Source organism: Macrobrachium rosenbergii, chromosome 12 (assembly GCF_040412425.1).
Source record: "Macrobrachium rosenbergii isolate ZJJX-2024 chromosome 12, ASM4041242v1, whole genome shotgun sequence".
Taxonomy (NCBI): Eukaryota; Metazoa; Arthropoda; class Malacostraca; order Decapoda; family Palaemonidae; genus Macrobrachium; species Macrobrachium rosenbergii.
Genome location: NC_089752.1, coordinates 5,508,001 through 5,610,500, shown reverse-complemented (window position 1 = coordinate 5,610,500; position 102,500 = coordinate 5,508,001). Strand labels below are relative to the sequence as shown.

Below are 102,500 nucleotides of genomic sequence, written 5' to 3'. Positions count from 1 at the left end.
TTTTTTATATCTTTATTTACTTCGAAGGTCATCAATGTCAGATGTTATCGTCTTGCTATATGGTGTTTTAATCATTACAACATTAATTATTCTTCACCAAGCTTTCTCTCATTTATATATTTATATATATCATGTAATTATTTTGATAACAAAGATTGCTTTCATTAGGTAACAGCATCCATCTGCATCAAATAATATTTTCATACATTCCTTGAATTTATATTCTCCTATTCTTTGGAAATTTCCCAAAGATTGAATCATATTCTGAGTTAAAATGGTTGTCTGTTTCAGGTATATTAATTAATTTGTTCTAGTTATATAGGTGACCTAGTTGTATGGCTTGAAAGTCAGCTAATTCATATCTGCAAAAGCAAAGAAATTACTCATTGGTCCTATTAAACTATTTTTTATAATACTGTGGTAACTACTGTTCACTCAGTTGCTGGTAATAATTTTGGTGCAGGTATTTAGAAATAGAGAGTTAAGTCTAAAGTGATATTCATAATCATTAAACCGAAACTACAAAAAACAGTTACCACGTTCATTGTGAGAAAAAAAACATTTTTTATTATCGTCAAGTAAAGATTATCTGTAAGTGCCTTGTAAATAGCAACTAATTATGAGTAAATGTAAAAGATATGTGACTAAGGCTGAAGGTTTCCCAATTTTTTCCAGTTTATAACCTCAGCGGATATGAACAGTCATGTGCAAGACTACCACAGTGAACTCCCTTACGTATGTAATGTGTGTGGTCAAAGTTTACGAACAAGTGGAGCTTTCCAGAGGCACATGGATATTCACAAGGGGTTACGAGGAAGTGCATGCGAGGTAATTTACCTAGTTGTTTTGTGAGTGAGTTATATGATTTAGTTGTTTTGTGAGTTATATGATTTCAAAAATGCAAACTGTAGTTTTGCTGAAGAATTAGTTTAGTATCCCAATGTCACCTAGTAAGTCTTTTTGTTATTGAAAACACTTAACTGAAAAACTCAACTATTCAGCAGCTGTAGAGAGCTTTTCAGCAATGCTTCTTGGTCTATAGTTAGTGCAGCCACCAGACACAAGAAACTTCCTGTTTTGAAATATACCGGCTTGATTTATCACTTACTTTGTTCTTAAATTGGAGGTGCAGTGGTAGATTGACCAAGGCACTAACCACCCAACTAGAGGAAATAGCACTTATAAGAGTTTGATTTACCTAAGACCCATTATTCAAGGTACAGCATTTTCCCTATGCCCATACATACACAAAATAGTGTGGCTCAATCTCTACATACTTCCCCTTTCTATGCACATGAACAGCACTGAACACTAAACTTTTTAATTTTTTTTTATATAATTACCCTCCATCCTCATCCAGTTTCCCAGCCTGTGTAAAACAGTGAGTCAAGGACTTGTCAGTAGCCAGTTCCAAGGAAGGAGAAAAGTGGGTGGGTTAAGTTCATCAGTAAAGTCGTATGGAACTTGCATTAAGGCAACAGCTCCAAAATCAAATATGAGTTCTCAAAACAAAATGGCTTCCAGTAGCCATCGACTTTTAAGTAGTTTGGTGGTGAGGAGAATCTCCTGGGAAGAGAAAACAAAAGCAGGGTTATTGGTAATGAGTGATATGAACATGGGAACAGATTGGAAAAAGCCGGTAAGGGACTAGATCTGTTGGCAGTGATGAGAAGTATAAATTCTTGGAAAACAGAGGTGAGACAGGACAGTGGAGTAGGCATACTGATTTTATTGATATAATATGGTAAGGAAATTCATGGTCCGTCTTATAAGATGAATGTCAGTTGTGAAACTTTAACATACCAGCTGTGAGCAACTGATTTCATTGTCAATCAGCAGATCCAAATTTCAGATATAAACAAATAAAGAAAGAGACCTAAATGGTTACATAGGAATGGATGGGTGAAGCAGTTTTGGAATTTTGTCAAAGCAAAGGATTGAAGTCCTGAACATAATGTTTTAAGAAGCCAAGAGAGAAAGTGATGACATGCAAGAGTGGAAAAGTTGAAATAGATTGGATTTATTACGGTGAAAAGCAAGGACCATTAAAGAAAGGCAGTGTATGTTTTTACAGCAGAATTGTCTGTTACGTGGTCAGCAGTTCAGACTATGTTAAAAAAGGCCACCACAGATATTTATAATTTCCACTTACTATTTTTTATGAGAAAATAAAAGATTTTTGACAAAAAGCAAAAGAGAGAGCGGAAGGCAAGCAGATGCATGCACAGCAAGTGTGTGATTTACTTTAACATGATGCATGTGCAGGAATGCACATACACAGACTGAAAAATATATATATGTAACCACTGCATTGAGCACAGTAGTATAGTACCTTATCAAATAACTGTCATGTAGATACTGTATCAGAGAAAATTGGGGGGAGGGCATAGTAAGTGCATCACTTTACTCAAATCAGTGCATTACATAACAAAAATACTGGTGTGTATGGGGCTATTTAATTAAAGTTATTAAAAATCTTATTGTATTACACAAACATTTAAATAATTTCTTATATTTAACCTACAATGTTGTTTTTTGTTTTTATTTTGTTTGCAAATTAAAGAGCTCATAAATTTATTGTCACTGTCGGAGTTATCTGTCAGAGGCCGAGATGGTGGGGAGCGTTATAAATTGCTTTCTACTGTACCTAAGCTGCTTTTGTTTTCTCATGGAAATTTCATAAATATTATTTAAAAAGATTTTTTCCTGCTTTGTCAAGTTTTTTCTAATATACTGTAGTTACATATTTAGATAATATTGATTGCTTATATGTAAACACAATTTCTTTTTTTTTAATATTCCCTTCTGAAGTTGGATGGGGTTCTTATATGCCATCAAACACAGTAAATATACCATGGGGAATTAAAAATGTCACAATAGTAGAGAAAGCTAAGACTTATTATGGGTGTGTGAGCCTCTGTTGCTCAGTGCTGCAGAAATGTAGGCACTAACAAGGAAAATGGATGATAGTTTGAAAAAGTGTGACCATAGAATGATGAGATTCATGGCCAGAGTGTGGTGGGAAGATCTAAAAAATTTAGATGGTTTGGTCATGTGATGGAAAAGGTTGAAAAAATTTAGTCAGAAATGCAGTAGACATGGAAGTTGCAGGACCAGGATCTGTAGGAAGGTCCAGAAAACCGTGGAGGATAAAAGACAAACCTAGAAAGATGACATGACAGAGAACTCATTTCATGTCGGACTCCATAAAGGCAAAAGTTAACTTAGAAACATTTATGATGATGATGTTGGCTTAATAAAATTTGAGTAATTGTATAATGGTGTGGGTTTGTATCTTAAGAATCTCTTATTTAGCTTCCAGCTCATGTTACAGTATACAATATCCACGTTTTTTCAAGTGAAGATGCATACTTTGTTTCATAATGCAATATTAGATATTATCCTCTTGTAACATTGCTGGTTTTTCCAGGTATGTGGACAGACATTTTCCCGAACCGAATATTATCGTGATCACATACGAATTCATACAGGAGAGAAACCTTTCAAATGTGAGACATGTGAAAAGACATTCTCAAGATCCAGCAACTTGTATGCACACATGAGGGTAAGAATATGTACACTATTAAAAAAAATAACCCAATAGTAAATTACTGTTCTTAAAATATTTAAATCTGTAACTAGGAGGGTAAGTATCCAAGAATTTTAGCAAGTTACAGACTGTCTTCTGTAATGACTTATATGGAGTTACTCTTTGCCTCGTAATTTTTTGCCAAAAGTTTATTTCCCAGACAATTTTGTGATATCTCTTGTAATTCTTTTTTTCTGTAGAATTTGATTGGAGAGGATGAAATAGATATTCCTTTTTCCCTGTCAAAGACAGAATGCCTATGTTTAAGGATGTCAAGGACCTCTCTCCACAGTATGATCTTGCTCTTTATCTTAGTAAGAGTCCCTCATTAGAGTATATCAGTAAATTTCCCCCGATTTGGATAATTTGAGTAATCTCCATGACATACAACTCAGTCTGATAGCAGGATTGCATTTCCGCAAATGTATTAATTATTTTTAAATGCAGTAGAGTGTCTGTTGCTCAAGTGTTAAAGCACATTCCTGGAAATGCCAGTATACCTTTAGCATTTTCTGTAGAGATGTGGCTCATACATTCATAGTAGGCCCAGTGGTAGGATTTGGGCAAGTGGTCCAGTGGCCCCCATTTTTACCTCTTTGTCATGACTGCTTAGATTTCAGTGAACCAGTCATAAATCACCTCGGACGTCACAGACTAATGACAAGTGGATTTGGTATGTCCATAGGTGAGTGTCAGCAGTGGGATATCATAGCTCAAAAAATCCACATCCAGTACTGTCAGTGGGTATACTAGAAATAACACAAGTAGATAAAGATCTGAATTGTGGTAATGGTATCAAAAACTACATTAAAAGTGGGCTTCACTCAAATGAATGTAGTTGCTCAGGTGTCAGTCACCCCCCCTTCTAGTTAAGAATTTTATATTTGCATGAAACCTCAGATGCTTCCATCATGGAGGAAAAAATAAGACTTTAAGCCAGGTGCTCCTTCAGATCCATTCATTGTGTCTGCCAACTTTAATTAACAGCTTGAATTTACTCCCCAGCATTGAGGAAGAAAGGTTGTCTTATGTCTGAATCATTAAGTACATTTCATTATTCTAGATTTTCAGTTGATAGTGAAGAGCTTGTACTACCTGTAGGGTTTTGTCATTGCTAGTTCAGTGTTAACAGGGGCCTTATGTAAGAACCCTTGTATTGTTGACATTGCATTGCTTTTTGTTCTTTTTAAAAGGGCTTTTGTTCCTATGTGGATACAAAAACTTCACCTTTCATATATGGAGTATCCTTCTGCTCATGCACTGGACTGGACATGTACTGACTAAACAAGGGTAGGCTTTTCTCGCAGAACAGTGAAACAAATGTCAGGTACCCTTTGTCCCTCCTCAGCAGGAATTTACTAAGGAAAGGGGGCTGTCTTCTGCGATTGGCATCATAGAAGGGATCAGTTTCCACTTGGTACCACTCTTCAGCGTGTAGCAGACTTTCTGGTCTATCAGCGTTGTGACAAAGGCCTGTCAGTTTTTACTGTTAAAGGCTACAGGGCAGCCCTCCCCCAGCCTTTCCAGCTGAGGGGTATAGACTTTTTAACATCAGCAGGGATCTCAATGTTATTTAAGAGTTTTGAATAACCCTGTTCCCCTAAAGAGGTTAGACTACATGAGTGGGGAGTAACTAGTGTTGGAGAGCCTCAGTTCTGTTAGAACCATTGTCTCATTCATTAAACAGAAATATCATTGTCAAAACAGTCTTCCTCCTGGCTTTGTCATCTGCCAAAAAGAGTTCGGGAGTTACATGGTCTCTCATATCTCAACGGGCACTCGGAGGGGTGAAAATCCCTCTCGTTCTCTTTTTTCCTGCAGTTTGTGGCAAAAACTCAGAATCCCCTGGTTCTGGAATTAAAATTTAAAAATTTCTCGATTACTTCCCCTTGGGATTTTGTTGGTGAGGAGCCAGATGATATGTGCCTGGTTTGTGCCCTCAGCCAGTACTTGAAAAGGAAGAAAACCCTTAGAACAAAGTGGGGATGCCTGTTCGTGAGTACAGGTCAGCAGAAAAAGGAGGTCCATAAAAATGCCATCTCCTTTTTGGATTCTGGAGGGGATCTCTGAAGTCAACAGAGCTGGTAACTGTGACCAGGGAACTCTTATCAGGCCTAAAGCTAATGACATTAAGGGTTTAGGACCTCTCACATTCCAGAAGAGTCATTCTTTCCTTCAGGTAATGAAAGCAGTAGTCTGAAAGAGACCAGTAACTTTCACTTGGTTCTAACTGAGGGGTGTCGCCCACAAGTCCTTGGATACCCTTTCCCTGAATCCTTTGGTGGTGGCTCAACCATTAGAGTAACTACTGGGAACACCCAGAGTTCCGATGACTCATTCGAGTACTTTGGTGTGGAACAACTCTAGAAGTCTCTTAGGTGCCACCTTGCCCTTCTTGGGTTCAACGAACCTAATCTCTCGTACAAAGTACAATCTGGACCTGAATGAGTACAGATAGGTAACACTGAGAGCCCCTATTCTACCAAGAATGTGATTCCTGGTCTCATTCATCAACAAGGGTTGGGGGCTAGGAAACAGCAGGTTTCAGATTCAGTCCTCGTAGCTACATTTCGGATCTGAACAGCCGCCGCACAACCGAGTGACTTCCCAGTATATGCTTTCAAGGATGTGTGAGAGGATCCTTGATGGCTGCAAGAGATAAAGAATAATTAGGCATCACTTGTTCCTCTATCCCTAGAGGTTTACTGTCCTATCAACGTTTATTTTTTTAGAAGAGAAAGAGAAAGGATTTAGTGTTAATTTCAGACCAGGTTTGCACAAGATACGAAAAACAGTCAAGGCGTTACTTATATTTTTTCATCAGCTTTTTAGTTTTTTCAGGAATTTTTTTCATGTGTATGGACTTTAGGAAGTAGCATTCTGACGTGAAAAACACTTTTCATGTAATCTAGCATATGTTAAGAATGTCCTAGTACTTACAGTGTACTTATGAATTTACTCTTTGTAAGTGTTGAGCTTACCTTTGAGGGTGTTGGTAACAGCGATAGGTTTCTATCTGTGAAATAAACATTTATTTTGTAAAATATTTTGTTTCTAGGTAAAGAATAACTTTACTTTTAATAAGTTGCTATGGTGGGTACCAAATCAGAATAAAAGCTATGTAGAATTAAATGGCTATAAAAGCTATTAGAATGAAGTATTTCTATCCCCTGCAACACCATTTTTCTTTCTTTTTAAGATTCATAATGGGGAAGAGCAACGACATATGTGCAAGTTATGTTTGAAGTCATTTGCAAGGGCAGATAAGCTGAAGGAGCACACCATCCGTCATCTTCAAGTCAAGCGATTTGCATGTCGCCTCTGCTCTAAATCATATAGAGAAAGACGCGATTTGATCAAACACCTTGGAAAAATTCATGCAAGTGATCGCAGTAGTAACACAGACTGAGGGAACATGTATGGACTTATATTTCTGAAAGTACAATGTAAATGTTTTAAGATATTCTAAAATTTTCAGAGTTTTATTAAACTTTTGTTATTTATTACATTGTTTTATTAATGGAATGTGCAGGTATTGCATAGAGTATATTTGCTAATGATGATAATGTTGGCAGGGACTTAAAATGAACATCTTTTTATCACAAAATTGCCTCACAGTTGATTTGCCTAAGCTAAAATTTTCTAGGGAACTGAAGTTTTTAATATATTTTAATTCGTTTTACATTTCTGTTTGAGTCATTTATCGTTACAGTATATATTCATATAAAGTATTTATATAGCATTATTATATACAATAGTACTTGAATCATTCAGAATATTGTAAGAAAACAAAGTAAAACTAAAACAGAAGAATGAGAGAAGATTAGGTAAGCAAGATAAAAATACAGTTATACAATAGTATATATACAATAAAAAAGACTTTTTCTTTAGAGCAATATCTCAGCAAGTAGAAATAGAGCAATATACAGACAGGTAGGACAACAATAACAATAATGTTTTAAATATATATGACCAGGTAGTGGTTTAAGTTCTTCCATGAGCTCATGTTCACCACCTCGTATGCATACACTCGCCTTGTAAGAGAAGAGTAAAAGAAAGTGTTTATGATGGATACAAGTACTGCATGGTCAAAAGGTTGCATTCATTTCTCATTTCATGTAGGTGCCTGATTTTATATAATATTTAGTATGTGGTATTTGCACAAAAGCTTTGTGTGTTACATCCAAGGGGCTGCAAATGTTTCCAGAGTGCAGTTGTAGGAAGTGTCTGGGCTAGCCCATGCCTTGCTACCTCCAGGCTACCCCAAAATCCTACCATTACACTTGCTAGCATGTGAAAAAAGTTAGGATTATTCATGATTTCATATATAATAAGTGTATATTAAACACAAAACAACCAGATAGTATGGCTCAAGCAAAATGTGTCATTCAAGAACTTTGTCACAGTATCATTAAACACAAGACATCCAAAGATACTGTATGTATGTTTATGTCCAATGAATGCTCTGTATGTACAAGTGTAACAAGAAAATCAGACATAGCAACCAGATTACCAGTACATTCAAATGGTAGTTTACATGAAAGTGCAATGCTACTGTTTTTCACATTTGCTAGACTCCCCTGTTAATTACATTTTGTATGGGTACCGTTTGCTGTTTACAGCTAATCTCATAATGTACTGTACATAGTGAACAATTGACCCTAGAATACCAGTCGAAAAAATATGCAATACGACTTCATACAGTAAAACCTCTCTCTCACTCTCATATAGCACACAGCGACAAAAACTGAAAGAACATGCTGCCATGCTGCAAGATCTCTCTCTCTCTCTCTCTCTCTCTCTCTCTCTCTCTCTCTCTCTCTCTCTCTCTCTCTCTCTCTCTCTCTCTCTCTCTCTCTCATATAGCACTCAGCGACAAAAACTGAAAGAACATGCTGCCATGCTACAAGACCAAGGCCAGTTCAGTGTGTAAATTCATCACCACCCAGACCGAGTGCATCTGATTTCTGTTTCTTCCCCATCCCCCTCCTCATCAATAATCCAATGCTCAGCTGGTTTTCCTGGCTAAGCAGAGTTATGGTTTTAGACTTCCATCTATTCATTTCAGTCCTAGTACTATGTATCCATCTGCGCCCATGCACTTTTATTTGCTCTGTTGCCGTTTAATGCAGTGAAGTACGTATACACATTCACACTGAGAAAGGTGCAGTCAAGGGCATTGTGCAGATAGGGGACGTGTGAATGATGAGGGATTACCATAAAAGAAGCTTTAATGATTGTGTGGATACTGATATTTAGTAAGGTTTCTGAAGTTACAGAATTTTTGTTTAAAAGGTATATGATTTTTTTATTGTATCTCTTATAGTTTTTATATTCTCATACTAACAATTCTTTTCAGATGATGTGAAATTACATTTAGATTAATTTCCGCATTCGTGACCAGAAATGCTTGTTACAGTCCATCGTAGTCCTTGCTCTCTACATGCATTGATGATTTTTTTCAAGTACACTATACAGGGTAGTAATACAAAAACTACTCACAGGTAGACAAAGAATTTTGCTCTAAAGCTCTGCTTAGAAGAGCTCTTTGGAGAGTTAATTCATTCATTTTGAATTAGTGCAGTAAGTATGCATAATTTGATTTTGTGTATTTTAAGCAATATTTTCTTTTTTAAACATCTAACTTACCTGGTAGTTATATATATAGCTTAAGTCCCTGACGTCACGGCAGAATTTCAAAAACTCGCGCAATCGCCGATCGGTAGTCAGTGAACCACCTGTGCGCCCTCTACCCAGGTACCTGGAACCATTCCAACTATTCCTCAGATCTTCCCCTGCCGCTGTGTCGGTAACATCGATGGAATTTCGCCGTAGCCTGTGTTTTTTCGCAACTTATTTTGGTGAAGTACACTTTGGCTTGGCTTTCGCTTGTTCGCTTTTAGATTTTCTTATAACATATCTGACTTCATCGAATGTGACAATGTGTGTGTGGGGATGCAAGCGGCTTGCTAAAGTCTCCTTGGATCCCCACTTATTATGTCTGAAGAACGGGAATGGAAGACCGGCTCAGAAGAGCCAAGAGTACTGTTTCTAACTCTTCTTGATATAACCAGGGAATAGTTAATTCTTTTCCCCTTGCTCTTGCTATCCTATTGATCCTTCTCCCGTAGTGGTAGTCTCTGAACCCTCTACTGAAAACAGGTAAGGACCTAATACTTAATGATTTGTTGGCTGCCATTCAGACCCTGGCCCAACAGGTAAAATCCTCTCAGAAGACAGGGATAATATGTGATCGACAATAAGAGATCTAAAGAATACAAGTGTTAATATATTGTTAGTGCAAGTGCAGTGGAGGGTGCGACCGCTCGGTCCTGTTGTGCTCTTAGTCCTAGACCTCTTCCAAGCTCACCAACCCCTGTGAGAAGGAAAGTCGACAGGCGAAGGGAGGCAAGAGGCTTTAGCTACCGAGCAGTCGTCCCCTCGAGCATACCTGTTGACGTTTCCCAGGACGCCACCTCGCCATAGGAAAGGTGAGGTTAAAGTGTGTTTTCGTCCACCGGTTGCTGTCGTCAACCGGAGGAAGCTTTTGACCGATGTCGCACAGGCGCCAGTTCTTAAGTAACCTCTAGGTTTGGGACAGTGAAAGTGAGAAGCTGGGCGCCAGGACGTCGAGCGTTGAGAAGTTGGGCGCCAGGGCGTCAGGCGAGAAGCTGGACGCCAGGACGTCAAGTGTCGGAAGTTAGACGCCAGGACGTCAGGCGTCATGAAGCTGGGCGCCAAGACATTAAGCTTCAAGAAAATGGGCGTAACACGCCACTGGACGCCAGGACGCCAGGTGTCAAGATGATATTTTGAAAGACGCCGCTACTTCCGTCTTGGAAAATCGGAAGAAGAGAATTATAATATCCCGCATTCTTCTGTGAATCCTATTGTAGAGATTTCTGACGAAGACAATATAAAGGCCATCAGCTTTTATCAGACTTGAAAAGGCTTATGAAGCTATTTTCGGAAATTTTTTCCAGAGAAATTTATCCTGACTGCTCCTCGTTTCCCGCCTTCAGAATCTACTCTTGTGAAGGCGTCTAAGAGGGCAGAATTTACTGAAAGAATGGATACTTTCGAAGGAGAAACAATGAAAGACAGCCTTTGTTTTCCTCCAACCAAACTAGCTCAAGGTCTAGCGTTTAGTATCAAACTGGAGAATCGTTCGGCCTTGAAATACCTGCCCCTTCCCAGGAACCTTCTCGAATCTTGTTGACTCTTCTCGTCGAGTGGCCATGGGGAAAATGAAGTTGTTGGTCGATATCAGAATTGGACCACCCCCTCAAAAGAATTTGGAGATTTAGGAAGGAAGATGGAATTATTCAACACGACTGACACCGAAGAACTCTTATATCTGATGACGTGTATGGATAAAGGAATCGGAGATAGTTCAAACGAATCAACTGCACCTTTCTCAGCGGGAATCCTGAAGAAAAGGGCCCAGCTTTGCTCTTTCCTGGCTAATGGGGTCACGTCCAATCAAAATCAGAACTGATTTATTCCCCTTTTTTCCTCTCACCTCTTTTTTCAAGATTTGGTAAAGAGGCCTTTTCATCTTTGGCCCAGAAAACCACGTAAGATTTAATATCTAAAACAGCAGGAAAAAGTCCTACCTACGACTTTCATCGCTAAAAGGGTAAGGCTGAGATTCCTGTGTTTCAGGTATCTCAGCTCTTTTGGTCGGCCCTTCGATAGAGGTTCCTCTAGGGCGGGTAGATGAATGGCAACGAGAAGAGGCTCTACACAGGGAAGAATGAGGACCTGCCTTTCTTCTCCTGCAGACTAGTGTAGGAGCCAGACTGTCCAGCCTGAGTAGGCCCCCTCTAGTAACAAGACAATTCGACCTTTCTGCCAAATGCAACAACAGAACCAAGGCAAAGGCTCTACAGCAACAAGTGTCTATGATGTTGCAAAAGGAGACCAGACAGAGAGTTCAGGATCCGAATTCCCAAGTTCTACATTCGGTTATTCCTGATCCCCAAATGCTTGGGGGTTAGAGACCGGTGCTAGACGGATTGCACTCAACTTTTTTGTGCAATAAACAAAGGTCGCTATGGAAACGACAAAATCGGTTCTAGCAGCGGTCAGACAGCATGACTGGATGGCCTCACTGGACCTCCAGGATGCGTATTTTCACATCACCATGCACCCGAACTCCAAGAATTTTCTGAAGTTCGTCCACGGGAAAGGTTTTCCAGTTTCGGTCTCTCTGTTTTCGACCTAAACAGACAGGGCTGACGTCTGGCTCTGGAGCAAAGACCTCTCAAGAGCAAGTTACCCAATATCGAGGGACGTCATGATAAGACTTCATAGACTACAGATTGTAGCCACTGGAGCAGCCCGAGCTCTTCCCTTCCAGCCCCAAGGGTAGCTCTCCTACTAAGAACAAACGTAGACAGCTCTGTTCAGTCAGGATACCAGGCTGCAAGAGCGTGGCGGACACTGTGCTGCCTTCGCACACCTCCTCTTCCTCCTTCGGATTGGTACTCGTCTGCTGAACCCCTCCACGGTCCATTATTGACGATGAGGAGGAAATAATTGCCGTAGTTGAGGTTCCCCAGCCTGTTCCCAACAGCAGGAAGCCCCGCATATAGCTTTACTACAAAATATGCAGCAGACTTTGTCTTCCTGTGCAAGCGTGACAACCGGGCAGAGAAGAAGGATAATGACGTCCAACTAAAGCTTTAGGCGTCCAGAAGTTTTAAGACGCTGAGCGTGGTGAATGAAAGCTCTAGACGCTGGATGCAGTGGCGTCAAGCATCTAGGGAGTGAAACACCATGACGACAAGCGTCAATGAACCCAAGACGTCAGCGTCAAGGCATTGGGCGTCAGGGCGTCAGGCTTCAAGATATTGGAAGCCAAGACGTGGAGTTAGCTCAGGGCGCAGGATGCACTGGCATCAGCGTCTAACAAAGAATTAGGTCTACTGATAAACAGATAGAAATCTCAGCTGATCCCATCCCAAGAGGTTCTATACCTTAGGATGAAGATTCAGAGTCAGGATTTTGGGTTTTCCGTTTATTGCAAAGACAGGACAAGCCTTAAGAAAATTTCAGAACTTTATAAAGAGACAGTCATGCTTGGCAAAGGAATAGATGAGTCTGCTGGGAACCCTTTTCCTCGCTGGAACGGTTTGTCTCATTTGAGAGGTTAATTCTATGCACGTTACAGTTTCATCTAAATCGGAACTGGGACAAGGAAATAGAACTGGAGACCAAGTGCATCCCCATTTCGGAACCAATAAGACCGTATTTATAGTGGTGGAACGCCCCGTCAAGCTCAGGAGGTCCTTCTCTATATTAGAGGAACCCAGACCTAGTGTTGTTATCCACCATGGCGTCCCGGACTCAGTATAAGGGAGCAACACGAGGAAATAAAAAGTCTCGGCTCCTGTGCCAGAGAGCAGGAGAAGTTAAACATCAATTAGAAGGAACTAACTGCAATCCCTCTGGCTCTCAGGAGTTGAACATAGTGGGGAACAGAGAGGTGCAGGTCAACATCGACAACACGGCAGCGTTGGCCTACATCAGCAAACAGGGGCACTCACTCCAGGTCTCTATATGAGACAACAAGAGAACCTCTTCTTTGGGCAAAGGAGGAGAATGTAAACTAGTAACACACTCTATCCAAGGGGGAAAAAATGTGAGGGCGGACATTCTGAGCAGGAAATAAAGTCCTCTCAACAGAATGAACGCTACATCAGGACTTTGGGGACGTCCTTGCATAGATCTTTTAGCCACAGCGCAAAACGAAGAGGCTGGAAACTTACTGCTCTCAGTACCAGATCCCGGGCTATATACAGAACCGCGTTCCTGGTGGACTGGTCCAACTTGGACGTGTATGGATTTCCCTCTTTCAAGATAATACACAGGGTACTGAAAAAAATTTGTGTCACATGAGAGGACCAGAATGACCCTTGTGGCCCCTTACTGAACGACAAGAGATTGGTTCACAGAGGTACTAGAATGGATGGTGGACATCCCGAGTAGCCTACCTCAGAGAGTAGATCTACTCAAACAACCCCACTTGGAAAGATATTACCAAAACCTACAAGCGCTACTAGTAACTGCCTTCGGACTATCGGAAAACTCACAAGAGCCAGAAGTTTTTCGAAGGAGACAGCTGGCGCTATCGCAAATCAAGGAGGTTATCCACCATTAAGGTATACCAATCCAAGTGGGAGGTATTTAGAGGATGATGCAAGGACAACCATGTGTCCTCTTCCAATATTTCTGTAACCCAAATTTGTATAAAGAACTCACCAGCATGGAACCTAGGACGTGGTCCTGAGGTTCCTCATGGGGAGTAGGTTCGATCCCTTGCAGAGGACATCTTTAAAGGACCTCACCATGAAAACTCTTTTCTTGGTCAGTTTGGCGCAACGTTGTCTTAAAAGAGTTAGTGAGATACATGCTCTCAGCAAGAATATAGATTTTTGCAAGGCAAGGCAATCTACTCACTGCAACTAGGCTTCCTTGCAAAAAAATGAATACTGGCGTCACAACCCTGGCCCAGAACGTTCGAGATTCCGAACTCAACGGACATAACAGGGAGGAGAGAGAGAGAGTCCTATTCAGTAAGGGCTCTAAGGCTCTACCTGGATGGGAAAAAAGGACTTAAGAAGGAATTCAGAAGGGCTTTGGTGCTCAGTCAAAAGCTCTCTGTATAGATGTCGAAAAAGAATGCTCTGTTTTTATTTTATCAGACAGTTGATAAAAAGAAGCACATATGGAATGTAGAGAGATAGACTACAAGATTCTGAAAGTAAAAAGACGCACGAGGTCAGGGCAGTAGCAACCTCTGTAGCTCTTAAACAGAACAGGTCCCTGCAGAGTATCTTGGACATGACCTTCTGGAGAAGCAAGTTAGTATTTGCCTCTCACTATCTAAAACAAGTCCAGACATTATGCGAAGATTGCTATCGCTGTGCCCGTTTATAGCATCTAATTCAGTAATGGGAGAGGGGAATACCCCTACAATCCCATAAACCAATACCCTTTTTTCTTACCTTGGAATTGAGAATTTTTATGGTTGTTTGTGAAGACTGACGCAGTCTTCCATAATCATTGGGATGAAAGTTCCTTGGTAGAGCCCGGAACAAGGGGTATTGAGAGGAGGTCTAGTCACATAGAGGTTATACACGGTTGACAGCCCCTAGAGATTTTCAGCCCCTGGGTGGATCGCTAGATCTCTTAAGGAATGCAGACATAATGAGAGTGGGAGTTCATTGAAGTCAGCTTCTTAATCCAATCCCATAAAACAATACCCTTTGTTCTTGCCTTGGAATGGTTGAAATTTGATGGTTGTTTGTGAAGATTGAACGAGTCTTCCACAATCATTGATTTTTAGTCAGATGATCATTTTGTTCCTTGGTGGCGCCCGGAACAAGGGTATTATAGGTTGTCTGTCACATAGAGGTTGGTACACGGTTGGCAGCTCCTAGAGGTCTTCAGCCCCTGATTGGATCGCTTGGACCTCTTAAGGAATGCAGACATAATGAGGAGAGTTCATTGAACTCAGCTTCCTTAATCAATTCCATAAAACAATACCCTTTGTTCTTACCTTGGAATGGTTGAAATTTTATGGTTGTTGTGAAGATTGAACGCATGATCTTCCACAATCATCAGTTTTAGTCAAATGATCATTTTTGTTCCTTGGTGGCGCCCGGAACAAAGGGTATTATAGGTTGTCTGTCACATAGAGGTTGGTACACGGTTGGCAGCTCTAGAGGTCTTCAGCCCCTGAGTGGATCGCTGGACCTCTTAAGGAAAGCAGACAAAATGAGGGAGTTCATTGAAGTCAGCTTCCTTAATCCAGGTAAGGACCTTAAGTTGGTTTATTAACCCTTAAGCAAATTCCAACAATGTTGGCTGTCTCTGACCCTCCACCAAAGGTGTCAATCAGCTATATATATAACTACCAGGTAAGTTAGATGTTTAAAAATGATATTTTCATAAAATAAATTTTTGAACATACTTACCTGGTAGTTATATATAATTAAATTCCACCCTCCTCCTCTAGAGACTAGGGGCATGGAAGATCTGAGGAATAGTTGGAATGGTTCCAGGTACCTGGGTAGAGGCGCACAGGTGGTTCACCTGACTACCCGATCGGCGATTGCGCGAGTTTTGAAATTCTGCCGTGACGTCAGGGACTTAAGCTATATATATAACTACCAGGTAAGTATGTTCAAAAATTTATTTTATTATGAAAATATCATTTTTCTAGGTTATACAGTATTAGTTTTTCCTCTGCCTGATATTGATAATTTTGGTTGATGGCACCTTTTAAGCATTTAATGATAGTCATTAACCTATTAAATATGCTTTAAGTTTCACTGTGATGTAGCAATTATTTTGAACAAATTTATATCAGAATAGGATTTAGTGTTTACAGTTGCAATACAGTATTGCTTTTATTTATTTATTTATTCAAGTTCACAAGATTAACAAGTTAACATTTTGCACTCTCATTGGACTAGCCATTTGAAGCTATCCTCTATAAGAATGTGGAGAATAGAGTGTATAGTGAACCATTAAGAGCAAGTGTTACAACAATTGTGGTTTGGACAAGCATCAGTTCCTCGCTGGGTGAGCGGGTTCCGTTCTCAGCTACCACTCTGTTGGTCGCGAGTTCGAATCTCCGACCAGCCAGTGAAGAACGAGAGAAATTTGTTTCTGGTGATAGAAATTCATTTCTCGCTATAATGTGGTTCGGATTCCACAATAAGCTGTAGGTCCTGTTGCTAGGTAACCAATTGGTTCTTAGCCACTTAAAAATAAATCTAATCCTTGGGGCCAGCCCTAGGAGAGCTGTTAATCAGCTCAGTAGTCTGGTTAAACTAAGATATAATTAATTATTTTGGACAAGCATCACATCCAGCAATATCCATTGCTTTATTGTTGCCCCATCATATTTTGAAATATCCTAACTCTTTCAGACATCAGACACCTGCTTAGTATGGGAGTTTGGATACTCCAGTATTTAGTTGGGAAAGCAGAAACAGAATGGGGTAGATGATGAGGATGAGAGAAAGGAGGAATAGGAAGAGGATGGGGGAGGAAGCTAGATCTTCCTTTGCCTTTTCATACCCCTAGTTCTTGAAAAGGCTTTAAAAGAAAAAATTGGGAAGGATGGAGTAGGATATTGACATTAGATATGTTTAACAATTGGGGTTTTTTTTGTGCAATTTAAGAAATTTACAGTTTTCAGCATGTAATTAACAATTTTGTGAAATAATTTGTTGTAGAAGTCATCACAAACCTTTTTGCATCAACTTTTTCCTTCATGTGGTTAGTCATAAAATAATTCTCAACAATCAGCTCTTCTACCCAAACTTTACCTGGTCCAGTTCTTTATCCTTCCACTTTTTCCATAATTTCATGGGACTTCCTACAGGTCTTCATCCTGCTACATCCATATCTACTTCATTTCTCACCAACTGTTCCTCATCACATGTTCAAAGTCTTTTTTCCAGCCTCTAGATACCACATTTCTTCACCCATTCTCCAGTCATAATTCAATCTTTCCATAACATCCACTTAACTTCACTGTTATGCCTTGCGTCTGACATACACTATGACAGGACCTAGAACATCGTTCCTTCTAAAGCTTAGGGAATTGGTCTTGCAGGCTTAAAATTTGGTTTTGATGCAGTCTTGCAGGCTTAAAATTTAGTGTTGATACTAATTACTTTACTAAGGTCATTGATTTCAAGATTAGGCTTTATCTTTATTAGTGTTTATAAAGAATATTTGTTCCTTTACAAATACAAACCTTCCTGCTTTACATAGGATTTAGCTTGTGAATGCGAGCTGAAACAGCCATATAACTTTCAGACAAGGTCATTAACTACCGATGGGTAGGGGGAAGCCCACCCACCTGTCTGACTGCACTCCACTTTGCTTCCGGCCACTGTCATGTGAAGATGTCTCTGTGCTTCACTGCCCAACTTGCCATTCACTTTCATTTTTGCCTTTTTCTCGTTTCTTTGATGAAATATATTGTGATTGTTGTTTGTTTTTAATACCATGCAAACCCCTCAATCACTTAAGCCTGCTTCGTGTCAGAGAGGAAACCGCGGGTGTTTAGGCATTGTCCAGGGAAGGACAAGGCATATAACCAGTTCCTCTCCTCTGTAAAGATTGACCTGCACACAATGTGTGCATCGTGCCACAAGCATGATTGTTACCAAAGCAGCCCATGCACAGAGTGCTGGGTTTGGCCTTCTGAACAGTGGGTGAAGTTTGCCAGGAAGAGGAAGAGAGAGAAGTTTTCCCTGGTATCATCGAAGTGCAATACTGTACTTCGCCGGTGACACCAAAGCTTCTCTTTGGTACCTTTTTCTACCCCTTGCCAAACTTCTGCCTGCTGTTACCACTCCCAAGGAAGCGAATTCCCCTTGGCAGATTCAGGCTACTACAAACAGATGTGTGGTCCTGCCAGACCAACCACATTTACATGATTTTACCTTCAGGACATTGCCCACGAGTCCTTGGACATGTTTTCCCTGGGCCCTGTGGTGGTTGCCCAACAAGTTGCGTAGCTCACCCAGCTCCCCTAAGGGGACAGGTAGCATCTCATCTAAGGTGTTCAGTAAGCGAGAGATAGTGTGTGTGTGTGTGTGAGTGACTGGTCTCCTCCCTTTTTTCTTTTAACTTTATCTCTCATAAGGCAGAGAGGCAGGTAGTGAGCCATCACACACACTGGACAAACAAGACTTGCAGGTGAGTACATAACGGGGGTAACCTGTCCTTTATCTGTTTGTAGATTGATTTGATGCATGTCCCCCCCGCCCTCTCTAGGCAAGGGGAGAGAGGGATAGACTATGAAACAAACCTGTTGTTTTTAATAGCAAGTTTTATTGTCTCCAATGCATACTGGTTCCTTCAAGCCTTCATCAAAGGTAATGAAGGCAAACTCATTACTGTATGCCCAGAAGTCTAGCAGTTGCAACATCTCATACGTCTAACTAGCTGGAGGTCTTTCAGACCAGGAAGGTGTTCCCAGTGGGTAGAACCAACCAGTTGGTTCAGAGATTTGCCCAGACTCCTCTCACCAATGGGTAAGTTTCCTTTGTAAAGACTGAAGGTTTGTATTTGTGTAGGTACAAATAGCAAATTTATTTTTCCTAACACAAACCCGAAGTTCTTAACATTTACATCCCACCTCAGCCACCCCTCATACTGATACCTGGGCTGGAAGGCAAAGTGGAGTGCAGTACGTAACTGCAAGGACTGAGAAAAAATTGGTACAAGGGGAGATTGCAGTACTTGTCTTTCTGTTTGCCTGTCAGTCTCAAACTTACCTTGTTTCAAAGGTAAATCATCATGCATAAATGTACATAAAAGGACTGTCTCTCTCCATCAGTCTGTTATGCTTCCATTGCCATCATAACTCTTCATATGCAGCTGATGGATTTCAGTCAAACTTGGTTCAGAGGTAGATCTCATATGTAGCTTTTCATGAAGGAAGATTGTGTTACAGTATTCTGTTGACCTCTGTCAATGTTTGTCACACTGGGGATAATATCTTTTCACAGCTACATGGTTGAAGGGATTTTGGTCAAGTTGGATATAAAGGCAGACCATCAGTCTGCACACCACATTAACTTTGGCCATAACAAGATTGAGACTATTTGTCCGCAATACTTCATAAGGCTCTTTCAGACGACCTAAGGTTAGTGACCTCCTTTAACCATAAGCATACTCAAAGAAGCTCTCATACTTCCATAGTCATTGCAATCCCTCCTACATTAAAAGTTGACAAATGTAGAATACCATGTCAAGATGTGCTTAAAGGTAGATCACCCATCTATCTGTCCTATTTCATTAGCTGAAATGCTCTTCAGAGAAGCTAGTTGACGATCAGTAGGGGCTGTATATTGCCCTACCACCCTAACAATATTATCAGAATAAATATATATTTTCATGTGGACAAGCTGAAGAATTAATACATTGCCTCCAGTTTAAGTATTGATTCTGCTAGATGAAAATAGGTTTGGTCACTTGATCAGAGCATACAAATTGTACAGAAATTTTTACATTCCACAAAAACCTCTATTCCTAGCCCCTGTTTCTCATATTGCAAGGATCACCTCAGCTCTAAACATTCAGTGTCTATGTAGTGAGTTACAGGGTTTCCTATTGAAGCAAATCAGCCTTTAAAAATGTCAATTTTTTATTGGTATATTATTTTCAATGTGCATGAAAGACCTCTTTTCTATGCATGTACAGTAATTATGCACCCCTTAGAGGGTATTGCCATCAGTGCACCTCACGCAGTGCACTGTAGGCATTACTTGAGGTTCTTTGCAGCATCCCTTCAATTCCTAGATGTAACCCATTTTATTCCTTTTATTGTACCTCCATTCATATTCTGTTTCTTCTGTCTTACTTTCCACCCTCTCCTAACAATTGTTTCATAGTGCAACTGCGAGGTTTTTTTCTTGTTTCACCTTTAAAAGCTTCTTTACTGTCAATTTCCCTTTCAGTGCTGAATGGCCTCGTAGGTCCCAGCACATGGCCTTTGGCCAAAATTTTATATTATGCAGTATATCACAGTATTAGTCAAGAAGAAGGAAGGTGGTCTTTAGTACATCAAACTGTACAAACCACAGTGGCTACCCCATGACACTAGGGATTACAGTGAAGTTTGCAACTCTAATTAGTTAATGAGATGCTGCAAAGCTATCTCACTTTCAGTGCAAGCAAATTACTTGTAGTCAAGATTATTATTATTTAATTGCCATTAGTATCAAAGAAACAACAGATATCACTAGTAGGCAGTTTACCTTGAGACTTAAACATTTATCAAACTCATTAGAAAGACTATTAATTCACCACTGTTCCTCTGGAGATATAAACCGTTGCCTTTTCCGTATCTTCAGTACCAATTTCATGAAAAACTTATTACAATAAAAGTTTTTGAAACTTTAATAGAACTTTATCAGACAAAAATAAAATATTAACAAAGGGGACTGCTAATGCAATTTAGTTATTAGAAAAGTAGAGGTAGTCATTAATAATGATAATGTTCATCACATTCATTATAACAGCACATCAATAATGAGGTTAATATGAAGAGCACATAAAGTACACCAAGTGTCATTATCAAAATTACAATCCAAAGACTTCAAATTATTACTAAAGGAAAGGAATATGTTCCACCCTGTTTCAGAAGAAAACTTGAGTAATAAGCTTTACGTTAAGTTTTTCCTGTACAAATCATGAGGAACAACTGATTCTATATAACAGAAGCTTACCTCTGCATGAAAAGTGAGTAACTTTTAACTATTCATTATTACAATCTGCATCAGGAATACACAAACAGCCATGAGATTCATAAAACTTGAAAATTACAGGAGGTCAACTTTATTGTGCATTTTATTAAGTATAATCACTGGCAAGTTATATTTCATAATAGTTCTCTTTTGGGAACATTATACTGGACCTGGAAATTAAAAAAAAAAAAATTATACAAGACAACAAGGGATGAGGGAAGTGGAATTGGTTTGAAGACAAAGCTACTGGGCATTCATTTCTAATAAATATATAAATAAAACATTATCATGATTTATGCCTTCAAAGTTAACAAGAATAAAACTAATATGAAGCATCTCCATAATGCAAGAGGATTACAATAAGTCACCTTACCAGTATACACTTAGTGGAGTCCCAGGAGTTTCATTCTGGGTTCAAAACATGGCATAAAACAATGATACATCAATCTAAACAAAGATTTAATGAAGCATTGTAGGCTTGCATTATATTAACAGGACTATTTTACCTTTTCTCCTTTTGCAAAATATGAAGCATTGTAGGCTTGCATTATATTAACAGGACTATTTTACCTTTTCTCCTTTTGCAAAATATATCTTTTCACAAAAACAGTTGTGTATATACTGTATGAAAGACATAAATATCAAGTTAAGTGAGTGAAGCAAACAAAAAACAATACTTTCATGATAGGAACACATGTAACAGATCAATATGCACACATTATTTGCTACTTTCAGCCACTTTTAAATGAATTACCTCAATGATGAGTGGGGAAGAAAATTATGAATGAATTACATTCATGAATAAATGAAAATCAATTGTCAACATGAGTGAATTACCATTCTAAAGAGCTTGATGAAATTGTAAATAAAATAATGCTCATGAGGATGACAAAATGAAGGATGAGAATGTGGAGATATGTATGTACACTCAAACATTTTTTCAAAATGTTCATGGAATTTACTCATATAAATAAATTACAAGTAAATGTAGGAAGATGGTAAAATTCGACTCAGTTTTGTCGATACTCATTTTTTTTTATAACGGTTAGCCCTGCAAGGATTCTTTACATCTCTAGGTGAAACCATATTATGCACACATACATGCAGTTATATATATATGTATGCATGTAAAAATATGCATATATACATATTAAAATGACCAAACCCTAGCCCACAATCACTGAGCCACTGGATCTCACTGTATACTGAAGTTGGTTATTTTAATATGTTTATATATATACATACTGTTTATATACTGTTGCTATTGTGTGTACGATATGTGTGTATCCTAAATGCATGTTTATGTGTTTACTGGAACTAACTACGTTGGTTTATCTGTGTATGCATGTACGGGGATTTTTCTATTTAACTAACCATTTGTTTACCATGTAACTCAATTCATATGATGGAAGTGTAAATACATATATGTATACATATTTGTTTTAAATTCCCAGTTAATTACTCAATGCATACAGTCAGACACATATACTGTACAACTTTGAAAAGCAATACTAAATAATATAGTAAACATCACATAACTGTTAACACTTGCTACACAGGTTCCCTTCTACAACTTGCAGCAGAGATACCGATGTAAGCTTTGGGTGTAACAGTCAAAGGTGATGTCATATGTTGAGAGGGGGATGTGTTAGCGATTCACTTAAATCCATGTCTTGGTAACTTTTGAGATCACTAGGAGGTACATCTTCAGTTATCATAGCATCACTGCTGCTACCGTCACTGGTGTCACCTTTAACTTGTTCATCACCCTCAAATCTGTCACTGTCTCCTGAGCCATGATGATCTTGTCTCCCAAACTGATCTCTGTGTTGCTGTCTCATGAACTGCTCCCTTGACTCTTGCTCTCTATACCTGTCACTGTGTTCCCTGCTACCAAACTGATCACTGTGATTCTGACTACTGAAACGATTACTGTGCTCCTGGCTTCCAAATCTGTCCCCATGGTTTTGGTTACCAAATGACGACGTTTGATCGGTGGCAAGCGCAGGTGAAACTGGCTTGAACAAGTGTGGTGGAGGGTCTGGGGTTTGGGCAGGAGTCTCACTAAGAGATGCAGGAGAATATGGAGGTGCAGATAATCCTGGGGAACCTGATGAACATATAGACTCGGGTGTGCCAACACTCCCTAATGACCCTGGACCTGCAGGGCTGGGTGTGCTTTCAAGACTGTTGAAGAAAGAAAAAACATGATAAATCTGCTAGACTTCATATTTTTTTATCAATATCTAATTTGTAACATAAAGCTAGAGTTTTTTTTTACAAACTGCACATTCAATACAAATACCACACTCATTCTGAAGAGAAACAATACATCTTTGGTATGGCTTAAATCAGGAATGTACGACAACTTAGATCAGACGTAAATTTCATGACAGTTGTGATAAAATTGTAGGAAAATGGAGAGAACTCTCACCACATCTTCCAAAACAAAAATGTAATGAGTTTTGATGGAAATCACAACTAAAGGGAAAGTGCTTGTACTGATCCAAGAGACTTAGCATCAACAAATGACCTTTACAATTCAGTATCATGCAGGTGTCCATTATTCTGGTTACTTCTCACCTACCTTTCCAGTACCTTATATTAAATTTCATTCTAACTTAAACTCCTCAATTAAGAATACATACTTTGGGTCAGACCTGTGGGTCAAGATGTGACTCTGTGGTCAGGTTAAACCACTCTTTATTTATGTAAATGAGAACCTGAATACCACAAAACATATACTTCAACACATGGCCAAAGTATCACAGTATGTAAATAATATTAAATAATTACTAAACTGTAAACATTGTATGAAAAATTTGCCAATGTCTTCCTATTACCTAGGTAGTAGCCAGCTTCAAAAAATGATTAGATAAGTGTGTTTTACAGTTACCATTAAACCTTAAAACTGAAAAATTGACAAACCTCATTTGCATTTAATAAACCTTTGTTTTACTAATGTGTCAAATCTGCTGGCTAAACTTAAACAAGTAAATAGTCTATACTACACTGCTATCTTTTGATAAGATGACCTCACATCTTGTTATATTTGTTTTTGTTACTGATAGAAGGCTAGTGGGTGGAAATGGGAAAACTATATTATTGTTATATAAAAGTTTGAAATCTCAGGAGGGGGGGATGGAGATTGCTTAAAATTTTAGATGTATTCCATCACAGTACTCCACCTAATCCAGAGATAACACACACATAACCCCTTACTAGAACTCACAAATATAGATGCATTACAATTTAGATGCTTTATGGTGTGAACATCAATATAATGTGAACACCAAAGAATGCCTGAATTACACCACAAGGTAATATGATACACAGGGAAGCATGTTAAAACTTCTGTGCCAACCAGTCAACAATGCCTGAAGGACTATCATGTAAAAATTAAGCCTGTGGTGGAGTCAGGGCAAGTAAGAGTAAGTCAAGGATATAGGAACAGACAAACTTCCTTGTATGGTAAACCATATAGAGGACTGAGTTTCGGCTATAAATTCTGGGGCAAATGAGAGTTCAACTAACAAGGCATGCAGCTCCTGGACACTTAAGAGGTGGGAACAGCAACCAGGAGCACTGTTTAAAAGGAAGAGCTCTGAGGGGACAGCAAAACTTCATCTTCTATATATTAATGGCCAACTCTACCTGGCAACTTAACAGTGAGATTGGCTCCAACCTCAAAACCAAAAGGATGACTTGGAACTGCACAATGCTGCTTACAATACATATAACAAACATGAAGAACCGAAGCAACCACCCCCCCAAAAAAATGCACACACAAAAAAGTACCCTTCTTGAGTTGGGACAGGCAAGAGGCATCCATGCACATATGACCTCCAATGAAGGACTGGAAAAATCTAAGGAGATGAAGGGGAACAAAAATAGAGATGCCAGGAGTAGACAATGATAATGGGGAACTTCCAGGAGTGAACAAAAAGATTCTCAAATGAGGGAGACACCTGTGGATGTGAAGCTTCAGGACAAAGACTGGAGATGGATGATGTCTCATAAGCTGAGTGCACTTAACAAGAGGCTGTGTCACATAACAAAAGGCTTTGTCAGATGTGCCTTGACACTACTGTAGACAGTCATAACTGAGGTGCAATGAGATAAATAACCAGAAAACTCGCTATCTGCAGTGCTTCATGCATAAATTTTTCTACACTTTCCTTTAAGCATTAAGGTATTTTGTCATCCACAGACCAGCCTACACACACTGGACTGGCGTGTTAAAGGAACACCACTGGCTCCTACATGAAGTACACTATAATGCAGGTCTTGCCCAAGGGAAACATAAAAGAATTACAGAACTTTCATTAATTCTGAAGTACGAGTAATGTAAAATATGTCCCTTAACACTAGAATAATTGGGGGGGAAAATACAAATAACTTGATGTGCAGTTATAAACAGCTGAGACAGAAACAAAGATCCAAAGGCAAACATACTGTATGCTGGCATAAACAGAAAGATATTTAGAGTAAAAACAAAAACTCCCAACAAGAAATATTTTGAGTGCAAGACTTTCTGTAAAAACTCCCATGCTAATTCAAACAAAATGCTAACTCAAAGCAAAATTTGAGCAAACCAAGCAAAAATTACATACTGACTGACATGAATTGTAAGATTACAAAGAAACTGAAAAAGTGAGTACAGTACTCATAGTAACACAGCAGAAGTGGGCATGCCACCAACCTATACACAAAAAGATGCAATAATTACACTCAACAATAAACAACAAATGTGTAAATGAAAGGAATGAACAGCACATCACAATAATGAGAAAAACGGTGATAACCCTGATAAGTAGAGCATTACAATCAACTTCAAAGCAATCTCACAGAGATGCCAGCCTTCCCTTCTAGACCAGCTGAGTAAAAAGTAAGCAAGACATGTGCAGAGCATCTTTTCTCCTTATAAGATCTTTTGTGTTGGTGTGACAGGAAGTATCACAGGAAGTAAGGCTATTTTATGATTTCAGTAGTGGGTTTTTAAAAACAAATAAAAGAATTACATGCTTTCCCGAGTCCACGGAAACTATAGAAGCCTCTCTATTTACAGTCAAATAAGTTCTGAAGTCCAACACCACCTAACCCTAACAGTATAATGTCATGTGTAGCCTAATACCTAATTGTGCACACAGAACAGATCATATAGCTAAACTACAGTATAACACCAGCCTAAAGTTTGTACTAGATGTTTATGTAATACAGGATGGTAAGGAAGTGTCCACCTTATGACCAAAGTTCTCACAAAATATACAGCAGGACAGAAGATTACAATTAGTACTCAAACTTCCAACATCACTAACATACATAGCAACTGCGCCAGCTTCAGTATCCTGATCCATGATGCTTATCATCATTTACAACTGTCTACCATAAATCCTTAAAAGACAACTGCCTCATAATCTATTTCTTCTATATATTTTTCCCCTATTAGTTTTGGTGGTTCTTTACCTGGTATTTCCTCTATTTCCTAAAGATAAGGTGTGGAGATTAATAAGTAACCATGATCCAATTTCCTAGCTGCTACTACAGCTCTAGTCAAAAGGGTTCAAAACCTATAGTTAATTTTTATAATAAAATGAGCCAAGTGTGATCAGCGGTGCTTAAGGCCTTCCATGAATCACTACAAAGTGCCATTGATAAACTAGAATGATTGCTCACATGCTTCCCTTCAAAGACACTAATCCCAAATCAAAGAAGACTGATATAGTCCAGACAAAATTCAGCTAATAACCTCTCAATCATAAAGGAACAATGAGACTCAAGATGGTATCATACAAGCGTCTTTGGGAACAAACAGATGTTGACCTAAAACTCAAATAATATGGATACATAGTCCTGAAACTAGCTAAAGAATGACAAAGAAGACTAATCAACACTAAGACTTTCCCTTAAGGATAAAAATAGCTCAACATATAAGGTAGTACTCTAACAGCTTGGTTAATTAGGCATGGTCTTCTCTCTCTCTGCCAGCAACATTAAGCATATTAAAGATTGTTTATTCCAGTATAAACATAAGTGAGTCAAGAGAGCTCATTTCCCACCAAATCCCATAATAGGAAAACATGATGTAAAAGCATCATTGGTGATGATTTTATCGTTAAAATATAACACTGTACCATATAATAATGTTACCAGAAGATAGATATCATTACTTGCAAATTTTCTGGGGCTAACAATTCTCCATTGTGAGTACCAGTTGCTGTATCAACTACTGTATTCTCTGAAAACTTACCTATGAGGCTGGGTTATCAGGAGACCCCCAATGCATCTTTCAGGGTTACAAGTAGATGCTCGTTTACTTGGAGTCAAAAAAGGTTCACAGCGCTCATCCACCTCCCACTTGCGCTTGAGACCTCCTAGAGGTGAAGGACGAAGTGCAATAGGACTGAGACTTCTCCTTGTGGCAAAGGTCTTTTTAGTAGGTGAAGGTGAAGGACAAAAGGATGTATTTCGTACATGCTGTTGAAGCGATGGGGAAAAACACTGTCGCCCAACTCCACGAGTAGGAGAAGCACCACATCCCGTTAAAGGTACTACAGTTGGAACTATGGTTAAGTGCAATGGATCAGCAAAATCTCTTCGCATAGACGACATAGCTCCTGATACTGTTCCAGGAACACTATGGGATACACTGCTGGGAACACTTAGAGATGCAGCCATGCTTGTAGATATGCTTCCACCGCTTATACTATGTGACTTTGGTCTTCCAACATCTTCAGTCTGGAAGAGAATTTACCAATGTTACAAAAATCTTCTAAAAAAAAAAATACCAAATACACCTATGAAATAAATAAAACATAGACTGACATATACAGGCTAACCATAATACCATAGAACAAAAAACCAAATTGCCTGAAAATTTTCACTGTTGTTAATTGGCAATTTGCTGTCACGTGTTATCTAGAACACTAAGGCTATAGATGTAACCTACAGTAAACACCCCCGTATTCGCGGGGGATGCGTACTGCACCCCCCGCCCCCCACGAATAGCTAAATTCCACAAATTATTAAAACCCCTCTAAAAACACTTAGAACTGCCTATTTTGATAGTTTAAACACAAAAAAACCCTCTAAAAATGCTTATCCCTGAGTATTTTAATAGTTTTACCACAAAAAGCAAACTTAGTCATGAAAACGATATGAAAAAACAGTAATTAGTGAATATTTCTCAGTGAAAAATACCACAAATGGGCAAATTTCCCGCGAATGATGGGTACATACGTTCCACAGAGAAATCCACGAATACATGAATCCGTGAATAGTGAGACCGCAAATACGAGGGGGTTTACTGTATATGCATTCAAACTTCCATTACAACTGATAACAGTCTACTAAGAATTATTCATAACGTGAATAATCCTCAAGATAACAAAGCCTTCTAGTTATTATTATTACACGATAAATTAGGTTAATTAGATTACTGAGACCCTCACACAGCTTGCTCTAAGGATGAAGTCTTTGAGAACAGAAAGTTTGAGCAGAGTAAAGTTGAAGTTGGACAGCTATGATGGAAAAGAACAATGGTAATAGGTGAAAAGTAATAATGAGAAACCAATGTAGCTGGGGGTGTAGAGATGGTGCAGAGAACCTTTATAACCACTTCAAACGGTAACATGCATCCCACACTGAAAGTTGCATCCCCTATAAGAACCATTCCAAGAACTGCAATGAATTCCTATATCAATGAAACCTAAATAAAAATGTTAAAAATTTCACATTTGTACTGTTTTCCTAGACACATTATCGCCATAAAATGATTAATAATGAAGCAAACTATACTTAAAATTTTAATTTAAAAACATTCTATACATTGGCACTGGTCTTATTAGCTAAACATCAGAGGATGCAACCCAAAGCAAACTTTTTCTCTTTTAGCTTACTATGAAAAATTAATTGAAACTGCTAAACAAATACCAAATACGGAACCCCGCCAATAACTGGGGACTACCTGTATATATACACTGACACTTTTCGTAATTACTCAGTAATAAATATTGCTAGAGAAAAAGTGAAAACTGCGATGGAAAGCTGGATAAATTTCCTATATATATATATTACCTAAAATCAATGTGTTCCCAGTAAATAATTTAGCAATTGAAGCCCAAAGACATAAGTTTTGTTTTTTTTCACATAAAGTCAATTGTTCGCTAAAGATTTTTAAATAGAAACATTGATATTTTTACATTTTGCCGTTCTGCCTGATAAAGCACAAGGAATGGCTGTTCAAATAATATATAATACATGAATATTGAAGTTATTTACAGATGCACAAACAAGCGTACAAAAAATTATTCACACACTCGTACACCCTAGGCCAAACTATACAGCTCGACTGGGCTCTCGAGTGCTCATATTTACACTTACATTTTTCATAATTACTTGGTAATGAATAATGCTAAGACAAAAATGAAAATTGCATTGGAAAGCTGAATAAATTTTCTATAAATAGCCAAGTAAAAGCAATAAGTGTTCCCAGAAAAAACTGACCAATTGAAGCTAAAAGACGGAAATGTTGTTGAAAGACAGAAATATATGTAAAAAAAGTAAATTCTTCACTATTTATCTTATCAAAAAATATGTGTAAAAATAGTAAATTCTTCACTATTTATCTTATCGAAAAACACTTCAAATATTAATCAAAATACTCAACAATCACTTGCAAACACTTTTATAACAATAACAAAAGTGAAAGCACTTCACAAACATAGATGAATGACAACAAAGCAAAAAACGTGAGACTAAAAAGACATGTTGAACTCGGTCAAAACATGAGGTGAAGTGCTTGAGTTGGGGGAGGACTGCGGCGCATGCAGGATACCTATCGGTTTCCTGTTTACGTTTTCTTATAGGTCCAAGATCTGCCCATGCAATGGCGCAGTCCTCGTTTTTTTCGGATGACTTTTTTTTTGGTGAATTTCCAAAAAAATAACTCATGGATAGCCTTAAAATCGTGTCATCAGACATTTACAGCAAGAAATTTATTGACGCGGTTTCGCATCATCGGATCACCAGGGGGTTAGTGAGGATCAACACAACCAAAATGTTTCTCTATTGCATGAATGGGTCCTCACAGCTAGCAGTTCACTGTTAACATGAGAGGTCGAGACACAGAAGTGGTTACAATGACCAAGATGATGGTGCTCTTGATGTCAGGGAGTCTATGCTGCACATCTGCCTGGTAGTCAACCTCCTGACCAAATCCAACTTGTTCAAGAAGCAGGATGCAGCCACCATGAATCTCTTAGGCTTATTGTCCTCTTTCGACATCCTGAGGATCTCAGACTTGCCTGACATATTCCTATAGGCATTTGTATATGAACTCCCAGAAAAACATGTTAGCAAACAGAACAGTGAAATTGAACATGCCTGCCTCTTCATCCTCCAGGCAGTAAATGTCACTCATGCACCTTGAAGAGACTCAAGGCATCAGAGGACCACCACAACCGCAAGACTGTCTTATCCAAACACCTGTCAGGCAGTCTTTAGGTCTTTTGACCTCAAAAAGAGGTGCAGTAAGTGCCAAAATCTCTTGAAACAGGATGATGATGTCTTCAACACCCCATAGACAATTTTTCAGCCCATTCTTGCATAATGAAAACATGATGCAGTGAAACTCCTGTTATTCCTATGAATCCTGCTTGAAAATGTGTAACCAACTTGCTACATGCAGTGCTCAATGATAGTTCTAGTAATCATCTTTAGAACAATGTCTACAGCCATGAAGATGGCAGATTGAAGGTAAAAGTAAAGGAGACAGCCACACGAAGATACCACCTATTGATACAATCTCTTAACTGAACAATATAGAAAAGGGTGTACACAATGCAGTACAGGTAAGATAATTTGAGATGTTTACCACGATAACAGGAAATTTACCATCTTTAGTTTATGTTTTCGCTTTCATCCCTGAAGGACTGGTATTTAACATGGCACCCAGCAGAGCTTTCACCATGTTTAGTACCAGCACCTCAGGGGTGAACATAAAATCAAAAACAAGACATTTAATTTCTCATTATCTCTGTAAACTTCTCAAATTATCTCACTTGTACTGTATTATGTACACCCTTTTCTATACTGTTTAGTCATAAAAATATATTTATAAATGAAATCTTCCTTTACAATTACCCAGGTTGAATTCTTATCATTCCCAGAAGACAGCAAGTAGGATGGTCTTCCCTACAGAGATGCTTCTGTCTTCAAATGAGATGGCTTGCAACAAACAAAATCTGCAGAAAAATTCTAAAATACCAGTTCTGGAAGATAACTGGTATTTTTACTAGTTTTACAAACCAGTTTTTCATGTAAGCATTCCAGATGAGCTGGAAATGAATTTTGAAGCACAGTGACAGGATGGTAGATCAGCAGCAGGTAGGTAGCTTCTAGACATTAATCACGGCCCTCACATGTTACAGAATGTGGAATATACTGTAGAATTTTGGCCAAAGCCCAAGCGCTGGGACCTATGAGGTCATTCACCACCTGAAAGGAAACTGAGAGCAGAAAGGTTTGAAAGGTGTAACAGGAGGGAAACCTCGCAGTTGCACTGTGAAACACCTGTTAGTAGAGGATGAAAAGTTAGTTGGAAGAAAGAATATGAATGGAGATACAGTAAAAGGCATGAAAGGGGTTGCAGCTAGGGGTCGAAGGGACTCTGCAAAGAACCTTAAGTAATGCCTACAGTGCACCGCATGAAGTGCACTGATGGCACTAGCCCCCCTATGGGGCCTCATATGTCAGTACCACATCATGTAGGTACTAAGCCTTACAACCTCATGTTTCTTCTGCTGAATACAAACCAGTGTTTCACTACGCATGACTACTAGGGCCATTCCCCTCTCCTAAATCCCTCTGGGCTTTGTTCTCTTAGGGTCCAGCCACTGTTCCACACATCGTCATTCTCATTAAATTTCTATTTACACATCTTTTCATTAAAGAGCTGTAATGAGCAAGTGATATTTCATAATGCAAAAACATTTTTCATACGGAACCCAATAATCATAAAGGGCTTTTACTACCCTCTTCCTATCCTCATATTCATTTTGTTCAGGGATAAAGGTAGAGCCAGAAGTATGGGGGGGGTCATTCTATTCAGCAACAAGTTAATTCTATTTTTATGAAACTTAGGCTGTCAAGCCAAGCACCGAAGCACTTTTGGTCACTGAGCACTTAGGATAGTACAAATAGGGAGTTGGGATGGTTGGAAAGCAAAATAAAGAACTCCCAAAAATAAGATGACACACAAGGGTCTAAGCACAGAACTGTAAGAAAACTCACAATTACACTAAGAAAGTAATTGTTTGTGAGATTGGACATCAAGACTGAAGAAAAGAAACAGGAATGGAGGTAAAGTAAAACGTTATAAACTGGGTGCAGTTAGGGGACAATAGGATGTTAGCCACAAACACCTTTAAGTAACACCTACAGTGCACCTGACAGCAATACCCCTCTACAGGGCTAAGAAGGTTCATAAAACTGGAATAATTATATTCTAAAAGAATTAAAGTATCTTAAAATTACTACTGTAATGGGTTTGTATGAAAAACTTTCTTTGTATCATAAAAACATCCTACTTTAATTGGCATCACATACCAGTAACAAAACCATCATTATTACACGTTAGTTTACCCAGAAAATTAGTACTTTAGACTTCCATAGGGGTCCCAAGAAGACTTTGTCCCTGATTAAATGTGAAAGTTCTAGTCCCACGTAGTTAAAAGAATTTGAAAAGCTAGGAGAAGACAGAAGGGAATGGATGAAGAGTAAAAGGCAAAAGCAACACAATTTGGGCTAAGAACTCTCAGTACTATACTCCACGATCCAAAACACAATAAACACCAAAATTAACGCTACCTGTTTACAAAGAGTAATAAACAGTATTTTATAACACAAGCATTTTAATAACAAAATAAGCATGTAAAGATCTGTATACTAACCAGAGTTAAGTCTTCCCAAGACTGAGATAAAGAATCTGTAATCTGTAATGCTGACTGAACTGTTCTCTCATGCGCAGCTTCTCTGTTAACAACATCCATTCCTTCTTCAACACGCAGTTGGCAAACACGAAGAGGGCCACTGCCACGAGTACTTCCTGGTGACTGTACAAGATTAAAAAAAAAAAAAAAAGCAAAGTTAAGCAAAATAAAGCACTGCAAATATCCTTTTCTATTCCTAATCATAATACAAAATTAAAATGTTTGGTGATATAGCCCTTTCATTACACAGAAATCTTGGTTGATGTAAGGGCCTCTGAGCTTTGCACAGTATCTTTCACTTTCTCAATGCAAGAGAATCATACAATGGAGTAAGCTACTATCCATGTTGTCGAGCAAATTCTATTTTTTTTTTAAATAAAAATTTCAAAGAACTTTTAATTTGCATCCATATTTTGGGTAGAACCTTAATTCGCAACCATAAGTTGGGTTTCCACATTGCTTCTAATTTGTAGTGGATGGATCACATTATTCATGTGTAATCTGCCTCCAAAAAACTAGATGCATCATTTGGATATGAAATCTTTTCTTCACATATTAAAACTTTTTTCACTTATTCGTGACTATTTGGAGGACTACTCTTATATGCATGGTGGTGCTTTAGTTTTCCTCCATGAATGAGTCGAAAGCAATTCATTCTTCAGTAACCCACTCCCACCTCATCTCCAAAGTCTCTTTCTCTCTGCCACAAGGTAGCTCGTCTCTCTATTGTAGACCTTATTTAAGTCCCTGTTTGGTCGCTTTCAAGAGCAGACTTCCCCCTCTTTAAAGTAAATCAACCGGCCACCTCTTGTGACATTTCCTTGTAGAAATCAATAACCACTGGATTACATGGTTCAATGACTGCTTCTTTTCTTCTTGTGCTGAAGCTTTGAAATCCCCTACCTGCTTCTGCTGTTCTTGGGTCTTTATATAACTTTTCTTTCTTTGTAAGAGGCAGATCTCCTACTTCCTTGATGTTTAAAAACACCCTTCTTTCCTTTCCTTTTTCCTCTGGGACTAAGTATAAAAAGGGCATGAGGTCACCAATCTTTGGTAAAAAAAAAAAAAGCAAATTGTAAAATACCTTTTTAAACTGACCTACGTAAGCTAGCCTGTAATGGATGCTATCAATGATACAAGTGATGTTGGCTAACAACTGGAAGCTACTCCGCAAATGTTGATGAGTGGAGAGGGTGGCAATGTCATACTCCAATCTTCATGGCAGTGCAATAGATGTTGAAGCTTGTATGTTTGAGAGAGGCTGAAGTGATACTTCAAAAAACAGTTCCTGTTATTCATCCCATTTTAAGTAACAAAACAGCACAAGATTCACAAAATTTATTTAATAGACTCATCAAATACCTAGAGATGGGACTCAAAATAAATCTAAGGATAAACACAAGTAATAAGGACACAGTCTGCAACAAGGGATGAATCAACACTAGATAAAGGATCAAATAGGTTGAATCTTTCAAATATTTGAGAACAAGAATGTTCAATACAGGTCTCTTCACTCGGAATTTAACGAACAGACCAAAATACAAAAATCAAACAGTGGGCAGACTAAATAAGACTTGGAACAGTGGGCAGGCTAAATAAGACTTGGAAGTTAAAACAGACAAGAATCATATGAAAATTAAACTATAACAATGTAGAAGAGATCTATCTCTATGTAGATGAGATGATGATGGACTGAACAAGTCCTATGCACAACCCTTGGGAGAATAATACTGATAATGTCGGTTAAGCATAGTATTCTAAGGAAGCTTCTTTGGCATGTTGATGGCCATATTTGCTAATAAAATGTGTTTACATTATGAATGATAATCCCAAGATAATGTATATTTAGTTACCTATACAATTATTATGCCTACCATGATAACTTTATAAGGTAATGACAGCAGCTACTGCATCAGCACTAAAGAAAAATGATACCAAATATTAAAGCATTTACTTGCTACTGTCATACACAAGAAATGAAAGTACAATATTGTGTATTGTTCTTATAAGAATATTCATCACAAATACCATCCTAGATGTTAAAGGTATTAAATCCTCTTGTAAGTAACTTGATGCTCTTATTAAACTGTTTTTCACAAACGACATAACCACTCCTTTTTTTACTAATGATTTTTTGCTACTTCAGGATCTTAATATAACCTGTTTCAGTTATCTATTTCACCTGATTCTATCCTCACCGTTTGATGAAATAGTTAATGTATTTTATAATAAATGAAAAGTTTCTCTTCAGAGGTTATTATTACCCATAAGCAGTAAAAAAACCAAATAACTACTTATAAAGAGGATTTACAGCTCTTGCATTTATAATAGTATATACTTTTCATGAATATTCCCCATTATATGAACAATACATAGCATACTTGAACCTTGAAATTTAGAGTACCTGTAGTTAGTTAGTATTGCAAATTCAGGATAATTTGCATTGTTCCTATACAAACAACCCTTAGGTCTTTTACATGGAAACTGTATACCTTCAGTAACCACTGGTCCTGCCACTGAAGCCTGATAACAAGGTTAGCTATCAGGAAGTAGATGAGGGGTGGAGGAAGTAACCACTCACCTGTGAAGCTCCATTTTCCTTCAACAAACTGGGACACATACAGAGACAGTTTGAAGCATGACCATGAAAAAGACTTCAGGCTTGTATACCAAGGAAAAATACAAATTTCACCTTAAATTTGCAATTTATTCCTACAACGATATAAACCTTTGTCGTTTACAAAGAGATTCCCTCCTTGAGTGGGAGGCTTTGACTCACAGAATAGGACTGATAATGTTCTGAGTGAATCGGAACAGAGGATATAAACTTCAGTAACATCCAAAACAGTTTGTGTCTGTTGCAAGAGACTGGAGGGATGATACAGCACCATAAAAAAATATCAGCTTCCTGCTTAAATGAATGAATAGGGGAAGGCTGACTCTAGATCCAGCTTAAGAGGCTGACAGGGTTCTGTGCCAGAGTCTGGTCCACTGAGTAAACCCATACTCCAAAAACAACTTCAGGGGAATCCTGTTCCCTATTTAGAAATCAAAGTCAAATGACAGTGGGGGTAAATGATAACATTTTTAAAACCACCCTCCTTGTTAAACAGAGAACTGAGAGAATAGTGTCAGAAACAAGTCTCTACACACATGCTCAATCATATAGCTCGCCTGCATCTACCAGACCTGCATGAAAAAGGTTGGACTGTCTACAATTAAGATGAGCATGAAAGAAGGAAAGAGACCCAGCATCCAACACATCTTTTCCTCAATCTAAGATCAACTGTGAACATTACACAGGCTGCAAACTTGTCAGAAAGGCACTGAGAAAGTTACATAACAGCTTGAGCAAATTAAAGAGTCAACAAACAATAGACCAGGTCTTCAAAACCTATACCAAAGTTCTGCCTGAACTAGGGTAGATGCAACTCCTGACACCACACAACAAAATGAGCAAGATTCTGGTCTTCTTCCTTGCTGAAAAGACCTGACCATATCACTCAAAGAACACATGGTTGGGAGGTGGCAAACTTGGTTTTCAGTGGACCAGTGCCTAAGCAAGGAAGCAGTGGACACCGAAACCTGACAAGAACCAAAGTTCCAATCCTTCCAGGCCAAATTTGCTGGAAAGAAAAGCATGGCAGAAAACTAAAGAAACCATGAAAAATCATCTAACCAACATCAAGCTGCAGTAGCAGCATTGGTAAAAACAAGATACTTCCCCTTCTTCCTGTCAATGTCTGGAAGAGAAAAATCCCAAATGCTACAAAGTCATGTGCATTGGCACAAGCTCCCCAGAAGAATGCTTGACTGCAAAGACAACACTGTCATTAAGGAGTCTTTGCCACGTAGGGCAATTACAAAGATTGTTCCAGGTCCCCTAAAGATGAAAAAGAGGCATATGCTTCCTCAGCATACAAACCAAAACTCTTGCTGTACAAGACAGATTAGTATTCTGAATAAACAATCATGTCAAGTTAAAATGCAATAAACCTGTAGACTTTAAAACTTGTTCAGTACAAAGAAAAACAAGTTGCTGTATGAAAAGAAACAAAAAAGGTTAACTGACTGTTCAAGTATCCCTAACTACTCCCTGACATACTAAACAACTACAACCACAATAATACAAAAGACTGAGAATACTTATACATGATTCAAAACCAAGCCAAGTTTTGTGGCACAGAAGCAGCAGCGACATCTTGACTCAACAACAGCTAATTATGACTAATTTAAAGTTCTCTGGTGCCTAATGGCCAAAGAAAACAGTCAGGTGAGCAGGTGGTTCCCCCATCCCTCAACTACTAAAAGTATGCCTACTATTGTTCCTTGAATTACCGTACAGTATACAGCTACCTTATACCATACTTACAAGAGGTGATACTGGTCCAAATGATGCACTAAACCGTCGGACACGAGGCTGAGCTCCATGAACCTCATTCGATACCATTTCTCTGTGTACATAATATTCAATGATATAACATGCAGTATATTACAAAATTGATAAATCTATTTTCACATTTCATGTACATAAAACCTTACTTTTGTTCATATTTTTTTGTGACCTTAATATCAAAATATCTTTGATATATCAATTCCCTGATAGTCTAAGAATATAAATATACTTAACTATATTATACATAATGACTTTCATTTAAGTGAAGACTTACATATGCAAAAAACAGCTGGCTGTTAACAGTTATGTTTAAAATTTATCTTTAGATGAAAAGTGCTGCAACCATAAAAAAATTGTGAAGTTCTAGTTATGACCAAACTTACCAACCCACGAATTCAATACTTTGTGGAGGTAAGTCACCTCAGATTGTTCTGTTGGGTGGCTTTTTTTACTTCTGCCAACCTTCAACATTCTCTCAGTGCTTTTGTTTCCCCTGGTTCCCTTGATTTGACATATTTTTAACTTTATTTTTAAAACTGAGCCCCTTCCCTTTCCCTCTTCCATCTTTTTTCCCCAAAATAAAAGACACACTTGAAAATAATGACTTTTGAGCTACCTCTTCTATTGAAGTAGAGTGTTTGAGAATATTGTGTCAGCACAAAACAAATATTTCATAATTTCTCCTTATAATAAAACAAGTGACAGTAAAACTGATACTTCAAGCTTTTGTCAAATGGCCTGATTTATCAAAACAAAAGTGAAGCCTACCTAGTTGCAGAAGCTGTTGTCGGTGCTGAAACAGGACCCTGGGGAACAAGTTGGTTGATCATGGGGGCACTACTTGACCTTTTCAACTTGCCTCCTCCACCACTGCTCTGTCCAGAGAGATGACCAGAAGAAGAAGGGGTGCTCCCACAACCCTCACTGTCAGACACACTGGCTCCACTAACATCTACATCCATCGTGATAATCTCGGCATTCACCAATACATTCTGATAAAAAATAAGTATAATCAGTTTTGTTTACATAAAAAATCAAATATCTGTTTGCAGAAAATGCTGATGCTCTAGCACACAAATCCTCTTACCTTCCAAGTTAACCAGTCATAAATCAGAGAGAGAGAGAGAGAGAAACTTACCATATGTCAGGTGGTAGACACTGTTAACCAACAAACTTTAACACAAATTTCTTACTGCCAGTTTCTATTTTGACAGCAAGACTGGATTTTGTACTGATGCCAAAACTTTATACATACTATCATAACTTTTCTTTTCTAGACCATTCACTTTCAATTCTTTTAGTCTTTTCTACTAGTCCATTCCTCAACCATCTCTATGCACTGCACCATTTCAGACATTTGACTGTTTATCATTCCCTGGCATTTCTGCAAGGAACCCAAAGGACTGTAAATCTCTACTTATCAAAGCAATTACAATAAAGAAATACTAATAAAGAGAGAGAGAGAGAGAGAGAGAGAGAGAGAGAGAGAGAGAGAGAGAGAGAGAGAGAGATATATCACTGTCCTCCTTATTTTAAACTGTGTAAAGAGAGAGATACAGAATTAACAACTGTCATTACCAATTAAAATTTTAAACAATGGGACATCACTAATCAAATACAGACTTTAAATTGGTCAACATTTAACAACAGAGCATTACTGGATGGACATACTGGTCCTTTAGATCCACCGAAACCATGAAGTCAGCCTCTCTGGTGGAATCTAACACAGAACATGCTGTAGGACAAACTCGTTTAAAGGACAGAGATCAGTGACTGCACTATAGTCACTGGTTGCTTTCTCCGCCATGGATAGATGACTGTACAACACTGGAAAGTGGTTATCTACCACTTCTAGAACATAAAGTGGCCAAACACCTGCTTACATACTTCATAACTTTCGCTGTTCACTTTTCTTGTTTAAATGGAACAAAAAATGCAGACACTATATAAACAATACAAAAAATGAAAGACATTTCAACTTGGTCAGTCTTAGCAAGACATCTTAACTTGACTACAGCCAAAGAAAAATACTTGATGATGGCAGGTGACTGGAGGGTTCTCCAACTACTGCCAGTTAACTACCCTGTCTCTTCCACAACCAACGGCAGTTCACACTAAGGAATGGCTATGTTTGTATTCCCTTAAGAACAAACCCATTTACACTACCAATAAATGTCACTGTGTACTATTTGGTAGCAAGAAGGATTCTCTTTTAGTGACAATAATGACAATTAATTCCCTTATTGTACATGCACCTAGATCAGTGGTATTCTACTTGACTGAACTGTTTTGGCACAATCTTAGATAGCAAATTTATCATTATGAAGCCTAAAAGACCTTACAAGGCTTGCATATAAAAATAACCTTTACCTCCACATTCATTTGTGAGTATGAATGAGGTTTTATAATTATACTTCAAAGACCTTAACAGATGAGTTATTGCTACCATTATTTGCTAATGACAGCGACATACTGAACATGGCTGAGATTCATGCCAATATAGGCACCATATCCATTTTGTTCACGATGCCGAAAATCGCTCAACAACGCCGATAAACTGCCTACCGACGCTGATAAACTGCTTTCTGGCGCCGAAAATCTGGTTAACGATGTTGTTGGCCAAGCGTCGTAAAACAGAAACACCGTTAACCAATGCTGCCGTAAGTGGTGACTGCCTCCACCTATTGCCTAATTATAGGTTTTGATTGTTTCTGCTAGTCAGGAAAGGGATGTTCCCGTAGATTAGGCTAGGTTAAAACATCCCTATCCCTGCAAGTATCATTAACAAAAAACTTCAGCACAAGTTAGGGGATATGTGGGGCGGAGATGACAGAAAACCCATTCCGGTAGGACACATATGACATATTGCCCTAGCAAGGATAACTTCTAAATGTATCCTTATAAACACCACTGCCATATTTCCAGTAAGTCATGACTTTTGCATTTATCAGTACCATAACCCTGGTCTGTTTCATATAAAAAAACAAAGTGGGTCTATTTCCCAAGTACAATTCTCATTTATAATAATAAAATTCTACTTTAATTTGCTCACATGCCTAATTCTCTCTTCAACACTTAAATAAATGCCCTGATGAAATTTAATAACATTTTACTTTCGATTAGTGCAAAACTCATGCTCAAATCTATCGCAAATTTACAGTTACCAAGATATTTACGATCTTTTGTGTGTGTTTTACCAATCATTCCAATGGGACTGGTACTGAACACGGCACTCATGGGAGTGGTGCTGGTATTTACGTACAACTTTACAGCAAAAGAAAAGAATGTCAGAAATGCTCCAAGCACACATTCAAACAGGAAAATGATATTTTCAGGTCCAAAATGTGATAACAGTTGAAAGAGAAATTTTACTGATGCAACCTATGCTATCCTGGACTACTTAATCAGATAAAACTGAAGACTACTGCCACGGCCTGGTTCCTGCCAGTTGCTGCCCTGGGTATTTAATGCCTTTTATTTATGTTTTTGCTAATGTTTTTATGTCGTTCTTTTTATGTTTATGATATTTAAGATCTTTTATTTATGCCTTTATGTTCCTCCCTTAGCGGCTGACAAGGGAGCCCATTTCGCAGGTAATTGGTAGTTACTGAACCTAGAGGGGGATGGTAATAAGCTAAATGTTGAGTGAAAAGCTGCAAATTGAGTGATCGATGTGTTTCATCAGCAATATTTTACCCTAGTCTTCAGTTTCACCCTCATTCATTTCAAGTCATCAAAACTTTATACAGTTCGCCTATAGCCTCGACTAGGCTAGGCTCGAGTTTTCTGCAAACATCACGAACAAAAGATGGGACCCACAAGCGTCACGTCTCTTACGCCTTACGTTTCTGAACGGCCCGAACCCACTTGGCCCGTACTAAGGGAAGACCCGAGGGCCTGGGCTAAGCTAAGGATATCGTAGCCTAAGCTCTTACTTACGAATGGAATGGAATATGGAATTCAGACCAAAGTCCATGCACTGGGGCTTAAGAGGTCATTCAGCGCTGATAAGGCAACTGAGAGAAAAGGCTTGAAAGGAGTAAAGGGGGGAAAACCTCAAAAGCAGTTGCACTGTGAAACAATTGTTAGAGAGGGTGGAAAGTATGATGGAAGAAAGAGAATATGAACGGTGGTACAGTTAAATGAATGAAAGGGGTTGCAGCTAGGGGCCGAAGAGTCGCTGCAAAGAGCCTTAAGTAACGCCTACAGTGCACCGCGTGAGGAGCACTGACAGCAATGGTCCCCTACGGGGTAAATTTCGACCAGGAAAGGCTGGCATATTTAGCCTAGTCCACGGTGGCCAAAACAGACTACGGTGCGCCACACCTCTGGGGGTTTTAAATGCCTAAATATAACTTGTAAAGTGACTTTAATAAAGGAAATAAGTTAAAAAAGAATGGGGTAAATAGGAGAGGTCTTTGTTGCCATGCAAGTTCAGATGACCTGATGTTTAATTTACCGAGGGTTGGGCTCCTACTTTGTCGTCAACGAAGTCACGTTAATCATGACCCGCCGAGACAAACGACCTGGTACAAACGTCGGGGAATATGGATGAACCCTCAGTCATCGTAACAAAGTTTAATAGTTACGGTAAACTGTAAATAAACTTCTAATAAGAGATTACGAAGCGAATTAATTCGTGTCAGGGACCAGCATCACTTCGATGCTTTATTACGCATAAAAAGCAGCGGCCAGTGTCAAAGGAACCCCACTTTTTACCTTCTGCGATGCACGCGACGAATTATTATACCCTAAAACGTCTCTAAAATGTCACAGTTACCTCAATATTGGAGGAAAAATCATCTTAGGGTGCAATGTTTTCGTCTAGAAGCCACCATTCGGTTTACTGACAGAATATACCTAAAGACGAGTTGTGATTGGTCGACTGTCATGCATTGGACCAATCAAAATCGACTTTGCGCTTAGGCGATTCAGCTATATGAATCTAGCATGATCTCCACGGGATTACTAAACAAGGCTCGAATAAACATTAATTAAAATATATTCCTTTATCCTTTCATCCTAGTTTTGGTATATATCAGATCAATATAGCGAAAGGAAAGATCAAAATGGGAGTAGTTACGTGAAACAGTAAATATCATTGTTGTTTTGCATACAGGTGATATTTGAAATTTCATATTTTATCAGCGTACTCTTAACGACTTCACAGGCCTGATGATGGGAATATATAAAACAAGCAGTTAAAATTGTTGTTACTGTGAAACGAGCAATTGAAAAATATCAAAGTATTCAGTTTAGACAGTATCACTTTAAAAATCTTTTGAATGGTATGGGTGCCATGACTAAGCTGGAAACGAAATCCGTTGCCCACGATGTACTTGGAAATACAGTTGTATCTCTGAATTCCCACCTCTGTCGATAGGACAGAAATGTCGTTCTCTGAATGGATACCTAAAATGTAAAAACCAAAAACTGAGAATTGTTTATTTTATATCTGATTTCTTATTTTTTTACTGAAATATTCCAGATTCCAGGCCGTCCTACAGTTTGTCAGACAGAACCACCCTCACGGCCATCTGGAAGCCCTGAATGCAGACAATAATAATAATCAATTCGCAGTCAACTTGCACATAGTTATGCAGTTCTTCGTGACATTCCACGTGAGAAGGTACCTTTGAGAAAGGAATCTAAATTTTGCATAATCAAGGAAATGATGATCTTGCCAGTGAGATTCTGTTATAAAAGATGACGATCGCGTTAGGAACCCAGAGAAGTAGGCTCGGGAAGCACATAAATAATTGAAAGGTAATGTGATCACACTGTCCATTTCTGGCTGAAATGGACTTTCACAAGTAATCGTTTTACCCCAAATAAATCAGCTGAATTTATTTCTATTGTAAAATGTGCTAAGGTCTAGTTTACCGATTTTAAAAGTTAAAATTAGTTTAAAATAAGGCAGCAGGCTCACAACGATTTTCGACATCTGCTATGCATAAAAATTACCATGTGGGGAAAAATCAGTAAGAAAAATGTTCTTACTGCTTTTAATTACCATTCTGTTAATCTTCATTTGTGTATTTTTTCTTCCTCTCTGCTGCAAAAATTTAATTTTAAAAAATCACAGCTTTCTTAATGTTGTCTGGAACACTTAAAATTGGTGTAGCTTGATTTAGTCCTTTCTTTCAGAAACTATTACTACTGCTATTATTATTATTATTATTATTATTATTATTATTATTATTATTATTATTATTATTATTATTATTATTATTCAGAAGATGAATCCTATTCATGGAACTATAACCCACAAGGTCCACTGACTTGAAATTCAAGCTTCTAAAGAATGCAGTGTTCGTATGAAAGAAGTGTAATATGAAATTCAGGAAGAGGAAATCAGTTATTTAAAAAAGTAAGAAATAAACTCACAAATTAATAAATGAATAGCCAAAACTGTGGGTAAATTATTAAAATACAAGGAGAATTGTCTTATGGTAGTAGTTCATTGCATCAAGCTTGAAGTTTTGAGATCCCTATCACACAACATCCTCAGGGAGACTGTTCCACAATCCAGCGGTGTGATTAATAAAGGACCTCTAGAACTGAGAAGTTCGACAGCGAGGCATATTTACTGCATACTGGAGCTGCTGTTCAGCAAATTTAGTCGCTTTCGGCAGGAAAAGAGGATCAAAGATCAATTGTGAACGTGAAATATCTGTTAAAATGCAGCCAATGAACAACTGACAAACAAGAGACCATCTGTCAATGGTCCAAGTCACAACTCTTGTTATTAGGGAACAGAAACCTACCACCACGAGCCACTCTACCTAAAAGGGATGAACATCTAGAAGAGTATTCTAGTAAAGAAAGGACGAATCAACTAAAAACATGTTGCACTGATTTATCACTGTTATAAATATATGAGGCCTCACATACAATACCAAACTTCAGTGAGGCATTTGCTGACATTCATTAGATGTTTCTACAAGGTTAGATGTGATTCAAAAGTTACACCAAGCATGGTTAAGTTCAAGAACTAATAGAATTCAAAGTCAAAACATCTCTTGGTAACGATGGAATGACCAGGAATTGCAGTAGAATGAGCGAAACTTCTGAACGTTGTAACAGAGTAGAATAGAGAAAATCTCGGAACTAGTAGTCTTAATCAGCATCTGCTCAAGTCATTAAAAGGAAATGAATTTGTAATTTGCATGCTGGTCTGTTATATGCATAGAGCTCTGATAGTTACCACAGCAAATTTACAACATATTCTCTTTGTATTCTTGTTTTAGCAGTTTTCTTAACAGTACTACACACACACACACACACATATATATATGTGTGTGTGTGTGTTATGTATGTATGTACAGTACATATATATGTGTGCGTGTGTGTATATCACTACATTTCTCTTGAATCTATTCTTTTCCTATAGCCTCTCAGTACTATATTAACGAACACGCTAGTATCATACTTGTCTTGTTCCATAAGAATGTGTGCAAATAAAGGTGTAAGTAGCAAGCAATCATTACTTAAATTGGAGTTTCAAGATACTCCAAAATTGTTCAACCTTAATTTAAGAAATATTGCAATCTTTAAAATTCTGATTTATAGAAACTGTGCTATCTTCAAAGTTCATTAGTACACAGTTCCGTGGCTGGTAGTTCCTCTGGGTTAAAAAAAAAAAAGCGTACAGAAGTACTCGTAAGCTTATTATATCACTTTTGTTTTCAATAAAATCGCCAATTCTCATTTCGTGACCTGGTCTTTCTGTTCTATCAGTATAAAAGATGCTATGCACAGCTTACCAACTTATTCTTCTTTTGAAATCACAGTAATACTAGTCATGCTGCTTTTTGTAATTTTTTAAGCGTCACTTTTTCCTGCCAAGTGTCAAGCAGATGAGCTTTTTGGTCAGCAACAATTATTCGGTAATTCTAGTTATTGTCTGAGTGATTTTACTGATAACACTCCACCACCGATGTCACAAGACGTTTAGCAGATATCAAAAACTGTCTTGCAGATGTCCGAAAACATCTTGTAGATTTTCCATTCATTATATCTCATAAATTTGATAAAATCTTCTTGCAGGTTTCAGAAGACGTCTTGAAGATGTCTTGGAAACATTCAGAGGCATCCTGCAACCGTTGGCGAGAAGGCAGTCTACCTCACGGAATCGGTCTAGATCAGCGGTTCTTAACCCGGGGGTCGTGACCCCCTGGGGGTTCGTCTGGGGTTTCTCAGTAGGTCACAAAGGGTTCGGGAGAATATAATTTACTTTCATAAATTTGGATTAGCCAGTTGGGCTTTTACCGGTTTGGTGAGTGCAACTTGTTACCTCCCTACCCCTGAGGTTTTGTTCGTAGCATTTTCAACAAACCATGGTCTTCCTATTACTTTATTTTATCTTACCTTTTCACAACGTTCACCATTTCAAAATTTATTATAGTGGTTACGGTAATATCTGAAGAGTCTCGCGGGGTCATAGGATGAAAAAGGTTAAAGCCACTGGTCTAGATCTTCCAGGTTCACCAATGATGACACATCATATAAGCAGCATACCGCAATCGAATAGGACTATTTCATCCGGCTGGTTCAAAGCGTTAGACGTGGTAATCGTGCCTATACTGATAATATAATCAATAAGGTGACAAGAGGGTATTGGTCATACAGGTAATTATTGTGATAAGAATATCGTAGAGAATGTAGACACGTAGAATTTTTTTTTGTCAATGTTATGATGATGATGATGTCAGTTTAATCATAGAAGTATGGATTCAGTTTATTTAAAGAGGTATGGATTTGAGAAGTTTTTACTGAAGATTTCACACTTTTAATAAAATTACAGTTACAATTTCACCTTTACTATTATCATTGGTTTTAACAGAAAAGAGAATATAACTTTAATATGAGAGCCTCCATAGAATGAAGTACATAATTTGTCCCAGCTGGCGACCTTTATTTTATTGGTCTATTACAATCTATAGATTTCCTAAGTAAATTTTCACTCTGGCCCATGATAGTTGTATTTTAACAGCCTTTTCATTATACTAAAATCAAGCATAACTTAGCCATGTTTCTGTCAGTGATAATATATCAGTCTAAGTGCTTACTTCTTCAACAGTCCTGGTTCCCATAGACTGAATAAAAAAATTGCAGTCCAGTTTGCAATATTTGTTCTTCATGGTCTGCTATATTTTTTATACCTGCTTCTTTATTGCTGTACGTTTCATGCCCTCAACAAAACACACACATCTATTTCCATCTAATTGTAATTGATTGCATGGCATTTTGATATTAGTACTCCAAGCTACCTAATAGGAGCATTGTAAAATTAACTGCGGGCTGACAGATTGTCATTTCATAATCCAATGCTCACCTGTGGTGAGCATTTAATAAAAATTCTGAATAACTATGTTGCCTCCGCGTTCCATGCCGCAACTTTCTTAAATAATTCACATTCCTGCTGAAACCATGTAAGGGAATAGTGCCGGCGTTGCGCCTCACTGCTGACTTAACTAAAGGTTGTTTTACTTTACCTCCGTGCCCAGTTTCTTTCTTCCATCTTGCTGTCCAACTGTCCAACCAGCCCTACTTCCTCTTTTCACCGTCTTAAACGACGAATGGTTGAACGTACCCCACTGCTTCGCTTTATAGCCAAATTTTCATAAATAAAATTATCACTGATGATTTGTTTTTATGATTTATGACAGGTAGGGGCCCAGTGACATAGGATGGGTAGGTAAAGTTAGGATGCATCTATGCATTACAGTATTACAGCATAAAATTAAAAACTGTAAGCAAAATCATCATTAATAACGTATAACACGTGGTGCATTCGGTCTAGGAACATAGTGCATACAGACTCAGACAAGGGACCAGTGCATTTAGGTCACGATGCATTCGGGCAGTACTGTAATCTTTGTAGGTATAAAAAGCAGGTTATGTTGAGAAAGCTTTATACAAGGCGGGTTCGCCAATGAATCAGCTGTTAAACTGGCAATGACCATCGTGTTTTTTCTCTTGGCCAACCCCATTTTTGCTTTTTTCACCAACCTGTCGTCCTCCATTCTTTCTACGTGAGCATACAATCACAGGACACTATGATGCGTCCTTTCATCTACATAAACTTTTTTAATTTCTTCACATATCTCCATTTTCTCACTCAGTTTTCTTATGCTATAAATACTGTACTACAACAACAACCTTCAATGAAGGTGAGTTGCTTCAGCAATCTCTTTTTACATTTCCATCTTGGCTTCATCATTTACTCCAAGTCCCCTCTCTATCTTTTGCACAAGCCTTGATACTTTAATTACTTCACCTGCTCTGTGACCTATCTCTTCCCTCATTCTAGCATCATTCATTATAATTACACAAATACCTCTTCAAATCAACTGCTTTCTTCTACCATCCATACAATTTCCATTGCTCAGTTTTCCTGTTTTATATTTATTCTCATAACTTTACTCTTCTTCACATTACTCTCAACTTTCTCCTCTTACAAGCAACATCAAACTCTTATAAACACACACACACACACACACACACACACACACACACACACACACACACACACATATATATATATATATATATATACATATATACATATATATATATATATATATATATATATATATATATATATATATGTAGATGCAGATGTATAACTTAATCACTAAAATATGGAACATGTTGAATATATACATAAAAGCAATAACACAGATGATTGTTTCACTTTCCTTCATGGTATTACCTATATATACAAATATATATATATATATATATATATATATATATATATATATATATATATATATATATATATATATATATATATAATTGAGTAATATATACGACCACAAGAGGTTTTTAAAAACCACCTCGTTTATCTGATTGTATGCTGTAAAATAGTGTGATTATTAACGTGCTCACGATCTATGGAGAAGGTTTTAATTTCCAATACTGGCTTTTTCGCGATTCCACGCATTATCTTATGGCACACTAAATTATTTTTGAAACACTTTTATTGAAGACGTGGCGAATGATAAATCAACATGAAAGCAAGTATTATTCATGGTATTACAGAAGAATTTTGGGCATTTTCCTTATACGCTAAAAATGTTCGATTCCTTTCTGTTTTGTTTACACCGAAGCGGCTTTTTGTAGACGAGAGGCGAGGCGACTATTGTCGCCATTGATAATTTAGGAAAATGGGGTTGTACTTGGAGGAAATGAAGAGTTATTTTCAAAACCACAACAAGCAGAAGGAATATGTCGGCCATAACTCCAAAGTTCACACAATTGGGTGGAATGCCGACGGCCGACGTCTAGCTTCGGGCTCCTATGACAAGTGTGTCACAATTTTCGTGTTTGACGGACATCGCGAGACGCTGGTGAGTTCTCGTTTGTTGCAATATAATATATTCCGTCGTGATGTTGTTTGAGTAATACTATAATACCTTTATTCCTAGCCAATTTCCTTTTAGTACAGTTATAGTTTTATCCTACAATTTTAGATGTTTTTTTTTTTACCGGTTTCCTTACGTTAAGACCGAGGTTTGTTAAATACGAAAAGTACAAATTTTCGTTAAATGTTTGTCATTTTTTCTATGCATTTTTACGCCTATGCCAACCATTAGGCCTAGCCTATTGTTTTTACAAGTCATTGTTTTTTTTCCTCCGCCCCTTTGTCCTATAGGCCAGGCGGTATTATTTTATAAGTTGCCAATACATGATATGAAATTGTAACCTACATTTTTTAAAAGAGCTCATCATCTAATTAGGACTTATAAGGTAAGACAATATTGCCCCCCATCTCCAAAGCTAAACAGCAAAATTGTAGCCAGTAAACAGGCCTGCCCCTAGCTTACATGGTACTTTATGTTGGCAATTTATAAAATTTTAATGGCCAGGCCAAGGAATGCAGCCGTTATGGGGGACCAACATCAGGAAGCCGGTTTTGTCGGTAGTGAAATCGGCAAAGCTGTAGAACAGCTCCGCATGAGTTATTATCTTGGAAATTGACTTTTTTTTTTTAGTATTTTTGGTGTTTTTATCTTGGAGACTTACCATTATTTTTGGGGTTTCTGCCTTTTTTTAAGCATTGTTTTTTGTGGTTTCTTATCAATATCCCTTCACGTGTTTATTTTTGTTGATACGTTAACAAGTTATTGCACTTGGGATGGGATGAACCTTTCAAAACAGGTTATGTTTTTGTATGCTGAATGAAACCCCTTGTTGGATGGACTTCAGGAGTTAATTCAGGTTAATGGCTCATTTTTAAAGTGTTATAGATTCTTAGGTAAAAGGGAGCAGAAAAGTTAAGTTCACCTTCCCAGCTGAGTATTCCCGGTACTGCTAAGTTAGGTTATTTTTGTTGGTATAATTCCTTTTTATAATTGGTTCCACATATAGCCAATGCTATCATGCATGCAGTGTTATAGAGCTTTTGGTAGAAAGTGGAGTTTCTTTACCTGACTTGCACATGTGGAACCATTTTATAATAACGTGACAATCTGGTCTTTCTCCAAACGATTTCCCCCCACCCAAAACCCCGTTCCCAAAGGGTCCACAACCATTTTGGGTAGAGATGTGGTTAACAATAATTGACCGACAGTAAACAATGCCACCTCCTTCACCAGCAATACTAAAAGTATAGGAAAAATCAATTTCAAGGTAGTAGATCCTTGTCGGAGCTGTTCTATTGTTTTACCCTGTTTTTATGCATATGATAACCTATTTACTGTCTTTTGTTTTTACATTCATACTCAAGGGGCTGGTACTAAACATGGCAGCCATTTTGTGCATAAACTGGTAATTACCAAATCAGAGGGGTGCAGTAGTAGTCTTCAGTCTTACCTAGGCCTACTGTTATCCATAGCCAGTATACATGGAGCATATGTTCTGTATTTCTATGCACTTTTATGCCTAATCAGTAGCCAATTGTTGGTACAAAATATATATAATTTTTTTTCCCCTTCCTCTAGGCCCATAGACCTACATGAATCGTGGGGGACTGTTGGTGGGAGGAAGGTTATGTGTTGGGAAATCAGATTAAATGTATATGCCATTCCAAAAAGAAGGAAATGCATAAGCTATGCTAGGATAGGTGAAATCGAAACACTGACCTAATTTTACGAAAAGCACAGACTAGCTCATGGATAATATTAATGGCAACACTGGTATTATTTTACTCTAAACCGTTATTTGATATTGGAGTTTTTATGCTGTGATCTTAGCCTCCTTGTCTGTGCTCAAATACTACTGAGAGTTCTCCAAATCTATTGTCTGTTACTGAGGTTGACATGCTATCAAAACTCATGCTCAAATCTATTGCGTATTTACTGTTACTGAGATGTTGACATGCTCAAATCTATTGTGTATTTACTGTTACTGAGATATTGACCATCTTCTGCTGATGTTTTACCATCCATTCCAGTTGGGCTATACTAAATATGGCACCTATGGGAAAGTTGCTGATATTAAAGTAAAATTTTCACAGGAAATGGATATAGGCTAGTTTGAACATGTAGCAAGAACAATAATAGGGATGCACACTGACATTGTACCAACAAAAACATACACTTTTTATTAAGTTGTTATTGGTACATTTAAAAATAGTATTCCTTTAATTATCTGGATCGCCATTATCTGGAACTCGACATTATCCGACACACCTCAGGAAAATGTTGGTGACACTGCTTATACTCATGAACAGATTGAGAAAGGGTTTTGGGATTCAGGGAGGCCTGGAGAAGTTTCCAAGGTGGGGGTGGGTCAGATAGCCAGTTACCATGGGAGAGGGGGTAAACTAATATAAAGTATGTTAGATTACCTTTGTATACCAGTTTTACATTTATGTGCAAAAATAAAAATTATAATTCCAGTAATACATTTGTTTCTTTTAGCAGCTAAAAAAATAATTCTCCTAATTCTTTCATTAGTAGGCTCAGTCACCTGATTCTGAGAATGTAAACATTATTTAAATGCATATGGTGGATGATCAGTTTTTTTATGTATATTATGATGATGATTTAATGTGATAGTAATACTGTATAAATGGATCCAGTAAGTAAAATATCAGTTTCTTTACCATTAACTTTTATCTTAAATACAGCTGTAATAGCCTATTTGACCTATGCAAATGGATAATGTGAGTGTAACACCTAGCCTAGGTCAGTAGTTCACATTTATACATTTTGTATCTCAAGTATGGTAATAAAATATGGTAAAAACTGAATAAAGTTGCTGTTTAAAAATACTGTAATGATGATAAAGCCATGGTAAGCTGTGGGTAAACACAAGTAGGCTACCTACCTATCAAATTGTGTCATTTAAGAGAGAGAAAAAGAAGGGATTGTATTTTTTTTCAAAGTGTATTTATGCAGCATATTTTGTTACAAGTATCAGGAAAAAGGTAGATAATTGTCTTTTGCATAAACTTTTCAGAGTAAAGTGTAATGGTTGTTGTTTATAAACATATTGTGTTTACAATTAATGTATGTGGTATGGAAAAGGTTAGGTGAGGGTAAGGTTACCTTAAATATAGATTTTTAGCCCTTTCCGGACACCTAGATTTTTAATTGAAGGATTACTGTATACAAGAAATATTTGTTTTCTGGTCCTTGTCCTATGTTTGACAAACTTGGCTGTAATGTATCTGTGAAAGTTGATGGGAGTGGTGTCTGTCTGTAAATATTAACTGGCCTTGGCTATAATTTCTCACCATATTAAGATCATCAGGAAGTTACAGGTTCCAGACCTAACCTTGAATTACAAATATACACGGGTCTGTATTTGATGATTTGCTGACTCTATATAAATGTACAAACTATACCATAGCATCTATAACCTTTGTAAGTTGACCAGTGCAAGTTCCTGTTTGAACAAGTGTCCTAGTCTTGACTACAGCTTCTTGCAGAGTGCATAAGATCATATCAAAGACTTATTTCAGCAGTGATAGATCTGAACTGATGTATGCTGCTGTTATCGTCCCTTAGATTTTTGGTGCCCTGGGGCGTAGATCTAAAAAACAGTGAATTAAATGCAGAAATTCATTACAGCCTAACATTGCACACTGGTCCCTACTGGGCAGGGTGCCCTGTTTACCCTTTAGCATTGCACACGGAATATATACCCTATCTTGAGGATCGGAGGTACACATCTGGGAGCACTTGTTTCTTGTCCCATTCTCAGTCCTGGTGCAGTATTTGATTCTTTGTTTAGTGGATGAGAGACATTTACACTTCCAGATAGAAAACTTGTTATACTCATCTGTAATATAATAGATATCATTTAATATCTGTATCAAGGCAGCCTTGGTCAAAATTGAAGAAATTGGTCGGTAAATGAAGAAAACATATGGGTACTTAAAACGAGTTAAGTTTCAATTGGTTGGAAACAGTTGGTAATTAACATGTACCAAAAAGGCTGAAAAAGCTCCCGTATGCACTCCAGAATAGTTTCAGCAATTTAATCTATCCCCACAATTTTGCCCAGTGTCCTAGAACTTATGGAACAAACAACCAACCTCAAAATTATGTATATAGATAGTTAACTATTGTTAAGAAGTTAATTTTCATTCTTTTTGATACTGACAATTTTAAGTCACCATAAAGCCAACTTTAGGTCTTCAAATAGTAAATTCTTTTAAGTGAGTAGAGTTTTTGGGAATGTAACCCCCTCCCCATAAATGGCTAAAATCTCGAATACTTAAAACCCCCTAAAAACTTAGACTGCTTATTTTGATAGTTCAAACACAAAAAAACCCTGTAAATGCTTGTACCAGAACATCTTTAGTCATTTAGAAAATATGAAATACAAAAAATTAGTGAATATTTCTCCGTGAAAAAATACTGTAGATGGGCAGATTTTCATAAATAATAATGTATATATGTTTCATAGAAATCCATAAACAGAGTCCACATGGAATTGTGACAGCGTGTCACGGGGGTTTTACTGTCTGTCATTTTTCTAGGACTCCTTCCTCCATGGCTGAGAAATTTCTATCTTTCAGAGAAAAGATTACACATACAAAGGGCATGGAGACAGCGTAGACCAGTTATGTTGGCATCCTACCCATTCGGAACAACTAACATCAGCTAGTGGTGACAAAACTGTAAGAATATGGGACTCTCGTACACACAAGTGCTCTGCAACAATCAATACTAAAGGTAAGCCTGATTATAAGAAAATACTAGTAGACCGCGTGAGTGGGTTCTTGATATTTGGAGGACAGACTTTAATAAAATAAAGGCGAAATGTTTGAGTTTTTGTATTTCAGATACAAACAGGAACTGCAAGAACTTATAAAAGTATATAAAGATGTATTTCAGTATTTTGTTTGAAATTGTTTCATGGTTGGTATTATTTGATGTTTTCCCATATATCACATAATTTCCATACCATTTCTTTTGGTTAGTGGACAGCTGGAAAATGTTATTGTTTAATTTGTAAAGTATTAAATATTTTCTCAATGCATAGTAAATTGTGAGGACCAAACTTTATAAGAGGACTTGAAAATTGACCATATAACCTTTATGTTCAAATGAAAATACGTAACCATAAGGTTTCACTTACTAATACAGACTGTTAAGAATCCCATTGTCAGTTTTGCACTGACACATGCTTGTTCAGATGTAATTTCCACCTCAGATTCCATTACAGTTATACAAATTACTTCATGTTGAAGTACATGAAAGGAGTCCTAATGCACTTGCTATTACATCAGCTGTATGTACGCTTATTATAGAAGTTGTTTGTCCTTTAATGTTTGCTTGTATTATTATCAATAGTTATTTAGTTACACTCTTTATTATCGGTTTTTGATCTTGAAATTTTTTAAAAATCAGTTGTGGTGTTTCCCAACTTAATGTCAAGTGGATTGCCCTTAGGTGGAATTTCATGTGGCAGAAGGATTCACTACCAGTCATCTGAGTGAAGACTTAGCCTTGGGACTGTTCCCCCCTTTTGCCATTAATCATTGCCATGTGACTTTTGGCAGGAATTGATCTCATTACATCCTTTTTGATATATTAAACCATATGAAAATGTGAGTTTGTATTTCAGGAAACAAAAATAAAAAACAATTGGCATGTTTTGGATATTTGCAGAAAAAGTGAGAAGTATCAAGTACTGGCATAGATGTGCATTACAGCACGTTGTGCCCTATAAGTTGTTTTATTCATTGCTTGTTCTTTCTTTTGCTGGGTTTCTGCTTACAGTCTGCTGGTACAGCATTTCATACAACTAATTTAAGTGGTTACTGTTTGTAGTTTAACTTACAAAGCACACTGTAGACAGTACTAGAGGTTCTTCATAGTGAACCTTTGGCCCCCAGCTGAATGGATTTACTGTATCCGTATTACTTTTCATCCATTCCCTTTGGTCTCTTTCGCCTAACTGTCCAGCTTGGATAATCTTGCTCTAAAATTCAGTTGTCGTTTAAAAAAAATCTTTTTGGTACCATATGTAAGTCAAGAAATATGACACTGTGGTCTTGTTAAACTACATTATGATTAATAAAACTGTATAGTACAGTTATTTTGCTCTTCCTTTTCATTCATTTCCTATAGTCTCTTCAAACCTAGCTGTGTGCCTTTATAATTTTGACCAATCATCAATTTTTTATTATTTAAGAACCGATTCTTTTGGCAAACTGTCTCTGTATGTGATTTTTGGGACTTATTAGATTAATAATCATTAAAGAGTGTAGGTTTTGTAATGCCACAGTAAATGTGTGTGAAGATGTGATGGAATTTTTTTTGTAACCACTTCCATGAGTATTGTGTTGGGTAACAGGCAGTATGCTTAATTCTTTTAAGTGGTCCATAAAAAAGCTGAGGGACTGTTTATACTGCAATCACATTTTCATAATGGGCACTGCTTTTATATTTGATTTTTTCATCAGGTTTTTTATGTTTTTCCAGGAGAAAATATTAATATTACATGGTCTCCTGATGGTCACACCATTGCTGTTGGCAACAAAGAAGATTTAGTATCATTTATTGATGTACGAAGTCAGAAGATACGTCAAGAGCATCAGTTTAAGTTTGAAGTAAATGAGTTATCATGGAATAATGCTAACGATCTCTTCTTCCTCACAAATGCTCAGAGTGGGCAGGGGTATATTAATATATACAAGTAAGTTGGGAATATATTTTCATGTTTTTTGTTTTATTCAACAACAGGTTATGGCAATGGTAGTTTTTGTGCAGTTGAAAGTGTTGTGTTAGTGTAATTGAGTTAGTTTTTATTAACCTTGAATACCTTATGATAGAAGTTTTTCTCATTTGCCAAGGACTGGGGGCAAAAGGGATTGATGGCCACTGAGTTATGAATTTGTTTTGTTGCCTTTAATGTATGCATTAATTTTGTAAAGCATACTTTTGGTTGAATTTACACAATTAAATTGTTGATAGAATTACAATGAAAACAAGCATTTTTTAAAGTGTTTATCTTTTTAAAGTTTAGTAAAAATGAATAAATAAAAGACCAGGAATTTCCAGGAAATTCGACAAAAGAAGGATGGATATTGTTCTATGAAAACATTTTCAGAATCTTTGAAAGTAATAATATTGTACATCTTAACTCCCTATTGTTAAAGAATTATTGTCCTGTGAAGTTGAGTACTCGTGCAATATTTTTTAGTTAAGTATGTATCAGTAATGTAAGTATATTGTTTTCCACTGATGAATGTTTTTGTTTCTTCAGTTATCCAGAAATGGAGTTAGTCCATAGCATTCATGCACATCCCGGCAACTGTATATGCATCAAATTTGAGCCGCATGGGAGGTACTTTGCAACTGGGTCTGCAGATGCTTTAGTTTCCATTTGGGATGCTCAGGAACTCTATTGTAAGAGGACATTACCCAGGTATGAGTCTGAATGTACTGCTCACTAAGTTAGTTGGTACTATACTAGAAAATTTCATATGCAGGAAGACAGTTTGGCATGTAAATTTATTACTGATGAGTCTCTGGAAGTATTGCTGATTCTTTGTATTTGCCTTCAGCAGTCAAGTGAAATGCATGGTAAAAGTAATAAATACAAATGTTGCCAGTGCCTTTTGACATTCTTTGCTTCCAAATGCATATGATAGTTTGTAAACTTGCATTGAGTTCAGTAGTATAATTCTGAAATTTTCCAAGCCTTTGCTTAGTGAGTATTGTTAAATTATTTAATCTTTCTTTTTAGATTTTAGAATGGTGTAAATTCCTAAAACATTGTGGTGGATGTTAAAGATAATGGAAGTGGTATATAATTTTTTTGAGCAAAATTACTTCCATACAAACCCATTACTTTACTTCTGATTTAGTTTTTCATGCAGATGTGAAGAGTTCATACACTCCAAAACCAGTAGAAAAAAAACATCCCTCATGTACAGTACATCCAGGTTCCCAAATACCCTAAGAGAACCATTCACTTCATGTCTAGTCTGGAGGCTGTTACAGAGACATGGGTTTGTGAGGAGGACAAGTAAGATTAGTGGTTTTTTAAAGGAAAAATTTAGTTTTACAAAAAAAATATTCTATTTGTTTCATTTTAATGTTATTACTTTTAATTTAGCCAGAGTAGCTGTTAAGTGATATCTCATTAATCCATAAAACTATAGAGAAATTAAATGATGGGACGGACCCAGTTGAGCTTAAAGAAGATGGGAGAATATAGCTCTGTCAACAATTGGGAATCTGACAATGGGACAGGCACTCCTATAGTAAAAAAGAGGATTTGCATGTGTAGTTTAGATATAAAGGAAAAAGTGTACCTACTTGGGGTGTGGAACATAGCTGTGAAATCTATAGCCAACGGGATGCCCAGAAGACGCTTAAGGTAATGAATCTCGAAAAGCTAAGATTCACAAAGGAGGGTGGGAGAGCTTGAGATTCTGCAGCAAATCCAAGAATCTATGAGTAAGGTCTCTTAAGTGAAAAGTCACAAAAGTTGTTTGAAGCCTCAGAGTGCCAGTTTCTAAAACTGAATGAACAGTCATGTTCTCTTTGTAAAAGTAAAGACATCACTAATGCCTCAATCTCATGAACTCTGACTTAAATGTAGGTTGCAGCTTCCTCTGAAAGATCTTCATAAGCTCTTGATCTTGCTCTGTTAACCAAAAAACTTGCCTTTTCACTTGGCCAGTAGATTGAAATAAACTTGAGTTTCTTTGCCTCCATTCTTTGTTCTATGAAGATATAAACAAAGTTCCCAGACCGATAGAGGAGCAAGAGGAGGAATCTTGAATGAAGTGGAGTATCCTTGAGAGTTGTTCATTTGTCTTTTAGCTAGAAAATATAGTACAAACACAGTCCAGTTAAGTTTCAGTAGTTACTAGGACTTTTCTTGACAAAGAATGAATCTTGCATACTTTGTGAACAGTTGCAAAGGTAGTTTTTAGTTTTTGGGGAGCCTCTTTCTCCAAGTGTTGACAGAGTCTTTTTTAAGTTTACAGAGAAACTGTATCAATGGATTGCTAAAAAATCCAGAGCTTGTGTGCAAATGTATGTGTCCTTTGCTTGCTAATATTGACATTTTTCACTGATGCCTAGGAAAGATCAGGAAATCTGCTAACTAGATTAGAGGCTTTGCACTTATCAAGACCCTTTTCTCTTACCCGTCAGAGAGGGGCTTTCATTTACAGGTAAAGTCTGACTGCAGAGGTCTTTGGTCTGGTGATAGCTTCTGATGCAGTTGCCTAAAACCTTTTTGCACAAGATCTTATTGGATAATCTCCATGTATGATGCTAGAGAGTCTCTGGATTAACTTTCCTAACATAGCTTATAGCCTTGTCCATAACTAGGAGGCCTTCTGATTACTAAGGTTGAGACAAATGTCAGCGATTGCTTTAGAAGGGTTGACCTGTCTCCAGAAATGGTAGACAGTAAGCTTCTCAAAAAATCTTCGTTGCCCTAGTCTCTGTTCCTGAACTCTGCTATGCCTTACAAAATTCAAGTGATGGGCCCCCATGGTGTGAATTGATCTGGGGAATGAGAAAGCCTTCATCATCTTTTATTGGCTTCTTGATGCCATGGTCCAAGAGGGGGTTGCATAAATTTTTGTTTAGTTGGAGGTCATGGAGAATGTTGCTCTGTCTCTTCTTCTGGTAATGAGACTTGCTAGAAATGTGAAAATCAAATTTATTCATCTCATTAGAGTTAAGTATTGACAGTGTGATGGGGTGGAGATGCATAATTCATATCTGCTCTTGTAATGGCCAAGCTCAGCATTGTGATCAGTCATGGATGAAGTCAGTTGATAAGAGTAGAGGTCTCCATGTTGTCTGTCATTCTGAGGTCTGTAACTCCAGTGAAGATAGAAGTCCTGAAAACTCTGTAATACGGCATCCCTTTTGGAAGAATGCTGCATGATGATCTTTGGTTGCAGTACCAATGTTCTTCCCAAAGAAAAGACCAACCTTCTAGCCTTTGAAATATCAGACAGATTGATGTTATCTGGAGAAGGGAGCAAGTTGTTCAGAGAATCCACTCCTGCCCATTTGCCATAATTAAAATTTCCTATAAAAATTTTTTAGTTGGTCAGTCTCTGCCATAGCCTAAACAACTTGAAGGTTTGGAAACAGAGGGCATTGATGCTTTAATGAGAGCTTCGGTTCATGCTTAAAAGTTAATTATTATGGATGAATCTTATCTGCTGTTAAAGATATTTAACCTCTCCATGCTAGTCAAGTGCATTCAACAAATAACTGCTATTCGTGATGGACTATCTATTTCATTGGTTCTCCACCAGGTGTTTTAAATATTTAAGTTCTTGACAGAATTCTTGCTGCCATATGGATCAGTGCTTTTAGGCATCCAGGAATTTGGCTGTTGTGCTGTTGTTATGGTGTTGTGATCGCTTTGGTTTCATCAATGGGATGTCATCATTTGGAAGCAGTAAGCTTAAGAATATTAGGTTTTCCCCTATGACCTTTGTGTGAATAGGATGTATTCAGCAGAAATAGACAGGCAGTAGTTGTGTCAGTTGTATTAGTCAGGAGTGTGCCTTAACCTCTGATTTGAGGAATGTAGGGAATGGTGTGATGCAATAATGTAGAAATTCTTTAGGTGTTGGAAGAAAAGGGAAGCAGATAGATTGAGAAGGTAACTGGTTTCAGCAGGGCACAAGCTGGTTACCTTTCTTCTGGCTTTGTCATCTATTCCATCTTACTTTCCCAACCAACTTTCTCCCTTTCTATTCCTATTCCGCTACTTCCTGTTACCCTTACTGTAGCTCCATCTTCTGCCCCCCCTTCAGTTCAGGGAAAGCAATGAAGTAAGTTAGTGGAAGGTTAATCTGATTTTGGAGTCAAGGGGGGTTAACCAAATTTGTGTCAGGTATAGAAGCCAGTGCCCCCTGTGGTGTGTGTTCTTTTTCACACATTTCCGAGAGAAAAAGTGTCAGTGGCCTTTGCCTATCAGTAGCTTGAGCTCAGGACCGCCTTGTGCCAGTAGGAAGTCTATTGCCAGGGAACTGAGTTGTGTCTCCGAGTGAGGTTTTTCTGTACCCTCTGATATCTTTCCCTCCTTTGTTGCAGACAACCAGTCATATTCTGCAGTTGCTTAAGGATTGTCAAGTCCTAATGGTATTGAAGTAGGTGTAAAGTTAGGACATAGTAACGGAGGTAACCATAGAGATGAAGTTGATGTTTCTTCTGTTAGTTTTGATACCCAGGTAAATGGTTTCATTCTCAACCTGTTTGTTCCCTTCTTCCTCAGTTTCCTTTCCTTTGTTTCCTCTTGCATGATTCTCATCTCTGCCGTGTCTGTGTCTGTCAATGTTAGTTGCCCTTCCTCATCCACCACCTTGGAGGTCTTTGGCAGCTTCTGCTGCCTCTTCAAAAGGAGCCTCCTTAGAAGCTAAGGAAATGTTTTGAAACGAGACTTGTCATCCTCAGGCGGTATGGCGCCTGTAAGGCCGCACCTGGCAAGTTGGTCGTGTCAGGCCTCATGACTCATTCCTCCCCCCTCCCTCCAAGCTTTCTTTTGTCCTACTTGTGGCTGTTACATCATTGGCACCTCAGGCATTATGCAACTAGAGCGTGTTGTCTGCACTACCTCCTCTTCTGCCTCACCTGTTGATTTCCTGGAGGAGTCAGTTTTTGCCACCCCAACTCCTTTTTCGGCGCTTGAGAAGGAGCAATTTGAGGTGGATGAGATAATTTCAGTTTTTTGGCAGCTTGTAGACAAGTGTGCATCTCTCTATCCTCATTTGGTTGAGGGTTCTGAGACAGACACTCAGCCTTTGCTGTCTTCCAGCACTTTGGCTCTTGTTAAGATGATGGAAAGGTTAAAGCTTTCTAAATCGGTCAAGACTTGCTTTGAGGGAATTTCTCTCGTTCTGGCGCATAAGGGTTTCCTTTAAAAATGCTTCTTCATGTCTTCCTTTATGGGGTCATGTAGAGCTGCCTCGTATGATACTGGTTCTGTGGCAACTCTGAAACTGTCTTTGGGTCATTACACAGACCTCTTTTCTTGTTTGGACCCAATGAAAAGAAGAGCATTGTAGATGCTGCACATCAACAATCTCAGACTGTTAACAGTTTGGAAGAGTTTAAAGCAGTACAAAAATCTGGTATGAGCCTAAGTAGTAGTGTGTTCTTGAGTAGTATTTGTGTTCAGGAAACAAGGTGGGATATCTTCCTCGGTGTTCCCTCTGGTAGAGGGCTATCTGTGGGCGGAAGCAAGGAATATTGTGATGATTCCTCAGTTTGTACCAGGAAGGAACAGTGTGTTAGTGGATCAGCTCAGCAGAAGATGATCAGACTCTTCTGACAGAAAGGTCTCAGATTTCTCAGGTATACCATTCCCTGTGAAAACTTTAGGGAACTCCAAACATAGACCTCTTGGTTACAGCTCAGAAAAGTAGATTGCCAGTTTACTGCTCACCCTTCCAGGATCACCAGGCTCAGGGTGGTAGACATGTTTCTGCAGGATTGAGGTTGGTTGGATATGGAAACTTACATCTTCCCTCCTTGTGATCATAAGAAAGGCACCCAACAAGTTATGAGAATCCCAGAACTCCAGGATAACCCCAATAGCTCCTTGATGACTGCAGAGGGAGTGGTTTCCAGATATACTTTCTGAGGCCATAGATCAACATTGAATCCTTTCAGAGAGATTTAAGACAACTGCATACCATGAGGTTTCATTGAAACCTGCACTTGCTTGAGTTAACCGTGTGGAGACTATCAAACTTCTTGCAAGGGCAAAGTTTTCCAGAGCACCTTGGGAGTTTATCATCAAATATTGAAGAGACTCAACCACTAACTACTTATATCAAAGACAGTTAATGGTCTATCACTTCTAGTGTCAGTCTATGGGGATTTCTTACACCCATGCCTCAGTTGACAATTAATTTCTTTCTTGTTCTTAGATACTCCAAAAGGCTGTTAGTCCTAGACACAGGGACCTATTAGCATTGCATCCTTCATAAGGTTGCTCCGACCATGCCGTACATGAGAGCCTTACCCCTGTGGTCCATCTTCTGGTGGCAGTAGGGTACAGGATACTTACCTGCTGTTAAAATAGATTCCACCCACCTTCCCCACATATTAGTGGGTGGTCCAGAAGAATTTTGAGGAGAACTAAAACATTTGAAAAACATGGTAGCAAACAGGTGTACTAGATAGTTCACCTGGGTCAGCCAAGCATTCTTTTTTGAATGCCAACCACATCTGACTAGTGTGAAGATGTAAGCAATCTTCAACAGTAGGTAAGTATCTGAATAATAAATTTATTTAGAAAATTTATGTAATTATAAATTGTAATATTAAAGATAATAGTCATCCTCAACTGTCACCAACCAGTTTGCAATATCATACAAAAGTAAATTAGTGAAAGTCAGTAGTACAAAACTGAACTCCAACAAAAAATAACAACTGTTGCGCACTTCACTAGCCACTTTTCGCTGGTTAGAGAAACTCACAATTCATAAAATTAAGCAGGTGACGAAGACAAAACATGAGTTTTGTAAGATTTTCTTCAGATCGTAAACTTCAAAATTATAAACTAATACAAAAATCACCAAATAAATGAAGTGACCATGATGAAATGGAATGGAAGCTGTCTTGAAAACTTTTTAAGATAGGGAGAATGACTCCTGAGGCAGATGCACATGAAATGAATGGTTTTCTTAGGGTTTTTTCAGGGGTCTAGATTCTTGTGTGCTAACCAATGAGACAAAGGTGCAATAATCCTTTTTCTTCTGGTTTTGGAGAGTCTGGACTTTGCACAGATGCATGAGAGACTAAATTGAAAGCAATAGGGTTGTAATAAAAAAGTCTTTTATAGACAACGTGAGCATTATTCTATGATTAAAAGTAATTTATAGACTAGCATTTTGCAATAATGATGTATGAAACAGATGTAGAATACTGCATCATTATCTGCAGTCAGGAGCAAATTGCTATTTCTGCAATGTCAGTTGAGTCTCAGGAGAAAGCTATGCAGTATTGTGGAAGAATTTTGAATAAGTTAGGCTAGAAGGGTTTGAAGACCCAGACTTAATTGGATGAAAACTATGAGAAAGGAGGCTGGATATGAGTGGAGGTTTATGGAAGATAAAGCACAGGAAAGACAAGAGTGGCAGAATTTCACAGAGGCCCTTTGCATCTTGTGGTGTTAATGAAATACTAAGTACATGCACTTGACTTTACAAGTTTCTCAAATAGAAACATACAGTATAAATAAAATAGTCCAGGAACATTAGCCAAATTTAATAGGCAAGATGGAAAAAAAATGTAGAAAGCTGAATTTTTCAGTAATGATACTCCAAGACATGCTGGATTCAAATCTGCAAAGACCCCAAAAATCCTCCTTGTGCTAATTGTGTTAGAGCCCAAAATCCAAGATGGCTGCCATTTCCACTAATATTAGTGTATCTCTCATACGAATCTCACTTATGTGCAATTAATACCTGATTTATGTGTTTCTTGAATGAGAACTGAATAAGATATTTTAGGTATATAATCTTGGCCTTTTACTTAAAAAAAAAAATCAGGAATATATAAAGAGAGAGGTTTTAGATCACAAATCTTTTCAAATATTTCAATTACCAGGACTACATACATTGGAAATTTAACAAACCTTTTACAACTGCATACATTTATGACATAGTAATCATTATTTAAGGTTACTAGCCTTCAGGGGATGTACCAATATAAAAAGACGGTCTTAACTCAAGTCTCAAAGTCGCAAGATCACAGGTTAAATTGCAGAGGTACCTGTCAAAAATTAGGCTGATTCCAAAGCATGAATCTCCTGCTATAGTGACTTAGTGAGATTCAAGATAAGATCATTTTACCACCACATATACATGCATTTGAATCGCATTAAACTTATAACAAAAATTTAAATTCCTAAAAAGAAAAAAAAAAAAATTTGAAACTTCACTTTTTAGACAAATACGTTAATAATGAAATTCATTATTATTGTCATCACTGTCATCCAGAGGATAAGCATTATTGCACGTTATACCAGTGCATGAGGAGCACATTTCGAGCAGTTCAAACCAGTTTTGCGACATTTGCATTTCTTGCCACAGCCTGTCTTACATCCGCAAGATACCATCGTAAAATATGGTCAGGAGCCACAGGTCTATCAGTGCAAATCGGAATGAGCTTGTTCTCGTATTTCCATCCCCAATCAGTAGGTTGTAGATTATTAACATTGCCTAACCACTCCTGCACTGCAAAGTAAGCACGGCATGCATGAAACTTTGCAGCTGCTGAAGTTGGAGGAAGGCTCGAGTTCGAAGGTACAAGCAGATTTTTTTCATTTTCTGCATATATAGGACAAATCGAAGTCTATCAAGGTCTGGTGATGTGTCATCACCTTTATACAGTTTGAGCAAGAAGCTTTCCCCTGCGCTTGCGATCTCGTCATGTGTAGCATCAACATTCTTGAATGAATCAAGTGCCTGCCAGTCATACTGTTCCAGTACCTTTAAGGCCTTCTTTTTCCTACTTTAAACAGAGCTGACACTGTATCGCACCCTGTAATTGCATGTGCGGTCAGCAAATGCTTCCTGGTATTTGGATGCAGAGCTTCCATGATGTCATATATGCTATAAACGGCATCCCGTGCATACTGCATGTAAAGATTTCGTTTAGCGCGGTCGAGTAGCATCATTAACAGGTCTGTGTCCTTTCCAGCTACGTTACTGGGCGATCTGTGCTGACTGCATGCTCAACTGCTGTGTGTACTGATAAGGGAAATCAGCATCTGCCTGACTTCGAAGGCATATTGCACTAAAGTGGTCAATTCATCCTTAGGCGACAATGAATCTGGCTTTGTTTTATCGATTGGCTAAGAATGAATGTTGGCTATTAGTTACAGCCATGCCAAGTTCAAACAGGATATCCTGGGGCCACATTTTGTGGCCGTCGACAGAGTTTGCTCTGCCAACACAGTGATAAGTATGGGTTACTGCCCATCGAAGCAAATAATTGCTCCTGTGCCATAATTGAGAACATAACCTGAATAGTTATCAATAATGTCTTTATATGTACCATCATTTGGCCATATAACACTCTGTAGTAAGTGACGCCATCGACTACATAAAGTGGATTTGTAGATCACCAATGGGGTTGGATTGAGCATATGCTTTCAATGCATTGGCTAATACACTTTTAATTATTTTCATTATACCATTCTCAAATAATGGTGGTGGTTGCTTGCTGGTCATCTTTTTAGATGGTCCTTCATCTCAGAACGATTTTGTATCACTGGGTGACACGCATGAAGGAAGTGACATGGGGTTATTTCCACTTGGTGGCCGCAGTTTTGCGGCTGTTATTTGCTATGGCAATAGATGTTACTTTATCATTTCTCTTGAGCTTCAGCATCAGTATAACTGATTCCAGTTAGTCTGCTTGCAGCTTCCTCCCCAACTTTATGGCTAGATCAGCATTGGCAGTTTCTGGGGCCCACCTAAGCCAGTAGCGATACAGACTAACTTATCCTTGTTTTCCCCACATTATGAGAATGGTGCATGCTGTGATAAGTAAAGCCTTGAACTTGTTGATGTGCACCATCTCTTTTGCAGTTGTAGTTACCGAAAGGTCTTTATGCTGATCACTGGTAAGTGATTGAGTTCAGTGAATGATTCCAGAGATTCGCATATTGGACAGTTTGGGGTAGGATGTGGACCATTTTAGCTTGTGTGCTGTGTTATACCCCGATCCATGAGCAATACCTCCTCTTGCCTTGAGCATTCTCATCAGGATCTGTTCTATAGTCTGATCTGTAAATACCCCCACCAGAACCTATCTGATCTTCTTTTTTGTCAGTACCCTCTGAGGTGAACTTCTTATATTGGGACTCACTCATGATGCTGGGTTTCCTTCATTTTTGGTCAAAGGTAGAGACAGGCTGATTTGGCATATGCAGTGTGACCTCCAGCATGGAAAATTGGAATCATCTTCACAATACAGTACAAGTGTAGCTCCCAGTCTCGGTTCTCTCTGCTCGAATGAAGAACAGTAGGATTCTAATCATTTTCATGTACTCTATCCATAGTTTGCAACAAACAAAAGTAATAGAATATGATTCTTGCCTTTTTTCCTTGAGACCTAAAACATAAATTAAGTTGAAACTGAACAAAGTTAAACTTGTTATTCATTTCACTCTAGAAAGATGAAATTATTGTCTCATTGCATGAATTACAAAAAAATTCACTATTATAACTGACAGGTGGCGGCCATCTTGGATTTTTGGTCCTCATGCATTTAGCACAAGGGGGATTTTGGGGTCTTTACATATTTGAATTCAGTAGGTTTTAGAGTAGTATTCCTGAAAAAATCAGCTTTCTACATTTTTTCCATCCCATTTCACCTATTATAATTGACAGGTGCTGACCATCTTGGATTTTTGGTCCTCATGCATTTAACTTCAAAGGGATTTTTGGGGTCCTTACATATTTGAATTCAGTAGGTTTTGGAGTATTATTCCTGAAAAAATCAGCTTTCTACATTTTTTTTCCATCATTTCACCTAATGTTCCTGGGCTAAAAAGCAGGTATTGTCTAATTTTACTCCACTTACTGTACAGTATTTATAAATAAATTACTAAATACAGTTTATCATTAGGTTTTTGTGTGATCAAAATAATCCTTAATGAATTTTGAGTCATTTTAAGATCACTTTTGGTAAGTGAATGAATTAAGTTATGTTTGACCTGTTGTGATGATATTTCTTTGAAATTATTATATGTCTGGCCATTGTTGCTATTTTTTTTTTTTTTTTACATAGATTTGAAGACTAGAATTTAGAATGTTTATAACAACGAGATACAGCGTTAGCATGAAAAGTTTATTGAGATTTAATGTACTTGTTTGATTAAGCCTTTATAAAGGCACAAATATGTAGAGTTGAATGGTAACTTATATCCTTATGAGTTTTCTTGTCTTATTTACATTTAGTCTTGTGGACTTTGATGAGAAACCAATTTCCTGTTTTCAGATTAGAGTGGCCTGTTCGAACATTAAGCTTCTCTTTTGATGGACAGCTGTTAGCCTCTGGAAGTGAAGACCAGTCAATTGACATTGCTCATGTTGAGACTGGAGAAAGAGTTGCAAACATAAATGTTGCCTACCCAACGTTCACTCTTGCATGGGTAAGTATAAAAGAATGTAGATGTTACATCTCTCTCTCTCTCTCTCTCTCTCTCTCTCTCTCTCTCTCTCTCTCTCTCTCTCTCTCTCTCTCTCTCTCTCTCTCTCACTATTTATGTAGGTGTCTACAGCCAAAGTAGTAGTACATGAGAAGTTACCAATCTAAACTCATTCTCAGAGTAGTTTGTGGTAAAGATATTGGAACTTTAAGGACGATTGGTAAATCGGTAACAGTGTCATTTCTTAGGTTTATTCTTTCCCTTGTACTTGTCTGTTTATACAAGTTGCATGCAAGGTTGAATTTGGGTTATTTTGTGAAGTTAGAAACTGGTCATCTGGGTCACAATTTCCATTTAATGGATATGTGAACCTGAAATATATTAGCTTTGCAGACCAGTTTACTTTTCTTTCAGTGAAAGGAAAAGCTCTTTAACAATGGTAGGATAGTGACCAGGGTAGTAGTACTGTAGTTGTAGTAGACAGTATATTAACTTTTTTTTTTACATGTCTACCTGACATCCTGACATCTTATAGATGTAATGGTAATGATGATTATGATAACTGTTCCAGTATGTGCATGGAACAAGCTGTGGTTGGTCATTTATGATGAGATGGGCCACTTTTATATTTTTCTCAGAGGTTTATTTTATCTTTGTATAATGAGGCCAGCTGTTGGTTAAAAATTACAAAAATGTTTTTTGCTTTAGTTGGACATTTTTCTGTCGATTTCAAATAAATGGGCACGTGACAATATTTGAAGGGTGTGGATAGGTGATGAAACAGTCATACTTTGACTAGAGTATTGATTCACACTTCCAGATTTTCATAGGGCTGCCTTAAATAGTTTGTTCTTACAAAAAAGGTGAAAACTGGAAGATTACTGAAATGTATTTTTAAAGTTAAATCTTTAGAACTCTCTGAAAACTACTTTGTAACCATAATAATGAACAAAGTACTGTACCTGAAAACTACTTTGTAACGACAATAATGAACAAAGCGCTGCACTGTACAGTTCATGGCCAGCCATATATAAGTTTAAAATTTTTGCTCAGTGGTCCAGTGCAGTTATCTACTAATTGTTGTTTCAGTTCTAGAAGTACAGTTATGTATTATAATATGGACTGATATACAGTGGTGGACCTTTCTTATTAAGTAAATCAAATTTTAAGAAATTCCTTAAAAATACTTGTCAGCAAAACGACACTGTACTCCTCTTACATACCTCATATCACTCATATTAAAGATAATTCTTTTATAATAAATAAATTTTCTTCTCATCCTCTTGGGAAGAATTACAGTGGATTTTAACTGATATTTCTCACATTCAGTTTTGTTGATATATTTCTTACATTCAGTCTTGTTTCTTGACCCTGTTTTTATAATCATTATTTTGCCAACAAAGTAATAAAAAGGTTACATTATCTCATGCTTTTTTTTTATATGTGCCTGATAGCAAGTTATCTTAGGAAAAGGTGAATGGAACTTGTTGAGCATAGATGAAAAGCCTTTGTTGAATCGTGCCAAAGATTTAAATTCTTGTGAAACAATTATCATGTGTCAGTTTGAGTTCATTTATTTTCTGTTGAGTGTCCTTGAAGATTGTACGCTCCTTGTCGAGTGCTCTTGTCAATAACACTGTTGTTATTGCTGCTTTTTTTATTTGCAATTTTTTTTTTGAAATAAACTATACGACCATGAACTTAACTAGCAAGCCTCTGCTGAGTAGAATGCCCACATACAATGATAGACTAAAGTAAGGAAAGTATTGATAAAGGTAATGATAAAAGTTCCTTACAGGATAGTTGTTTTATGTTTGTTTCCCGAATTTTGCACTACAAGACTAACAAGAGTAAAAAGAGATTTGAGCGGTGTGATGTACCTGATTTTTATTTGCACTTCAATCCTGATTGTCGTTGGAGGCACCCAACTGCCATACAGTACTCTCGTTGGGACTGTGCTTCTCTTAAGTTGAATAAGGACTCACATTCAGTGTATTCTTTGATGATGAAGTTTTAAATTCGCTGTTCCAGCATCCCCGTCACTTCTTCCTCGCATATGCTTGTGATGACAAGGACGACAGAGACCGAGACCGTGATGCAGGCACTGTGAAGCTCTGGGGCTTAGCAGAGAGATCTTAAGGATTCCATTTATAAGTGGTAGATTTCCTTCCCTCTGGAGATGACAGGATTTTTAAGGAAGCTTAATAAGTGTAAGCTACTGTTTTACGTAAAATCTACTTTGTGACATTGAATTTAGAACCAGGTCTTCAGTGTATGTACGTTTCAAGACTTAAGTCACATTTGATAACAGGAACTATTGTTCAAATCTGTGTACAACTTACTAAAAGTACAATCTTTAGTGTTGATCATGGTAGACTAATTTCAGTAGAAACATCTGTCAGAAAAATGCTGTAGTACTATTCAGGTGAACCTCTTCATTTGTATATTTTATACTGTCTTTTGTAACTCAAGTCCTGAAATCCATAGTTTCTTTTATGTTAGACAAAGTCCCTGAAAATAAAAAGTTAATCTTTTTGATGTATTTCATTTTATTACCTTATTATTTCATTCATCAATGTTTTGCATTTTATATTTATTTATCTATACATATACAAGTTCAGTAATTATATCATATTTGTGTATTTTGTGTGTAAAGCATGTTTGAAAACTTTACTTAATTATTGTAATATAAATTAGAGATATTGTTCTTATTCCCAGTCTTAGAATTTTGTTATTTCAAAATGAAACATTTATATCATAGTTAACACCTACATAATACGTGTTCATAAAATACAGGATTGTTATGTTTTTGTAGGTATTCCTCCTAAGTTTGATGGGCAAAGATTGATTTCAACAGTATATAAAAAATAACAATGTAATTACTGTACACTAACGATTAATGGCTGCATTAGGGGAATTTGACTTATTACAGTTTTACTTTTCTTACAAGGATTTCCATTTCTGTGGGACAAAGTTTGTGAAAGAATAATTTTTCGTTTTATCCACTGAGATGTATGGACACATTTTGGGAGGTTTTCATTTTACCTGTGAGCAAAATATACAGTTAGTAATACAAACCAAAAATATAAAAAAGTTAATCTTGATGTTTTGCCAAATTTCAATGGGAAGGTGCTTAGGATCTGCCAATGATCAAAATGGTTAATCATCAGGTGTGGGTTATTTCATTGGTGAGGAATGGTCCCAATTGGGAAAGTCATTGTTGGGTATGATAGTCACTTGCTCAGGAGGCTTTTAGATTTAAGCAGTATGAAGGTTTATAGATGACATTCAAGGATGGTTTATTTTTCAGTTTATGTAGTGCTTAAGCAGACCCTAATGGTGAATGCTCTGACCATGCTGATTGGGTCTGTGGAGGATATCAGGTCTGCTATTGAAGGCTTCTGTGGGGGTTGGTTTAGCGTTAGATGCGTATGCATGGGAGAGGAGGGGTGGTTTTCATCAAGAATCAGTGCTTTAAATTGGTTTATCTGGTTGGGGTTAGAGAGTGTGACGCGTCCCAGAAACATATATCACAGGGAGCATTCATCCTCTCAGTGACATGGACTTGTGTAGGCAAAACAGGATATCTTGATAGGGAGTGTCCTTTTCCAGGAGCGGGATGGTAGGATGTCCCGTTTAATGAAGATCTCTGTCAATTTTAACTTTTGTGAACATTATTAACAGGCCTTGGGCTACCTGATTTAGGTAATTTTGCACAGAATGCTATAAAAACAATGTGAAACAGCTCTCCAAACATATGAAGTGATTACCTTTGCTTGTTGCTTTTAAGGCATTCACTCTGGGTGTTGAAGCATATGTCCAGATAAGTGGTTTTGGAACTGTATACACTACCATTTGTGTTCATGTGTTTGTTTTGGAGGGGAAAGAACACCAAAGAAGAGAAGTTTCCCTTTGATGCTCACTCTCAAATGTGCAGCAAAGGAGACTTCACTCTTCAATGCATGTATAACTTGATGTGTTTCTTTATTGGTGTGAGTCCTGACAAAGGTCATACCTGCGGTAGGTTGCAGGTGCAGGTACTTCTCTTTTACCATTCATCTTTAACCTGTATCTCCAGTTTTTGTCCCTAATTCAAGGATAAGCCTAGGCTTTGAAGTCTTGTCTTTTTTTAAGTACATTATGAGAATTATCAGTGGTGACATTTATATCCTGACTTGCGTTTTACGTTATGTCAGTCCATAACAACAGTTCAGTTCAAGCCGCCTTTTTCCCATCTATTTATTTAGTTTTCCATTTGCTGTGAAAGAGTGTATTGACAATACTTGTGAAAGTGCATTGTTCATTTTCTGAGTGGTGCAAATCCCATATTGTTATGTAGTTACTCTATTTAGTCATTACTTATGTTTTCATTCCTTGCACAGCGTACTGTGCCAGCTGCAGTAAATAGTTTCTTGTAACTATTGTATAATGAATAAATTTTGGGATTTCGTGCCATGCAATTTTACCTTGATATTCCCCTTTTTAATTTCCTGACTTAGTTATGTCACTCTTTCTGACTTCATATTTTCTTAGCATCAAAAATGTATGAAGGTTCTGTAGCTTTGCCATATGCTGTTATGTATTTTTAGTGATAAATTCTGTAGTTACCTTTTTAACCTTTTCGTAACTTTATCCTTTGCTTTGGTTCTGTGTTTTTCTTTTTTTATAGTTAATGGATAGTGTTTGTGGTTGTAGTTTTATCAGCCAGTTCATTTAAATTCATATTGCTCTAATGATAGTTTGATGTTGCACCTTTGTTTTACTCTTAATCTAATCCCGTTTTGTTAGATGACAAGGGTAATCTGAAGAAACCATTTAGTGTCATTAAAAAAATGCACCCTTTCAAAATTTTCAAATAGAGAGAGTTACAATTACGTACAGTATGAAGGTAATGAACAGAATATGTACAGTATGAACATTCTGTGGGGAAACTGCATGAAACTAAGTATGAGAGAGATGTTTCAATTAAAAGTACAGTAACAGCAGAAGGAGAATTGCTGGTTTGTCAAGACAGTAATATTGTAGACTTCTTCTCAACAAAGATCTCTGATTTCAAGTCCCAGCCCATGACCATATTAGTTTTGTATGTATTGCCTGTAGTGTTCAGTATTTTTAGCTTTTTTCATAAAAGTAGACCCTGTATCCATTTCTGTTCTCCAAGTTAAGCCCTTTAGCTTATTATACAAATGTGATACACAATAGGTAGTTACACCATCAACTCACGCTCTCTTTAATAGCAGTATTATAGTTCTTTGCTCATAAAATTTTAGTACACGATTAAATTATAATTACTATTCAGAAGGTTCTATTTCTTGAGAAGTGTCCTGTTATATATATGCATTATGTTAAATTGAAATCATATATACAAATTTCTTTATTCATATCCCCTAAGTACTAGGATTGCATGTGTCCATTTCATATTAAATATGAACAGGATGCTTTTTGTTGTGTAAAAAATTGATATAGAACAATCAGCGCTGGAAAGGCAGCATGTGTTGTCAAACTGTATTCAAAATATGGTTATATGTTCTCTACTAAATATGTAGTGGGAATCAGCAAGGCACAAGAACAGAGGAACAGAACAGCATAACCCAGACAAGAATTTGGATAAATCACGTTAAACAAAAAGTCTTAATGTAAACTATTGTATCTATAAGTCTTAGAGAGGAAAATGGGAAAGAATCAAGAATACAGCAATATCACATTTAGTAAAGTAATTAAACAGCTCACGGCAGGTACCTTATGACACAAAGTTAAGCAAAGCAGTTAAGCATTATGCATTCATGCAGACCTGGACTTATAACCAAGTACTAGTGGGTTGAAGCCTGTTATGATCATGCAGCCACAACTTGACCCTATAGGGGGATAGTGCCCTCAGTGCACCTCATGTGGTGCTGTAGAGGCATCTCAAGGTTCTTTGTGCTTGGCCCTAGCTACCTTCTTTGTTCCCTTTTGTACCTCCTTTCATACTCTCTCTTCCATCTTACTCTCCACCCTCTCCTAACAATTGATTCATAGTGCAACTGCGAGGTTTTCCTTGTGTTACACCTTTCAAACCGTTGCTGTCTATTTCCATTTCAACACTGAATGACCTCATAGGTCCCAGTGCTTGGCCTTTGGCCTAAATTCTATTTTCAATTCAATTCAATTCAATTCAACATGCAGCCACAACTTGACTGGGATATTAGACTATTCACCCTCCTTTCGTGATTTTCACTCTTTAGATGTATGCCTCTGTTGTATGTTTTATGTTTCACATAAAATAAATTTGTGATGCTTTAAGGCTCATTTATTTTTTAATGTTTTAAAGCAATTATTCGACAAAGTAAATCTGTGTCCTTTTCAGAGATGAGGAAAGGTGTTAAAGAGTTAATTTCGCGGATGTTTAAGGTAAGGAATGAAGTGTTAATTTCTGATAAAAGGTAGTTTACCATCTCTTAGTATTCCGTAACATGTTTGTGTACCTTTCAGCTTTGTGGTATGTTGACTGCCGATGTGTATGGTGTTTGTGTTTCTAAAAATCAGGGAGTCAGGGTTTAAGATACCGAGAAATATTCATAAAATTTCGACACAAGTATGAAATGTTCTTTTACAACGTAGATACTCTTCCTTGTAAAAAAAGATTCATGTCCTTTTTCTCAGAATTGCCTTCAAATCCACTCCTCGAATATTTACTCCTGTGAGAAAAATTTTGAGGTTGTTATGGCTTAAAACACTGGTTCAAGATAGTGTTTATAAAATTAAGCGAAATAACATGGTTTGTAGTCAGCTCTGACAGTAAGGAACTGAGAAATATCAAAATATATGACTTTAGATTGTTTACTTTAACTGCAGCTATGAATGATTGCCTCAAGGTATAATGTATGAGGAATGTTTCTGTAGACTTCTACCTCTCATACCATTTTGGTTTCCAACAGGATGCGTCTACAGATAGTTTCATTGAGCATGTATTGGGTGATTTTCTTTGGTTAAAGCTTTTTAAGCCAAGTGTTCTCATGTTGGTGGCAAGGTTGAAGTATTTCATATATTACTCCACTATTTAGAAAAATATAGTATTGGCTTCTTTGGCCGCAGATACTAAAAAAAGATCAAATAAAGTGTTTGTGTGTTATTAGAGCATTTCGACACCTTTATTTGTCACTTGTGCTTAGCAATGTAAGTACTGTAGTATTAAAGGATAAGAACTTTTCGGCTAAGACCTGAACAGCAACCATGACACTTTTTTTTTTCTTTCGTGAAGATTTCTCAACCCTCACCAAGGCACTTTGTGCAAGAGTTGAGGAATATCTACTATAAATGCCTCATTTACGTTAAATATGTTCCAGGATAACCTGTTTTGTTCAAGGTTTTTAGAGTTATTTTTGAGTGGTTGAATTCTATCACCTGTTTTTCGTTTATATTTTGATTTTAGTTTTATTTATAGCTTTTGTTTGTGTAAAATGTTTTACTCCATTTTTTCAACACATACCTCATGTTTCGTAATTTGAAAATGACCTGTGGGTAAGTCGAGACGTTACATGCATCAGTACAAAGGCTTTGGATATCTGTCGCATTCAAATTCATCTCTTTGGGATATCCTCAACAGACCTCTGTTAATAATAACAATGATAACAAACGGAGATGCAATGTACAGAACGTATGGCGTAGAATGCAGTTTCTTGTGTTATTAAAAATTTGTAAGTAGAAAGTAAAATGCGTGTTAGGATGAGTAGGAGAAACAACGACGATTTTGATAAATGTTTGTTGAAATAATACAAGGGAAGCGAGTGTATGGACAGTAGATGTAGGTGCAAAATTGTGAGGTACAAAAACGAGTCCTGAACGGAGTTCGGAGTAGTCTATGTTTGTGATACAGCGCCGATTGGGGATAGTGGAGAGCTACTTCAAAGACCAGTAAAAGAGCGTGAAAGTGCTTGCAAGAAGAGAAAGTTAAAAAGTCAATATAAGCAAGAATAGGATCATGAGGGTGAAAAGAGACCAGGAAGATGTTGTAATTAATAGTAATATTTGGGTGTTAGAATTTTGATATTGATGGCGGAAACGTGAGGTGGTTGAGTTGCATATAGGCATATGAGTCGCATGATAAGTATATCTTAGTTTAACCAGACCACTTGAGCTGATTAACAGCTCTCCTAGGGCTGGCCCGAAGGATTAGATTTATTTTTACGTGGCAGATGAAACAGAAGACAGCTGGGTGTGTGCCAAAGACCTGGAAAGGAAGAGTGGCAACGGAAGCCTAAATTGTATTAATTGATGGAATTAATAAGTTAATCCTCATATGTGAAATTGATGCATGGGAGTTGAATGTGATTGAAGGAAGAAGGTTCAAGTTGTTGAGATGAGGTGTTTGCATCGTATTTCTGCAGTGAAAAGGGGTTGAAAGGGTAAGATTTGTGGAGATATGAAGTGGGAAAAGATGTAGTTAGAGAAGACCTGAGAGACAAACAAATGTCAGAGGACGATGTGGAGGAAAGCTTTCAGAAACCTCGACCCCACATAGAAGTGGGAAAAGATGCAGGGAAAGAAGAAGAAGTGGTAAAGGCGTTATTATAGGTGAAAAGTTGGCCCAGGTTAGGTCATGTGGGGAGAATGGAGGATGATAAGTTGGCAGAGAGTGTGTATAATCTTAAAGTGTTGGGAGGAAGGAGAAGAGGAAGGTGTAGGAAGTGCTGCATAGATATAGTGCAGGCGGTATTGGAATGCAAGAGCCTTAAGATACAGGAGGCAAGTGTTTCTAAGATAGATGAGAGTAGTACAATGTGCTCAGGGAGCCTTCCCATTGTGCTAATGAGCCTAATGTTGTTGACGTTTGTTGAATGAAATATAGAATTTAGGCCAAAGGCCAAGCACTGGGGCCTATGAAGCCATTCAGCGCTGAAACGGAAATTGACAGTAAAAGGTTTAAAAGGTGTAACTGGAGGAAAACCTCGCAGTTGCACTATGAATCAGTTGTTAGGAGAGGGTGGAAAGTAAGACGGAAGAAACAGAATATGAAAAGAGGTACAGTAAAAGAAACGAAAGGGGTTGCAGCTAGGGGCCGAGGGGATGCTGCAAGGAACCTTCAGTAATGCTTACAGTGCACTGACGGCGCTACCCCCCAACGGGGTTGACGTTTGTTGCATATGGGTTTCATCCTTCAGTCAGCAGTTATAGGACGAATGCGGGAAACGACAATTAGGCTATATTGTTTTTCCTTCTTTTAGAACTACCTCCTCTCAGGGAAAACAGCTCTCTCGGTCGATCACCTGCGTCATTAGACCGATGCTCCAGAGACTCAAATAATTTCTCTTGACATTATACGCCCTTTGCTGTCTCTTGTGTTTAAGAATACTCCGGCGACATTTTATGCTCTCGTAAACTCTTGTTGAATTGATGGTCTTTATCGATCCACGACATCGCCGGTGACCTGGAGAGCTGGCAAAACTCACGTTGAAAAAATCGGAAGCAATTATCTCCTGTATTTGGTTTAAAATTCTCACTAGATATAACGTTCCTTTTGATATCTGATGCCTGCTAATTTCCCCTCTGACCAGGTTTTTATGTCAAGGTCTTACCAGTCCAGTTTTATTATTTTATGTTGTAGTTTGGTTGGTGATCAATTCTCTTTGAGTTTATATTGCTATAAAAATGATTTGTTTTAGTACTGCTCACATTATGTATTTTATGATTATTATTCTTAGTACTATCTTGAAAATAGAGCTACAGATCTAATAGCTTCATCGAGCATGTTATATAGTAAACTATTAAATTTTTTTTACCTGTTTAGGAGCTTAGTATCACAATTATTTATTTATTTATGAACCCTATTCATAACGAACAAGCCCACAGGAGTCATTGACTTGAAATTCAAGCTTCCAAAGAATATAGTGTTCATTCGGAAGAAGCATCAGAAGGTAATGGGAAATACAGAAAGAGGAGATCAGTTATTAGAAAAACATAAATTAACAAATAAATAAATAAGAATGTAAGTAAATTATTAAAATACAGGGAGAATTATATTAGGGTAGTAATGCACTGCATCTTCGCTTGAACTTCTGAAGTTCCAGTTACGCAACATCCTCTGGGAGGCTGTTCCACAGTCCAACGGTGTGAGGGATAAAGGACCTCTGGAACTGAGAAGTTCGACAGCGAGGTAAAACATTTATTGTACATTGGTGCTGATGTTCAGCGAACCTGGTTGCTCTCTCTCGGCAGATAAAGGGGATCAGGGATCAATAAATTGTGAATGTGAAAGATCTCTTGTTAAAATACAATTTATGAACAACTGACGAACGAGAGACCATCCGTCGGTGGTCCAATTCATAACTGCTAATGTCAGGAAACAGAAACCTATACCACCACGAACCTCTCTATCCAAAAGAGATAAATCCCTGACAGAAACAGACATCCGTACCGGAGAACAGTATTCTAGTAAAGGAAGCACAAATGACCTAAGGCAGGTTGAACTGATTTTATCGCTTATAAATATATGAGGTCTTACGAATGATACCTAACCTTCGTGCAGCATTTGCTGAACCTATCATTAGATGTCTCTCAAGGTAAGATGTGAGCTAAAAGCTACACCTAGAATAATTAAAGGTCCAGACTCATTCAGTAGTGGATTTTGGATCTTTGGATCCCGGTATTCTCTTGAATTTTGAAGTTTTTTTCATATAAACGTCAACGTGAATATAAGGACCGCTCAATTTTGAATTAGTTTGTGGAAGGAAATCGGCCAGAATAGTATATATCTGCTTGAAATATTCTGGAAAAGTCTTAAAGGATAGGCTTTAATCCTGTAGACTTTGGTTTATCCTGATCTGGTGTAAGAAATCTCTTCAGTTTTTATAAGATTTTCTTTTCTATTCTCGACTGTATCTTCACCAACGCCTCTTACCGAGATAAGAGGTTTCAAACTAATATTCTGTGTTTCCTCTTTTTCATATATTTATTATTAGATTTAAAATAGAGCTACCGACCATTCTCCCCCACCCCCATCTTCCCCCATTACTCCTCACGCTGCTCATTGCTCAGCCCCTCCGTTTTAACACCCATCAACACGCTGTTCATTTATTCATCTTCTGTTAGCACTGTCAACTCCATAGTCGCTACGCACACCTCGTCACTCCCCACCCGCACCTCCACCCCTACCGGGGTGGAGGATTCTCATCCCCCCATCCCCACCGTCGGAGGTCTGCTCTATATACCTTCCTTCAGCCCCGAGCAATTTCCAAAGTTTGGTTAATTACCCAATCTTTGTGAAAAAGTTCATTAGATCATTAGATAACTTTTCCCTATTTTATGTTTCAGTTTGTGTGTCTTGGGAGGAAAGTTGAGCCTGTTGTGTTATGCTGTACGTAGACCGTTACGTTATGTAACTTATATAGTTAAAGCATCCCGTTTTTAATTTGGTTTAGAACTGTCAGTAGGTTGTAGGTTTTTTGGTATCTGCGACTATGTTTATGTGGATGTATATATATATATATATATATATATATATATATATATATATATATATATATATATATATATATATATATATATATAATATACTACAGAAATCAGAGAGCAAGAGCTGGACATAGAGACCCATAAAAGCCGATCATCATAGCGTTAGTCTACCCGGCAGTCGAACGATTGTATGATCTTGCAACCGTCAGATCAGGCCATTTTTACAGCCTAATGTGACTTCTTTGTAGCCAGGTAAGGCGTAAAAAAGTAGACCGGGTGATTAAAACTAACTTATAGGTCATTATGAAAGTGCTTCGCTGAAATTATGGCAGAACTTCGGGGTATTTTTAAAGTTGGCCAAAAAGTTTGGCGCTTAAGCTTCGAGAGGAAGTTTTAACATTCGTCAAGTGGAGCGACGCCACCTTCTCCTAAATGGGTAAATCTTTTGGAAGAAGAAGAAGAAGAAGAAGAAAGAAGAAGAAGAAGAAGGGAAGGCAGGATGGGAAGAGAAGATGGAAACGTTAGGTTTAAAAGGATAAAATTAAAAGTCGATTTTCCGTTATTTCCGTTTTCGTTTTCGTTTAAACACCAGAGGTCGGGTCTGTACGTAAGAAAAAATGTCATTTAAACGGATAAGATAGAGGAAAATTATGAGAAAAAATTATAAAGCGAGAAGGATATTCAGTTTTTTCTTTTGATATTGAGTTTAACGTTTTCGTTTTTCATGGTGAACAATAGAGGCCGAGACTATGAATAAAAAAGAAATGAGAGACTGAGACGTTAGACTTTTTCCCATTTCATTTTTTTTTTCATTGATCCTTTGGTTTTGATAGATGTCACGTAAAAAGAAATACCCTTACCAGAAAAGCTCTCTCTTTTTTGTGTGCCCCTCTTATAAAAAGTTAGTTTTATGGATGTTGTTACGTTCAAGTGCGCGTCGAAGTTGTAAGTGTAACAAGGAATAGTAGTTTAAACTTGGAAAAGCTCTTGAAGAAGATAAAAGGCATTAAAGACTTTTAGTGGTGATCTTTTACCGCATTTCATTTTTGCATTTACCTTTTTTTATTTCAATCGCTTTAATAGATTTTCATTTAGTTTTAACGTTATATGTTAATTTATCGTTCTTTGTAAATGAAATTCCTACGATGCTGTCAATGTATTATTATTATTATTATTATTATTATTATTATTATTATTATTATTATTATTATTATTATTATTATTATTTAGAAGATGAACCCTATTCATATGGAACAAGCCCACCACAGGGGCCATTGACTTGAAATTCAGGCTTCCAAAGAATGCGGTGCTCGTTGGGTAGTAAAATAAGGTAACGGGAATAACAGAAAGAAGAGATCTCACTTATTCAAAAAATGAATTAAATTAATAAATAGATAAAAAATATATTAAAATGCGAGGAGAATAGCATTAAGGTAGTAATGCACTGTATCTTCGGTTGAGCCCTTGAAGTTCCAGTAGTACGACATCCCCAGGGAGAATGTTGTCAGAAGTCATTCATGGCTGTTACTGTTAAACTAGATCGGTCCGGAATCTGAACTGTCCTGTTGGCCGCGGTATGAATCCTGATGCTCAAAAATTCAACAGGAGCTCTATTGGTACTTTAAAAAACATCATGCTTAGTTGCTATAGTTTGTCAGACTTTTATTTCTGGTTTTATGTCATTATCTGTTTGCCCCGTAGTGCCGTCAGTGCATCTCATGCGGTGCACTGTAGGCATTGCTTAAGGTTCTTTGCAGCGTGCCTTCGGCCCCTAGTAGCAACCCCTTTCGTTCCTTTTACTGTACCTCCTTACATATTCTCTTTCTTCCATCTTACTTTCCGCCCTCTCCTAACAGTTGATTCATAGTGCAACTTAGAGGTTTTCCTCCTGTTACACCTTTCAAACCCTTTACTGTCAATTTCCGTTTCAGCGCTGAATGACCTCATAGGTCCCAGTGCTAGCACTCGCTAGGCCCAAGTTCAAGTCTCTGGCCGGCTGATGAAGAGTTAGAGGGATTTATTTCTGGTGACAGAAATTCATTTCTCGCTATAATGTGGTTCGGATTCCACAATAAGCTGTAGGTCCCGTTGCTAAGTAACTTATTGGTTCTTAGCCACGTAAAATAAGTCTAATCCTTCGGGCCAGCCCTAGGAGAGCTGTTAATCAGCTCAGTGGCCTGGTAAAACTAAGGTATACTTAACTTAAGCTTGGCCTTTGGCCTAAACTCCATATTCAATTCAGTTCAATTCAGTATCTATTTGGTTGTTTATTACCTGTATACAGCTGTTGTTTATCAGGGATGCTGTTTTCCTATGGACTCTTGCTTTGCAAGGCAGTGATCTGTTAGAGGGGCGCCGTGTGAATGCCATAAAAGCTTGGGTCGTCGTGAATAAAATTGTAGTTAATGTGAATATCCTGCCTAGATTTGCACACCAAGGACCTCTCTGAAATTATCATACTAAGGCGACCAAGTTGCGTGCATATAATGCCACAGTACTGCTTAAGGTGTCCATTCATTAATATTATAATTTTAAGTTGCTATTGTTCTTGTAGCACAGTGTTCATTGTGTTGACTGGTGGTTGTATTGTAAAGTAAATCTTCAACTGGGTTCAGTACAGTGAATGACATATAGAGTTGTTATTGTTGTCATAGTTCTGGATTTTTTTTTCAGGTGCTTTTGTAAACATAGGAGGTTTAGTGGTTAATGCTTTATCAGGTTTATTGTTTTTTTTTTTTTAAATTACAAGTTTTTATACTACAAAAAATGCAGCAGTTGTCAGTATTATATCAAGGGTTCGGTAACCTCTGTTGTCTGTCGTGACAGCAATATATAGATAAAGTCAAATGTAGTCAGCAGTTTGTTTTATCAGTTCAACCCATTTCCAAGGTGTAACAGTGAATTATACAATGTGTTAGTATCAAATCGTACTTCATTGTTTCAAAAGTGATGAAATAGACTGTGCAGTTGTACTACTCGCTGTTACTGAATGAGTTTGTCTTTCCAAAGTATAGGTCTACTAGCTGCCCTTGTTAGCTGTTAGGTCTAAACTTTTTCCGTTATATCAGTAGTTTTTCAATATTTTTCTTCAAAGAAAAACTAGACGTCTGGTGTCTGTAATGCTTAATGCTTAATAGTACTACATCACTTTCAACTTTTATAAGGCGTAGCATTATAACAGACTATGCGGTTGTATTAGAACTGTATTAATTTTTCCGGGGTATTCTAATAGATTGTGTTGGTACTATACAATTTTTGGTATTATATAATTTTCAGTTTTTTTAACCAGGTGTTGTGACAGATTAAGCAGTTGAATTACTAATGTATCAGTTAAACATTTTCTATTTGTAGCTGTGGATATGTTGTTGACATGACAATTTTCTTCACACATATGTTTTTGTTAATTTCCAGCACTCGGTTTTGAATATAGCAGATGCAGAAATTATATCTATTTTGTTTTGCCCTTATATATATATATATATATATATATATATATATATATATATATATATATATATATATATATATATATATATATATATAGTTAGAGATGAGAGAGAGAGCATTTGAGCCTGACTGCTGATGGTTACTAAAATTATTTAACAAATTTGAAACACGATGTAAATTGACCGTAGTAAGCTAGGCAAAGTCATCTGGTGGAGAAATATTCGCCGTCCACCTTCGCAGCAATTCATTTTGCGGGCAACAGGAGGGAATCACGTAACTGGCAAATGCGCGGAAGAGGGTCGGCGAATCAGCCGTACAATAGCATTCAAAAAAGGGTAGTGTTGGAATGCGGTTCTTGTCAACCGATGCACAGATTAAATCGTGGATAGGTGGAGTCGGGATGCTGCTGCCTTTCATGGGGAGGGGGCGGTGGCTGTGGAGAGGGTGGGGGAGAAAGTATGTGCTGGGGTTCGGGAGGGATGACGTGGAGGTTTCGATGGAGTACGGCCTTTGAGGTGCGCGTGAGATGGGGTTGGGGTGGGGTTGGGTGGGGAGTGATGGAGGGTCGAGCCTGGAAAGCGGTCAGAGGTGAGGTAGGGGTCAGTTGATGCGAGTTCAAATGCATAAAATCGGTCTATTGTTTCTTATCTGTTACCGGCGCTAAGGACGTTCTCTCCAGTCGACTGTTTGGTTTGCCCGTAGTCATTTCAGTCGGTTTTGTGATTGATGAATGGGCGAGGTTTGTCTTTAATACGTTCAGGTGCCTTCAGAGCTGACCCTTTCGTTAAATAAATGTCAAAATGTCCCTTTTTTTCTCTCTTTGGAAGGATGAGATGAAAATAAAATACTGTGCTTTCCATACCCTGTGGCGATCAACTGAAGAAGGCTGGTTCCTGTGAACATGAAATGTATTGACCTAGTCTCGGTTATCGTATTTCAAATCACATAATCTTGGAAGTTGATATTCCCGCATCTTTAAGCCGTCTAAAGTCACCCCCAGTGCTCTTCAAAAAGGGAATAGTGGAGTCTCACCCTTTTAGAAAAGAAAAAAAAAGAAGAAGAAATGATGAGACCATATTTATGGCAACACCGAGAGAGAGAGAGAGAGAGAGAGAGAGAGAGAGAGGAGACGACGCTCAGGCCGAGCAGGTTATGGCGGGATCACCATGTGGCAACAGCTTCATCAATATTCTTGGGTTTCTTATCGTGCAGTGTTGCAGCGTGCAATGAAAATTTAGGGGACGGTACATTTTTATGCTACCTGCGCTCGTTCATTGTGTGTCTGTTTCTTGTCATTTGTTTGTTGTTTTTTATTCCAAAGATGCTGTCAGTTCTTTATGCCTCGTTTTCAATTACATGCGTTGCCCGATGGTTTGTGCTATTTTTTTTTATTGTGTTAATGTGATATAATGTTTCAAAGGAAGATGACTACAAGTACATATTTTTTTGTACATTTGATGTTAGCAGCGTCTTCTTTTGCCATTTAATCCGAAGTTCTGAATTGATTTTCTGAATTCATTTCGACGAATTTGATTTCCATCCTCTCTCTCTCTCTCTCTCTCTCTCTCTCTCTCTCTCTCTCTCTCTCTGTGCGGTTAAGCGGTCGTCTTTTCGAATAAGGCTAAAATCAGATAATGCCGGCAATAATATGCATAAGTTCCCGAGCTTAATCAGGCGAATAGGAGCAAAGTTACCGCGAAGTGGTTGAATCGGATATATCTCGAGTGAGGTTGACTGGAATAATTCTCAAGTTTTGACATTATTTTAGACCGCTGCTTCTTCTTCCTCGTAACTTCGGTGAGATTGAAAGGCTTTAATTAACTGCGGGTCCGTGGTTTTACCGCTGGTATGAAGTGATCATGGTGGGTATTTTAATCGTTTGTGTGTGTGTGTTTGTGTGTGTGTATGTGTGCGCTCGCGCGCGCTATGAGTGCACTCGGTCGCACTGGGTCTGTAGTGGCGTTAGTGGCTGGGTTATTTATAGTTTGATTGGGATGGTCTTTCAGTGGCTGTCTAGATTTATTTAAATTTTCATTGAGTGAAAAATGGACATAATCAAAATTGATTTCTTTCACATGTAAGGATAACAGCAAATTTTGTAATATGATTTTTTTGTGAATAATTTCAACCTTTTGTTTTGCAATTATTTTTTGTCATTTTCAAGTTTCCCATACTTAGGAATTCTAGTTTAATTGTTTATATTGTTGTTTAGGCGAGCTGCTATTTCATTTCGTTTACATAAGGGACGAATCTGCAGAGCTAATCGCTAGCTCATTTTTCTTTCTTCATGCAAAATAACAGCCCTAATTTATATGTATTATTAATGATTTCTATGGATGTATATAAAAATCAGAAACTACCTATCTCTCAATATAATATATATATATATATATATATATATATATATATATATATATATATATATATATATATATATATATATATATATTGATTTATCTAGTGTATGAGTCTTGCAAGAACATATCTTTTGTTGTTTAACGAGCTGAAATGACTGTATGGCACCGCGACAAGGTTATTTTATCTTGAAAGAGAAGTAATGTGAATTTCGAATGTTCTGCCGTTTATTTCATCTTACGTCAGTCGACTTCACCGCTAAGCCTTTTGAAGCATTCGCTTGGGATATTGTTTCTAATATTCGTCGAGGTCACCCGCTGGCTCTTGTGTAGTTAGGCCTTGATGGGATATGGTGGTTGTCAGGTGTTCGATGCTTTGCTGTAGGAAATATTCTCGTCTTCTTCTTCTTCTTCATATTCTTTTTCACTTTTGAACCATCATAATCATGAACTCTTTCAAATAGAAACCTATTTTTCCGATGCATTTATATCGAGTAAACCAAAAATAGACTGAAAAGCAAATAGAGGCGTATACACCAGTGTAAGACGATGGCAGTGGCAAGCACCTATTAAAGACGGGAGAGGAAGAAGAAGAAAAGAAGGATAAAAAGAATCGCGCCTAATGGGTTGCATTTATTATCTTAGCAAGCTTCCATTCCCGCCTCTTTTGGGGGTCCTCCCTTCCCTAACCAAAAGACCCCACTACCCGAGGACCCCCACGGACCAGCCACAACAACAAGCACCTTTTGGCGGTTAAACATTTGTTGCCCTTTAGAATTTAAAAGCAACTCTTGCTGAAATCTGAAGGCGGTGGTTCGTTATGCGCTTAGTCAAGTCAGTTTGTTGTTTTGTTTATTGGTGATTATTTTTCTCTTTGTTGTTGAAATTAGTCATTCGGAGAGTAGATACAGTTGAAGTTGATGATTTTCTTTACCCAGCCATGGGTTTAAAGATGATGCACTTATAACTATTAGCTTGTCTCACGAGTCCAACCAACCAAACAGCGTCTCGTCGAGGGGGAGGAGTGAGTATATTCTTAATCATACCGAGCTTTCTCGTCCTTTCATTTTTCTCCTGCACAGATTTTACTTTACCTTCTTTGTCTCCGTTTTTTTTAAACATCCAGGTGAGTATATCATCGTACATGAAAGCATAAAAGCATATCAATGCATTTTTCATTCCCTCTTGTACCGAGAGTGTGTATTTAAGGAAAGATTTGCCAGCGAAAAAAAAAAGGCTAGTCGTTTCTGCAACAGACTCGGGTCCAAATTGTGACGGTTTCGTTGTTGAGTTTGTTACCAAGACTTGTGATAACTGCGTGCTTATGTTCAAGATAGTCTTATGATGTTCAAAGATGAACCTTTTCTGTCTTTATTCTTCTCTATTTCCTCTTTTGTTCTTTTCATATTCGTTCAATGGCGGATAATTTGAGCATTGTGTTTAGTGAATAGTTGTAGAGGTTGCCGAAATCATATGACTTATAAAATTGTCCACTCGGTGACGTGGCAGTAAAATATTTTCGCATGTAACCGATGCGCATTTTCAATACTTTTGTACTTTCAACATTTTCTTTTTTAAACAATTAATGTTTATTCTGCTTGGGCTGCAAGTTTAACAGTTTTGTATCCGGATATTGAGCAAACACTGAACTGAGTTGGGAATAGTGACATGACTGTTGCTTTGTCGAACATTACTGCTCATTCTTTTAGACTGACGCCGGCCATATGCCAGACCGTGTCTTTGTGAACATTACATACAGACCGTTCATTGATGAGGAGGCGGAGTTCATTTACAAGGCTTATGAATAATAAAACTAGATATGAATGATGTATCCTTAGCGTGGCCATTTAATGGATTACCCACAGGTGTCTGTGGAGCAGTGGTACTAGATTTCAGTCTTTATTTCTTTGGGTATGGTAAGATGATTGCCTCTCCTCTCTCTCTCTCTCTCTCTCTCTCTCTCTCTCTCTCTCTCTCTCTCTCTCTGTCGTCTGGCAACAGGTGCAGTAGGTATTGGTTCCGGTTATCAAGAGAATTTTGACTGAAAGAGCGATGCATAATTAGGCGGATTACCTCATACTCATGCAGTGATATGACTAATTAGCTGAGTTAATCAGACAGATGCGTTTCTAACTTGTTCTTATGAAGATCACGCGGCGTGATTGACTGCAGATGCCCATTACCAGGTGCTTTTTGCTGGAGTACTTCAGCGATATGAACAAAATAAGACAAAGGACACTTGAAGATCATTTCGTCCTGTTTAAAGTGACTTATGGAGACAAGGGGTTAAGTTACTGATCTACAGGTTTAGTTCTCTCTCTCTCTCTCTCTCTCTCTCTCTCTCACACACACACACACACACACACACACACACACACTCACGCAAGAATATTAATTAACACATTCAAACAGTTAATTATCTCTCTCTTTCGCTGACACAGACGCGCGCACGCTCACCCCTGCAAATTAACACAAACCGAGGCTGCATATTCCATCTCTTAAACCGCGCGCGCGCTTTAATAATTCATATTTAAGAGATCGATGGCCTCTGTGACCGTTGGTGTAAAAAGAGAGAGAGAGGGAGAAAGAAAAAAAAAAAATCCTGTCCTCCCAACCCTTCCTTTCCTTGTCCTGTGCGCCTATCACCCCCTCAGACACCTCCACCATCCACCTCCCATTCACCACCACCACAACCATTCTAGTCAGACCTCCTCCTCCCCCTCCCCTCCACCCCCTCCACCACCTCCCACCCCGCCACCCCGCCCTCTCCTCAACAATGCACACCTCCCAGTCAGGTGATTATAACGAAAGTAATACATTTATCGTCCATCGGAGACTGAGTTCTGGACACCACACTGGATTTGTATCTAGTTCGGTGTTGCAGCGAGAGGAAGGTTCAGCAGAATGCTTTTAAACGAATCTCATTTTCATTGAGCAGGTTCGCGCGACTCTCATTTAATAGTTTAATTGCTTTTTCTCGTGTGTTTTTCTTTGCTGTTTCTGTGGCATTAGTTTATTCCTTGCCTTTGTGTTTCACTTTCCATATTTAGGTTGCTTTTCCAACTAGTAGGATAACTATTCTCACTGCTGTTTGCGTAATGTATATTTTGTTCCCTCTTGTTTCTTCTAGCGTATATATGTGAGGAAAACAAGTAAAAAATGCGCCGAAGTTTCTTTCGGTGGTCTCGGTATAATGCCGTATGAGCAGCGGCCCATGAAACTTTAACCACGGCCCGGTGGTGGCCTATCCTGTATCGTTGCCAGATACGCTATTATGGCTAACTTTAACCTTAAATAAAATAAAAACTACTGAGGCTAGAGGGCTGCAATTTGATATGTTTGATGATTGGAGGGTGGATGATCAACAGTATCAATTTGCAGTCCTCTGGCCTTAGTAGTTTTTAAGATCTGAGGGCGGACAGAAAAAGTGCGGACGGACAGACGAAGCCGTCACAATAGTTGCCTTTTACAGAAAATTAAATATGAACTCGAGTTTCTTATTTTTTCTGAGCAGAAATGACAAAGAAGAAGTGACGCACTTGACGTATATAAATTTGACTGGTTATTTGCAGAATATGAAAGTGTAAGATAGCTTATAATTCAAGGAACTTCCTTACCTTTTTTTTCTAAATTACGTAATGTTTTCTTGTGAAACATTCCTGCTTTTTTCTTTTTGAGCAGAAGATGCACGCAATCATGCAAATGTTCATGCATGAGTGCGTATTTGTGTACGTCTTTGTTAGGTCATTGGAATGGGGTAACATACACACAATATATATGCATATATATAATTTATATATATATATATATTATAGATATATAAATATAGATATTTTTTAAATGAACCTTGCCTCGCCATTATATAGCTTTTACTTCTGCGCCAGCGGGAGTAAAAACTACATGATGAAGAGGTAAGTATTTAAAAATAAATCTTAAATTATATATATATATATATATATATATATATATATATATATATATATATATATATATATATATTTACACACATATATATATACATATATATATATATAGAAAGACAAATATATAGTAAACTCAAGATTAAATATGTACATAAATAGATAAGTAAACACGCTAGAAAATAAAGAAACGTAGAAATGCGCACGGTGTCCGCGGCAGGAGACAAAATAACGCCTGATGTAGCGAGGAATGCGGGAAAGTCGTCGCGTAATATTCATTTCTGAACATTCGGCATATTTTTTTTTTACTGTTAATTTTTAATAGCAAAGTTTGGCTACCTCTTATAACAAGGGGATCGTGTATCATCCATCTGGTTAACGAACCTGGAATCCCGTACGTGGTTCGAAAAGTTCTCGTAGCTAAGGTTAACAGAAGCTCGATGTTTCTCTCTCTCTCTCTCTCTCTCTCTCTCTCTCTCTCTCTCTCTCTCATTACACACTGTGACCAAATCCGCCCCCACCAAGAAAGGGACTCACCATTGTAGGCCTACTGAACACTTGAAGGGATCGCGCCATTCTGCATGTCATTATATATATATATATATATATATATATATATATATATATATATATATATATATATATATATATATATATATAATTTCCCTGCTCTCGACGGGTAAACAAGTACAGCAGATTCGGCATTAACTTATACCTCTCTAGATGGCTCAGCGGGTAGACCGTCGACTGGAGTCGTTGGAAGGTACCTGTGTCGAGGGATCGAGACCTGGTAGTACCGATCCATTTATCACTTATAAATTCCCCTTCGGTGATAATTCCCCATCGGGGATATTCCCGAAGTAGCGTGAATTGGGTATTAAACGACATTTGTAGCCTCATGATTGTATATAAATCATGGTGTGATAAAAATGTCATAAATTACACACACACATATATATATATGTATGTATATATATATATATATATATATATATATATATATTTATTTATATATGTACCAGAATATTACTTATGAAGAATAATTTACAAATTTGCATAGATGTGGACGCAACACGTGATAGCCTGCGAGCCAAACAAGCCGTGGCCCATCTCTGGAGCTTGATACACCTGTCGTCTCTGAACGAAGTAATTGAAGAAAACTTACAAAATACGATTCTACAGAAACGAGGTAATCATACTGACATCATGTCCATGTGTAGTTTATTACCGTCTGTGGAATAACACATTGGACGATTTATCCTGACCTTTTAGTTTTCTGTAAAAGAAAACTATTGTGCCGGCTTTGTCTGTCCATCAGCACTTTTTCTGTCCGCCCTCAGATCTTAAACACTACTGAGGCTTGAGGGTTGCAAATTGGTATGCTGATCATCCACCCTCCAATCATCAAACATTGTGCAAATTGTAACAGGAAATATATACGCTTGACACCGCCTTTAGGCATCAGTTGCCAGTGCATGGCTCCATCGAGCATCAGTATCCATGGTGATCACGCAACTTGGTTCCCTTAGGAGCTAAAGAATGGTTGTTGTTGTCCATTTTCCAAACAAATGGCTGTCACGTCTAAGGAGGCGGTTGTCAGTATCGTTAGGGTAACACCCTCTTAGCAGTCTACGGTGCGTAATACCTTAAAGAGTTGGTGGGCAGCCTACCCTTAAAAGGAAGCTATGCCTCTTGAATAAGGGAAGGCTGTTGGAAGCATGGGAACAGGAGAGAAAAGGGAAGTTCAGCAGCGGCGAAGAAATAAAACAAGTAAAAAATGAGTTTTCTGTACAGCCGCTACAGCGTATAATCAAGGCCACCGAAAATAGATATATCTTTAGTTGGTCTCGGTATCATGCTGTAGAGCCGCGGCCCATGAAATTTTAACCACGGCCCGGTGGTTGCCTATCCTTTACCGTTGCCAGAAGCACGATAATGTCATCTTTAACCTTAAATAAAATAAAAACTACTGAGGCTAGAGGGCTGCAATTTGGTATGTTTGATGATTTGCAGCCCTCTAGCCTCAATAGTTTTTAAGATCTGAGGGCGGACAGAAAAAGTGTGGACAGAAAAAAGCGCGGACAGAATAAAGTGCGGACGGACAGACAGCCGGCACAATAGTTTTCTTTTACAGAAAACTAAAGTTGGTCAAGTATATTATAACAATCAAGTATATTATAATTATCACTAATATTCATTGTACGTAGACTTGCAAGTCAGTATATATATTCAATCTCAATTTACCCAATATAATTCGAGTTATGTTATTATTGCTGTTGTTGTTGTTGTTGATGTGTTATCATTATAAAGCAAAAATCGCCAAAGTATTTCTGTGTAAAAAAACCATTACTCAACTTTATATAATTGATTTGAGGGTAAAATGACCCCGGGCATAGCCGAAATATTTATCAGTTCAACGCACCTAAAGCCATCAAAATGGAATGAGAGAGAGAGAGAGAGAGAGAGAGAGAGTCCCCGGATGGCAATAGCAGCTTCTCTCACTTTGTTTCTCAACTCGAGAACTAAACAGTTGAACGTTAATAACTGATTTGTACCTAAGTGGGAGTATGTTGCTTAATGGTGTGTACAGCCAGCACGGCAACCACGCGACCCTGAACGTATTCTAAAGGAATTGAGCGAAACGATTTGCAACGCCGACTGCGTTTTGGCAGGAGAGTTTGTGCATTTCGAATTTGCGCTCTGAGAGAAGAGGTCAGCCGTGCGAACTTACTCGGGATAAAACCCTTATTAAACTTTGGTTCGTAGAATCTTTCTTTCATTTAAGGAACATTCCTCTCTCTCTCTCTCTCTCTCTCTCTCTCTCTCTCTCTCTCTCTCCCTTTATTTTTTTTCCTCGACGGAAACTTACGCTTAAGTTATTTTGAAAAGTAAGTTTGGAGTTAAAGTTATTCCCCGTTGGATGCCTTCATATTAACAAAGTTTAAGTAGGTAAAGTTCTGAACTATGCCCAACAAACTCTTCCAAGGCACAGCAACGTTCCTTCCCAGACTTAAATGGTAAAGAGAATTAGTTGACTTGAGAGAGCGGCCAAGTTTGAAGGGATGTGGTGACGCGACTTTGGACCTTACCGACTTCGCCACCAAGTGTGGAAAAGCAACTTCTTTGTTGGGAGGGAGGAGGGAGTAGAGTGTCGTCGAGGGGGGTGGCAATGGAGGAGGACTCAGACATGAATCCTGCTGCGGGAGGAGGGGCTAGGGATGATGGTGGGGGTGGCGGGGAAGGTAAGATGTTACCCACTGCACCACCGACCGACCAACTACCTCCGCTCCGCCACATATACTCAAACCGCAAATCACGAGTAAGGAGGAGGAGAGTCCTTCCTTCACCAAGTTTTCGAGCAGAAGTTTGATATAAAGTTATGATTCCTGAAATAGGAAGGGAAGGGAAAAAGTTTCCGAGATTTATTCAAGGTTTGTCGCAGGGAAAAGGATGATTTCGAGTTTGGGGAGGAGAGCCAAGGCCGCCGCTGACACAGTCTCGAGATGAGCATTTCGCCTTTACGGCGCTCGGTCTTTTTGGCGGGAATTTCCTCGAGTGCCGAGATTATGAGCACGGCAGTTTGGTAGTAGTACTTTCTGCTGTCGCCTTTTGCATAGCGCGTCTTGTCATGCTCAGCAAGGAAGACGAACTTGCAATTGACGAGAGAGAGAGCGTGTTTGCAATTTGTGGGCGGCGATTTGGTGTTTTCTGAATTTCTACCGAGAATCGTCTGCACTGAATTTCGTCTGAAATCAGCGAAAGAAATAAGACAGTGCTAGACTGATGCAACCGAAAATAGTCTTTCGGTGGTCTCGGCTAGACTGCCACGGTAGAGTAAAATCAAGTATGTAATATTATGCCGTGGCATGAATGCGACTTGTCGTACATGCAGTACATGATAATGATTTTTCTTAAAACATTTGAAAAATGGAGTCTTATCTGTTTTCGTGAAATTTACGTATTTCGGGTTTTAAGTTTAGGATTTTGAATGATAATGATTATAAAAAAGAAATCGCACCTTAGAGCATTCTGGTGTCAATTAATTATTACGCGTAGTATTTGCTAAAACCTTCGTTCATGTTCAGATGGTATGAATCACTTGAGGGTGCATTCCGCGTTCATGACACATCTGCGACTTTAATTTGACATATGAGTAGCGGCGCCATTTAAAGTTCGAGAAAATTCCCGACTTCTACGCAGAATTTTAGCAGTAGTTTTAACTTACATACATTGTATATGTATATATATAATAAGAATAGCGAAAGGAGCTGTTGTCTTTTTGCTAAAACGCACTTTAACGTTTAAAAGAAGGTATCGGTTGATTATGCTGAATTATCATATGTGCTTTTGGACTGAATATAAAATTTAGGCCAAAGGTCAAGCACTGGGACCTATGAGGTCATTCAGCGCTGAAACGGAAATTGACAGTAAAAAGTTTGAAAGGTGTAACTGGAGGAAAACCTCGCAGTTACAGTATGAATCAATTGTTAGGAGAGGGTGGGAAGTAAGATGGAAGAAAGAGAATATGAAGGGAGGTGCAGTAAAAGGAACGAAAGGGGTTGCTATCACTTCTTATTTTTTTGTATTGAAATATTAGTTATCGATTTTTACACGCTTTGGAATTTCCTTCCTTCCTTCCTGCCGATTTACTTGTCTTGCTGTCTTCCATCCTTCGAAAATCGTTTCCTATGCTTTCTTTAATTTATTTACTTTTTCATTCCTTGTATATTTGGTTTAATTTTGAGTTTTCTGAAGAGAAAACTATTGTGCCGGCTTTGTCTGTCAGTCCGCACTTTTTTCTCTCCGCCCTCAGATCTTAAAAAGTACTGAGGCTAGAGGGCTGCAAATTGCTATGTTGATCATCCACCCTTCAATCATCAAACATACCAAATTGCAGCCTTCTAGCCTCAGTAGTTTTTACTTTATTTAAGGTTAAAGTTAGCCATGATCGCGCTTCTGGCAGCGATATAGGATAGGCCACCACCGGGCCGTGGTCAAAGTTTCGTGGGCCGCAGCCCATACAGCATTATACTGAGACCACCTAAAGATAGATCTATTTTCGATGGCCTTGATTATACGCTGTAGCGGCTGTACAGAAAAATCGATTGCGCCGAAGAAACTTCGGCCCATTGTTTACTTGTTTTCCTGTGACCTGGGTTCCTTTCCCCTGGGGGCGTGGCAGAGAAGGTCATTCTAGTTACAATTGTCGGCGAGGATTGTAATATGGAGAAGTTATATATCTTTATGTGGGAGGCGTGACTCCCCAACAGAATCCAGATTATACATATAAGGTATAATTTAAGTATTGGTATTATGTTCGAACGAATACGATTATTTTTAGATATTTTTATACGAAATTCTTTTTAAACTTATTTATTCACTTTTCGTTTTCTGTTTGAATTTAGTACGGCGTCAATAACCTAGATGTTGCGACGCCAGTTTTAATAGACATAATCAATCAATCAGTCATTTTCATGAATGTTTTACGGGAGAAAGGTCTCACGATTTTTACGGTCGTTTTCAGTGTCGGGTCTTACCACTTACACACACGCAAACACACACACACACACACACACACACACACACACACATATATATATATATATATATATATATATATATATTATATATATATATATATATATATATATATATATATATATATATATATATATATATGATGTCAGAATTATCTGAATAATAGCACCATCCTTGACCTAAGAGAGTCGACTCTTGTAAAAAATGTTGCTGTATTTATCTGATATTGTTTTTCAGTATCCGTTCTAATTTAAAATAAACAGGTTTTATGGTGATGTATACGCGTACACACACATACATATGTATATATATATACATACATATATATATATATATATATATATATATATATATATATATATATATATATATATATATAATTCCTAATTTCCTCACATTCTAACTAAATAGATAGGAAACCAGTAACAGTTAACTACAGTAATAATGTATCATAAAACAGAATCCACATTTGAGAAAATCAGACCTAAAAAATTGGAACTATAATGACACAGGAAAAAATTATATTCATATGATATATTTATAAATATATATACATATATATATTATATATACTGTATTTATAAATATACGAATATAATTTCTTTCCTGTCTGTCAATATAGTTTGAATTTTTTAGGTCTGATTTTCTCAAACGCGGATTCTTTTCTATGATACATTATTTTTGGAGTTACTGGTATTCCTATTTATCCAGCGAGGATGTGCGGAAATGGTAATAATTACCATAACGAGTGCAAACTACGCTTTGAGAAGTCTGCGGTCATTTTAACGAAAGTTTGAAAAGGGTTCTTTTCTTATTTCAGGCTGGAGAGAAATGACTATCTCCCTAATGAAGAATTGTTATTTTCAGCCGTAAACTATCCGATAAAGATAACATTTTAAATATAATACTACTGATGATGATTACTTAAGGCCCCTAGCTGCAACCCCTTTCATTCCTCTTACCGCACCTCCGTTCATATTCTCTTTCTTCTATCTTACTTTCCACACTCTCCTAATAATTGATTCATAGCGCAACTGCTTTGAGGTTTTCCTCCTGTCACGCCCTTCAAACCTTTTTGCTGTCAGTTTCCGTTTCAGCGCTGAATGACCTCATAGGTTCCGGCGCTTGGCTTTGGGTCTAAATTCTATACTCTGTACTCTATTCCGATGTAGCTTTCTTTCAAAGCTAGTCAAACTGTATAATGCAAAATGATTGAGTACAATGAATTTACAAACTTCTTATAACTCTTATAACCTTTTTGAAAAATATATAAATACATTTTATTAAAATAAATCCGATAATAAACATAAACCATAACAAGATGAAATTTATATAATAAAAAAGTACCCGGAGCTAAAATTGAATAGGAAGTAATATCTGTCCTTTCTGACCTGTTTGGTGAATGGGAATGAGGGTGGGGTGGTGGAGTGGGGTACAGAGGACGCGATTTTGAGGATCTGCAATGAGATTGAAGTATTGATTTGAACAAGGTCACGTGACTAAGGAGAGAGAGAGAGAGAGAGAGAGAGAGAGAGAGAGAGAGAGAGAGAATAAATAATCTTGCACTTACTAGCTATGGATAGGTAAGGTACTTTTTAATCCATGACTCATGATCATACATTCTCTCTCTCTCTCTCTCTCTCTCTCTCTTATATATATATATATATATATATATATATATATATATATATATATATATATATATATATATATATACTTTTCTCTTACTGGGGTGGCACCAAAGTGGAGTTAGGCCTGTTTTCATCAAGTCTTCTAACTACCAGGTACATGATTCACTGCTTAGTTCAAGAGAGGCACAATGGGGTTTTAATAGAGTCCCAGCCACCTGCTTACACCCAGGAATCGAACCAAGAGCTTAAATACGTCGCTCCCCTTTTCTCAGTTTTATCTCTCTCTCTATCTCTCTCTCTCTCTCTCTCTCTCTCTCTCTCTCTCTCTCTCTACACGCACACACACACCCACATATATAGAAGTTCCTCGTTGGAAGGGTTGGTATCGTTCTCGGCCAGCACTCTGCTGGGACCGCGTTCGATTCTCCGACCGGCCAATGAAGAATGAGAGAAATTTACTTCTGGTGATAGACATTCATTTCTCGTTACAATGTGCTTCGGATTCCACAATAAGCTGTAGGGCCCATTGCTAGGCAACCAATTGGTTCTTAGCCACGTACAATAAAATCTAATCTTTTCGGGCCAGCCCTAGGAGAGCTATTAACCAGCTCAGTGGTCTGGTTAAACTAAGAGTTATACCCTAACTTTTATAGATACAGTATATATATATATATATATATATATATATATATATATATATATATATATATATATATATATATATATATATATATCTATATCTAGATATATATATATATATATATATATATATATATATATATATATATATGTATATATATATATATATATATATATATATATATATATATATATATATATATATATATAATATATATATATATATATATATATATATATATATATATGTTTTTAGTAACACATTTGTGGTCTAAGTGAAAGGACTGTTAATTATATTGTACGTTGAGAAAAACCAGTGAAGATTCTGTGATATAAATGTAAAACAAATGAAAATATCTGATTCAAACACCATCAGAGCGTACTGAAGCAAATAAGGAATAAATGATTTAAAAAAAGTGACGAATGAGTCAATAAATAAATCCCGAATAAAACTCCCGTCTCTCTCTCTCTCTCTCTCTCTCTCTCTCTCTCTCTCTCTCTCTCTCTCTCTCTCTCTCTCGCTTAATGCAGTTTCTGTGGCCTGCTGAATTTGTTCTCCAAATTTTCTACCTTTCATATGCTTGACTTATTCCACTCTCTCTCTCTCTCTCTCTCTCTCTCTCTCTCTCTCTCTCTCTCTCTCTCTCTCTCTCTCTCTCTCTCTTAATGCAGCTTCTGTGACTTGCTGAATTAGTTAATTCTTCAATTTTCTTCATATACCTGACCTCACCCCTCTTCTCTCTCTCTCTCTCTCTCTCTCTCTCTCTCTCTCTCTCAGTGCAAGAACTCCGCGGTGATAAATGAACGGTGAATGACTGATTTCAGTCAATGAGTTGAGTGGGGAGGTGGCGGGCGGGGAATGGGGGGAGGTGGCCCCCTTGATTTGTTTGTGGGTTCTTTTTTTTAAAGATGTCGTTGGTTTTAAAAGATTGATTTTAGTTTTTTTTCTGGCTTTTTTTTTCGCGACGAGTGAAGAGGGCTGAAGTCGCCCCATTGACGTCGATGGAATTCAGAGGTGCAAGAGGTGCGATTTTAATTGTGAAATCTTGCATGTGCTTGCGTATGCGTGCATTTATCATTTAAATAATAATAGTTATTATTATCTCTAATATTGTTATTTTTGTTCCCGCCGTCCTTATTTCCGTATTTGAGAAAGAAGAGGTGGTAGTATTTCATTCATATATTTTTCTTTATGGCTTCAATATCACTCTTCATTTCTCTCTCTCTCTCTCTCTCTCTCTCTCTCTCTCTCTCTCTCTCTCTCGTTTTTTCACTCTGTTACCATTCAAACCTTTTTACTGTCAATTTCCGTTTCAGCGCTGAATGACCCCTCACAGGTCCCACCAGTGTGGCCTTTGGCAAAATTATATATTCAGTTCAGTTCAGTTCAGTTCAACTCTCTCTCTCTCTCTCTCTCTCTCTCTCTCTCTCTCTCTCTCTCTCTCTCTCTCTCTCTCTCTCTCGTTTTCCTCCTGTTACACCTTTCAAACCTTTTACTGTCAATTTCCGTTTCAGCCCTGAATGACCTCATGGGTCCCAGTGCGTGGCCTTTGGCCTAAATTCTATATTCAGTTCAGTTCAATTCAGCGCTCTCTCTCTCTCTCTCTCTCTCTCTCTCTCTCTCTCTCTCTCTCTCTCTCTCTCTCTCTCTCTCTCTCCGATAGTTTTCGCAAATCTGCAACAAAGTATTCGTCATGCATTATTGTACTCACAGAAAATTAACATATACGCTTATTGACACATGAGAGAAATCTCCGTGGGGGTGGTAGCGCCGTCATTGCACCTCACCCGGTGCACTGTAGGCATTATTGAAGGCTCTTTGCAGCAGCGTGTCCCTTCGGCCCAAGGCTGCAACCCCTTTCACTCGTTTTACTGTACCTCCGCTCATATTGTTTTCATCCATCTTGCTTTCCACCATCTTATAATGGTTTCGTAGTGCAACTGCTTTGAGGTTTTCTTGGTGGCCCTGGTAGTTTGTGACGCCAGATAACCCACAATTAATCAATCAATCCTGTTACACCTTTCAAGCCTTCTTGACTCGCAGCATCCCTTTCAGCGCTCACTGACCACACCATAGGCCCCAGCGCTTGGCCTTTGCCTAAATCTTATATTCCAATTCCATTTCTAAATGAGAGAAATTACAAAAATAAAAAACAAGTCTATAACACACAGCTCTTCATTGGAAGGGTGGGTAGAGCTCTCGGCTAGCACGCTTTTCGCCCAGCGTTCGAGTCTCGACCGATCCAGATGAAAATTAGAGGAATTTGTTTCTGTGATGAAATTCATTTCTCGTCATAATGTGGTTCGGATTTCACAATAAGCTGTAGGTCCCGTTGCTAAGTAACCACTTGGCTCTTAATCCTTCGGGCCAGCCCTAGGAGAGATGTTAATCAGCTCAGTGGTCTGGTTAAACCGTGATATACTTTTTCTTTCTATACACACAAGTAAGGTGGATACACACACGCCCACACACATGCAAGTTTATGTTTAGAAGAGCGAAGCAATAACACAAAATTAAGGAACTCTTTATATAGAAGCACCTTTCCCATAAACCCTCTGCTTTACGCAGAATGACGCTATGGCCTTTTTTGATTGAGGGGGGAAGGGGTGGGGATAGAAGAGACAATAAATTGACTGTAGTTTTCATGCGTAAGAAACTTCTGGACAGAAAGTGACCCCTTTTTTTTTTTTTAATTTCGTAGAACTTACTATTTTTGTTCATCGTTCAATAAGAAAGGAAACCTAACGGAAAGAAAACTAATACTAGTTAAAAAAGAAAAGAATTGTTTCTATAAAAATATAGACAATGTTTATTGCTGTCCTGTTAAAAAGCTGATATATATTTATATATATATATATATATATATATATATATATATATATATATATATATATATATACACACACACACATACATACATACATGCATATGTATGTATGTATATATACACATACATACATACATACATGCATATATATATATATATATATTTAAAACAAGTCGTCTTTTTTCAATCCGAGAACGATGAACAAAGGAAAATTTAGCGGACTGTTGAAAATTTTAAAAGTTATTGGAAAAATGGAAACTAAAGAATATAAAGGAAAAATGGAAACCAAAGTATAGGCTATGAGGAAAATGGAAACTAAAGGAAGTAAGAGAAAATGGAAACTAAAATATTTAAAGAAATGCGACTTTGTAAACCTTCGTCTGTTCTGTACGTTTTCAAGACATTATATATATAATATATACATATATATATGATATATAATATGTATAAAATATATATATATATATATATATATATATATATATATATATATATATATATATATATATATATATATATATATATATATATATTATACCTCTGTTTCCTGGTGAAAAATTGTTACCAAAAAACATAATAAATAAATTTTTGTAAACAGAATCGAAAACAGAAATAAATATGGAAATTCTGACGGTAGAAACGATTTGAAAAGAATTTTTCGTTTATTTGTATTAAGTTTTGTTTTCAGTTCGGTAAATAAGCAAGAAAAAATGCGTCGAAGTTTCTTCGGCGCAATCGAGTTTTCTGTACAGCCTCTACAGCGTATAATCAATGCCACCGAAAATAGATCTATTTTTCGATGGTCTCGGTATAATGCTGTATGAGTCGCGGCCCATGAAACTATCCTACATCGTTGCCAGAAGCACGATTATGGCTAACTTTAACCTTAAATAAAATCAAAACTATTGAGGCTAGAGGGCTGCAATTTGGTATGTTTGATGATTAGAGGGTGGATGATCAACATACCAATTTGCAGCCCTCTAGCCTCAATAGTTTTTAAGATCTGAGGGCGGACAGAAAAAAGCGCGGACGGACAGACAAAGCCGGCGCAGTAGTTTTCCTTTACAGAAAACTAAAAACGAAAGTAAGGCAGGAAGGAAAATAAAATGAGGGTTGGAAAAAAAAGGGGGGGGGCGTTCCTGAAGAAGCCCTCGAAGATGGCCTATGTTTGCAAGAATTAGATCAGGTGCCATTACCATCTTAATGAAGAAAGTTGCATGATCGGACGTCCCCGCCTATAAAACTTCACTCATTTGGGTAAGTTTGCCTCTCAACTTAGTCTTAATTTATGGTAAGGGTGGGTTAAGGGTGGGCGTCTTCTCCGGGAGAAGGTGGGTTGGTGGGTGGGCAGGTTCGATTAGGGTGGGAGGGGATAGCCTCCTGCTGAAGGTGGGGTGGTACCAGGAGTGACTGAAGGGTGGTTGGGGTGATCCCCCTCCTCAGTGGGTGGGGTACTGGAAGCAGGGGGGGTGTTCATTTAGAACCTTAAGAGGTGGGATACCTGTGGCATTGTAATGTAATTGTAGGGGAGTGGGTTAGTGGAGGGAGGGAGACATAAGAACGAAGGGGGTTAGGGGGAATGGGAGGGTGCGAAGGACCCAGGGTGAGGGTGCAGTAAGGTTTTGAGGTGGTGGACAGGGGTGTGTAGTGGGAGGGGGGGAAGGGGGTTATGTCATGGTGTTGACGTGTGGAAAAAGAGCCGCAAGATGGAGGGAGGAGGGAGGGAGGGAGGGGAGGGATTGACGGGGGAAGCAGTAAAGTAGGAAAATGGTTTACATACCATTTCGTAACTGGGGATACACAGTACGTAGGAGGAAACAAACTCTCTCTCTCTCTCTCTCTCTCTCTCTCTCTCTCTCTCTCTCTCTCTCTCTCTCTCTTTCTTCAGTCTCGTCTGTCCATTTCAAAAATCCGTTTGGCTAGATTAGGAAAATTCATTCATTTTCTCTCTCTCTCTCTCTCTCTCTCTCTCTCTCTCTCTCTCTCTCTCTCTCTCTTTCGTCTGTCGTTTCAAAAATCCGTCTGGCTAGATCAGGCAAATTCATTTCTCTCTCTCTCTCTCTCTCTCTCTCTCTCTCTCTCTCTCTCTCTCTCTCTCTCTCTCTCTCGTCTGTCCGTTTCAAAGCTCTCTCTCTCTCTCTCTCTCTCTCTCTCTCTCTCTCTCTCTCTCTCTCGTCTGTCCGTTTCAAAAATCCGTCTGGCTAGATCAGGTAAATTCATTCTCTCTCTCTCTCTCTCTCTCTCTCTCTCTCTCTCTCTCTCTCTCTCTCTCTCTCTCTCTGACTGCAATCTCTCTGACTGCAATCTCATTCCAAAGACCAGTCTGGCTGGATCAGAAAATTCATTTCTCTCTCTCTCTCTCTCTCTCTCTCTCTCTCTCTCTCTCTCTCTCTCTCTCTCTCTCTCGCAATCTTCGGCTTTGGTCCTCCAAAAATCCTTGCGAGAAAGATGTCCCTTCCGGACGACGTTTACAGAAAAACGCATCTCAAGGTTGCTAACTGGCTGTTTCTGCGTCATGTGTGGCTGTCTTCCTTGGTTTACGCCTCTTTAATAATCTGTCCATTTTTTAAAAAGAAATTTTTCACTGGGACCATAATTATTTCTGTTCTGTTTAGATCCATTACAATAATAATAATAATAATAATAATAATAATAATAATAATAATAATAATAATAATAATAATAATAAAATACTCATAGTAGCGTGAGTCTTAAAATGGAGAAGCAGATCCACAGTTATGGATATGTACATATATTTAAAGGTGAATCAGTATAGATAGCTTTCGGGAACTTGTTCGGTTCCCGTTTCAACTGAAAAGGGGAACCGAACAAGTTCTATCTGTACTGATTTATCTTTAAATAGATAATACATAAACATAAACAATGATTTCTCTCCAATAATAATAATAATAATAATAATAATAATAATAATAATATAATAATAATAATAATTGATAAGTATGAAAAAAAATTCAGTCAGTATCAAGACCTGAAAATCCAAATAAGAAGGATATGGAATATGCCAGTGGAAATTGTACCCGTGTCCTTAGGGACACTGGCACGATCCCGAGATCCCTGGAGAGGAACCTGGAAAAACTAGATGCAGAAGTAGCTCAGGACTCGTGCAGAAGAGTGTGCTACACTAGAAACAGCGCGCACATGGTGAGAAAAGTGATGGACTCTAAGGAGGCAGGATGCAACCGGAACCCTACACTATAAAAACCACCCAGTCCGAATAGGGTGACTGTGATAGAAAAATGTTTATTATTATTATTGTGTGTGTTATTATTATTATTATTATTATTAAGAAAGGGTTTTCGTGTTAGATTCCCGGATAAATACTGTGTTGTTTTGAAACTTCCGAGTGAGGTGACGCTCTCGCGTCCTTGTAGGTATTGTTTCATCATTATTTCGTTTTTTGTAAAATGAGGTGTTTTGGGGGACAAACGAGACGCCGGACGTTGCCATATTCCTGAAAGTGTTTATCGAAAATGACTTACTCGTTTTCTGTGGTGGCTTCCGGGTAGCATTTTCCCGAGGTGTAACCGAGTACCGGGATGTATTATGGTTAGGGACCTTTCCCTGAAAAAAGCGGGCCGCCATATCTTAAAACTAACCTTAGAATTTTCTTGAAAATAATCTCATTATGTTTCTCACACCCTAAGTAGTTCAGAGTGTTAACCTAACCTAACGTAACCCACCTTAACCTAACCTAACCTGGGGCATGGCAAAAAAAACCGGGTCTCACGACGTTCCGTTGCCGCTTGGGCCAAAGCCCTCACACGTCTGATACGAATTGTACTGATGCCTTTTATCAGCCACACGGCAGGGACGTTAGCCCCACGCCGCTCAACCCTTCTTTTTTATCCGGGCTTGTGACCAGCA

The 102,500-nt window shown here is 37.8% G+C and overlaps 4 protein-coding genes across 6 annotated transcripts in view; 3 read left to right on the top strand and 1 right to left on the bottom strand.

Moving 5' to 3' along the window:
* LOC136844307 (myoneurin-like) overlaps nt 1–7,092 on the top strand; it is a 23,535-nt gene extending 16,443 nt beyond the window's left edge. Inside the window, exons 8-10 of the mRNA XM_067113281.1 lie at nt 676–828; nt 3,431–3,565; nt 6,789–7,092. Of these exons, the coding sequence (XP_066969382.1) occupies nt 676–828; nt 3,431–3,565; nt 6,789–6,998 (498 nt within the window). The 3' untranslated portion in view covers nt 6,999–7,092. The remainder of the gene's footprint in view (nt 1–675; nt 829–3,430; nt 3,566–6,788) is intronic.
* A 13,419-nt stretch (nt 7,093–20,511) lies between these two features.
* Nucleotides 20,512–42,170, bottom strand: LOC136844355 (PPP2R1A-PPP2R2A-interacting phosphatase regulator 1). Of its 3 annotated transcripts, none has more exons than XM_067113384.1 (7): nt 42,041–42,170; nt 38,029–38,252; nt 37,237–37,318; nt 32,826–32,987; nt 27,125–27,612; nt 21,445–23,061; nt 20,512–21,380 (listed from the first exon to the last, which is right to left on the bottom strand). In XM_067113384.1, exons 2-6 carry the CDS (start codon nt 38,220–38,222, stop codon nt 22,500–22,502), a joined length of 1,488 nt encoding a protein of 495 aa, XP_066969485.1. In that variant the 5' UTR covers nt 38,223–38,252; nt 42,041–42,170; the 3' UTR covers nt 20,512–21,380; nt 21,445–22,499. The 3 variants fall into 3 exon arrangements, with proteins under 3 accessions (XP_066969485.1, XP_066969486.1, XP_066969487.1); XM_067113385.1 differs by lacking the exon at nt 42,041–42,170 and adding an exon at nt 41,980–42,027; XM_067113386.1 differs by lacking the exon at nt 42,041–42,170 and adding an exon at nt 41,720–41,792.
* A 6,168-nt stretch (nt 42,171–48,338) lies between these two features.
* Nucleotides 48,339–69,363, top strand: tex (THO complex 3 homolog tex). The gene is made up of 6 exons (XM_067113383.1): nt 48,339–48,617; nt 53,240–53,396; nt 55,152–55,365; nt 55,936–56,097; nt 66,678–66,831; nt 68,860–69,363. The coding sequence occupies exons 1-6, from the start codon at nt 48,435–48,437 to the stop codon at nt 68,965–68,967; spliced, it is 978 nt and encodes a 325-aa protein (XP_066969484.1). The 5' UTR covers nt 48,339–48,434; the 3' UTR covers nt 68,968–69,363.
* Nucleotides 69,364–91,148: 21,785 nt separating this feature from the next.
* LOC136844306 (axoneme-associated protein mst101(1)-like) overlaps nt 91,149–102,500 on the top strand; it is a 16,806-nt gene continuing 5,454 nt past the window's right edge. The window contains exon 1 of the mRNA XM_067113280.1: nt 91,149–91,221. Within this exon, the coding sequence (XP_066969381.1) occupies nt 91,149–91,221 (73 nt within the window). The remainder of the gene's footprint in view (nt 91,222–102,500) is intronic.

Bases quoted from the DNA above. Each gene is read 5' to 3' on its own strand.
- LOC136844355 (XM_067113384.1), bottom strand. From the start codon at position 38,222: ATGGATGTAGATGTTAGTGGAGCCAGTGTGTCTGACAGTGAGGGTTGT. The intron at 37,319-38,028 runs GTAGGCTTCACT...TTATGTACACAG, and splicing joins ACAACAGCTTCTGCAACTAG to AGAAATGGTATCGAATGAGG. The intron at 23,062-27,124 runs GTAAGTTTTCAG...TTTCTTCAACAG, and splicing joins CTGATAACCCAGCCTCATAG to TCTTGAAAGCACACCCAGCC.
- tex (XM_067113383.1), top strand. From the start codon at position 48,435: ATGGGGTTGTACTTGGAGGAAATGAAGAGTTATTTTCAAAACCACAAC. The intron at 55,366-55,935 runs GTAAGTTGGGAA...TTGTTTCTTCAG, and splicing joins GGGTATATTAATATATACAA to TTATCCAGAAATGGAGTTAG. The intron at 66,832-68,859 runs GTAAGTATAAAA...TCGCTGTTCCAG, and splicing joins CAACGTTCACTCTTGCATGG to CATCCCCGTCACTTCTTCCT.